This window comes from Rana temporaria, chromosome 3, assembly GCF_905171775.1.
Source record: "Rana temporaria chromosome 3, aRanTem1.1, whole genome shotgun sequence".
NCBI classification, from domain to species: domain Eukaryota; kingdom Metazoa; phylum Chordata; class Amphibia; order Anura; family Ranidae; genus Rana; species Rana temporaria.
Window position 1 is genome coordinate 15921857 of NC_053491.1, and position 144179 is coordinate 16066035.

A 144179-nucleotide genomic window follows, 5' to 3' on the forward strand; every position below is an offset into this window, starting at 1 on the left:
CCAAGCAGAAGTCCATGCCCATCTCCATCAATCCCAAGCAAAAGTCCATGCTTATCTCAATCAATCCCCAGGAGAAGTCCATGCCCATCTTCGTCCATCTCCAGTAGAAGACAATGCCCATCTCAATCCATTCCCAGCAGAAGTAATTACCCATCTCCATCAATCTCTAGCAGAAGTCCATGCCCATCTCCATCCATCTCCATTGAAAGAAAATGCCAATCTCAATCTATCCCTAGCAGAAGTCAATGCCCATCTCCATCCATCTCTATTAGAAGACAATGCCCATCACAATCCATCCCTAGCAGAAGTCCATGCACATCTCCATCAATCCCAAGCAGAAGTCCATGCCCAACTCCATCAATCCCAAGCAAAAGTCCATGCCCATCTCAATCAATCCCCAGGAGAAGTCCATGCCCATCTTCGTCCATCTCCAGTAGAAGACAATGCCCATCTCAATCCATTCCCAGCAGAAGTAATTACCCATCTCCATCAATCTCTAGCAGAAGTCCATGCCCATCTCCATCCATCTCCATTGAAAGAAAATGCCCATCTCAATCTATTCCTAGCAGAAGTCAATGCCCATCTCCATCAATCCCAAGCAAAAGTCCATGCCCATCTCCTTCGATCCCCAGGAAAAGTCCATGCCCATCTTCACCCATCCCCAGCAGAACACCACGGTTATAAAAAACTCTGATGAGGGTTCTTGTATAGTTTACTGGCCATCAGCTTTGTCTTAGTCGGTAATCTCAGGAAGAATGTGTGCAAAGATCCCCCTTTGTTAAATCCAGTCTTTTCCTTTATGGGCTTCCAGGTGTGATTGTCTACTCTGTAGAGCAAAGTCAAGACTCTGTTCAAGGTGAAGACCGTGTCCCCCCGGATGACAGCGGTGAAGAGGGCTCCCTTACTGTTTACATACTGTCCAGACAAAGTTGTCCACTGCTGTGTGCTCAGGTTATAATTTTCAATGGCACAGCGTAAGAAGTCGTCAGATGGCCCATTCCTCATAATGTAGAGATCGTCTCTATGTCCTACCATGCAATGGCCGTAGCTCTGCATCCGCCTTATTGAAGATATAGGAATCAGCTCATCCTGGCAGGTATCGTATTCATAAATAATAGTTGTTTCTTGTGGTTTCCAGAGACATATGAAGACCCTACCCATGGCTTTTGTGGCAGGGGGACCTGCCACGGCTTGTGGTAGCTCTTGGCCAAAAGTCCAAATCTTGGAAGTGAGAGAATATTTCTCCACAGAAGCCACAGGAACTCTCTCATATTCACCACCAAAGGCGTATAGATGTCCCTCGTGTCCAACTAGCGTCACTTCATACCGCAACTGATGCGGACTAGCAAACTCGCTCCAGCTGTGTTGGTCTCCATCATAACAAAAGCTTTTCTCCACCACTTGTTTGTTTGCCCCCCGAGCGCCCCCTACAATGAAAACTTTATTGTTCATCGTGGTAACGCCAGCTAAAAAAGTGCTTGCTTCCTCTGGAATGCAGCCCAAGCTCTGCCATTGGTTCTTCTCTTCATCTAAAAAGCACATTGTTCTTGAGGCGTCCTCAAGGAACTGTATAGTTGGGGTATGGGCACCTACTGCAACAAAGGTGCTTGGGGTGATGGAGTCTATGTACTGAACAAGGTCAGGGGGCAGGCAATGGATATCCTCTTCCAACATATCATAAATATCTCTAATGTACAAGGCCGAAGCGTGAAACAAGTCTAGTAGTCCATAGGTGGCGGCAGCTTGAAACATAGCCAGGCAGTTGTCAGAGTCAATTAGGTTGACCAAGTGCTTGGTCAGGAGCTCAACTTGAAGAAAAGATGCGCACTCCACAGCCTGCAGGATTTCCTCGCAGCTCAGAAGAGGTCTTTCCCCCTTTAGAACCCTCAGAGTTATCAGGAAACCCAAGGCGCCCAAGTTGTGAAGCTGTATTTGATCCTGGGTACTTTCCCTCATGCCAGACTGGAAAAGTGCACGGAAATATTCACTGTGTTCCATCAACAGGTCCTTGTCTGTGGTAAAGACGGTCTCTTCCACGGTGACGGAAAGCTTGGCCATTTCCTATGGCTTGGTAAACTATAAGAAGCATGAATGTCTTTGTGTCACTCGTTCATTTCCTACGGCTGGGTTACTGCAACTCTTCTGCAGCTTGGAAGATGTAGCTCGTCTCTAGCTAAAGATAGCGGCGCTCATGTGATGGTATGAGCCGGGCTTAGCACGCTGCCAGATAGTTGTGACAAGGCAGCTGCCCATGCCGGCCTTCATTAGACACAGATATCCTTCTGCCTAATGATAGAACGGCCACAACAACAGATTACAACCCTCGCACGTTCGCCAGTCACCAACCATTCAGTGAGAGCTCCCGAACATCTCCAAGAGACTTCTGGTATCGACTGTTTGCTGTCAGTCAGAATTTGCCAATTTATTGTGTCATCTATTAGAAAATAGTGCATGGGTAGTTTAAAGGGTCACTAAATGAAAAAAAATTTTTTGCTGAAATGACTGTTTATTGGGTATAGAGACATAAAAGTTAACCGATTCCTTTTAACCACTTCCAGACCTGCGCACGACGATGTACGTCCATTTTTTAAAGATTGATATCTCGGTAACGGCAGCAGCTGCTGCCACAACCGAGGTATCGATCTTTAGTCTGCGCGGTCTGGTACACGATAACGGCGGTCTCCGTGGCAGATTCGCCGCGAGATCGCCATTATCAGGGGCGAGAGAGGGCTCCCGCCGCTCTCCCGCGCCCTCCGCCGCTTACCGGAGCCGTCTGTAGCGGCGGAGGAGATCGCGACTGTTCGGCAGCTGAGCGGGGACGAGACTGAAGGAAAAATCTCCTTCGCCCGTCCCCATAGCTCTGCTGGGCGGAAGTGACGTCAAAACGTCAGTCCCGCCCAGCCTCTTAAAGAGACAATTTTTTTTTTTGTCATTTGAAAAAATGAGTTTCAAATTTTTTTATTTTTTTTTGCATTTTAGTCTAAATATGAGATGTGAGGTCTTTTTGACCCCAGATCTCATATTTAAGAGGACCTGTCATGCTTTTTTCTATTACAAGGGATGTTTACGTTCCTTATAATAGGAATAAAAGTGATAATTTTTTTTTTTCAGTGTAAAAAGTAATAAAATAAATAAAAATAAATAAGAAAACAAAACAAAAAATGTTTTAAAGCGCCCCGTCCCGACGAGCTCGCGTGCAGAAGCGAACGCATACGCGAGTAGCGCCCGCATATGAAAACGGTGTTCAAATCACACAAGTAAGGTACCGCCGCGATCGTTAGAGCGAGAGCAATAATTCTAGCCCTAGGCCTACTCTGTAACTCAAAAAATGCAATCTCTAGAATTTTTTAAACATCGCCTATCGAGATTTTTAAGGGTAAAAGTTTGACGCCATGCCACAAGCGGGCGCAATTTTTAAGCGTGACATGTTGGGTATCATTTTACTCGGCGTAACATTATCTTTCACAATATATAAAAAAATTGGGCCAAATTTATTGTTGTCTTATTTTTTAATTAAAAAAAGTTAATTTTTTCCAAAAAAAGTGCGCTTGTAAGACCGCTGCGCAAATACGGTGTGACAAAAAGTATTGGAATGACCACTATTTTATTCTCTAGGGTGTTAGAAAAAAATATATATAATGTTTGGGGGTTTTAAGTAATTTTCTAGCAGAAAAAACTGTTTTAGTCTTGCAAACACCAAATCTGAAAAACACCTAAGGTCTGGAAGTGGTTAAAAATGATTAAAAATTTTATTTAATCTATCATATAATGTGCCTCTAGTTTCACTTTCGGTTTTAAAGGTACATACATGAAGTTCCGGGTGAGAGGTGAGTCAGGAAGACTCACAGAACAAAAACAAACAAATCCAGGGCAGTGTTTTGTTTTTAAAATGAATCTGATTGGTTCTGAGGAGTTTTAGACACACAGTAATGACAGTTTAGACCACCGTGAAAATCTATGATGATTATAAGGAAACAGGCAACCAGGAAGTGTGGAGATCACAGCAGAATTACAGCAACTTCAAAGCAAAAACGAACAATGAGGACATGAAACCAGGACTGCAGTAAGGTAAAGGAAGCTATTTAGCTAAAAAAAAAAATTCCTTTAGTGACCCTTTAACCACTTAACCACCGGAAGGTTTTACCCCCTTTATGACCAGACCATTTTTACTCGCTCCTCCATGTCTTTATGGACCTTGCTTTGTGCACCGGTGCGCAGTCATGTTGGAAGTGGAAGGGGCCGTCCCCAAACTGTTCTCACAAAGTTGGGAGCATGAAATTGTCCACAATGGGGTAGATCCAGAGAGAATTTACGCCGGCGTGACCATAGATACGCCGCATAAATTCAAAGCTGCGCCGGCGTATCTACTTTCTGTATTCAGAAAGCAAGATACGCCGACATTAGCCTAAGATACGACTGGCATAAGTCTCTTACACCGTCGTATCTTAGGGTGCATTCTGACGCTGGCCGCTAGGGGCGCTCCCGTTGTTGTCGGCGTAGAATATGCTAATTACCTAGATACGCCGATTCACAAACGTACGTACGCCTGGCGCAATTTATTTACGTCGTTTACGTTAGGCTTTTTCGGCGTAAGATTGCTCCTGCTATTAGGAGGCGCAGCCAATGTTAAGTATGGACGTCATTCCCGCTTCAAAATTTGAATTTTTTACGTAGATTGCGTAAGTCGTTCGCGAATAGGGCTGGACGTAATTTACGTTCACGTCGAAACCAATACGTCGTTGCGCCGTACTTGGAAGCAATGCACACTGGGATATGTACACGGACGGCGCATGCGCCGTCTGTACAAAACGTCAATCACGTCAGGTCATCATACATTTACATAAAACACGCCCCCACTTCCACATTTGAATTACGCGCGCTTACGCCGGCCCCATTTACGCTACGACGCCGCAACTTACGGAGCAAGTGCTTTGTGAATACAGCACTTGCTCCTGTAAGTTACGGCGGCATAGCGTAAATACGATACGCTGCGCCGCCGTATCATTGCGCGCCCCTACCTGAATCTACCCCAATGTCTTGGTATGCCGACGCCTTAAGAGTTCCCTTCACTGGAACTAAGGGGCCAAGCCCAACCCCTGAAAAACAACCCCACACCATAATCCCCCCTCTACCAGTGTTGCCAACCTACCAGATTGAAATCTACTGGCACGACTCCCGAAATTTACTGGCACAGCCAAATTTTTTTTTTTTTTTTAAATTGTTTTTATTGAGTTTCTAGACAATACATCAACTTGACATAGGACAGTACATACATACACAGCTCATATGCATTGAACACGGATCAATATATACGTCACACATGTTGTTACACAGTGCTTCCTGACAGGTGGAAGCACACAACATAGATCAATGAGAACAGGGACAGAGGGGGCTAAGATGCCCCCCCCCTCGCGGTGTGCTCCCTTGGCGCTCCGGCCATCTAATAAGAAGAGGATTAGACTAGAAAGGAAACAGGTTATTCTCTATGCCATCACGTTCAACATGTCATCTATTACAGGTGTTCACCCAGCGGTTTCATCCTCTGCCAGCCAGGCTCGCCATATTTTGTCGTATTTCTGCGGGCAACCCCGATTTGCATATGTATCTTTGTATAAGGGAAGGCTGGCATTTACCAGGCCCCTCCACTGTAGTAGGGAGGGCGGAGTAGGCTTCTTCCAATGCATGGCAATGTTTTTGCGTGCATAGAAAAGTAGTAGGCTCACTAACGTGCGTTTGGCAGAGGATTGGACTATATTTTCGACAATACCCAGGACACACACCTCCATCGCAAGTGGCAGTTGGACTGCCGCAATTTTGTTGACCAACTCCAGCACCTCTTCCCAGTATTGTTTTATCGCAGGGCACCTCCAAAAAATGTGTGAAAAGTCGCCCGGAGAGGCACTACACCTCCAACACTCTGGGGAGTGTGTCGGGTTCATCTTGTGAAGTCTATGTGGCGTAAAGTATGCTCTGTGGACCATTTTGAACTGCACCAACCTGTCTCGAATGGAGACCAAGGTGCGGAAGGGAAGATCCCACACATCATCCCAGTCGTCTGCGTCTAGCGTAGGTATGTCGCGCTGCCACCTGGACCGCAGCCCCTCCAGAGGAGGGAGAGACACAAAAATCAGGTATGAGTATAGATGTGAGGTAGGCTTCGTGTCACAACAAAACCGAAGTGTTCTCTCCAACTCCGACTGGGCCACGATACAGGACGACAGCGGAAACTGTGCCGAGAAAGCATGTGCCACCTGGTGGTACCTGAAGAGGTAGTGTCGGGGCAGGCCAAACATGGACTCGAGCTCTTCAAAGGGTAGTAGTTTATTTTGCGAGACTATATGTGAAATTAGTCTAACGCCTCGTTTCGACCATGCTACCGGATCCGGGAGCCTGTAGAGGTGCTCTAGGGTTGGGTTACCCCAAAGAGGGGCATTAGGGGAGATCTCTGTGGGCTTGCACTTCTCAATGGCCAGTCCCGTCTTCCATGCCCGCATGGTTGTAAGCATGGAGGGAGTCAAGGTGTACGGCGCGCGGGGGCCACGGAACAGCAAAAGCTGGAGTGCCTCCCTCGAGCCGACCACCGAGGCCTCTAGGGCGGTGGCAGTATTGGTCCCATCCGGCTGCAACCACCAGGCCGCCGTCACCAATTGTGTTGCTAGGAAGTATTTGTGACAGTCGGGGAACGCCATTCCCCCTTGTGTTCGCGGCCTCATCAGAGTCGCGAGCTTGTACCTGGGAGGGGAAGGGCCCCATAGAAAGGAAGAGAAGATCTGATTTAATTTGTTGAAAAATGACTTGGGTATCCACTGTGGGGAATGGCGGAAGAGGTAGATCAGCTTGGGTACTATCTTCATTTTAATGAGATTTACCCTCCCCCACACAGACAGCGGGAGATTGCTCCATGACTTGAACCTGGACTGGGTATCTAACAGAACCGGGGTCAGATTTAACAGGATGTAATCAGAAGCCGATGCAGAGATCTGTACACCCAAGTATTTAAATGAAGTGACCCAGCATAGCGGGTTATTTGGTAGGGAGGTAGATCTGGCCGCCTGGTCTATCGGGAAAAGCAGTGATTTGGACCAATTTACCCGGAGTCCAGTGACCGAGGCAAATGTGTCCAAAACGGTCAGGGCACCCTGCAAAGAAGGTCCCGCATCATTCAGGAACAGTAGCATATCATCCGCGTACAGGGCCACCCTCTCCTCCAGCAAGCCCACTCGAAGACCTCTGATGAGCGGTGTGGAGCGTAAAGCCTCTGCCACCGGTTCAATGGCAAGGGCAAATAGGGCCGGAGAGAGAGGGCAACCCTGACGGGTTCCCCGGAAGAGCCTGAAGGGGGCGGAAAGGCCCCCCCCCAAGCGCACCGAAGAAGTAGGGGACTTATAAATCACCTGAAGCCATTTAATAAATAGCAGCGGAAAACCCATTCGGCGCAACGTTTCCCACAGAAAAGGCCACTCGACTGTGTCGAAGGCCTTTTCGACATCTAAGGAGGCTACCGTCCTCGTCCCTGAATTGTTGTGTGTGGCATGTATGTTGGTGAAGAGTCTTCTAAGGTTAACGTCAGTGGACCTACGGGGCATGAAACCGGTCTGGTCGGAGTCAATCACCGTGGGCAGCATAGGGTACAGCCTAAGGGCAAGCAGTTTAGTCAAGATCTTGAAGTCGGTGTTGAGTAGGGCAATAGGTCTGTAAGAGGCGCATGAAGTGGGGTCCTTGGGAGGCTTATAAATCAGTGTCAGGTGGGCATGGTACATGGAAGCTGGGAGACTGCCGTCCGTTAGGGATGAGGTATAGAGCTGGGCCAGCAGAGGAGCCAAGAGGCCCGCGTGGGCCCGGTAAAAATCAAGCGGGAGTCCGTCCGGCCCAGGCGCTTTGCCCGGAGGGAAGGATTGGATGGCCCTCTGTACTTCTAGTGCTGTAAACGGTTGAGTCAGTGCCTCCCTTTCTCCGTCGGACAGCCAGCCCAGCGCCAAGGAGTCCATCAGAGTGGTTATTGTCTCAGGTCGGAAGTCCGCGGGAAGTCCCGAGGAGCACAGCCAAATTTTTACTGGCATTTCACAAAAGTTACTAAATTCCATTTTTAGGTGCAAATTTCAGTATTTAGGCTATAAACAAGTTCGCTAGGCAAATAGCAATGTGATTTAAGGGAGATATTAAGGTAAAAAAAACATATTTTTGTCATTTTTGATATAATAAGGGCAAATTATTTAGTCACATCACCCCCTGCCTCCATCACCCCCTGCCTTCACCCCCCTCTGCGGTGACACAATCTCCCCCAGGCCCCTTGCCTTCATCCCCATTTGCAGTGCCACCAACAACCCCTGTCTCCATCCCCACCCTCTGCGATGCCACCATCCCCCTCTGCCTCCAATCACCCCCTGCCACTAACACCCTCTGCCTCCAATCTCCCCCAGGCCCCCTGCCTCCAATCACCCCCTGCCTCCACCCCCTCTGCGGTGTCACCAACAACCCATCTCCATCCCCCACCCTCTGCGATGCCACCAACACCCCCTGCCACTAAAACCCCCTGCCACCAATCTCCCCCTGCCTCCATTGCCCCCTGCCTCCATCCCCCTCTACGGTGCCACCTCAGCCACCATTACCCCCTGCCTCCATCCCCCTTTGCAGTGTCACCTACAACCCCTGTCTCCATCCCCACCCTCTGCAATGCCACCATCCCCCTCTGCCTCCAATCACCCCCTGCCACTAACACCCTCTGCCTCCAATCTCCCCCAGGCCCCCTGCCTCCAATCACCCCCTGCCTCCATCCCCCTCTGCCATCAACACCCCCTGCCTTCACCCCCCTCTGCGGTGCCACAATATCCCCCAGGCCCCTTGCCTTCATCCCCTTTGCAGTGCCACCAACAACCCCTGTCTCCATCCCCACCCTCTGCGATGCCACCATCCCCCTCTGCCTCCAATCACCCCCTGCCACTAACACCCTCTGCTTCCAATCTCCCCCAGGCCCCCTGCCTCCACCCCCCTCTGCGGTGTCACCAACAACCCATCTCCATCCCCCACCCTCTGCGGTGCCACCAACACCCCCTGCCACCAACACCCCCTGCCACTATCACCCCCTGCCGCCAATCTCCCCCTGCCTCCATTGCCCCCTGCCTCCATCCCCCTCTATGGTGCCACCTCAGCCACCATTACCCCCTGCCTCCATCCCCCTTTGCAGTGTCACCTACAACCCCTGTCTCCATCCCCACCCTCTGCGATGCCACCATCGCCCTCTGCCTCCAATCACCCCCTGCCACTAACACCCTCTGCCTCCAATCTCCCCCAGGCCCTCTGCCTCTAATCAACCCCTGCCTCCATCCCCCTCTGCGGTGCCACCAACAACCCATATCCATCCCCCACCCTCTGCAGTGCCACCAACACACCCTGCCACTAACACCCCCAGCCGCCAATCTCCCCCTGCCTCCACCCCCCTCTACGGTGCCACCTCAGCCACCATTACCTACTGCCTCCAATCGCCCCCTGTCTCCAATCTCCATGCGCAGTTCCAAGCCAAACCGATTGCGGCTATTTTTACTGGCACATTTCCGCAACCATAGACATTTACAAACAGGGGAGGGGGGGGAAAGTGCCCGTTTTTACGGACTGTCCATAAAAATACGGACGGTTGGCAACACTGCCCTCCACCAAATTATTTGGACCAGTGCACAAAGCAAGGTCCATAAAGACAAGGGGCCGGATTCAGAAAGAAGATACGACGGCGTATCTCCTGATACGCCATCGTATCTCTGAGATCGGCCGTCGTATCTATGCGCCTGATTCATAGAATCAATTACGCATAGATATGCCTAAGATCCGACAGGTATAAGTGACTTACACCGTCGGATCTTAGGCTGCAATTCCAGGCCGGCCGCTAGGTGGCGCTTTCGTATCTTTTACGCGTCGGATATGCAAATGAGCATTTAGGCCGATTCAGAAACGAACGACCGCCCGGCGCTTTTTATTTTACATCGTTTGCGTTCGGCTTTTTCCGGCGGAAAGTTACCCCTGCTATAGCAGGGGTAAGTACGGCCGTCGTTCCCGCGCCGAGTTTTGAATTCTTTACGTCGTTTGCGTAAGTCGTTCGCGAATACGGCCGGACGTAATTTACGTTAACATCGAAACCAATGACGTCCTTGCGACGTCATTTGGAGCAATGCACACTGGGTAAATTTGCGGACGGCGCATGCGCTGTTCGATCAGCGCGGGATCGCGCCTGATTTAAATAGTACACGCCCCCTAGCCGCGGAATTTGAATTCCGCCGGGGGATTTACGATATGCCGCCGCAACTTTAGAGGCAAGTGCTTTCTGGATAAAGCACTTGCTTAAAAAAAATAGCGGCGGCGTAACGTAAATCAGATAGGTTAGCGGATCTTTAGATCCGCTAACCTATCTAAATCTAGCCCCAGGAGTTTGGGGTGGAGGAACTTGACTGGCCTGCACAGAGTCCTGACCTCAACCTGATAGAACACCTCAGTGCCTGACCTCACAAATGCGCTTCTGGAAGAATGATCAAACATTCCCATAGACACACTCCTAAACCTTGTGGACGGCCTTCCCAGAAGATTTGAAGCTGTTATAGCTGCAAAGGGCGGGGCCAACTCAATATTGAACCCTACGGACTAAGACTGGGATGCCATTAAAGTTCATGGGCCAGATTCACAAAAGAGATACAACGGCGTATCTCCTGATACGCTGTCGTATCTCTGAGATGCGATTGTCGTATCTATGCGCCTGATTCATAGAATCAGTTACGCATAGATAGCCCTAAGATCCGACAGGCGTAACTGTGTTACACCGTCGGATCTTAGGCTGCAATTCTAGGCCGGCCGCTAGGTGGCGCTTCCATTGCGGTCGGCGTAGAATATGCAAATGTCTAGTTATGACGATTCACGAATGTCCGCTTTGCCCGTCGATCTAAATTTACGTTGTTTTCCGTAGAGATGCGTCGCGTAAAACTAAGCATGCCCTCTAGGTGGTCTAAGCAATGTTAAGTATGGCCGTCGTTCCCGCGTCGAAATTTTAAATTTCACGTCGTTTGCGTAAGTCGTCCGTGAATGGCGCTGGACGCCATTTACGTTAACGTCTAAGCAAATGACGTCGGTGCGACGTCATTTAGCGCAATGCACGTCGGGTAATTTTACGGACGGAGCATGCGCAGTACGTTCGGCGCGGGAACGCGCCTAATTTAAATGGTGCCCGCCCCATTTGAATTAGGCGGGCTTGCGCCGAGCGGATTTACGCTACGCCGCCGCAAGTTTACAGGTAAGTGCTTTGTGAATCAGGCACTTACGCTGTAAACTTGCGGCGGTGTAACGTAAATGGGATACGTTACGCCGCCGCAGCAGCGTAACGTATTTGTATGTGAATCTGGCCCCATATGTGTGTGTAAAGGCAGGCGTCCCAATACTTTTGGTAATATACGTTTTTTTTCTCGCCAAGAAGGAGTCACCCTTCGTAATCCTGCTCTTTGAATGTAAAGAATGCTTATTTATCAACTTGCTGTTACATTTCATAAATAATAATGTATTTGGAGAATGCAAACCTTCTATAAAGCCCAGCAGCTGGCCATTCATCACTGCAGTCCATCCCCCCCTCCCTCCCCCATCCATCACTACTAGAATAACATCCAATAGCACGCCTTTGATCCCGCCATCAAGGTCATACGTCTTCTTGCTGGATCTCCTTCAGCACAGTGAAACCTAATAACATAAATTCAGGAGGAGGTGGCTGACTTTAAACCTTTCCAAACTAGTTTTTTGAAGTTGCGTATTACTGCGTTTCGCTGTGCCAGATAACAATGTATCAGATGACTTGGGTTATCATACCATTGGCCCAGATTCAGTAAGAATCTGCGCCTTTCTTACGCAGGCACAGGCACAGCAGAAGCTCCGTAAATTGCGGGGGCGCTGTGTTAACTTGCCCGGTGTACGGGCGCCTAATGTAAATGATCCCGCCGGGAGCGGGAATCATTTAAATTAGGCGCGCTCCCGCGCCGAGCGTAGAGCGCATGCTCCGTCGGGGAAACTTTCCCGACGTGCATTGCGGCAAATGACGTCGCAAGGACGTCATTTGCTTCAAAGTGAACGTGAATGTGAACGTGAACGTGAACGTGAATGGCGTCCAGAAATTTGAACGTCGCGACGCGGGAACGTGGCCATCCTATAGCATTGGCTGCGCCTGCTATTAGGATGTGTAACGTTGCGCGAAAACCCCGACGTACGCAAATTACGTAATTTGCGTACGCAGGGCCAGCGCAAGTTTGTGAATCGGTGTTAGTATGCAATTTGCATACTATACACAGATCACAATGGGAGCGCCCCCTAGCGGTTTTCGCTAGAATGCAGCCTAAAATCTGCGTGGCATAAGAGCCTTATGCCGCGCAGGTTTTAGGCTGCAGTCGGCGTAGCGATGTTCCTGAATCAGGAGCATTCGCTACGCCGGAGCAAGCAAGCAATTGCGCCGTGTAACCTATGGTTACACGGGCGCAATTGCTTCTTGAATCTGACCCAGTGTATATTACTGCATCCAGAGCCGGGATAGGCCCCCATCTGGTTTCTATTAGAAGCTGGAGATTGTGTGCCCATAAGGGGTTAAATGGATCAATGTCAATGACGCGGGTGGGGTTCCCAGGCTTGTCTATTCTCAGATGAACGCAAACAAATATATCTGTGAACAGCAATCCGCCATCCCCCCCATCCCCCCCCCCCCGTTCTCACCCAGTCATATTGGTCCCTGTTTCTTTACCTCCTAATGCCTTGTACACACGACCGGTATTCCCGACGGGAATAGACCCGTCGGAAATCCCGGGGGGGGAAAACCGAGAACCTGCTCAGTATCTTTTCCCCCCGTACACACGAGAGGTTTTCCCGTCGGGAAAACTCAGATGAGAGCTTTGGTCGGGAATCCCGACTATGGCCCAGATTCTCAAAGGACTTACGACGGCGCAGCGCCAAGTCCTAATCTGACCCGTCGTATCTATGCGTAACTGATTCTTAGAATCAGTTACGCATAGATATCCATTAGATCCGACAGGCGTAAGTCTCTTTTACGCCGTCGGATCTAAACTGCAATTTTTTTATTGCCCGCTAGGTGGCGCTTCCGTCGATTTCCGCGTCGAGTATGCAAATTAGCTAGATACGCGAATTCCACGAACGTACGCGCGGCCGACGCAGTAAAGTTACGACGTTTAGGTTAGGCTTTTCCCGGCGTAAAGTTGCCCCTGCTATATGAGGCGCAGCCAATGTTAGGTATGGCCGTCGTTCCTGCGTCGAAATTTTAAAAAGTTACGTCGTTTGCGTAAGTCGTCCGTGAATGGGGCTGGACGTCATTTACGGTCACGTCGAAACCAATGACGTCCTTGCGACGTCATTTGGAGCGATGCACACTGGGATATTTTACGGACGGCGCATGCGCGGTTCGTTCGGCGCGGGGACGCGCTTCATTTAAATGATACACGCCCCCTACACGCCGAATTTGAATTCCGCCAGGGTGATTTACGCTGCCGCAACTTTACAGGCAAGATAGTGGCGCCACTCCTTTGCTTCTACGCACGTGGCTCATGCAGAGGGAGTGACAGCAGCACTGCATCTGGTGGCAGGCTATGGGGGGCAAGTGCCACTGCCTCTGGTAGCCAGTGGCACATTCACCTGACAAATAACCTGCCGCCAAATTCCCCATCAACCCCAAGACTACATATCCCTCCGCCCCCCCCTCATCTTTTTTGGGGGGAAGGTGAGAGAGGGGGTGTGTCCCTGAATGGCAGTTTGGAAATGTGGTCACTCTACTGAAGACACAAGTCCAGAGCACAGCAGGGGTTAGAGCCAGTAGGCCGCAAACTCAGCCCGGGTGCAGGCTGAGGGTTCGTTGCTGAAGGTGCAGGCTGAGGGTCTAGTACAAGGGACAGGTAATCAGTCCAAGGTGCAGGCAGAAGGTCAGGGGCTGGAGACAGGTAGCAGATCCGGGCTCAACATCGGTAGAGAAGTAGATCCGTAAAACAGGAGCCACGGGTCAGGTCCAGGAGGGAAGTGCAGAGTAGTCAAGCCGATCCGGGTCACAACAGAAGTTCAGATACAGGTAAACAGGAAGCCAGATACGAACAGGAAGCTGACAACAAACCAGCAACCTGTCCGGGTACCTGGGCCGCCTTATATAGGCCCACCAGAGCTCCGATTGGCGGACACATCGGACACTTTTGACACTATTTTGGGACCATTGTCATTTATACAGCGATCAGTGCTATAAAAATGCACTGATTACTGTGTAAATAACACTGGCAGGAAAAGGGTGAACCACTAGGGGGCGATGAAGGGGTTGAGTGTGTCCTAGGGAGTGATTCTAACTGTGAGGGGGGGCTGGGCTACAAGTGACACGACACTGATCACTGCTCCCGATGACAGGGAGCAGTAGATCGCTGTCCTGTCACTAGGCAGAACAGGGAAATGCCCAGTAATGACTAGTAATGGCGGCGATCAGCGAATTTTATTGTGACTGCGACATTATGGCGGACACTTTTGACACTATTTTAGGACCATTGTCATTTTTACAAAGATCAGTGCTATAAAAATGCACTAATTACTGTGAAAATGACACTGGCAATGAAGGGGTTAACCTGTAGGGGGTGCTGAAGGGGTTAAGTGTGTCCTAGGGAGTGCTTGTAACTGTTAGGGGGTGTGGCTTGGCGTGTCACATCACTGATCGTTGTTCCCGATGACAGGGAACACGATCAGTGACAGTGTCACCTAGGCAGAACAGGGGAGATGTTGTGTTCACACTGACATCTCCCCATTCTCCAGCTCTGTGACCCGATCGCGGGACACCGGCGGCGATCGGGTCCGCGGACGCTGTCAAGGTGACAGGGAACCAGTGGCGGCTGGTGCTCAATTTTTGGGGGGGCGCAAAGGAAAAAAAAAATTGCAGTCTCACTGTGCCCAAACGCAGCCACTTGTTACATGCCATCAAACACAGCCACTGTGCCATCAATTTGCACCACTGTGCCATGCCATCAAACGCAGCCACTGTGCCATCAATTCGCACCACTGTGCCATGCCATTAAACGCAGTCACTGTGCCATGCCATTAAACGCAGCCACTGTGCCATCCATTGTCACCACTATGCCATGCCATTAAACGCAGCCACTGTGCCATCCATTGTCACCACTGTGCCATGCCATTAAACGCAGCCACTGTGCCATCCATTGTCACCACTGTGCCCTTTAATGGTCGCCAATGGTCACCGCTGTGCCAATTGTCCCCACTGTGCCCTGTAAATTGCTTCCCCCCCCCCCCCTCCGCCCGGCACTTACCTTACTGGTTTTAGGCATCCACGTCCCACGATGTCTTCTCCCGCCCTCGATGACTGACAGGCGTCTCAGCCAATCAGGTTACCGGTAGCCAGAACCGGCCAACCTGATTGGCTGAGAGGCCTGTCATCTTATCCAAGGGGTGTACAGTCTGTGCGCTCCGAGAATAAGCTTCCGGGCTGTATTGGGAAAGCCTATCAGAGCTGTTGGCTTTGATAGACATTTCCGTACAGCCAACCAGCTGGCGTTATTCAGATGGCCGGACATGAGCGCCGACCATCTGAATAACAGCGGCGAAAATAACATAGATTTGTGCAATGCATGAATCTATGTTATTAGACTCAGTGGCGGTGAGAGCCAGAGGGGGCGGCGCTCCAGCGCCCTCTATGGATGAACCGCCACTGCAGGGAACAGACGATCAGTGACAGTCTGACTAGAAAGCACGGGAGAGGTTTGTTTACACTTACCTCTCCCCGTTCTTCAGCTCTGTGACCCAAACGCGGGACACCGGCAGCGATCGGGTCCCGCGGGCGCGGTCACGGAGTAACCGACCGGGTCTCGAGCGTACCGTCGGCGGTGCGCACGTGACCCATGGCTGTGCATATTAAAGGGGATGTACCTGTGAGCCAATATGCGCAGCCGTGCCATTCTGCCGACGTACATCGGCGTGCGGCGACCAGCGAGTGGTTACCGTATTTATCGGGGTATTGTGCGCTTCGGCGTATAGCGCGCACCCCTAATGTGGACCCGCATTCCTGTAAAAAAAAACATTTTAGTACTTACAGTTTTGGTGTCTTGCGCGGCGTCCATCGGCGGCCTCGTCGGGTCCGGCGTCCGTCTGCGGCTTCGGTGGTGTCCTCCTCGTCTGGTCCGGCATCCTTCTGCGGCCATCGTGGTGTCCTCCCCGCTCGATCCCCGCTGAGTTTGAACCACTGCGCCGGCATATACCAAGCGCAGTACACTCGGGTATAGTCGGGCAGGTTCGGCTCCTCTCGCGGTCACGTCCTGTGCGTCCTGTACGTCCGGGACGTGACCGCGAGAGGAGCCGAGCCTGCCCGACTATACCCGAGTGTACTGCGCTCGGTATATGCCGGCGCAGTGGTTCAAACTCGGTGCGGGAAGCGGGTATCGGCGTATATCGCGCACCCACGATTTTGCCCTGATTTTCAGGGAAAAAAAGTGCGCGGTATACGCAGATAAATACGGTATTTGGAAGCTTGACATTCCAGGGGAAGTTACTGATAGGTCAGTCAGCAGGAGAGAGGTCATGGGAATTATTATTTTTGTGCCATCATATTGCATGTTTGAATAGAAATCAATACTAAATTGATTCCGTTTTAAAGTGCAAACGTGCAAAGTAATTTCAACTGAACACCAACATAATAATATGATAATATGATAATATGTGTGTAAAGAGTCCAAACACAAAATAAGTTCAATAGTGCAAATAGTGAATGTTCAAACAATGTATCAGAGTTCGCAGACAATGGGCCAGATTCACGTTGATCAGCGGATCTATAGATCCGCTCGATCTACGTGATTTAAGATCCGCTCCCGCAAGTTTGAGAGGCAAGTGGCTAATTCACAAACCACTTACCTCCAAACTTGCGGCGGCGGATCCTAAATCCCCCGGCGGAATTCAAATTCCGCGGCTAGGGGGAGTGTACTATTTAAATCAGGCGCGTTCCCGCGCCGATTTAAATGTGCATGTGCCGTCCGGGGAATTTCCCGGCGTGCATTGCTCCCACTGACGTCACTAGGACGTCTGTGGTTTCGAAGTGAGCGTGACTTGCGACGCGCGTGTTTGTGAATCGGCGTACGCAAACGACGAAAATTCAAATTCGACGCGGGAACGCCGGCTATACTTAACATTGGCTGCGCCTGATAAAAGCAGGGGTAAGTATACGATGGGAAAGCCACTACGGAAACGTCGTAAGAAGACTGCGTCGGGTCCGCGTACGTTCGTGAATTTGCGTATCTCGCTGATTTACATATTATTCAAGGTAAATCAGCGGGAACGCCTCCGGCGCCATTTTTAAATTGAAAAAAAGATCCGACAGTGTAACACAGTTACACCTGTCAGATCTTAGCCCTATCTATGCGTAACTGATTCTATGAATCAGTTACGCATAGATAGGACCAGTGTAAGTCAGAGATACGATGGTGTATCAGGAGATACACCGTCGTATCTCTTTGTGAATCTGGCCCAATGTATCAACTTGTTCAGATAGTGTACACAATCTTCAAATTCCTGTAGGTATATTTGACTGAACTTTCTTCCACCACCATCACCCGTCACCTATCCTACTCACCAGACTTCCTTGACCCCTATTACAGGTAGTCATAAAACGCATATGGGTATATACAGCAGGAGTTGCCAACCGTCCGTATTTTTACGGACAGTTCGTAAAAACGGGCACCTTTCCCCCCCCCCGTTCATAAATGTCCGTAGTTGCCGGAATGTGCCAGTAAAAATAGCCGAGATCGGTTCGGCTTGGAACTGCACATGGAGATTGGAGGCAGGGGGTGATGGTGGCACCACAGAGGGTGGGGGGTGGAGACGCAGTGCCGAATCACAAAAAATGGCCCGGTCATTGGGCAGCCAATTCTGAAGTGGTTAAACCCAATACACATTTTACTGTTAGGCCCCATACACACGAGAGGATTTATCCGCGAATACGGTCCAGCGGACCGTTTGCACGAATAAATCCTCTCGAGGATTTCAGCGGATTTCTCTGCGATGGAGTGTACTCACCATCGCATTGAAATCCGCGCTGAAATCCTCTGGCAATGACGTGTCGCGCCGTCGCCACGATTATGACGCGGCGACGTGCGCGACGCTGTCGTATAAGGAATTCCACGCATGCGTCGATTCATTACGACGCATGCGGGGGATCCCTTCGGACGGATGGATCCGGTGAGTCTATACAGACCAGCGGATCCATCCGTTGGGATGGATTCCAGCGGATAGATTTGCTTGGCATGTCAGCGAATATCTGATCTGCTGGAATCCATCCCAGGGGAGAAATATCCGCGGAAACAGATCCGCTGGAGTGTACACACCATAGGATCTATCCGCTGAAACCCATTCGCTGGGATTTTTCAGCGGATGGATTCTATCGTGTGTATGGGGCCTAAGACTAAAGTGTAATGCCGCGTACACACCATCACTTTATGTGATGAAAAAAAACGACATTTTCTGTGAAGTAAAAAATGACGTTTTTGAAACTTCAATTTTCAAAGACGAAGTTGCCTACACACCATTGTTTTCTCACAATGATCTTGCAAAGTGAGGTTACGTTCCACCACGTTTTACCATTGAAGCTTGCTTCATAAGTAGCTTCTGGGCATGCGTGGATGAAAAAACGTCTTAGAAAACAATGTTTTTTGCTACACACGGTCAATTTCTGTGAAGTAAAAAGTGCACTTTTGAAAAACGACACATAAAATTGAAGCATGCTTAAATTTTTTTTTGGTCGTTTTTTACAAGACATAAAACAACGTTTTCCCCCACACACAGTCAATTAAAGTGACGTTTTTAAAAACGTCATTTTTTTTCATCACATAAAGTGATGGTGTGTACGCGGCATAACTTCCCTTCCCCTCTGTAGGCTGGAGGGAACGTTTACTCCCTATAGTACAATGTTGGAGTCCCTCACAAGGAACGGTAATCTCTTTGACCTCAGACAGACATATATGCTGGCAATGACGTACCGAGCCACGAATGCGCTGCTTTGATTTTCCTTTGTATATAATCTCTCTCAGGCTCTGTATATATAAATCAGGGAACTATATATACTTAGATCAGGAGAACTGTGTAAGGAGGATAAGGACCAGATTTGAGGGATTTCCTGGTGTGATTGTGCAGGAAGCCGCACTTCACTACTTACAAGGTACTTTAATCTTCATTGGTTTAGTCTCAGGAGCGTACAACTGGCTTCTTTGCATATTGCAATTATTAACTCTTTAAGACATCCAAATGTGCGGACGCCATGGAAATTCAATAAATCATATTATTTTTCAGAACACCGCTACATTGTACCACACTGGAAAGTAGCTATTCTACATTCAAATATACAGTGCATACGGAAGTATTCACAGAGCTTCACTTTTTCCACATTTTGTTGTGTTACGGCCTTTTTCCAAAATTAATTAAATTCTTTATTTTCCTCAAAATACTACAAACCTTCCCCCATAATGACAACGTAAAAGAAGTTTGTTTAAAATCTTTGCAAATTTATAAAAAATAAAAAAAACAAAAAATATCCCATGTACATAAGTATCACAGACTCCTCCCATGTACATAAGTGTCACAGGCTCCTCCCATGTACATAAGTGTCACAGGCTCCTCCCATGTACATAAGTGTCACAGGCTCCTCCCATGTACATAAGTATCACAGGCTCCTCTCATGTACATAAGTGTCACAGGCTCCTCCCATGTACATAAGTGTCACAGGCTCCTCCCATGTACATAAGTATCACAGACTCCTCCCATGTACATAAGTGTCACAGGCTCCTCCCATGTACATAACTGTCACAGGCTCCTCCCATGTACATAAGTATCACAGGCTCCTCCCATGTACATAAGTATCACAGGCTCCTCCCATGTACATAAGTGTCACAGGCTCCTCCCATGTACATAAGTATCACAGGCTCCTCCCATGTACATAAGTATTACAGGCTCCTCCCGTGTCCAAAAGTGTCACAGGCTCCTCCCATGTACATAAGTATCACTGGCTCCTCCCACGTACATAAGTGTCACAGGCTCCTCCCATGTACATAAATATCACAGGCTCCTCCCATGTACATAAGTATCACAGCCTCCTCCCATGTACATAAGTATCACAGCCTCCTCCCATGTACATAAGTATCACTGGCTCCTCCCACGTACATAAGTGTCACAGGCTCCTCCCATGTACATAAGTATCACAGGCTCCTCCCATGTACATAAGTATCACAGGCTCCTCCTATGTACATACGTTTCACAGGCTCCTCCCATGTACATAAGTATCACAGGCTCCTCCTATGTACATACGTTTCACAGGCTCCTCCCATGTACATAAGTATCACAGGCTCCTCCCATGTACATAAGTATCACAGGCTCCTCGCATGTACATAAGTATCACAGGCTCCTCCCATGTACATACGTATCACAGGATCCTCCCATGTACATAAGTATCACAGGCTCCTCCCATGTAAATAAGTGTCACAGGCTCCTCCCATGTACATAAGTGTCACAGGCTCCTCCCATGTACATAAGTGTCACAGGCTCCTCCCATGTACATAAGTGTCACAGGCTCCTCCCATGTACATAAGTATCACAGGCTCCTCCCATGTACATAAGTGTCACAGGCTCCTCCCATGTACATAAGTGTCACAGGCTCCTCCCATGTACATAAGTATCACAGGCTCCTTCCATGTACGTAAGTATCACAGGCTCCTTCCATGTACATAAGTATCACAGGCTTCTCCCATGTACAGAAGTATCACAGGCTCCTCCCATGTACATAAGTGTCACAGGCTCCTCCCATGTACATAAGTATCACAGGCTCCTCCCATGTACATTATACAAGGAGAAAAATGTGCAAATTCTGAATACAACGATTCCTTAATATTATGCAACAATGAGGGTGATAATAAATAAATATATATGTAAAATATATATATATATAAATAAATAAATAGATAGTGTGCATGAGATTTGCACAGTACAGGAAGAGTCTAATGCTCCAGGTAGAGGAGGGGGGGGGGGGGTTTTGGAAAAATCCGGGGATGGACGGATGAGAGTTTTTTGCAGGGGTCACAACTATAACCTCAGGGCTGCCATCATTGGAGAACAGAAACCGTGTTCCGAGACTGTAACAAAAAAAGCAAGGGAAGAGGCGCCTCTAAGTGTAGATGTTTTAACGTAATTTAATATGTAAAAGAGTACAGGCAACTCACATTTAAGAAGTTAAAAATAGGCATTGTACAGGTTTCTTTAGAGGTAGTCATCAGTTCTGCCACTTGTGGTCCTTCTCCTGCTGGGCACTTGTACTGAGCGAAGCTGTCTTTCACCGCTGTAGGGTGTTGAGGGCGGCGGCGGTGGGGAAGAAAGCTTGTAGGCCAGTCAAACAAAGTGGAGGTGTTTGTAGCAGTAGGATGGCACTGGTGACGTCACTGGATTATGCGACGCGTTTCCTGAGCGTACGAACTGCGGTGGTGCGGCAGTCGCGCTCCTTTATCAAGCTCTCAGTTGAAAGAGGGCATAATCAAACCCATCTTGAAGAAACCCACACTAGACCCCAAGGACCCTCTCCACCGCCGTCCCATAACATGCCTAAATGTACTCTCAAAGATAATGGAGAAAGTAGTGGTACAACAGCTGCAACAGCATCTAGATACCCACAACCTACTTGATCCATTTCAATCGGGATTCCATCCTGGACACGGGACAGAAACCGCATTGCTCAAAATATGGGACGACGCTCTCGAGGCCGCAGACAAAGGAGAATCTTGTCTTCTGGTTCTGTTGGACCTAAGCGCAGCTTTTGACACAGTAGACCACAAGCTTTTATTGTCACGGCTAACTGAAGTAGCCAGAGTTGCAGAATGCGATTTATCTTGGTTCTCCTCTTTTTTGGAAAACCGATCTCAAACAGTGAAGTTAGGACCTTTCACTTCTGAGAAACGCACATTATCGTGCGGAGTCCCTCAAGGATCACCTCTGTCGCCGGTGTTATTCAACATCTATCTGCGTCCTCTTTTTGAAATCATCAGCAGCCAAAAAATGCTTTATCACTCATATGCAGACGACACGCAACTGTATTTCTGCATTTGCAATAGAAAGGATCACCACCTCAATCTAGAGACATGCCTCTCTTTGATAGAGAACTGGATGACAAAGAGTTACCTTAAACTCAACGGAGCGAAAACAGAACTTCTCCTGTTTCACGCCAAACGGACAGATCAACATGCAACACCGTGGATACCCCCGCCCATTCTGGGCAAATTCATCTCCCCTAGCGCCAAAGTCAAAAGTCTTGGGGTCATCTTCGACTCCGACATGACAATGGATGCACAAATAGGGTCAGTAGTCAGCGGTTCTCACCGTCTGCTGCGCCTACTACGCAGAATGACTCCTTTTATTCCCAAAGAAGACATAGCGGTCGTGGTGGGATCAATTGTGAACTCTAGACTGGACTATGCAAACGCCCTCTACCTCGGACTCCCCAAGTACCAAATCGCTCGTCTACAAGTCGTTCAAAATACGGCCGCCAGACTAGTGACCGGGAAAAAGCCCTGGGAATCAATCTCACCTTCACTGAGAGCCCTTCACTGGTTACCAGTAAAAGACAGAATTGCTTTTAAAGCACTGTGTCTAACCCATAGATGTATCCATGGGAATGCTCCCCATTATCTATGCGAAAAAATAAAAGCTCACAACCCCAATCGCATTCTGCGATCCACCAATCAAAATCTTCTTCAGTTCCCGAAAGCCAACTACAAAACCAAAGGAGATAGAAGATTCGCGGTCCAAGGTCCCAGACTATGGAACGCTTTACCAACCAGCATTCGGTTGGAGGAGAACCACTTAGCCTTCAGGAAAAAGATCAAAACTCATCTCTTTTGATATCAAAAGAGTCAGGTACATCAAGCGCCCAGAGGCGATTAAGTTTGCATGTGTCGCGCTATATAAATTTCTCATTCATTTACAGGCTCCTCCCATGTAAATAAGTATCACAGGCTCCTCCCATGTACATAAGTGTCACAGGCTCCTCCCATGTACATAAGTATCACAGGCTCCTCCCATGTACATAAGTGTCATAGGCTCCTCCCAAGTACATAAGTATCACAGGCTCCTCCCATGTACATAAGTGTCACAGGCTCCTCCCAAGTACATCATTCAGTTTGGCTGGGTGGACCGCTCTACGAAGAGCCCGGATGGTTCCAAACTTCTTCCATTTACAGATGATGGAGGCCACTGTGCTCATTGTGGGCTGGAGGGCTGGAGGGAACGTTTACTCCCTATAGTACAATCTTGGAGTCGCTCACAAGAAACGGTAATGTCTTTGGCCTCAGACTGACTAACCGATGGCGCCCACACACGCATAACAAATGACCCGCAAAAAAAACAAACAAATGAAAGGAAAACTAAAACAGACACTTTTCTTAGCAGTGCACATGTCTAGCTAATGGTAATTTATGACTAAATGGCTTGGTTTGTTAAAGCGGAGTTCCAACCACAATTAGCATTTTTTAAATGTATGTCCTTTCATCCTGCGTTTTTATAATATAAATCCGGTCACTTACTATTTCACAATCCGCCGCCGCTCCGCATAGATATTCAAAAAAGATAGGCCCAGATTCTCAAAGGAGTTACGCCGGCGTATCTCCAGATACGCCGTTGTAACTCTGAGTGTGAGGCGTCGTATCTATGCCGCACACTGCATCAAATTGGTCTGCATGGCTGCCCCCCCATAGTGACGCCACTGCACAAGCCACTACCACTCACAAATGTTATGCTTGCGGGAGACAAGCCCTCCTAACGCTTCTTGTCAGAAAACGCATATGTGGGTTAGGGGCAGCGTTGTGCAGTAGACAGAGAGACCAAGTTCTGCAATAGTAATATATTGTAGAAAAGTTCAGCAAGTACAAACAGGCCCAGTGGGGCAGGGGGACGACTCTTTGTGAGCCACTAACAACTGCAATGGCGGCGGAGCTGTAGTTTGAAGACCTGGAGATGATGAAGTGGCCCAGATTCAGTAAGAATCTGCGCCTTTCTTACGCAGGCACAGGAGCTCCGTAAATTGCGTGGGCGCTGTGTTAACTTGCCCGGCGTAAGGGCGCCTAATGTAAATGATCCCGCCGGGGGGGGGGAATCATTTAAATTAGGCGCGCTCCCGCACCGAGCGTAGAGCGCATGCTCCGTCTGGAAACTTTCCCGACGTGCATTGCGGCAAATGACGTCGTAAGGACGTCATTTGCTTCAAAGTGAACGTGAATGGCGTCCAGCGCCATTCACGATCCACTTACGCAAACGACGTAAAATTTGAATGTCGCGACGCGGGAACGTGGCCATCCTATAGCATTGGCTGCGCCTGCTATTAGGATGTGTAACGTTACGCGAAACCCGACGTACGCAAATTACGTAATTTGCGCACGCAGGGCCCGCGCAAGTTTGTGAATCGGTGTTAGTATGCAATTTGCATACTATACACAGATCACAATGGGAGCGCCCCCTAGCGGTCTTCGCTAGAATGCAGCCTAAAATCTGCGTGGCATAAGTGCCTTATGACGTGCAGATTTTAGGCTGCAGTCGGCGTAGAGATGTTCCTGAATCAGGAGCATTCGCTACGCCGGAGCAAGTAAGCAATTGCGCCGTGTAACCTATGGTTACACGGGCGCAATTGCTTCTTGAATCTGGCCCAGTGTTTGCCACAAGGAGTGGAATGAGGCCTGGCCAGTCCACACCCAATGGGAAGGCTAACAAAAAGAGAAGGGCGCACGACCTAGTGCAATACCATTGTAAACATTTATTAAAAGATAAAAAGCAACACACATTATACTCACAAACCCATGATGTGTAAACACATATAAATGCTAGTGGAAAACGGTTGCCTCAGGACTGCTGCAATATATATAATATATACTGTATATATATATATATATATATATTTTTTTTTTTTTACTATTTTTTTTCCTTTTAATTGTTCATTCATCCACCAGACATTCTGAATTCTTGGCTGTGTATTAAATTTCATGTTGCTTGGTATATCTGGTAATTGCTGTTTCTGCATTCTCATTATGGCAAGTAAAAGCTAATGAATTACGGTAATAATAATTATAATAATAATAACATTACTGTGCCAGATCCACAAAAACCTGGCGTAACTTAAAAAATCCCATTTAAGTTACACTGCCTTAAAGTTTCTACCTAAGTGCCTGATCCACAAAGCACTTATCTAGAAATTTCAGGCTGTGTAACTAAAATTCCGCCGGCGCAAGGCGTTCCTATTCAAATGGGGCGAGTCCCATTTAAATGAGGCGCGCTCCCGCGCCGGCCGTACTGCGCATGCGCGAATTTACGTTACGCCGAGTTTTGAGGATCGCGACGGCTTAAAAAAGTTGCGTCAGGAAAAAAAAAAAAAAATGACAGCGTCGCTCGGCATGCATTCCTGAGGGAGAACTCCATGCCAATTTTCAAAGAAAAAACCGGCATGGGTTCACCCCCCAGGAGCATACCAGGCCCTTAGGTCTGGTATGGGTTGTAAGGAGACCCCCCTACGCCGAAAAATCGACGTAGGGGGTCCCCCTACAATCCATACCAGACCCGTATCCAAAGCACGCTACTCGGCCGGTCAGGAAGGGAGTGGGGACGAGCGAGCGCCCCCCCCCTCCTGAGCCGTGCCAGGCCGCATGCCCTCAACATGGGGGGGTTGGGTGCTCTGGGGCAGGGGGGCGCACTGCGGGCCCCCCCACCTCAGAGCACCCAGTCCCCATGTTGATGAGGACAGGACCTCTTCCCGACAACCCTTGCCATTGGTTGTCGGGGTCTGCGGGCGGGGGCTTATCGGAATCTGGGAGTCCCCTCAAATAAGGGGGCCCCCAGATACCGGCCCCCCACCCTAAGTGAATGGATATGGGGTACATCGTACCCCTATCCATTCACCTGTAGGCAAAAAGTTAGTTAGTAAACACACAACACAAGGCTTTTTAAAATATTTTATTATTCTGCTCCGGATGCCCCCCCTGTCTTCGTTATTAGCTCAATTACCAGGGGGGGCTTCTTCTTCCACTCTCCGGGGGTCTTCTCCGCTCTCCGGGGGTCTTCCGCTCTCCGGGGGTCTTCTCCGCTCTCCGGGGGGCTTCTTCCATCTTCTCCCCTCTTCCGCTCTTGACTCGGCGAACCCCGGTTCTTCTGCAGCTCTCCGGTGCCTTCTCCTTCAGCGCTGGCTGCCTGCTATGTTTGTGTGTTAGCTCGATTTCAAACAGGCAGCCGGCGCGGTCTTCCCCGGAGAGCGGAAGCCCCCCCGGAGAGCGGAGAAGACCCCCGGAGAGTGGAAGAAGACCCCCGGAGAGCGGAGAAGACCCCCGGAGAGCGGAAGAAGAAGCCCCCCCTGGTAATTGAGCTAATAACGAAGACAGGGGGGGCATCCGGAGCAGAATAATAAATTATTTTAAAAAGCCTTGTGTCGTGTGTTTACTAACTAACTTTTTGCCTACAGGTGAATGGATAGGGGTACGATGTACCCCATATCCATTCACTTAGGGTGGGGGGCCGGTATCTGGGGGCCCCCTTATTTGAGGGGACTCCCAGATTCCGATAAGCCCCCGCCCGCAGACCCCGACAACCAACGGCAAGGGTTGTCGGGAAGAGGTCCTGTCCTCATCAACATGGGGACAGGGTGCTCTGAGGTGGGGGGGCCCGCAGTGCGCCCCCCTGCCCCAGAGCACCCAACCCCCCCATGTTGAGGGCATGCGGCCTGGCACGGCTCAGAAGGGGGGGGCCGCTCGCTCGTCCCCACTCCCTTCCTGACCGGCCGGGTAGCGTGCTTTGGATACGGGTCTGGTATGGATTGTAGAGGGACCCCCTACGTCGATTTTTCGGCGTAGGGGGGTCCCCTTACAACCCATACCAGACCTAAGGGCCTGGTATGCTCCTGGGGGGGGAACCCATGCCGGTTTTGTCTTTACAAATTGCCGTGGAGTTCTCCCTCGGGAATGCATACCAAATGCCGTCGCTGGAATGGGCTTTTACATGGTGTGACTAGTTTACACTTTGTAACATCAGCCCTAGTTTTACACTTGCAAAATAACACTTACGGCGAAAAAACGAAGCTGGAAAGCTTTGTGGATCGCCTTAAGTGCTAATTTGCATACTAGCAACGGCATTTCGACTCGAAATGCCCCCAGCGGCGGATGCGGTACTGCATCCTAAGATTCGGCAGTGTAATTCAATTACACATGCCTGATCTTCTGCCTAACTTTGGAAAAAGCCTTTTGAGGATCAGTTTCAAAGTTACACACAGACTTAACAGCAGTTAAGTCTGCGTATCTCTTTTGAGGATCTGGCCCACTGTCCCTAATGTCTATCGGAGGTTAAAATTTTCATGATATAAAAGATATACACTATGGGGCAGATCCACAAAGAAATTACGCCGGCGTAGCTATTGATACGCCGCGTTATTTCAAAGTTCCCGCGTCGTATCTTTGTTTTGTATCCACAAAACAAGATACGACGGAATGAGGGATCGATCCGACAGGCGTACGTCTTAGTACGCCGTCGGATCGTAGGTGTATATTTACGCTGGCCGCTAGGTGGCGTTTCCGTCGAATTCCGCGTCGAGTATGCAAATTAGCTGCTATATGGTGGCGTACTCAATGTTAAGTATGGGCGTCGTTCCCGCATCAAAATTTTAATTTTTTACGTCGTTTGCGTAAGTCGTTTGCAAATAGGGATTAGCGTAGAATGACGTCACCGTCGTAAGCATTGGCTTGTTCCGGTTTAATTTCGAGCATGCGCACTGGGATACCCCCACGGACGGCGCATGCGCCGTTCAAAAAAAATTTTGTTTATGTCAGGTCACGACGCATTTGCATAAAACACGCCCCCATCACATCGATTTGAATTGCGCGCCCTTACGCCACCAAAGATACACTACGCCGCCGTAACTTACGGCGCACATTCTTTGAGGATTCGGAAAAAAAAAGTAAGTTACGGCGGCGTAGTGTATCTTAGATACGCTACACCCGGCGGAAATATGCGCCGCTGTACGTGGATCTGCCCCTGTGTGTGTATGTGTATATATATATATACACACACAGTATCTCACAAAAGTAAGTACACCCCTCACAGTTTTGTAAATATGTGACAGCACTGAAGAAATGCCACGTTGCTACAATGTTGTGTAGTGAGTGTACAGCTTGTATAACTGTGTAAATTTGCTGTCCCCTCAAAACACCTCAACACACAGCCATTAATGTCTAAACCACTGGCAACAAAAGTGAGTACACCCCTAAGTGAAAATGTCCAAATTGGACCCAATTAGCCATTTTCCCTCCCCGGTGTCATGTGACTCGTTAGTGTTACAAGGTCTCAAGTGTGAATGGGGAGCAGGTGTGTTAGATTTGGTGTTATCGCTCTCACTCTCTCATACTGGTCACTGGAAGTTCAACATGGCAAAAAAAGAATTTTTGCTCTACATAAAGATGGCCTAGGCTATAAAAAGATTGCAAAGACCCTGAAACTGAGCTGCAGCACGGTGGCCAAGACCATACCGCGGTATAACAGGGTAACGGGTTCCCCTCAGAACAGGCCTCACCATGGTCCACCAAAGAAGTTGAGGTCACATGCTCAGCGTCATATCCAGAGGTTGTCTTTGGGAAATAGACGTATGAGTGCTGCCAGGATTGCTGCAGAGGTTGAAGGGGTGGGGGGGTGAGCCTGTCAGTGCTCAGACCATACGCCGCACACTGCATCAAATTGGTCTGCATGGCTGTCTTCCCAGAAGGAAGTCTCTTATAAAGATGATGCACAAGAAAGCCCACAAACAGTTTGCTGAAGACAAGCAGACTAAGGACATGGATTACTGTAACCATGTCCTGTGGTCTGATGAGACCAAGATAAACTTATTTGGTGTCAGATGGTGTCAGGCGTGTGTGGCGGCAACCAGGTGAGGAGGACAAAGACAAGTGTGTCTTGCCTACAGTCAAGCATGGTGGTGGGAGTGTCATGGTCTGGGGCTGCATGAGTGCTGCCGGCATTGGGGAGCTACAGATCATTGAGGGAACCATGAATGCCAACATGTACTGTGACATACTGAAGCAGAGCATGATCCCCCTCCCTTCAGAGACTGGACCGCAGGGCAGTATTCCAACATGATAACGACCCCAAACACACCTCCAAGACCACCACTGCCTTGCTAAAGAAGCTGAGGGTAAAGGTGATGGACTGACCAAGCATGTCTCCAGACCTAAACCCTATTGATCATCTGTGGGACATCCTCAAACGGAAGGTGGAGGAGCGCAAGGTCTCCAACATCCACCAGCTCTGTGATGTCGTCATGGAGGAGGGGAAGAGGACTCCAGTGGCAACCTGTGAAGCTCTGGTGACCTCCATGCCCCAGAGGGTAAAGGCAGTGCTGGAAAATAATGGCGGCCACACAAAATATTGACACTTTGGGCCCAATTTGGACATTTTCACTTAGGGGTGTACTCACTTTTGTAGCCAACGGTTTAGACATTAATGGCTGTGTGTTAAGTTATTTTGAGGGGACAGCAAATTTACACCGTTATACAAGCTGTACATTTACTACACAACATTGTAGATACAAAGGGCCAGACTCCCAGAACAAATACGCTGGAGTATCTACTGATACTCCGGCGTATTTTCAAATTTGCCGCGTCGTATCCTAATTTGTGATTCACAAACAAGATACAACGGCTTTTGGCTAAGACCCGACAGGCTTACGGCTTCGTACGCCTTCGGATCTTAGGCTGCAATACTTCGGCCGCCGCTGGGTGGAGTTCGCGTCGTTTTCCAGCGTCGGGTATGCAAATTAGCTTTTACGGCGATCCACGAAGGTACTCGAAGGTAAGTCGTTTTTTCCCGTCGCAAAGTTAAGGCTGCTTTTTCATGCCTTAACTTTATACCAGCCATGTTAAAGTATGGTCGTCGTTCCCGCGTCGAATTTTAAATTTTATTTTTTCCGGCATAAGTACGTTACGCACATCGCCATTCACAAACACTTTGGGGCGCCGTAATTTCGCGCACAGCACGTCGGGAAATTTACTAACGGAGCATGCGCAGAACGTTCGGCGCGGGAGCGCGCCTAATTTAAATGATACACGCCCCATTTGAATTAGGCATGCTTGCGCCGGACGGCTTTACGTTACACCGCCGCAAGTTTACAGGTAAGTGCTTTGTGAATCAGGCACTTACGCTGAAAACTTGCGGCGGTGTAACGTAAAGACGATACGTTACGCCGCCGCAGTTATTGCTGAATCTGGCCCAAAGTGTCATTTCTTCAGTGTTGTCACATGAAAAGATAGAATGAAATATTCAAAAAAAATGTGAGGGGTGCACTTACTTTTGTGAGATTGTGTGTGTGTGTGTGTATATATATATATACAGTATATATTTTTCCACATTTATCTTACTTTTTTTACTATTTATCTTTCCACGGACATTTTTAATTCCTGGCTAGGTATGAAATGACATTTGGGAAAGAATCGTATGTCTGGTGTGTTTGCTGTTTTTGCAGCAAATAGATGATTTGGGGGACTCTGTTAATATTAGAGGGCATTCGAGGTGAGCGGGAAACATAGCAAGACATGGGGATGATTGTGCCGCTCGTGTCATTGGTGCTGCACAGAGGCTGCATTCATTGTAGTGCTGAAGAGGCACACAGCCCTGCGCTGGGAATGCGGCCTCTATATTTAGACTGGAGGACTCGGAGAATTGACCTATTCAGAGTGAGAAGGTTCATTGCACAACTGAAACTTCACTGACACACACAACTCCCAACTGTCCCTGATTTCGAGGGACTGTCCCTGATATGGAACCGAGTCCCTCTGTCCCTCGTTCCTCCTCATTTGTCCCTCATTTTTGTCTGATCCATATACTTGTATATAAAATGCACTTTGTGGGGCAGATCCACATACAATTGCGTGGGCGCAGCGTTGTGAGATACGCTACGCCGCTGTAACTAACTTTGCAAATCTTTGAATCCTGAAAGAATTTGCGGCGTAAGTTACGGCGGCGTAGTGTATCTCTCGCGGCGTAAGGGCGCGGAATTCAAATTGGGCAGGTAGGGGGCGTGTTTCATTTAAATGAAGCGCGTCCCCGTGCCGAACGAACTGCGCATGCCCCGTCCGTCAAAACTCCCAGGGTGCATGCTCCAAATGACGTAGCAAGGACATCATTGTTTTCGACGTGAACGTAAATGGCGTCCAGCCCCATTCACGGACGACTTACGCAAATGACGTAACATTTTCAAAATTAGACGCGGGAACAACGGCCATACTTAACATTGAGTACGTCACCATATAGCAGCTTTAACTATACTAGCCGAACGGAAACGACGTAAAAAAATGTGACGGCCGCTCGTACGTTCGTGGATCGTCGGAAATAGCTAATTTGCATACTCACCGCAGAATACAATGGAAACGCCACCCAGCGGCCGCCGGAAAATTGCATCTAAGATCCAACGGCGTACTAAGGCGTACGCCTGTCGGATCTAACACAGATGCCTTCGTATCTTGTTTGGTGGATACGAAAACAAAGATACGACGCGCGAAATTTGAAATTATGCAGCGTATCAAGTGATACGCCAGCGTAATTTCTTTGAGGATCTGCCCCAATGTTTTCCTCAGTTTAGGCCGATACGTATTCTTCTACATATTTTTGGTAAACAAAAATTGCAATAAACGTTTATTGATTGGTTTGCGCAAAAGTTATTGGCCCGGATTCAGAACGGAGTTACAACAGCGTATCTCCGGATACGCCGTCGTAACTCTGAGTTGCGGGGTCGTATCTATGCGACTGATTCATAGAATCAGTTACGCATAGATTTCCCTAAGATCCGACCGGCGTAAGTGTCTTACACCGTCGTATCTTATGCTGCATATTTACGCTGGCCGCTAGGTGGCGCTTCCGTATATTTACGCGAGGAATATGCAAATGATGTAGATACGCCGATTCCCACGTCGAATTTTGAAAATTTTATGTCGTTTGCTTAAGTCGTTCGCGAATAGGGCTGTACGTAAGTTACGTTCACGTCTAAAGCATTGACGATTTGCGGCGTAATTTCGAGCATGCGCACAGGGATTCTTTCACGAACGGCGCATGCGCCGTTCGTAAAAAACGTCAAATACGTGGGTTTACACAAAATTTAAATAAAACACGCCCACATCATCCACATTTGAATTAGGCGGGCTTACGCCGGACCACATACGTTACGCCGCCGTAACTTAGGGCGCAAGTTCTTTCTGAATACGGAACTTGCAGCATAACGTATCTGAGATATGTTACGCCCCGCCGATAGATACTCCAATGTATCTGAATCCAGGCCATAGTGGGCCATATTCTCAGTGAAGTTACGATGGAGTATCTCAGGATACTCCATCGTATCTCCCTTTTTTGGCCCGTGTATCTATGCGACTGATTCTTAGAATCATTTTCGCATAGATACACTTAAGATCCGCCATCTGTAAGTCACTTACACTGGCGGATCTTAAATGTAATGACGCCGGCCGCCGCTAGATGGCATTTACGTGAAGGACTCATTTGCGTATGCAAATGATCCTTCTACGCCGATTCCCGAACGAGTTTGCGTCGCGTAACCGTCGCTAACGCCGTTTGTGTAAGCGGAAACTTACTCCTGCTATATGAGAAGTAAGTTTCCGCAAGTCCCACGTAGGCCATGTTACGGATGGCGTCGGGTCCGCGTCACGTTTTGTCGTCGGGTACGTCGTTTCCGTAAGTCGTTCTTGAATACGACTTTACGTCAATGACGCACACGTCGGCGTCATTGACGTTTTCCGCCGAGAACTGGAGCATGCGCACTGGGCTTTTTGAAGCCCGGCGCATGCGCAGTTCATTAGAATCGGGGGCGCGCTTAATTTGAATACAAGCCGCCCCCTTGGAGATCCGCCAGGCTACGCCGGGGCATTTACACTCCGCCGTCCCAACTTACGGAGCAAGTGTTTGGGGAATACAACACTTGCTCCTGTAAGTTGGGACAGCGGAGTGTAAGTGCCTTAAGCGCAGCCCGCGGATTTTTAGAGAGAATATGGGCCATCATCTACAAAATAGGGGATAGTTTTATGGCATTTTTATTATTATTATTTTTTTACTAGTAATGGCAGCGATCTGCGATTTTTATCGTGACTGCGACATTATGGCGGACACATCAGACACTTTTGGCACATTTTTGGGACCATTATACAGCGATCAGTGCTATAAAAAATGCATCGGTTACTGTGAAAATTACACTGGCAGTGAAGGGGTTAACCACTAGGTGGCGCTGTAGGGGTTACGTTTTCCCTATTGAGTGTTTCTTACTGTAGGGAGGATGGGCTGTGTGTCACATGACACTGATCTCCGCTCCGAGTACACGGAGCGGAGATCAGTGTCATTGTCACTAGAAAGAGCAAGGAGATGCTTGTCTCCGCTCCATACCTCCGTGAGACGATCACAGGGATCCCTGCGGCGATCGAGTCCGCGGGACCCGCAGTAAAACTCACGGGGAAGGCGGCAGGGTCGTGAGCGCGCCAGCAGCGGTGCGCGTGCGACCACACGGCGGCATCTTAAAGGCCACGTACCTGTACATGCCTTTGCCTGCCCGTGCCATTCTGCCAACGTATATCTAAAGGGGCCGGTCCTTAAGTGGTTCTCAAAATGTTGGGAGGTATGAGCTCCATCGCTGCTGGCTCAGAGTCCTCTGCACTGTTTTTTACCGCCCTAGAGGCTTCTGATGATGTCTTCAAGACGACGGAGAAGAGGACATTGTGACGGAACATCCCACACTCCGCTTGATCGCTTCCGTCAGTATATCGCTTCCTAAGTCCTGGAACACGAGTCCAATGGATCTGGCTATAGTACCCCCCAAAAACCAGACAAAATCAGACAAAAGTCTTGGAGTACATCAGAAATTGCCTTCTTTATTTGAGATCTCACACAAATATATACACAAGGATGACAATACAAACTGTAACCAGAAACCTAATTAACATGAGCTAATTACCAATTCTTTAGGCAGCCTAGGTGACTTGGAGGCATGACCCCTCAGGACAGACTTGCCGTCTTTTAGCTCAGAAGACAGAATCAACATTATCAAAAATAGAAACATAAAAAACCTTCTCACAATAGCAGAAGCTAATTACAATTAACCATACCTCCTAACTTTTTGACATGGGAATGAGGGACACCTATCAGCAAAAGTAAGCAGGCATAGGACACACCCCTTGCCACGCCCCCTTAAAGGAGAATTGTACAAAAAAAAACAAGATTGGTTAAACCCAAAAGTGCTTTTTTTTTTTACCACTACTATTCCTTTATATTGGCTCTTTGAATTTACAAATTCAGCAATTTAGAAATCAGATGAAAGGTTTAGCGTTGGGAACACTTTTTGATAGGTAAAAAGTGCACTATATAGATCAGACCAAAATTAGGGACAAATGAGGAGGAATGAGGGACAGAGGGACATTGCTCCAAATCAGGGACAGTCCCTCGGAATCAGGGACAGTTGGGAGCTATGCAATTAACAATACAAACAGTAGACTAGGGGTGGCCCGGGGGCCACATGTGGCCCGCGGAGCCCTCTGATGTGGCCTGCGACCTCCTGCTCTGGAATGGCGGGTTGGCAAGCCAAGATCGCAGATTGACGACCCGTCATACCACAGCATCAGTGGTGTGAATGAAGCTGGTGGTAGAGGAAGAAAGTGGCTGAGGAGCAGAGCCTCATAAGCCAATGTTTCCTCTACAGCACTGGCTTTTGCCACAGGAGGAGTCTATGGCAAAGTTCAGCTAACCCGCAGGATAGACACAGGTGCACTACGCTGCACCCACGTTGTGGGTAAACCGCAGCACATCAGTGTGAAAGCAGTCTTAGGCCCTTTTCACACAACCAGCCCGACCAAATGGGACCCTCAATTCACCTCTTCAGAGAGTCAGGTGTTCGTTTACGCCCGCCTACCTCCAATCCGAAAAACAGAAGGGAATTCATCCCCTTCCATCAGGGCGGATCAGAGGGCCTATAGAGTAGCCGTGACCTGTCATCCGCCCGCTCCGCTCATTGTGGCCCGCGACTGGTTACGAAGTTGCTTAAGTGGCCCTCACTCTTCAAAAGGTTGGGCACCCCTGCAGTAGACTCTCCGGCTCCTACCCAGTTCTGGAGGCCTGTGATCAGCTCTTTATATATATCCTGGGAGATTTTGTGGATAAATATTACTGTTATATTAAGTACCGTATTTATCGGCGTATACCGCGCACTATTTTGCCCTGAAAATCAGGGCAAAATCGTGGGTGCGCGGTATACGCCGATACCCGCGCCGAGTTTGAATACTGCGCCGGCATATACTGAGCGCAGTACACTCGTGTATCTTCGGGCAGTCTCGGTGCCTCTCGCGCTGACGTCCTGAGCGTACAGGACGTCAGCGCGAGAGTTGCCGAGCCTGCCCGACGATACACGAGCGTACTGCGCTCGGTATATGTCGGCGCAGTATTCAAACTCGGCGCGGGAAACGAGCGGGGAGGACGCCGCAGAAGGACGCCGGACCTGACGAAGAGGACACCCGAAGCCACAGACGGATGCCGGACCCGACGAGGCCGCCGATGGACGCCGCGCAAGACACCAAAACTGTAAGTACAAAAAAACTTTTTTCCACAGGAATTCGGGCAACTTTAGGGGTGCGCGCTATACGCGGGAGCGCGCTATACCCCGATAAATACGGTAACATCCTTCTCATTGTCCATTAAACAGCTGTCCTTAATTTTTCTCAGTCACCCTTTGCCTCTCATGGGTACAGGGTGGCTTAGACATCGGCGGTGCATGGGGAGCTGAACGAGTTTTTATACCATATAAAATAGCAGAAGATATTCCTATTTACTGCCCAGTACACCAGAGAGTCCAGGCTGAAAGGCTCGCTTCCTTTTCAGGTGGGAAAGCGGTCAGGCTGCCTTTGCTGTGCTTCAAGCTTCTGCAATCTTAGAGTTCATATAATGAAGTAGTGACTTCATCCTGGCAAGAGGGATGCAGAGACTGGACTGGCCATATAAGGATCCATTATCCTTAAAATAACATTCTTATTATGGGCTAATGTACTGTACTTAAGCACGACCCATCATCAACATAATCACCTTCAAATATTAACTCTAGCCTTGCCGTATAGGATATGTTCTTGTGTATAATACATCCATTTCAGATGCCCAGTCTCTACAACATCTGGTGTAAATGCTGGGCCATTTAGCATACATTTCCATATTATATAGATTGTAGTGTTATTGCAAAAAGAAAAAATGTGCCTGTATTATTTTTTATTACACTGGAGCCTGCAAAGCATTGCAACCATGATCAGAAGATTGTGCATGCAATGTACAGGCTCCTGCAGACTATCCCCCCAGCTCCAGGTCTATCTGAAGTATGGACCTTAATTTCCAGAACTAAACAGTGGACAACAAGTGCAGTGACATCACCAGACTTGTGATCTAGTGATTGACTGGGTGACAGCTGGTATCCTGTGGTTGGCTGGGTGACAGCTGGTATCTTGTGGTTGGCTGTTTGACAGCTGGTGGCTTGTGGTTGGCTGTGTGACAGCTGGTATGTTGTGGTTGGCTGTATGTTAACTGGTATGTTGTGGTTGGCTGGCTGACAGCTGGTATCTTGTGGTTGGCTGTTTGACAGCTGGTGGCTTGTGGTTGGCTTGGTGACAGCGGATATCTTGTGATTGGCTGGGTAATAGTGGGTATTTTGTGGTTTGCTACATGTTAGCTGGTATGTTGTGGTTGGCTGTATGTTAGCTGGTGTGTTGTGGTTGGCTGGGTGACAGCTGGTATCTTGTGATTTACTGGCTAATAGTGGGTATCTTGTGGTTGGCTGGGTGTTAGCTGGTATGTTTTGGTTGGCTGGGTGACAGCTGGTATCTTGTGGTTGGCTGGGTGACAGCTGGTATCTTGTGGTTGGCTGTGTGACAGCTGGTATGTTGTGGTTGGCTGGGTGTTCGCTGGTATGTTTTGGTTGGCTGGGTGACAGCTGGTATCTTGTGGTTGGCTGGGTGACAGCTGGTATCTTGTAGTTGGCTGGGTGACAGCTGGTATGTTGTGTTTGGCTGGGTGACAGCTGGTATCTTGTGATTGACTGTCTAATAGTGGGTATATTGTAGTTGGCTGGGTGTTAGCTGGTATGTTTTGGTTGGCTGGGTTACAGTGAGTATGTTGTGGTTGGCTGGATGACAGCTGGTATCTTGTGGCTGGGTGACAGCGGGAATCTTGTGGCTGGCTGAGTGACAGCAGGTATCTTGAGATTGGCTGGGTAATAGCGGGCATGGGTAATAGTGGGTATCTTGTGGTTGGCTGGGTGTTAGCTGGTATGTTTTGGTTGGCTGGGTTACAGTGAGTATGTTGTGGTTGGCTGGATGACAGCTGGTATCTTGTGGTTGGCTGAGTGACAGCAGGTATCTTGTGATTGGCTGGGTAACAGCGGGTATCATGTGGTTGACTGTGTGATAGCTGGTATGTTGTAGTTGGCAGGGTGACAGTGGGTATCTTGTGGCTGTCTGGGTAATAGCTGGTATCTTGTGGTTAAATGTGTGATAGCTGGTATCTTGTGGTTGGCTGGGTGACAGCGGAGATCTTGTATTTGGCTGGGTAATCGTGGGTATCTTGTGTTTGGCTGGGTGTTATAGCTGGTATCTTGTATTTGGCTGGGTGTTATAGCTGGTATCTTGTGTTTGGCTGGGTGTTATAGCTGGTATCTTGTGTTTGGCTGGGTGTTATAGCTGGTATCTTGTGGTTGGCTAGGTGACAGCCCATTTGCTCCTCTTTCCGGTTTGATGTATAGACCCCTATAAAGAAGTGTACTATTTAGAAGTGTTATACTGCAGTAAACTATACATCCTACCAGTGGTGACATATATCTCTTGTTTTCTGCCACCCTGGGGGGCCCCAGTATAGTAGGAAGGGAGCTCACTGCAGAACATGTGAACGGGCCCCAGGAGAAATATATATATATATATATATATATATATATATATATATATATATATATATATATATATATATATATATATTATTGCATTTTATAGTTGGCCCCCCTACTTTTGTCCCTGTCCCCCCATGTGCCCCCCCTAAATATAAAAGCTGGAGACGCCACTGCCTACCACTAAATCATTGAATTCACAAGTCAGCATAAAGAAAACTAGTGGTAAAAAAAAAAAACTTGTAGGTTGCACTAATCACTTTTTGCATATCAGTTCTTTGTGGTCCACATAATTGGTGCATCATAGGAACGTGTCCTTTACCTACTGTATATACTTTACATTGAAAGGTGTTCCTCTTTCTCATCTCAGAAAGTTGGCAGGTAATCAGGTATGCCATTGAAGAGGAAAACAGAAATGGTGTCCACAGTTGACGTGTATGACTTCTATGGGCATCCTCAGATATATCTCAGAGTATACAACTCATCCTCTAAATCAGAGATCCCCAACCCCCAACCCCCAGGCCCTGAGAACCGGTTCATGGCCTGTTAGGAACTGGGCCACACAGCAGGAGATGAGTGGCAGGCGAGCGAGCAAAGCTTCATCTGTATTTATAGCCGCTCCTCATTGCTCGCATTACAGCCTGAGCTCTGCTTCCTGTCAGATCCACGGCAGCATTAGATTCTCATAGGAGCACAAATTCAACTGTAAACTGCGGGATTTAGGTTGTGCGCTCCTTATGAGTATCTAATGCTTGATGATGTGAGGTGGAGCTGAGGCGGTGATAATAGTGTTGGGTAGCAGCTGCAAGTACACATTATCATTTGTGAATAAGCCAGGTGAATCGGCTTAGCCTGTGCTAGAAGAAGATCAACTGCTTGAGTTTGGAAATGACGGTGGCCTTAAAAGTAAGTCTGAGACCATTTCAAATCTCCATATGTTCTGGATTAAGGTCAAGGTGGAATATCCTGAGATTGCCAGTCAGCAACATGGGTTCAGGAACAAGCCAAGTCTGGATATGGAAGCACACAGGATCCAGTCACAGGCAGAAGGAACTGACGCCCACTCAGCAATGATTCAGAGTCCTGTATGGCTTCAAATAGGCCACTGGGCGCCAAAGTCCAGCAAACATACATGCTCACGTTCATGGTCTTAAAAAAACATGGGAGCTAGATACATGCATGCATCTTACATACTAAGGAGGAGAACAGCTGGGGGAGTCAATGGGGGAGAAGGATCTGGGTGTTCTGGCAGATCATAGACCTAATAATAGCATGCAATGCCAAGCTGTGGTTTCCAAAGCGAACAAAGTATTTTATATTAGGAGAGGTATGGACTCCAGAGAGAGAGATATAAATTTGCCCCCCTGTACAAATCATTAGTAAGACCTCATCTGGAATATACAGTTCAGTTTTGTGCACCAGTTCTCAAAAAGGATATTGGGGGACTGGAGAAAGTGCAGAGAAGGGCAACCAAATTGATAAGAGGCATGGAGGAGCTCAGCTATGAGGAAAAATTAGAGGAACTGAATTTATTCACTCTTGAGAAGAGGAGATTTTGGCCCAGATTCTCAAAGGACTTACGACGGTGCAGCGCCATGTACGCCGTCGTAAGTCCTAATCTGACCCGTCGTATCTATGCGACTGATTCTTAGGCCCCGTACACACGACCAAACATGTATGCTGAAACTGGTCCGCGGGCCAGTTTCAGCAGACATGTTTGGTCGTGTGTGGGCGCGAGCGGGCCGAATTCCAGCAAACATTTGCCCGCCGGGCCTTTTCCCAGCGGACAAATATTCCTGGACTTGTTTTAAAACAGTCCGCTGGAATCCTGCCCGCTCGGACATGTACGGTCGTCAGTACAGACCTACCGTACATGTCCAGGCGCCCGCCGTCCCTCGCATGCGTCGAATGACTTCGACGCATGCGTGGAAGCATTTTAAAGGCAGGCCGCCCACGTCGCCGCGTCATTGTCGCGGCGACACCGCGGACACGCCCCGCGTATTGTTTACGCGCGGACTTCTGTACGATGGTGTGTACAACCATCGTACAGAAGCCCTCTGGCAGACATGTACGGTGAAAACGGTCCGACGGACCGCTTTCACCGTACATGTTTGTCCGTGAGTACCCGGCCTTAGAATCAGTTACGCATAGATATCCATTAGATCCGGCAGGCGTAAGTCTCTTACGCCGTCGGATCTAAACTGCATCTTTTTTTTGACCGCTAGGTGGCGCTTCCGTCGAATTCCGCATCGAGTATGCAAATTAGCTAGATACGCGAATTCCCGAACGTACGCGCAGCCGACGCAGTAAAGTTACAACGTTTACGTTAGGCTTTTCCCAGCGTAATGTTGCCCCTGCTATATGAGGCATAAGTGCGGCGCAACAATGTTAAGTATGGCCGTTGTTCCCGCCTTGAAATTTGAAAAAGTTACGTTGTTTGCGTAAGTCGTCCGTGAATGGGGCTGGACGTCATTTACGTTCACGTCGAAACCAATGACGTCCTTGCGGCGTACTTTGGAGCAATGCACACTGGGAGATTCCACGGATGGTGCATGCGCCGTTCCGAAAAAACGTCAATCACGTCGGGTCACAGTAGTTTTGCATAAAACACGCCCCCCTGATCCAAATTTGAATTAGGCGAGCTTACGCCGGCCGAATTACGCTACGCCACTGCAACTTACGGAGCAAGTGCTTTGAGAATACAGCACTTGCCTGTCTAAGTTGCGGAGGAGTAACGTAAATCGTATACTTTACGCCGCCGCAAGGATACGCCGTTCTACAAGAATCTGGCCCTAAGGGTGGACATGATGACCGATGGAGAAAATGGAGAAGATGAGGATCTATTGGTATGGTCCCAATATACCCAGTCTCCTCGCTCCATAACCCACACTCCTTTTAGACCTAAGTCCATTTTTAACCCTACACAGTCTAAGGGTCCCTACCTTTCTACTTTTTATCAGGTAGTCTTTAAAGAGCTCACCGACTTGTGCAAGTCGGACCCCTCTAGTGCTACCCGGTTCCATAGTAACCTCCAACCCTCTGAACATTCAGCTTTAAAATCACTCAGTACCAATCCTGACATTATTATTAGATCGGCGGATAAGGGAGGGGGGATTGTTATACAAGACAAGAATGACTATATGTCTGAGGCCAGACGATTACTCTCAGACAAAGATACGTATGAGAAACTCAAATATGACCCCCTGCCAAAATTTGTAGTTGAGTCATCTGATATTGTTCAGCAGGCCCTCCTCGATGGCACGTTGAGCAAGGTAGAGGCTGCCTTTTTCCGAAAACCCTTCTTTCAAGTTCCGTACTTGTATCATCTGCCTAAGATACATAAGGATGCAAATAATCCACCTGGTCGTCCTATTGTTGCTTCCATGGATAGCATCACCACCAGCTTTTCGCTTTACATCGATCATTTCCTACAACCACTCGCCCAAGCCCTCCCATCCTATATTCGTGATGGTACCCATCTAATCGAGTTGTTGTCCCCTTATACCTGGGAGCCTTCTTACCGTTGGCTATCTCTTGATGTTTGCTCGCTTTACACTTCCATACCACACTCTGTGGGATTAGAGGCTGCTTCACATTTCCTTAATGAAGATTGCAATTTAAACATACAACAGATTGAGTTCATCCTTTTGTCAACTCGTTTTTGCCTAGAACACAATTATTTTCAGTTTAATGATGAGTTTTATCTACAAAAGCAAGGCACAGCCATGGGTGCAAATTTTGCACCAAGCTATGCCAACCTGACCATGGGTCGATGGGAGGCCAGCTATATAGATAAAAACAACCCCTTTTCGGCACATGTCGTGTTCTATGGTCGTTATATAGACGACATCATAATGATCTGGGATGGGTCTACTGACTCCATTACCAACTTTTTGGCATACTGCAATAACAACTCCTTTGGCCTGACTTTCACTTCGGCCAGTGACCCCGAATCGTTATGTTATCTGGATCTTGAACTTTTTCACGATCATGATATCATTGGTGCTAGGAACTTCACTAAACTGACCGCTGTGAACTTGTACCTCCACTATTCTAGCTGCCACCACCCCAAATGGATCAATAATGTTCCCAAAAGCCAATTTAATCGTCTTAGACGCAATTGTACCAGATTGGAGGACTATAAATCTTTGAGTGTTAATCTTAAAGATAAATTTATCGTTAAAGGTTATCCTCCTAACCTTGTGGAATCCGCTTGTAATAATTATGATTCGGATTCCCTACCTTTATCCAGGAAAACAGACCAGGCCCCCACTACCCGTTTCATTACCCAGTATCACGCTAAATACAAAAAAATGGAAAATATTATTAAAAAACATTGGTCCATTCTTATTCAGGATCCCCACCTCTCCTCATCCATTACAGCTCAGCCTAAATTTGCCTATCGTAGGGCTCCCAGCGTCAAGAGTAAGATTGCTCCCAGTAAAATAAAATCCTCTGGTAATACTAAACTTAATAGGCTCAAACAACTCACGCTCATTCCTCTTGTCGGAATGTTCCAATGTAAAAAGGCCAAATGCTTGACTTGTTCCTATGTTAAGCATGGGCAAAAAAGTTTTGTCATTCATGACAAAACTTATAACTTGAATTCTTTTTCTAACTGCTCGACGACTTATGTCATTTATTGTATCTCTTGTCCTTGTGGACTTTTTTATGTGGGTAGAACCATTAGAGCGCTTCGTACTAGATTTGGGGAACATCGACGTGCTGTTCATGCTGGGGACCCCAAGTCTAGTATTGCACGTCATTTTGCCATTAACCATCACAAGGATATCTCTCTCCTGCAGTTGTGGGTCATTGAGGCTATCCCTGAAACCCCCACTGCAGTTGAGAGATTTCAGCGATTATGCAGACAGGAAACTTTCTGGATTTATTCTTTAAACACGATGTCGCCTCATGGCCTCAATGAGGAAATAGAGACGAATAATATTATTTAATGTATGCAGGTTGTTCCTATTTTTACCAGATTTTGCCCTTTGGTTGATGATAGTTTTTTGGTACTTTTCATATTTACACATATATGCATATAAACTTTTTTTCTGATACGCATTTGACATATGCACGGGGTACTACAGGATTACCTTGTGTATTAGTCTCTTTTTTGTCATCTATGTATATTGTGTCACCATCTATAGATACACTGTGCATTATATGCACTAGTGTATTTTAACATTCTGAATTACCATCAGTTTTATGAAATATATATACACATTGATTTATGATTAGTTCTGGATGTGTCGGTTCTATTTCCTATTGTACACATATATTTTATCTCACATACATATACATATATGGTGAACCTATGATCTTTTATGGATCAGATAATAATATTAATTTTTTAACCTTTCTGATACTTATATTTATTCTACATCTTTATTTTTATATTCATTTTCATTTTTTATATATATATATATTTTTTCTCAGCATATATGTGTGCTATTTTACCCACTTAGTGATATTCACATGCTTATGTGAAATTCCAGATTGTATTCCTCTGTCCCCATTTGTATCCCCTTTTTTTCATCCAAAATCAATGTTTAGACATGCTTGTTATATTGACATGATATGTTGCTGTTCGTTTTTTAAAGTTTTTTAAAGTTGTTTGTTTTTTAAATTGGTCCTTTTTTAGAGGTTCCTTTTTAACCATCATTTGTTTTAATTCCTCATTTCACTTGTAGTGTGTATTTTCCCCAGTCATTTCCTATTAATTCCCTCCTTTCATTGTGTGCATTTGCCCATTGGCGCCGCTGACCAATCATGGCATTCCCCTGCTTACTTATTACGTCCGCTCCTATTGGACAGTATGGATCTGATGAACCAGCGGAGGCTGAGAAACGCGTCATCCCATTGGCTGTCCGAAGCCCCTACGTCACTTCCGGTTGTACGGCGATACGCTGCGTTCCACGCTGGAACGCACGCCGCTTCTGGTACAGCATCCACGGCTCCTGTTCTCTGTGGGGTTCCCCAAAGGCTCCCGAACACCTTGGACTTTCGTTTTCATCACCCAGGGGACCAGGATAAGAGACCAGCCTGTTGTACTGTTGATAACACGTTGTGACATCGGACCAGCCGTCTCTTCCATTACATGCCTGTATTTACACTGGTTTTGTGAGTAGCCATTTTTACTGTGCAAATTGCTTGAATTAAATACCCACTTACTGCACTTAGGTTGGCGCATTTTCTCTTTTTGTCTATACATATCTTTCAGAGTCTGCTTCTACTTCAGGATTTGCTGCCACTATAGTGCTATTGGACTTATATTGGACTATTGATTCATTGACTCATTCATTCATTCATTATGTTTCATTTTTTGTTATTGACATGGACCTTATGATATATGTACTTTTCTATTATTGACTGTGCTCTCCTGGTTTTTGCGCCATCTATCTATATATATTATAAATACATAAATGGTCCATATAATGAACTTTATTTTGAGTTATCAAGGTCATCACAGAGGACAAGGAGGCACTCTTTATGTCTGGAGGAAAAGAGATTTAATCTCCAAATACGGAAAGGTTTCTTCACAGTAAGAGCTGTGATAATGTGGAATAGACTCCCTCCAGAGGTGGTTCTGGCCAGCTCAGTAGATTGTTTTAAGAAAGGTCTGAATTCTTTCCTAAATGTACATAATATAACTAGATACTAACATTTATACGTAAAGTTGATCAAAGGAACATCTGTTTGGCTCTTGGGGGATCAGGGAGGATTTTTTACTCTGCTGGAGCAAATTGGGTCTTACTGTATTGTTTATTTATTTTTTTCCCTTCCTCTGGATCAACTGTGGGTATAGGATTGTATATATTTTTTTTCACTTCTATTAGTTAAAATAGATGGACTTGTGTCTTTTTTTAAGTAGACTAACTATGTAACTATGTAACATGTGCAGCACTTTAATGCTCATGCTCATATAGATGTGTGCAGGGTCCTAATTCTGTGCACAGTTCTATGGACCGTTCTGCGCGCATGCACATTCCTTTGGGCATGGACTTGAGCACAGTTTTCATGATAAAATTTCCCATCACCCAGAACACCCCAATCCGTCTCCACCATTGACTCCCCCAGTTGTACCCCCTCTAGTAGCTAAGATGCGTGCAGGTTTCTATTTACCGTTTTAGAGAGCGATCTTCTCCGCCGCTTCCGGGTATGGGCTGCGGGACTGGGCGTTCCTATTTGATTGACAGGCTTCCGACGATCGCATACAGCGTGTGACGATTTTCCGAAAGTAGCCGAACTTCGGTGCGCAGGCGCCGTATAGAGTCGCACCGACGTTCGGCTTCTTTCGGCTACACGTGACGCGATGTATGCGACCGTCGGAAGCCTGTCAAGCGGGGGAAGTGCTGCGAAATGTCATCCACATTTAATGGTCTCGTACTACATATAGCCAGATTCAGTAAGACTGGCATAACTTAGAGGCGGCGTAGCGTATCGCATATACGCTACGCCGCCGTAAGTCAGAGAGGCAAGTGCTGTATTCACAAAGCACTTGCCTCCTAAGTTACTGCGGCGTAGCGTAAATGGGCCGGCCTAAGCGCGCCTAATTCAAATGTGGAACAGGGGGGCGTGTTTTATGTAAATGATTCGTGACCTGACGTGATTGACGTTTTTTACGAACGCCGTCCGTGGACATATCCCAGTGTGCATTTCTCCAAAGTACGCCGCAAGGACGTATTGGTTTTGACGTGAACGTAAATTACGTCCAGCCCCATTCACGGACTACTTACGCAAACGACGTAAAATTTTCAAATTTCGACGCGGGAACCACGTCCATACTTAACATTGGCTAGGCCAGCTATTTGTTCGACTGACTTTACGTAAACGACGTAAAAAAATGCGCCGGGCGCACGTACGTTTCTGAATCGGCGTATCTAGGTCATTTGCATATTCTACGCCGAACTCAACGGAAGCGTCACCTAGCGGCCAGCGTAAATATGCACCCTAAGATATGTCGGCGTAGGAGACTTACGCCGCTCGTATCTTAGCCTAATTTAAGCGTATCTGGTTTCCAGAATACGCTTAAATTTGCGACGGCGCAGATTCAGAGTTACGACGGCGTATCTACTGATACGCCGGCGTAACTGTCTCTGAATCTGGCTACATAAGTTTCTACACCATTTAGAACAAAACTGGAGTTAAAATTGTGTTCAATAAATGATTTTAGAGAAATTGTATGTTTTTAACATGGATCAATAAAATTTATTAAAAAAAAAAATTCAGATTTTTTTATTTTATTTTATTATTTATTTAGGAGACATGTTCCATAACATCAGAATGATAAAGGTACAGGATATACATAGCATCATGTAAGAACTAAATATAACAAACATAAAAATCTAGAATGAATTATGTTCAATGTATTCTAGGCAATTGTATGTTAAGAATATATTAAGATTTTAAATCATTGGTATGTACAGGATATACTTTTTCTGTTTGTTTAACCAGTGCCTCTTGAATGCAGCCTCACTGTGCACCATCAAATGCAGCCTCACTGTGTCTCATCAAAGGCAGCCTCACTGTGCCCCAGCATTGCAGCCTCACTGTGCACCATCAAATGCAGCTTCACTGTGTCTCATCAAAGACAGCCTCACTGTGCCCCATCAATGCAGTCTCACTGTGCCCCATCAAATGCAGCTTCTCTGTGCCCCATCAAATGCAGCTTCTCTGTGCCCCATCAAATGCAGCTTCTCTGTGCCCCATCAAATGCAGCTTTACCGTGCCCCATAAAATGCAGCCTCACTGTGCCCCATAAAATGCAGCTTTACCGTGCCCCATGAAATGCAGCCTCACTGTGCCCCATCAATGCAGTCTCACTGTGCCCCATCAAATGCAGCTTCTCTGTGCCCCATTAAATGCAGCTTTACCTTGCCCCATCAAATGTAGCTTTACCGTGCCCCATCAAATGCAGCTTTACCGTGCCCCATCAAATGCAGCCTCACTGTGCCCCATCAATGCAGTCTAAATGTGCCCCATCAATGCAGTCTCACTGTGCCCCATCAAATGCAGCCTCACTGTGCCCCATCAATGCAGTCTCACTGTGCCCCATCAATGCAGTCTCACTGTGCCCCATCAATGCAGTCTCACTGTGCCCCATCAATGCAGTCTCACTGTGCCCCATCAAATGCAGCTTTACCATGCCCCATCAAATGCAGCCTCACTGTGCCCCATCAAATGCAGCTTTACCGTGCCCCATCAAATGCAGCTTTACCGTGCCCCATCAAATGCAGCCTCACTGTGCCCAATCAAATGCAGCTTTACCTTGCCCCATCAAATGCAGCCTCACTGTGCCCCAAAGGCAGCCTAAGGCCTCGTACACACGACTTGCTGGGAGATATTTTTTTGCCGAGGAAACCGGTCGTGTGTACATCTTCGTCGAGGAAACTGTCGAGAAACTCGACGAGCCAAAAAGAGAGCATGTTCTCTATTTCCTTGACGGGAATGGAGAAAATTTGCTTGTCGAGTTTCCTTGTCAAGGAACTCGACGAGGAAAACAATGTGTTTCGCCCCCGTCGAGTTCCTCGGTCGTGTGCAAGAGGCCTGTCTGTGCCCCATCATTGCAGCCTCACTGTGCCCCATCAATGCAGTCTCACTGTGCTCCATCAAATGAAGCTTTACCATGCCCCATCAAATGAAGCCTCACAGTCCCCCATCAAATGCAGCCTCACAGTGCCCCATCAAATGCAGCCTCACAGTGCCCCATCAAATGCAGCACGCTATTGACTTCACACAAGGGATGGTACTCTCCAATGGGATTTTGTATCTAGCAACAATCCCCCCCCCCCCCACTTTTGTTCAATATGTCTGCACACATGATGCATGGAGAAATCAAATCGCATTCACAGGAAAAGACGTGGGGAGCAAGGAGGATCCCACTTACAACCCACAGCTCTTAGCAAACTCTTGATCACAATGCCATTCTTACAATTTAATATCTCATTTTGCACAAACTTTTTAGAATAAAAACAGTAAATTTACAAAAGTAAGTACACCCCTCACATTTTTGTAAATATTTTCTTCTATTTTTTCATGTGACAACACTGAAGAAATGACACTTTGCTACAATGTTGTGTAGTGAGTGTGCAGCTTGTATAACAGTGTACATTTGCTGTCCCCTCAAAATAACTCAACACACAGCCCTGATTGTCTAAACCGCTGGCAACAAAAGTGAGTACACCCCCTAAATGAAAATGTCCAAATTGGGTCCAATTAGCCATTTTCCTTCCCCGGTGTCATGTGACTCGTTAGTGTTACAAGGTCTCAGGTGTGAATGGGGAGCAAGTGTGTAAAATTTGGTGTTATCGCTCTCACTCTCTCATACTGGTCACTGGAAGTTCAAAATGGCACCTCATGGCAAAGAACTCTCTGAGGATCTGAAAAAAATAATTGTTGCTCTACATGAAGATGGCCTAGGCCATGGGTCCTCAAACTATGGCCCTCCAGTTGTTCAGGAACTACAATTCCCATCATGCTCACTCATGTCTGTGAATGTCAGAGTTTTACAATGCCTCATGGGATTTGTAGTTCTGCAACAGCTGGAGGGCCGTAGTTTGAAGATCCCTGGCCTAGGCTATAAGAAGGTTGCCAAGACCCTGAAACTGAGCTGCAGCCCGGTGGCCAAGACCATACAGCGGGCTCCACTCAGAACAGGCCTTGCCGTGGTCCACCAAAGAAGTTGAGGTAACGTGCTCAACATCATATCCAGAGTGCTGCCAGCATTGCTGCAGAGGTTGAAGGGGTGGGGGTCAGCCTGTCAGTGCTCAGACCATACGCTGCACACTGCATCAAATTGGTCTGCATGGCTGTCGTCCCAGAAGGAAGCTTCTTCTAAAGATGATGCACAAGAAAGAGCTGCAAACAGTTTACTGAAGACAAGCAGACTAAGGACATGGATTACTGGAACCGTGTCCTGTGGTCTGATGAGACCAAGATATAAACGTATTTGGTGTCAGATGGTGTCAGACGTGTGTGTTGGCAACCAGGTGAGGAGGACAAACACAAGTGTGTCTTCCTACAGTCAGGCATGGTGGTGGGAGTGTCATGGTCTGGGGTGGCATGAGTGCTGCCGGCACTGGGGGGCTACAGATCATTGAGGGAACCATGAATGCCGACATGTACTGTGACATACTGAAGCAGAGCATGATCCCCTCCCTTCAGAGACTGGACCACGGGGCAGTATTCCAACATGATAACGACCCCAAACACACCTCCAAGACCACCACTTCCTTGCTAAAGAAGCTGAGCCAAACTGACCAAGCATGTCTCCAGACCTAAACCCTATTGAGCATCTGTGGGACATCCTCAAACGGAAGGTGGAGGAGCGCAAGGTCTCCAACATCCACCAGCTCTGTGATGTCATCATGGAGGAGGGGAAGAGACTCCAGTGGCAACCTGTGAAGCTCTGGAGACCTCCATGCCCAAGAGGGTTAAGGCAGCGCTGGAAAATAATGGTGGCCACACAAAATATTGACACTTTGGGCCCAATTTGGACATTTTCAATTAGGGGTGTACTCACTTTTGTTGCCAGCGGTTTAGACATTAATGGATGTGTGTTGTGTTATTTTGAGGGGACAGCAAACTGTTATACAAGCTGTACACTCACTAAACAACATTGTAGCAAAGTGTCATTTCTTCAGTGTTGTCACATGAAAAGGTACAAGAAAATATTTACAAAAGAGTGAGGGGTGTACTTACTTTTGTGAGATACTGTATATGCTTTTGTGGGTCACCATGTTTTTCTCCGTTGGGATGTGGAAATGCTCATACAAGTTCAGCTAGATGCATCTCTTTTTTGTTGTAAGCCAAAACCTTTTGTAACACAATTTTATAGGTTCCTCAACTAGAAGTACGAAGTAGAGTCTATTCAAGAGACCGGTATACCCAGGGGGCGGACTGACCATTCGGGCACTGCCCGAGGGCCCCATGCCACTATAGCTGCCCCGCCTCTCCAGTACCTTTTCAGTGTGTGTGTGTGTATACTGTGTATGCCTACTATGGCCCGGATTCACGTAGCACATACGCCGCGTAAGTGTAAATATGCGCCGTCATATCTGTGCGCCGTGCCCACCAAACTAGATACGCCTGAAAATAGGCTTCATCCGACCGACGTAACTTTCCTACGCCCTCGTATCGTGGGCGCATATTTACGCTGGGCGCATTTGCCGCTCCCATGGATTTTCAATGTGCATATGCAAATGAGGGAGCTACGCCGATTCACGAACGTACTTGCGCCCGGCGCATAATATATGCGGTTTGCGTTAAGTCGTACGTCCGGCGTAAAGTTAAGCCCCATATATGAGGCGCAACTCATGCAAAAGGTATGGACCAGGGAACACAGTCGTCGTATTTTACGTTGTTTACGTAGTACGTGAATAGGGTACTACGTAACAGATCACTGCCTACGTTCACGTCGTAGGCAGTGATCCATCGTATCTTAGGGAGTAATTCCGACGTGATTCTGAGCATGCGCACAGGGATAAGTCCACGGGATGGCGCATGCGCCGTTCGTTTTAAGTACTTGTATGGCACTCAGCCCATCATTTGCATGGGGTCACGCCTCATTATCATGGCTCACGCCCACTTCCACCTACGCCGGAATACGCAGAGGAAACCCAGCGTAGATTTGAGAGCGAGTGGGAGCAAGTGCTTGGTGAATACTGTGCTTGCTTCTCTGCGCTGCGTCGCCGTAGCGTATATTCGATACGCTACGCCGGCATAAATATGCGCCAATGTATGTGAATCCGGGCCTATATGTGTGTGTACACTGTGTGGCCCCCATAAGCTATTGCCCGGGGGCCCCATGAGTTTTCAGTCCGCCCCCCCCCCCCCCCCCCCCCGGGTATACTTCTCTCTTAGGCTACACCTTGTTTTGCTTTCACTGTGCTCTCATCATGAGTTCCTCCAGGGATCGATCTCTGTGATTGTCATAAATTAGGAGAACTTCCTTGATGTCCTCCTGCTGAAATCCCATGTCATGGAACTGAAGTAAGAGGCGGAGGTATTCAGCGGCCTGCGGAAGACACAAATCACACATTTGTAAGGTTTTTGTGGCAACTTACATCCATCCCTATTACTGACCTAAAAGATCATTCATTGTTGAGTGCAGAAAGGTACAAAGTTGTCCCATTTATTTCCCAAACTTTCAGGATATGCTGGAGTCAGTGGCGACTGGTGCTCAAAATTTTTGGGGGGCGCAAACAAACAAAAAAAAAAAAAAACCATCAATTGCAGCCTCACTGTGCCCATCAATTGCCGCCAATGTGCCCATCAATTGCCGCCAATGTGCCCATCAATTGCCACCACTGTGCCCATCAAACGCAGCCACTGTGCCCTTTAAATGCAGCCACTGTGCCATAAAATTGTCGCCACTGTGCCATAAAATTGTCGCCACTGTGCCATCAAACGCAGCCACTGTGCCCATCAATTGTCGCCACTATGCCCATCAATTGTCGCCACTGTGCCATGCCATCAATTGTCGCCACTGTGCCATGCCATTGTCGCCACTGTTCCCATCAATTGTTGCCACTGTGCCACACCAAACACAGACACTGTGCCATCAATTGGCGCCACTATGCCATGCCAAACGCAGCCACTGTGCCATGCCATGCTATTGTCGCCATCCTCGGTTCCTCCTCCACGATCCTTCGATGTAGTCCCGCCCTCGATGTTGCTTCAGCCAATCAGGTTACCGGCAGGGGCGGACTGACCATTGAGGCACTCGGGCACTTCCCGAGGGCCCCATGCCACTAGGGGGCCCCATCAGGGTTGCCAGGCTCAGGAAAAAACAGGGACAGTATGTAAAAATCTGTGTTTTTTTTTACATCTGTCCCCGATATGTCCGAAACCGACATGCTTTTGATGTGAAAATCCCGAGATTTTAGCTGCTCTGCCTCTGCACTGCCTCCTGGCATGGTGGCCATCTGTAAGCCCCGGGGGGGCCCCATAGTCTTCTATTGCCCGGGGGCCCCATGAGTTGTCAGTCCGCCCCTGTGTGTGCCTGTTTCTAATAAACCTTTTTATATTTCAACACTTTGTTTGGCCTTTAACCACTTGCCGACCGCGCTATAGCAAAAATACTGCTACAGCGCGGTCGAGTTACTGTGACAGGACATCCCTGGGACGTCCTCGTGCACTTCCGCGTTTGCGCGTCCCCTGGGGCGCGCTCGCGGAAGTGTCCGTGCTCGCCGGGTCTAGAAGACCCGACGGATCACGGTAAATTGCCGCGAATCGCGGCTGTTTACCACGTGATCGCTCCGTCAAATGACGGAGCGATCACTTGTAAACAAACCGGCGTCATTTGATGACGCCGGTTCCTCCCTCTCCTCTCTGTACCGTTCGGTACAGTGCGAGAGGAGAGGAGAGGGGGGGGGAGCACGGGGTGTCAGCAGTGCTGTGGCTGGATCTGTGACAACTGCAGTCACAGATCCAGCCATCCCTCCCAGCTCAGCTATCCCTGCACAATACTCTGCCATACCCCGTTGTTACTCTGCCATACCCCGTTGTTACTCTGCCATACCCCGTTGTTACTCTGCCATACCCCGTTGTTAATCTGCCATACCCCGTTGTTACCCTGCCATACCCCGTTGTTACCCTGCCATACCCCGTTGTTACCCTGCCATACCCCGATACTCTGCCATACCCCGATACTCTGCCATACCCCGATACTCTGCCATACCCCGATACTCTGCCATACCCCGATACTCTGCAATACCCTGCGCAATACTCTGCAATACCCCAATACCCTGCGCGATACTCTGCAATACCCAAATACTCTGCAATACCCCCAATACTCCGCAATACCCCAATACTCCGCAATACCCCAATACTCTGCAATACCCAAATACTCTGCAATACCCAAATACTCCGCAATACCCCAATACTCCGCAATACCCCCAATACCCCAATACTCCGCAATACCCAAATACTCCGCAATACCCCAATACTCCGCAATACCCCCAATACCCCAATACTCTGCAATACCCAAATACTCCGCAATACCCAAATACTCCGCAATACCCCAATACTCCGCATATATAATGTTTTGGGGTTCTATGTAATTCTCTAGCAAATAAATTGTGATTTTTCCATGTAGGAGAGAAATGTCAGAACTGGTCTGGGTGCTCCAGAACGCCTGATGGCGCTCCCTGCATGTTGGGCCTCTGTATGTGGCCACGCCGTGTAAAAGTTGCACACATGGGGTATCGCCATACTCGGGAGGAATAGCAGAATGTGTTTTGGGGTGTCATTCGTGGTATGCATATGCTGTGTGTGAGAAATAACCTGCGAATATGACAGAAACAAGTTTGTTTTTTTTGTTTTTTACAGAATTTTCGGTCGTTTTTCTTTTATAGCACAAAAAATAAAAAACCCAGAGGTGATCTAATACCACCAAAATAAAGCTCTTTTTGTGTGGAAAAAAGGACACAAATTTCAAATGGGTACAATGTTGTATGACGGAGTAATTGTCATTCAAATTGTGAGAGCACCGAAAGCTGAAAATTGGTCTGGTCAGGAAGGGGGTTTAAGTGCCCAGTGGTCAAGAGGTTAAAGTCCCACCTAGGGGGAGATACTCTCTTTTTGGTTTAGTGGAGGTAAGTATAACATGTTTGTTATTTTAAAAAAAGAAAAAAAATTCCCTTTATACAGTAATCAGTGGCTATTTTTGACACTGTATAAATGTCACTGGTCCCGAAAAAGTGTCAAAGGTGTCCGATCTGTCCGCCGTAAAATAGCAGATCGCCGCCATTACTAGTAAAAAAAAATAATAATAATAATAAAAATGCCATAAATCTATCCCCTATTTTGTAGACGCTATAACGTTTGCGCAAACCAATCAATATACGCTTATTGCTTTTTTATTTACCAAAAATATCTAGAAGAATACTTATCGTCCTAAACTGATAACGAACATTTTTTTAGGGATATTTATTATAGCAAAAAGTAAAAAAAATACATATATATATTTTTTTTAATTATCATTATTTTTTTGTTAATAGCGCAAAAAGTAAAAACCACCAAAAGAAAGCTCTATTTGTGGGGAAAAAAGAAAAAGAACGTCAGTTTTGTTTGGGTACAACGTTACATGACCGCGCAATTGTCAGTTAACCACTTAAGGACCCCTTCATGCCGATATACGTCGGCAGAATGACGCGGCTGGGCACATCCACGTACCTGTACGTGGCCCTTTAAGCCCAGCTGTGGGGTCGGTCGCGCGCGCCGCCGGCGCGTGCACACGACCCGGTCCGAAGCTCCGTGGCCGCGGGACCCGCGGATCCGATCGCCGCTGGAGTCCCGCGATCCATCCCCGAAGCTGAAGAACGGGGAGAGCCGCGTGTAAACACAGCTTCCCCGTTCTTCACTGTGGCGCCGTCATTGATCGTGTGTTCCCTAATATAGGGAAACACAATCAATGACATCACACCTACAGCCACACCCCCCTACAGTTAGAAACACAGATGAGGTCACACATAACCCCTTCAGCGCCCCCTTGTGCTTAACTCCCAAACTGCAATTGTCATTTTCACAGTAAACAGTGCATTTTTAATGCATTTTTTGCTGTGAAAATGACAATGGTCCCAAAAATGTGTCAAAATTGTCCGAAGTGTCCGCCATAATGTCGCAGTCACGATAAAAATCGCTGATCGCCGCCATTAGTAGTAAAAATAAATAAATAATAAAAATGCAATAAAACTATCCCCTATTTTGTAAACGCTAAAAAAAATCGCAAACCAACCGATAAACGCTTATTGTGATTTTTTTTTTACCAAAAATAGGTAGAAGAATACGTATCGGCCTAAACTGAGGAAAAAAAATGTTTTTTTATATATTTTTGGGGGATATTTATTATAGCAAAAAGTAAAAAATATTGAATTTTTTTTCAAAATTGTCGCTCTATTCTTGTTTATAGCGCAAAAAATAAAAACCGCAGAGGTGATCAAATACCACCAAAAGAAAGCTCTATTTGTGGGGAAAAAAGGACGCCAATTTTGTTTGGGAGCCACATCGCACGACCGCGCAATTGTCAGTTAAAGCGACGCAGTGCCGAATCGCAAAAACTGGCCGGGTCCTTTAGCTGCCTAAAGGTCCGGGTCTAAAGTGGTTAAAATAACGCAGTGCCGAATCGCAGAATATGGCCTTGGTCATTAAGGGGGAAAATCCTTCCGGTCCTTAAGCGGTCAAACAGGGAAATAAAAGTATCGGCCAGACTACGGTTGAAATAGCGAGAGCCAGGATTAAAAACGAAAAGGATATTTTTACGCATACAGTTATAATATGTAACAATCATATGTCATATTTATCTTTAGTTTCTCCCTTACATTGTACCTTGAAAACAAGCAGAATTTTTTTTTCTACAAACAGTGTGCACTCCAAGGATCCCGCTGCTCCATATTCCCAGCTTTTTCCATCTTAAGACATTAAACATTCAGATTGAAGCCGTGCCTCATATTTGAACGCGGCCCAAGTTACCCCCACCGCCCCCCTGCCCCCGCACACTATTTTAAGGCACCCTGCTAAAAGCTCCGTCTGGAAGGATTTCGCTCCAGAGAAGATTATCTGCTTTGTTGTGTAACTTATTAAATCAAGATGAGGACTAGACAGTTAACTCTTTTAGGTACTACACGGTTATACTGACTACAAAAATAAAACCAGGCCTCCCCGGGGGGGAAAAAATGGCGCATACTGGTTAAAAAAAAAGACTGACAGTCACACACACAGAGGAGCGTTAAATGGTGCATGTACCATTAACCACTTAACCCCCGGACCATATTGCTGCCCAAAGACCAGAGCACTTTTTGCAATTCGGGACTGCGTCGTTTTAACTGACAAATGCGCGGTCGTGCGACGTGGCTCCCAAACAAAATTGGCGTCCTTTTTTCCCCACAAATAGAGCTTTCTTTTGGTGGTATTTGATCACCTCTGCGATTTTTATTTTTTGCGCTATAAACAAAAATAGAGCGACAATTTTGAAAAAAAAATGAATATTTTTTACTTTTTGCTATAATAAAAATCCCCCAAAAATATATCAAAAAACTTTTTTTTTCCTCAGTTTAGGCCGATACGTATTCTTCTACCTATTTTTCGTTAAAAAAAAATGGCAATAAGCGTTTATTGATTGGTTTGCGCAAAAGTTATAGCGTTTACAAAATAGGGGGTATTTTTATGGCATTTTTATTAATATTTTTTTTTTACTAGTAATGGTAATAAGCGTTTTTTTTTCGGTACTGCGACATTATCGCGGACACTTCGAAAACTTTTGACACATTTTTGGGACCATTGGCATTTTTATAGCGATCAGTGCTATATAAATGCATTGGATTACTATAAAAATGCCACTGGCAGTGAAGGGGTTAACACTAGGGGGCGTGGAAGGGGTTAATTATGTTCCCTGGGTGTGTTCTAACTGTAGGGGGGGTGGACTCACTAGGGGAAATCACTGATCTTCTGTTCATACATTGTATGAACAGAGGATCAGCATTTCCCCCCCTGACAGGACCGGGAGCTGTGTGTTTACACACACAGCTCCCGCTCCCCGCTCTGTAACGAGCAATCGCGGGTGCCCAGCGGCGATCGCGCCCGCCGGGCACGCGCACGGGACTCGGGGGCGCACTCCCCTAGTATCCTGCGAGAGAGCCGACGTAGAGCTACGGGTTCTCGCGCAGGGGAGCTAACCTGCCGCCGTAAAACGACGGCGGCAGGTCGGCAAGTAGTTAAAGTAGAGGCTAAACTTTTTTCAATAAGTAAGGAGGGTTATAACCCCTGTCTTTTTTTTTTTTGCCATCTGTGTCCCATTGCGGAGATTTCCCTTCGCTTCCTTTCCCATAGCCAACAGGAAGTCAGAGGAAATCCCTCCAAATTAACCACTTGAGGACCGCCGCACGACGATATACGTCGGCAAAATGGCACGGCTGGGCACGACGGCATACATGTACGTCCCCTTTAAGAGCACAGCCGTGAGCCGCACAGCATGCCGCCGGCGGCGCGCTCGCGACCCGGTCCTCTTCTCCGTGACCGTTCCCGCGGGAACAGCGGACCCGATCGCCGCCGGTGTCCCGCGATCAGGTCACAGAGAGGAAGAACGGGGAGAGGTGAGTGTAAACAAACGTTCCCCATGCTTCCTAGTGAGACTGACACTGATCATCTGTTCCCTGTGTTAGGGAACGACGATCAGTGACATCACACGCACAGCCACGCCCCCTCACAGTAAGAACACAGCCTTAGGGCACACTTAACCCCCACAGCGCCCCCTCCTGGTTAACCCCTTCACTGCCAGTGTAATTTTTACAGTTATCAGTGCATTTTTATAGCACTGTTCGCTGTAAAAATGACAATGGTCCCAAAATGGTGTCAAAATTGTCCGAAGTGTCCGCCATAATGCTGCAGTCACAATAAAAATCGCTGATCGCCGCCATTAGCAGAATTTTTTTTTTTTTATAAAAATGCCATAAAACTATCCCCTATTTGGTAGACGCTATAAATTTTGCACAAACCAATCAATAAACGCTTATTGCGTTTTTTTTTACCAAAAATATGTAGAAGAATACGTATCGGACTAAACTGAGGAAAAAAAACGTTTTTTTATATATTTTTGGGGGATATTTATTAGAGCAAAAAGTAAAAAATATTGAATTGTTTTCAAAATTGGCGCTCTATTTTTGTTTATAGCGCAAAAACAAAAAACCGCAGAGGTGATCAAATACCACCAAAAGAAAGCTCTATTTGTGGGGGGAAAAAAAACGCCAATTTTGTTTGGGTGCCACGTCGCACGACCGCGCAATTGTCAGCTAAATTGACGCAGTGCCGTATTGCAAAACGTGCTCTGGTCATTAAGGAGGGTAAATTCTTCCGAGGCTGAGGTGGTTAAAGAAGAAATCTCCCTTTCATTTTATTGATGTGTCCCAGGGGACAAAACAATATGTAGTACTTTCCATGTGCTCTCTAAGGCTAGCTGTGAAATCAGACAGGGCGCCCCTCCCATACTTCCCAACTTTTTGAGATGGAAATGAGGGACACCTATCAGCAAACGTATGCAAGCATAGGACACACCCCTGGCCACGCCCCTTAACCACTTAAGGACCGCCTCCTGCAGATATACGTTGGCAGAATTGGCACGACGGCTGGGCACATGCAGGTACCTGTACGTCCCCTTTAAGTGCCCAGCCGTGGGGCGCACGCCCGCGACCCGGTCCGAAGCTCCGTGACCGCGGCCGCGGACCCGATCGCCGCTGGAGTCCCGCGATCGTTTCCCGGAGCTGAAAAAAGGGGTGAGCTGTGTGTAAATACACCTTCCCCGTTCTTCACTGTGGCACTGTCATTGATCGTGTGTTCCCTGATATAAGGAAACACGATGAATGACGTCACACGTCCAGCCCCGCCCCCCTACAGTTATACAGTTAGAAAAACATATGAAGTCACACATAACCCCTACAGCGCCCCCTAGTGGTTAACTCCTAAACTGCAATTGTCATTTTCACAGTAATCAGTGCATTTTTGTAGCATTTTTTGCTGTGAAAATGACAATGGGTCCCAAAAATGTGTCAAAATTGTCCGATGTGTCCGCCATAATGTCGCCGTCACAAAAAAAAAAAATCGCTGATCGCCGCCATTAGTAGTAAAAAAAAAAATTATTAATAAAAATGTCATAAAACTATCCCCTATTTTGTAAGCGCTATACATTTTGCGCAAACCAATCGTTAACCGCTTATTGCGATTTCTTTTTACCAAAAATATGTAGAAGAATACGTATCGGCCTAAACTGAGAAAAAAAAAATATATCTTTTTTGGGGGGATATTTATTATAGCAAAAAGTAAAAAATATTGTTCTTTTTTTTCAAAATTGTCGCTCTATTTTGGTTTATAGCGCAAAAAATAAAAACCGCAGAGGTGATCAAATACCACTGAAAGAAAGCTCTATTTGTGGGGAAAAAAGACGCCAATTTTGTTTGGGAGCCACGTCGCACGACCGCGCAATTGTCAGTTAAAGTGACGCAGTGCCGAATCACCAAAAACTGTCCGGGTCCTTTAATGAGGGACAAATGAGGAGGAAAGAGGGACAGAGGGACATTGCTCCAAATCAGGGACAGTCCCTCGAAATCAGGGACAGTTGGGAGCTATGCCCTCCTCCCTGGCTGCCCAACAATACAACTAGCAAGGAATCATATGCTTTGACAGATAGCACTTTTCTATGTCTCCAAGCACTTGCCCGCTTGCCTGGAACATTTTTAACCAACAAGCCCCCCTTCCCCGGTGTTTCTCGTGAGAAGCTTGTCAAGTCTTGGAGACAAAGACATAAAAGTACCATTTATCAAAGCAGCCATCTCCTTGCTAGCTGCGTTGTCGGAAGGCCGGGGAGCAGGGCCGATCCTAGGCAGGGTGCATTGCACCCAGGCGCCTGCAGAGGTGGGGGCGCCAAACATCTAACAGACTCTCTAACAGAAGCCCTCTCTGTGTCCATCAGAGAGGCCCTTCTCCAGGTCCCAATAAAGTACTCTTCTTCTCTTCCTGTATTTTGTTTATTGATAAGAGATCATGTAAGGATCCCAGGGTAATGAAGACTTTGTGGGGGAGCATCTCTGTGGTTAAGTCGTTGCCATAGAAACATTTGTAAAGGGGAGGAGTTAGTAAAATGACGACGCCCATGTGGGGGCGCCAGAAATATTTCTGCACCCAGGCGCCTGTGACCCTAGGATCGGCCCTGCCGGGGAGGGAAGAAGAATCCCATGCCCAACTACACAGCTAGCCTCAGACTGCGCACAGGAAAAAGGGACAAAAAAAATCGCCTAAGGAACAGAACGCAATAATATAAACATAAATGAGACGACTTCTTTAAAAGGAGAATACAGTGGAACCTCTGGTTTACGAGTAACGCGGTTAACAAGCGTTTTGAATGACGAGCAACTTTGTTTTTTTAAATCCTGACTCAGTTTGCGAGTGTTGTCTCGCCAAACTAGCAGAATTCAAGCTAATGGGGTGTGCAGTACCGCATTTGGCCAGAGGTGTGGGGGCGCTGGTGACACTCGGAACGGTTCGGAAATATTTGGAATCACTTGGAAATACCCGGAAATACTCAGTTCCTGAGTGTTTCCGAGATGAGCCGAGCTGTCTCCGAGTATTTCCAAGGCTCTCCGGCGCCCCTCCATCCCTGGCCACATGCAGTAACGCATGCCATAGAAGTTAATGCGGAACGAATTACCTTAGTTTCCATTGACCTCTATGGGGAAACTCGCTTTGATATGCGAGTGCTTTGGATTACAAGCATTCTCCTTGAACGGATTATGCTCATAATCCAAGGTTCCACTGTATTCATAACACGAGCCCCCCAATGAATCTGATTCTCATGTGTCATGATTGGGATAATACAGTTGGCAAAACTTTAACTAATTTCAAGGTACCGTATTTATCGGCGTATAACACGCACTTTTTTTCCCTTAAAATCAGGGGAAAATAGTGGGTGCATGTCATACGCCGATCCTCGCTGTCTCAGAGCGCCGCCGACAAAGACCGAGCCGAGTGTACTGGGCACTCGGCTAGGCTCGGCCACGCTCGGCTCCGCAGCCACGCGAGAGAAGCCGAGAGGAGCCGAACACACCGGAAATCCGGCTCTGCACAGCTCGGCTGAGGCGCCAAACTCAAACATACAACGCTGCAAACCCCCGGCAGACAGACGCCGGACAAGGCCGCCGATGGACGCGACGCCGGGCAAGACAGCAGACGGACACCGACAAGGCTGGACGGACCCCGCGCAAGGCCGCAGATGGACGCCGGACAAGGTCGCCGATGGACGCCGGGCAAGACAGCAGACGGACACCAACAAGGCTGGACGGACCCCGCGCAAGGCCGTAGACGGACGCCGGACAAGGCCGCCGATGGACGCCGGGCAAGACAGCAGACGGACACCGGGCAAGACAGCAGACGGACACCGACAAGGCTGGACGGACTCTGTGCAAGGCCGCAGATGGACGCCGGAAAAGGCCGCCGATGGACGCCGGGCAAGACAGCAGACGGACACCGTCAAGGCTTGATGGACCCCGCGCAAGGCCGCAGATGGACGCCGGACAAGGCCGCAGATGGACGCCGGACAAGGCCGCAGATGGACGCCGGACAAGGCCGCAGATGGACGCCGGACAAGGCCGCAGATGGACGCCGGACAAGGCCGCAGATGGACGCCGGACAAGGCCGCCGATGGACGCTGGGCAAGACAGCAGACGGACACCGGGCAAGACAGCAGACGGACACCGACAAGGCTGGACGGACTCCGTGCAAGGCCACAGATGGACGCCGGACAAGGCCGCCGATGGACGCCGGACAAGGCCACAGATGGACGCCGGACAAGGCCGCCGATGGACGCTGGGCAAGACAGCAGACGGACACCGGGCAAGACAGCAGACGGACACCGACAAGGCTGGACGGACTCCGTGCAAGGCCACAGATGGACGCCGGACAAGGCCGCCGATGGACGCCGGGCAAGACAGCAGACGGACACTGGGCAAGACAGCAGACGGACACCGTCAAGGCTTGATGGACCCCGCGCAAAGCCGCAGATGGACGCCGGACAAGGCCGCCGATGGACGCCGGGCAAGGCCGCAGACGGACGCCGGACAAGGCCGCAGACGGACGCCGGACAAGGCCGCAGACGGACGCCGGACAAGGCCGCAGACGGACGCCGGACAAGGCCACAGACGGACGCCGGACAAGGCCGCCGATGGACGCCGGGCAAGACATCCGAAATGTAATTTTTTTCCTTAAACTTCCCTTCTAAGCTTGGGGTGCGCGTTATACGCCGGCGCGCGGTATACGCCGATTAATACGGTATATTTTGCGGCTGAAGCATTATACCCCAACTGCAATCCTGTCTCTGCAAGTAGGGCATAAAAGTTCCATTGTGATTATGGTAGTTCTATTTTAAATAGTGTTATAAAAAAAAATATATTTTTATATTAAATACAGAAGGCCAAAATAATATGAATCAGCATCAAGAAATGCATGGCAGAATTAAAAATAAATCGAGGAATTTATTGCAGTGTGGGGAAATTTCCAGGGGAAAAATCTACAAAATCTGGAGGCTTCTTTTGAATTTAGATACGCCTCCTAAAACAAAGCAAACAAATAACAGCCAATATATTATATATATAAAATAAAATAAATTGTAGGGATTGGGTAAAGTGTTGCTAAACACAAACGCTGCCAGGGATGAGGCTCCAAAAGCTCAAACTGTCTCCGGCAATCAGACATTTGGCAAGTACAGATTTCTAAGAAGGCAGAACTCTCTAGCAGCTAGAAAGACTTGGCTTCCTCCTATCAATGCTGTGTCTCCAATCTTTGGTGAACTAGCAGTGGGCCATATTCTGAGTATAGTTACGATGGAGTATCTCAGGAAACTCCGTCGTATCTCTCTTTTTTGACCCGCGTATCTATGCGAGTGATTCCTAGAATCATTTTCGCATAGATACGCTGAAGATCCGACATGTGTAAGTCACTTACACTGTCGGATCTTAAATGTAATTCTCCGCCGGCCGCTAGGTGGCGTTTACGTTCAGGTCTCATTTGTTTATGCAAATTAGCCCGATACGCCGATTCCCGTACGAAATCGTGTCGCGTAACCGTCGCTTACGTCGTTTGCGTAAGCGTAAGGTTACCCCTGCTATATGAGGGGTAACCTTACGCCAGTCCGACGTATGCCATGTTAAGTATGGCGTCGGGTCCGCGTCGTGTTTTCCCGTCGGGTACGTCGTTTTCCTAAGTCGTTCTTGAATACGACTTTACGTCAATGACGCACACGTCGGCGTCATTGACGTTTTCCGCCGAGAACTGGAGCATGCGCACTGGGCTATTTTTAGCCCGGCGCATGCGCAGTTCGATCGGAACGGGGGCGTGCTTAATTTAAATATAAGCCGCCCCTTCAAAATATGCGGGGATACGCCGGGGCTTTTACACTACGCCTCCGCAAACTACGGAGCAAGTGCTTGAGGAATACGGCACTTGCTCCAGTAAGTTGGGGCGGCGTAGTGTAAATGGCTTACGCTATGGCCGCGGGAAAAGTACGAGAATCTGGCCCAGTGTAGCTAAAGACTGGATCTACAGAATGATTTCTTTGATGCATATTGTTATATCCTCTGTGTTGACCCTTGTCATCACTGCTGGGTGGAGCCAGCCTTAAAGTGCCAGTACATGTGGAACTCTTCAGGTATAACACATATGAGTAACAGGGATCCGCCCCGGACCATTTGGCTGCCCAAAGACCAGAGCACCATTTGCAATTCGGCACTGCGTCGCTTTAACTGAAGACAGGAGCGCCGCCCCCCTCTCTCCTGTCACTCTCTCTCTGCATTGCATGAATCTATCTATGGTCGCCGCTGCTGCCCCCTATTGATGTGCCTGGCTCCTTGCCGAGTGCCGGGCATATGAATTACAGCAGTGGGGTTTCTTTGGAAGCGCCTGATTAGGGCCATAGGCTCTAATAGGCTTCCTGATTGGAGCCGTGGGCTCTAATAGGCTTCCAAAAGGGTAAACAGCGGGAGCAATGCTGTGCGTTCGCTGATTACTCAGTGTTGTGTTAGACAACCGAATACATCACTTTCCTAACACTGGCCCGCCTCTCAGCCAATCAGGTTGTTCAGATCTGGTTACCCGTTTGGCTGAAATAACAGGCGCTGCTATTGGACACCTGACAAGAGGAGAGGATGGGAGAAAAAGTGCAGGAGACGCATGAAGGACCCCACTCGTCATCATCACCCGCTGCCCCACCAAGACGGGGTAAGTGCCGGGCAGATGGCAAGCACACTGGCAGCATTTGGCACATTGGCAGCATTTTATGGGCACACTGGCAGCGTTTGATGGCACAGTGGCTGCAATTGATGGCACAGTTCCTTTTTATAGGCACAGTCACAGCGTTTGATGGCACAGTGGCAGCGTTTGATAAAAACAGTGGCTGCGTTTGATGAGCACAGTGGCTGCGTTTGATGGCACAGTGGCAACGTTTGATGGATACAGTGGCAACGTTTGATGGACACTGTGGCAACGTTTGATGGACACAGTGGCAGCGTTTGATGGACACAGTGGATGCATTTGATGGCACAGTGGCAACGTTTGATGGCACAGTGGCAACGTTTGATGGACACAGTGGCAACGTTTGATGGACACAGTGGCAACGTTTGATGGACACAGTGGCAACGTTTGATGGACACAGTGGCAACGTTTGATGGACACAGTGGCAACGTTTGATGGACACAGTGGCAACGTTTGATGGGCACAGTGGCTGCGTTTGATGGGCACAGTGGCTGCGTTTGATGGGCACAGTGGCAACGTTTGATGGACACAGTGGCAACGTTTGATGGACACAGTGGCAACGTTTGATGGACACAGTGGCTGCATTTGATGGACACAGTGGCAACGTTTGATGGACACAGTGGCAACGTTTGATGGACACAGTGGCTGCATTTGATGGACACAGTGGCAACATTTGATGGACACAGTTGCAACGTTTGATGGACACAGTGGCTGCATTTGATGGACACAGTGGCAACGTTTGATGGACACAGTGGCAACGTTTGATGGACACAGTGGCTGCATTTGATGGCACAGTGGCAACGTTTGATGGACATAGTGGCAACGTTTGATGGACACAGTTGCAACGTTTGATGGGCACAGTGGCTGCAATTGATGGCACAGTGGCTGCAATTGATGGGCACAGTGGCTGCAATTGATGGGCACAGTGGCTGCAATTGATGGGCACAGTGGCTGCAATTGATGGGCACAGTGGCTGCAATTGATGGGCACAGTGGCAACGTTTGATGGACACAGTGGCAACGTTTGATGGCACAGTGGCTGCAATTGATGTTTTTTTTTTTCCAGTTTGTTTGCGCTCCCCCAAACATTTTTAGCACCAGCCGCCAGCAGTGTAACTAAAGATTGGACCCACAGAATGGTTTCTCTCGTGGGTATGGATAACAGGTACCCTTTAAACCTCAAGACCAGCAAAAGTTTTCTTCATTCCACAGACACGAGTTTGCTCCGTGTTGGCCCAAGCTCCTTGGTTTAGTTCTAATGATTTTCCTGATTAATGGTCTCTTTATAATACGTTAAATCCGCTTCTAATAACAGCACTGACTGAGAGATATTTAAATCCTGACTCATCCTGCATAGCATTTCACTTTTTCACTCATAACCTACTAAATCATAATTCCCTCGCAGTATTATTTAGCAAAGAAATATTTACACAGGAAAAGTGTTCTTCTCCTCCATAGCAACAGCTAAGCTTTCAAAGTTTGATTATTTTGCTAAGGGAAACAAGATGACTTTTTTTACGCACAAGGCTAATAAAAAGAAAACGTATGTATTTAAACCGCGTACAAAGTTTTCCGAGGGGTTATAATAATATCCACTCACCAGTTCTTCCTTTTAGGGCTTTCCTTGCCCACTTTGATTAACCACTTCACTATCGGGGGCAATTTTTTAATACCCCCCAATTACCAAGACTTCTAATATGCCTAAATGGGAGCATGATCTCTCCCAATCGTTCTCATGGGAAACATGGCATAAGGATTAATAGCTCGGCATCTTCCCGGATGGAACACTGGGAAAACTCCCAAAAAATACTAATAGCCAGATTCACGTAGAGCGGCGTTTGGTTAAGCGGGCGTAGCGCAGCTCATATTTGCTACGCCGTCGTAACATAGAGAGGCAAATACAGTGGGCCAGATCCACAAAAGAGATACGACGGCGTAACTGCTGTTACGCCGTCGTATCCCTGTTCCTAACTATGGAACTGATCCACAGAATCAGTTTTCCATAGTTAGGCAGAAGATCCGACATGTGTAAGGGACTTACACTGCCAGATCTTAGGATGCAGTACCGCATCCGCCGCTGGGGGCATTTCGTGTCGAAATGCCGCCTAGGGTATGCAAATTAGCACTTACGGAGATCCACGAAGCTTTTCAGCTTCGTTTTTTCTCCGTAAGTTTTAGTTTGTAAAAGCAGCCCTAATTTTGCGTATGCAAAGTGTAAATTGTTTACACCATGTAAAAGCAGACCCTTCTGTCCAGCGACGCGATTTTTTTTTTATTTTGATTTTTTTTTTTCGCGCAGTATCTTTTTTTCCCCCGACGCAACTTTATTGACTCGTCGCAATCCACAAAGCTCGGCGTAACGTAATTTCGCGCTATGCACGTCGGAGAAAATGACGTCACGAGCATGCGCAGTACGGCCGGCGCGGGAGCGCGCCTAATTTAAATGGGAATCCCCCCCATGAAAATAGGAACGCCTTGCGCCGGCAGAATTTAAGTTACACAGCCAAAAATTTCTAGGTAAGTGCTTTGTGGATCGGGCACTTAGGTAGAAATTTTAAGGCAGTGTAACTTAAATGGAAAAAATTAAGTTACGCCGGATCTTTGTGGATTACCCCCAGTATTCTCAAAGCACTTGCTCCGTAAGTTACGTCGGAGTAGCGTAATTGGGCCGGCGTAAGCCCGCCTAATTCAAAGTAGGAAGGTAGTGGGCGTGTTGTATTAAAATGAATCGTGACCCCATGTAAATGAAGCGCCGAACGAACGGCGCATGCTCAGAATCACATCGAATTTACTCCCTAAGATACGCCGGCTCAATTCATAAGACGTGAACGTAGCCTACGCCCAGCCTCATTCACGTACGACTTACGCAAACGACGTAAAATCCGACGGCAGTTCCGACGTCCATACTCTACACGACTTAGACCAACTATTTGGTGGTTTATCTTTACGCCGGACGTACGCCTTACGTAAACGGGGTAGCTTACTGCGACGGGCGTACGTACGTTCGTGAATCGGCGTATCTTGCTCATTTACATATTCAACGCGTAAATCCACGTACATGCCCTTAGCGGCCAGCGTAAATATGCACATAAGATACGACTGCGTAGGAGACTTACGTCGGTCGTATCTTAGCAACAGTGAGGCGTATCTCATTTTAAGAATACGCGCAAAGATACGACGGCGCTCATTCGGACTTACGACGGCGTATCTACTGGTCGTAAGTCTCTCTGAATCCGGCTATAAATCGTTGGTATCTAACCCCCATACAAACGTTACAAAATGTTCCCATCTTCATCCTCCCTATGTTGGAGATGTAACACCCAAATAGGTAATTTATTTTTGGAAGTCAATTTCCTTCCTAGAAAATCGCTCCCAGACGGTGAAACTAGGAGCCTTCACCTCTGAAACTCGCACAATTTCTTGCGAAGTCCTTCAAGGATCACCCCTGTCGCCCGTGCTCTTTAACATCTACCTCCGCCCTCTCCTCAAAATCATCAGCAAACAGGACCTGTGCTACCACTCATACGCTGACGACACTCAACTCTCCTTTCGCATCAAAAAAATATCAAACAATATTGCGCAAACCACGGGTGGTCGTGAATCAGGCTGTCAACATAACAAAGCGGATACTTCGTGAAAAACAATGTGAAAAAAATGTAGCGCCAATAATTTAAAGTGATTATAAATCACCTAAAAAGGATGATATAAAGGTGCATATGCATTCTTTCGCATCACCGGAAAAAAAAGACCGATATCACGGACTGGAAAATTGTCTCACATTGATCGATGATTGGATAACTGAGAGCTCCCTTAAACTCAATGGATCAAAAACAAAACTTCTCCTCCACGCAAAGACAAAAGCTGGGACTTCATGGACACCACCCACCATCCTTGGACAGACCATCACCCCGAGCACCAAAGTCAAAAGTCTCGGAGTCATCTTTGACTCGGAGATGTCGATGGATGCACAAATAGGATCAGTAGTCAGTGGATCACACCATCTCCTCCGCCTGCTGCGTAGACTCATCCCCTTCATCCCGGAAGAGGACACAGCAGTAGTAGTTGGAACAATCATCAATTCCTGACTCGACTACGCAAACTCCCTCTACAAAGGACTACCTAAATACCAGATTTTGCGCCTACAAGTCGTCCAGAATACTGCAGCCAGACTGGCAACGGGAAAAAAACTCTGGGAATCCATCGCCCCTTCACTGAGGACCCTTCATTGGCTAACCGTAAAGGATCGGGTCACATTCAAGACCCGACAAGTACTCACAAGGAAACGCTCCTCAATACTTATGCGAGAAAATAAAACACTACACCCCCAATCGCATTCTCCAATCAACCAACCAAAACCTCCTCCACATCCCAAAGACCCGCTACAAATCGAAGGGAGAACGTAGATTTGCAGTCCAAGGACCACGGCTATGGAACGCTCTACCCACGGACATCCGCATGGAAGAAAACCATCGGACCTTCAGGAAAAAACTTAAGACTCATCTCTTCTGAAGGATTAGGACGTCACTGGATGCAAAGCGCCTTGAGGCGATTTAGTTCGCATTTGTAGCGCTATACAAGTTATTCACTCATTTCCTCTTTTATAGCCCCTCTTACAAGAAATCTAATAGCACTCACACCAGCAATGGCCTTACTAGGTCTAAACTTAGATGTATACCCATTCAATTATAGGACTATAGTAGCCAATATATCATTGGCCTTGACACTCACCATAACTAAATTATGGAAATCCACTTTAGCTCCTAACCTACCTGATGTCATATTAAAACTCAATTCTATAGCCCATTTTGAATTATTGTTAGCACACAAAAATGGTGCCATAGCTAAATTTACAAAAGTTTGGTTTGCATGGACTTTACCCCCAGTCGTAGGTCCCCCAGACAACAAACTTTGCACACTTGTAGTGGCAAAATGGTGCTACATGTGTGCCAAGTTCCGGGTCCAGGGTTCCTCCCGCCACCATCCAGTGCTTCTCCGGGCTCTCCCGTGCCATCGGGGGCCCGGAGAAAGAATCGTCCGGCGCAGGCTAGAAAGCATAGAGATGACTGGTGACCAGATGGTCACCAGTCATCTCTATGACCGTCGGAGGCCCGGGCGCGATATGATGACGTCACGCCCGGGTACCCGGAAGTAAACAAAGCCGCGATTGCGGCTAGTAAGCAATTCTAAGTATCAGATCGGTGAATTTTTTTTCACAATCTAATGCTTTCCAGTCTGGAGGAGAGATGTGGAGTCTTATTGACCATAAAGAGGACCTGTCACACACATTTCCTATTACAAGGGATGTTTACATTCCTTGTAATAGGAAGAAAAGTGATAACATTTTTTTTTTTTTTAAGTGTTAAAAAAAAAAAAAATAAGTAAAATAAAAATTAAAAATTAAAAACGACCCTGTCCCCGGTAGCTCGCGTGCAGAAGCGAACGCACATGTAAGTCCCGCCCACATATGTAAAGCCGTTCAAACCACATATGTGAGGTGTCGCCGCGTGCGTTAGAGCGTGTGCAACAATTCTCACACTAGCCCCTCTCTGTAACTCTAAAATAGTAACCTGTAAAAAAATTCAAAGCGTCACTTATGGAGATTTTTAAGTACCGAAGTTTGGCGCCATTCCATGAGTGTGCGCAATTTCAAAGCATGACATGTTAGGTATCTATTTACTCGGTGTTACATAATCTTTCATATTTTACAAAAAAACTGGGCTAACTTTACGGTTTTGTTGTTTTTTAATTCATGAAACCATTTTTTTTTTTTTTTAAAAGGCGTTTGAAAAATTATTGCGCAAATACCGTGCAAGATAAAACTTTGCAATGACCGTCATTTTATTCCCTAGGGTGTCTGCTAAAAAAACATATATAATGTTTGGGGGTTCTGCATAATTTTCTATCAAAAAGAATGATGATTTGTACATGTAGGAGAGAAGTGCCAGAATAGGCCCGGTATTAAGGTGGGTATAAAAGCCCGATATTGAAGTGGTTAAAGGGAGTGCTCCTAATCTCAGCTTGTTATCTGTATATAAGACACCTGTCCACAGAAGCAATCAGATTCCAAACTCTCCACCATGGTCAAGACCAAAGAGCTGTCCATGGATGTCAGGAACAAGATTGTAGACCTACACAAGGCTGGAATGGGCTACAAGACCATCGCCAAGCAGCTTGGTGAGGGGTGACAACAGTTGGTGCGATTATTCGCAAATGGAAGAAACACAAAATAACTGTCAGTCGTCCTCGGTCTGGGGCTCCATGGAAGATCTCACCTCGTGGAGTTTCAATGATCATGAGAACGGTGAGGCCAGAACTACACAGGAGAAACTTGTCACTGATCTCAAGGCAGCTGGGACCAAAGTCACCAAGAAAACAATTGGTAACACTACGCCGGGAAGGTCTGAATGTCCCCCTGCCCAAGAAATCAAATGTACAGGACTGTCTGAAGTTTGCTAATGAACATCTGAATGATTCAGAGGAGAACTGGGGGAAAGTGTTGTGGTCAGAGGAGACCAAAATCAAGCTCCTTGGCATCAACTCAACTCACCGTTTTTGGAGGAGGAATGCTGCCTATGACCCCAAGAACACCATCCCCCATTTTCAAACATGGAGGTGGAAATATTATGCTTTGGGGGTGTTTTTCTGCTAAGGGGACAGGACAACTTTACCACATAAAAGGGACGATGGACAGGACCATGTACCGCCAAATCTTGGGTGAGAACCTCCTTCCCTCAGCCAGGGCATTGGAAATGGGTCATGGATGGGTATTCCAGCATGACAATGACCCAAAACACACAGCAGAGGCAACAAAGGAGAGGCTCAAGAAGAAGCCCTATAAGGTCCTGGAGTGGCCTAGCCAGTCTCAAGACCTTAATTCCATAGAAAATATGTGGAGGGAGCTGAAAGTTGGAGCTACCAAACATCAGCCTCAAAACCTTAATGACTTGGAGAGGATCTGCAAAGAGGACAAAATCCCTCCTGAGATGTGCAAACCTGGGGACCAACTCCAAGAAACGTCTGACCTGTGATTGCCAACAAGGGATTTGCCACCAAGTACTAAGTCATGTTTTGCCAAGGGGTCAAATACTTATTTTACTCATTAACCACTTAAGCCCCGGACAAATATGCTGTCTAAAGACCCAAGGGGTTTTTACAGTTCGGGACTGCGTCGCTTTAACAGACAATTGCGCGGTCGTGCGACGTGGCTCCCAAACAAAATTGGCGTCCTTTTTTCCCCACAAATAGAGCTTTCTTTTGGTGGTATTTGATCACCTCTGCAGTTTTTATTTTTTGCGCTATAAACAAAAATAGAGCGACAATTTTGAAAAAAATGCAATATTTTTTACTTGTTGCTATAATAAATATCCCCCAAAAACATATATAAAATTTTTTTTTTTCCTCAGTTTAGACCGATACGTATTCTTCTACCTATTTTTGGTAAAAAAAAATCGCAATAATCGTTTATCGGTTGGTTTGCGCAAAATTTATAGCGTTTACAAAATAGGGGATAGTTTTATTGCATTTTTATTTTTTTTATTTTTTTTACTACTAATGGCGGCGATCAGCGATTTTTTTCGTGACTGCGACATTATGGCGGACACTTCGGACAATTTTGACACATTTTTGGGACCATTGTCATTTTCACAGCAAAAAATGCATTTAAATTGCATTCTTTATTGTGAAAATGACAGTTGCAGTTTGGGAGTTAAACACAGGGGGCGCTGTAACATTTAGGGTTCACCTAGTGTGTGTTTACAACTGTAGGGGGGGTGTGGCTGTAGGACTGACGTGATCGATTGAGTCTCCCTTATAAAAGGGATCACTCGATCGATGCGCCGCCATAGTGAAGCACGGGGAAGCTGTGTTTACATACGGCTCTCCCCGTTCTTCAGCTCCGGGGCGGCTATAAACGAATAGCCGCGCCGTCGTCCCGGATCGCTCCCCGAGGCTTACCGACCGCCGCATGTAGCGGGGGGGGTCCCGATCGGACCCCCGACCCACGTCAAGCAGAGGACGTACAGGTACGTACATGTGCCTGTCCATGCCATTCTGCTGACGTATATTTACATGAGGAGGTCGGCAAGTGGTTAAATGCAAATCAATTTATAACTTTTTGGAAATGCGTTTTTCTGGATATTTTTGTTGTTATTCTGTCTCTCACTGTTAAAATAAACCGACCATTAAAATTATAGACTGATCATTTCTTTGTCAGTGGGAAAACGTACAAAATCAGCAGGGGGTCAAATACTTTTTTCCCCCTGACTGTTATCAATTTAGAGTTAACCGGTGATTATGGCTTTAGATGTAGTGCTTTCACTGTGATGTTCAAGACGATAATTCACATGTGTGGCCCTATGCCGCGCTTTTTATATAGGGTGCATATGGGGGTAACAGGGGTGTTCTTTTAAAATATATATATATTTTATAGATTTTTTTGTTACATTTTATTTATTTGGCTACTTTCCTATCACAACTTGAATAACAAGCCACCTATGTGATAGCATGGGCAAGTGACCGGTCCTTTTTATGGAGACATGGGAGGTCCATTAGATGTATGGTGCACTGTGATGTAAGGGAGGGTGGGGGACTCTTGACCTCTGATGGCGGGCGACTCTTGACCTCTGATGGCGGGCGACTCTTGACCTCTGATGGAGGGCGACTCTTGACCTCTGATGGAGGGCGGCTCTTGACCTCTGATGGAGGGCGGCTCTTGACCTCTGATGGAGGGCGGCTCTTGACCTCTGATGGAGGGCGGCTCTTGACCTCTGATGGAGGGCGGCTCTTGACCTCTGATGGCGGGCGGCTCTTGACCTCTGATGGCGGGCGGCTCTTGACCTCTGATGGCGGGCGGCTCTTGACCTCTGCTGATGGCGGGGGACTCTTGACCTCTGCTGATGGCGGGGGACTCTTGACCTCTGCTGATGGCGGGGGACTCTTGACCTCTGCTGATGGCGGGGGACTCTTGACCTCTGCTGTTGGCGGGGGACTCTTGACCTCTGCTGATGGCGGGGGACTCTTGACCTCTGCTGATGGCGGGGGACTCTTGACCTCTGCTGATGGTGGGGGACTCTTGACCTCTGCTGATGGCGGGGGACTCTTGACCTCTGCTGATGGCGGGGGACTCTTGACCTCTGATGGCGGGGGACTCTTGACCTCTGATGGCGGGGGACTCTTGACCTCTGATGGTGGGGGACTCTTGACCTCTGATGGTGGGGGACTCTTGACCTCTGATGGTGGGGGACTCTTGACCTCTGATGGTGGGGGACTCTTGACCTCTGATGGTGGAAGACTCTTGACCTCTGATGGTGGGGGACTCTTGACCTCTGATGGTGGGGGACTCTTGACCTCTGATGGTGGAAGACTCTTGACCTCTGATGGTGGAGGGCTCTTGACCTCTGATGGTGGAGGGCTCTTGACCTCTGATGGTGGAGGGCTCTTGACCTCTGATGGTGGAGGGATCTTGACCTCTGGTGGTGGAGGGATCTTGACCTCTGATGGTGGGGGGGCTTTTGACATCTTATGTAAGGGGGGGTGCTCTGGACACCTAGTCTTACAGATACAACTTTGAGGGCAACCATAATGCTGATGCGGCCCGCAATAAAATGGAGTTTGACACCCTTGCTCTAGACTGATTAGTGAGCCAGAGTGGATGAATGGTCGCTGTGTGCCTGGCTACCTCTGCACTAAATCTTGGGAAAGAACTAAATAAAACTACAGCGACTCCTATGGGGGTAACGCTACATATAGAATGCTGTGAGTTAACTGCATGTGAAAACAAGATAAAAAGATCCATAGAGAGGCACAATTTGTCTCTGACCCTGTGATGGGGACCAGTCTGCACTCTCAGGAGTTGGACGTGGCCTTTCTCACAGTCTCTGTCTGATCTCTCGTTGGCTTCATGCAAACAGGAAATGAACAATTTTCCCAGCATAGAAAATCAGTCATAGCTCGGGCCGGCGTAGCAAAGAACAACCAAGCTGTAAGGAAATTTGGGATCTGGAAGACGAGGTCTTTATAAAGTATAAAAGGAATGTTATATACACATGCATGTTACATTCATTCACATGTTAGAACATCAGTGGCTTCCTGTGCTGGACATCATTCCCAACATCTGGAAAGATGGTTAAAGTAGATGTAAGCCCCTAAATGAAAGGCACTGGGGGGGCCCCGTTCACACCAGGTGCTTTGGGACATCACTGGACAGCCTCGCCCGGAACAGTCCCAACACATTACAAATAGGGTGACCACATTTCCAAACTACAAAAGTCCGATGGCTTGCTGTACACACGGTCGGACTAGGCACCATCGAACTCTTGTTGACGTAAAGTTTGTCCGTTTGCAGACCGAACTTTTTGTCCGATGGAGCGTACACACGGTCGGACAAATTTGAAAACTTGCTGTTTTTGAAGTTTGTCGGCAAAAAGTCCTACCGTGTGTACGGGCCTGAAGACTGTAAGCTCTAATGAGCAAGGCCCTCTGATTCCTCTTGTACTGAATTGTATTGTACATATACTGGTTCCCCTTATGTTGTAAGGCGCTGTGCAAACTGTTAGTGCTACATAAATCCTGTATAATAATAATAAATACCGTATTTATTGGGGTATAGCGCGCTCCCGTGTATAGCGCGCACCCCTAAAGTTGCCCCCAATTCCTGTGGAAAAAAAGATTTTTGTACTTACAGTTTGGTGTCTTGCGCGACGTCCATCGGCGGCCTCGTCGGGTCCGGCGTCCGTCTGCGGCTTCGGGTGTCCTCTTCGTCGGGTCCGGCGTCCTTCTGCGGCGTCCTCCTCGCTCGTTTCCCGCGCCGAGTTTGAATATTGCTCCGGCATATACCGAGCGCAGTACACTCGGGCAGGCTCGGCTACTGTCGCGCTCACGTCCTGTACGTCCAGGACGTCAGCGCGAGAGGAGCCGAGACTGCCCGACAATACACGAGTGTACTGCGCTCGGTATATGTCGGCGCAGTATTCAAACTCGGCGCGGGAAAGCGGGTATCGGCGTATATCGCGCACCCACAATTTTGCCCTGATTTTCAGGGCAAAAAAGTGCGCGGTATACGCCGATAAATACGGTAGTAATAATGATAACGTTGTTACAATTTGGCTTGGTCACAATTGTATTTGTTATATTATTATTATTTTTTATACATACATATATATATATATATATATATATATATATATATATATGCAATATTTCGTTATAATGAAAGTGGAGTTACCCTTTAAGCACAGTTTTTCTAGCCTTAAATGGGTTGTGTTTACCTCAGGGTTTTTCACCTTAGTGCATTCTATGCATTAAAGCGGGAGTTCACCCTAAAAAAAAAAAAAAATTAACATTAGATTGATGCTCATTTTGTCTAGGGGAATCGGTAGTTTTTTTAAAAACGAAGCAGTACTTACCGTTTTAGAGAGCGATCTTCTCCGCCGCTGCCGGGTATGGTCTTCAGGACTGGGCGTTCCTATTCGAACGTCGGTGCGCAGGCGCCGTATAGAGCCGCACCGACGTTCGGCTACTTTCGGAAAATCGTGACGCGATAGATGCGACCGTCGGAAGCCTGTCAATCAAATAGGAACGCCCAGTCCCGAAGACCATACCCGGAAGCGGCGGAGAAGATCGCTCTCTACAACAGTAAGTACTGCTTTGTTTTTAAAAAAAAATACCCAATTCCTCTTGACAAAATGAGCATCAATCTAATGTTAAAAATTTACATTTCCGGGTGAACCTCTACTTTAAGATTAAAAAAAAATTGTGCTGCAGCCGCCATGGGAGAGACCTGTCAAAGTGGGCCAGTCCAGGGCCAAATTGTTGTCCCAGTCCAGCCCTGCCGAGGGGGCAATCAATGAAGAGGAGGAGCATTGGGGCCACTCTGTGCAAAACCCGTACACAGAGGAGGTAAGTATAAAATGCTTGTGATTTAAAAAAAAAAAAAAACGAACCTTTACAATCACTTTAACCTCTTCAGACCCGGGCCATAGTAAAAAGACGGCCACAAGGTGGCTCTAAAATGCCGGGAGGCCGTCTTTTTACAGCCTCGGGTCCTCTGGCCCCTGGGGGGCGCGCGCGGCGTGTCACTGGAATGATGTCCGCCAGTTACCTGCGATCAGCAGTGACAGAGCAGGGACGTGGACGTGGGACCGATGGTGTGTTTCCAGGGGCGGACTGACCATTGGGACTTTCGGGCACTGCCCGAGGGCCCCATGCCACTAGGGGGCCCCATCAGGGTTGCCAGGCTCAATAAAACCAGGGACAGTATGTAAAAATCTGTGTTCTTTTTACATCTGTCCCTGATATGTCTTAAACCGACATGCTTTTGATGTGAAAATCCTGAGATTTTAGCTGCCCCGCCTCTGCACTGCCTCCTGGCGTGGTGACCATCTGTAAGCCCGGGGGCCCCATAATCTTCTATTGGCCGGGGGCCCCATGAGTTGTCAGTCCACCCCTGTGTGTCCCTTGTACATAGGGACACAGATCGGTCACCTCCCCCAGTCAGTCCCCTCCCCCCACAGTTATAATCACTCCCTAGGGAACACATTTAACCCCTTCCTCACCCCCTAGTGTTAACCCCTTCCCTGCCAGTCACATTTATACAGTAATCAATGCATATTTATAGCACTGATCGCAGTATAAATGTGAATGGTCCCAAAAATTTGTCAAAAATGTCCGATGTGTCCGCTATAATGTCGCAGTCCTGACAAAAATCGCAGATCGCCGCCATTACTAGTAAAAAAAATGTCAGAATTCTATCCCCTATTTTGTAGCCGCTATAACTTTTGCACAAACCAATCACTATACGCTTATTGCGATTTTTTCCCCCCCAAAATAAGTAGAAGAATACGTATCGACCTAAACTGAGAAAGAAAATATATATTTTTTTTTTAAATGGGATATTTATTAGAGCAAAAAGTAAAAAATATTTAGCCAGATTCAGAGAGACGGGCGCATCTTTAGTTCGGCGTAGCGCATCCCATTTGCACTACGCCGACGTAACATAGTGAGGCAAGGCCAGTATTCACAAAGCACTTGCTCCCTAAGTTACGTTGGCGTAGCGCAAATGGCCCGGCGTAACCCCGCCTAATTCAAATTAGGCAGGTAGTGGGCATGCTACATGTAAAGTAACCATGACCCCATGTAAATGAGGGCCGTTGGTACAGCGCATGTGCGCGCATGCTCAGAATCACGTCGCAAATACTCAAAGCCCCATTCACGTACGCTTACGCAAACAACGTAAAATACGACGGCTGTTCCGTCGTCCATACCTTGCATGGGCTGCGCCATCTTTTCGGTGGTTTATCTTTACGCCGTCTTACGTAAACAGTGTAGCTTACTGCGACGGGCGTACGTACGTTCGTTCGTGAATCGGCGTATCTTGCTCATTTACATATTCGACGCGTAAATCCACGTAAACGCCCCTAGCGGCCAGTGTAAATATGCACATAAGATACGACGGCGTAGGAGACTTACGTCGGTCGTATCTTAGCAACAGTGAGGCGTATCTCATTTTAAGAATGCGCGCAAAGATAAGACGGCGCTCATTCGGATTTACGACGGCGTCTCTACTGACACACCGTCGTAAGTCTCTCTGAATCTGGCTAATTGTGTTTTTTCAAAATTGTTGCTCTTTTTTTTGCCTTTAGCGTAAAATATAAAAACCGTAGAGGTGATAAAATACCACCAAAAGAAAGCTCTATTTGTGGGAAAAAAAGGACGTCAATTTTATTTGGGAGCCACGTCGCACGACCGCGCAATTGTCAGTTAAAGCGACGCAGTGCCGAAAGCTGAAATTTCGCCTGGGCAGGAAGGGGGTATATGTGCCCAGTAAGCAAGTGGTTAATAGCAGAAAAAATAAAAGCAACAATGAAAAAAATGACCTAACTAAACAATAATACATAGTTGTAGAATATTCTTATAAAGACGTATCCCACTTCCATAGTAGGGGGGGGGGGGATTCCCCTATAAGGATTGCCAGTATACAAATAAAAAACATAAGTGAGCACAGAGACATAATAAAAAAGAAATGACATGACTGAGGGAGGTCACTAGAGTGCAAATCAAAAGAAATAAATATATGATTAACATTGTAGCTTATGAGAAAGGAAGATGTTGACAAGACGCCTAGAAAATACTGCGCACAACATTGTTATAGCCAACCACGGGGCTCAGCAGGGGGTCTTAAAGCGATACTAAACCCAAAAGGAAAGATTTATTATATCGCTTACCAACTCTTATGCCGCGTAATTTTTCGTGTTGTAAAAAACTACGTTTTTTAAAAATGTCATTTAAAACGATTGTGTGTGGTCTTCAGAGCATTTTTCGGGTTCTGAAAACGGCCACATTTTTTTTCGAACATGCTCTATTTTTTTTACGAAGTTTTAAACGTTGTCGTTTTTCGGGTTGTAAAAAATGCTCGTGTGTGGGCTTTAACAACGTGAAAAACCCGCGCATGCTCAGAAGCAAGTTATGAGACGGGAGCGCTCGTTCTGGTAAAACTACCGCTCGTAATGGAGTAAGCACATTCATCACGCTGTAACAGACAGAAAAGCGCAAATCATCTTTTACAAACACGGAATCAGCTAAAGCAGCCCCAAGGGTGGCGCCATCCGCATGGAACTTCCCCTTTATAGTGCCGTCGTACCAGGGGAGGGCTGGCAGCCTTAGGCCTGGTGGCAAAGTCCAGTCAAGTGGCCTATTGAACCGTCGAATGAGCTCACCATCCGGTCGCAGGGAGTTGTAGTTTCCTCTGCGCTGCTCTGTTTTCCACCCACCGGGAGCTTGAGCGTGGACTACAACTCCCAGAATGCAACAGCGAATGGTGAGCCGCTGTGGCTGTGCCCCCGGCCCGACTTCCTAATGCAGAATAAAAAAAGATGGTAAAGGGCAGAGACTGCCGACCATTTTGAACATAAGTTAGAGCTGCCTGGGGGGCAATTGCCACCCTGCCCCCTGGCCCAGCCCTCCCCTGCGTTGTACGTGTTGTACGTCACCTCGCTTTGCTAGATAATTTTTTTTTCAGGATCGTGTGTAGGCAACGTCGTTTTAAAGATGAAGTCGAAAAAAGCCTGAAAAACGTTGTTTTTTTACAATCCGAAAAATGATCGTGTGTACGCGGCATTAGATGTGACGGCTGCATTTGTTTTTTTTTTAGGCTTTCTTTGCTCTGTTTTCTCCTGGTGATCTCGCCAGAACAATAACTCCTACAAATATCAGCTTTTATTTATTCATTTAAAAACTTTATCCCAAAAGGGAAAAAAAAAACTGTTGCTACAACTGCTTATGTAACCGCAAAGTAAGCTGGAGTTTGGCTTCAGTTTGTTAGTGTATTTAAATCTGCTAGTACATCTAACACTCCCCTCCCACCAGATTGACAATGCTGCTATTCAAATGCAGTGGCAACTGAAGGTAATTTTCTTCGGGGGGTTGGCAAACAGTACCAGCCCATCCCAACCCCCCCCCCCCCAGTCGGTCGGCTGTCAAGTCTGGTGCACTTACCCCATCAGTGCTTCTCCTAGGCTCTTGGTGGCGGCAAACAGGACCACCCCATCCCAAACCCCCCAATTGGTCGGCCGTCAAGTCTGGTGCACTTACCCCATCAGCGCTTCTCCCGGGCTCTGGTGGCAGCAGCGGCATGGCTCTCCCTTCCCCTGCTCTGCAGTCTCCACAAGCGATGGCTTTTTTAAAAATGTCATTTTATTTCATGCCAAAAAACGACCGTGTGTACGCGGCATAAGTCATGTTTTGTGAAGGGATCAAATACTTATTATTTCACTCATTAAAATGCTAATTCATTTATAACTTTTTTTAAATGCATTTTTATGGATATCTTTGTTGTTATTCCGTCTCTGAGGCCCCGTACACACGACCGAGTTTCTCGGCAGAATTCAGCCAGAAACTCGATCGGAGCTGGATCCTGCCGAGAAACCCGGCGTGTGTACACTTTCGGCCGAGGAAGCCGACGAGTTCCTCGTCGAGCCAAATAGAGAACATGTTCTCTATTTCCTCGTTGTTCAATGAGGAAAGTTGGCTCGCCGAGATCCTCGGCGGCTTCACACAGAACTCGACGAGCAAAACGATGAGTTTTGCCCGTCGAGTTCCTCGGACGTGTGTACGGGGCCTCACTGTTAAAATAAACCGACCAAAAAAATGATAGACGGATCGTTTCTTTGTCAGTGGGGCAAACGTACAAAATCAGCAGGGGGTCAAATACTTTTTCCCCCTCACTGTACCACAGCCAACATTGGAATAAACTAGTCTCTGACCAGAGCTGCATTTTGGATGGGTCTGGTTTGATCACCGAGCCAAGCCGTAAAGACATGGGGGGGGGGGGGGGGGGACTCCTTGGCAAATGGCATCTATAGCTATGTATTCTTGTTACATTTTCCAATTTTATTGCATTTGTTATGTTTATCTGTTATTATTTAACCACTTCAATACTGAGCTTTTTCACTCCTTTCCTGCCCAGGCCAATTTTCAGCTTTCAGCGCTGTCACGCTTTGAATGACAATTGCGCGGTCGTGCGACGTGGCTCCCAAACAAAATTGACGTCCTTTTTTCCCCACAAATAGAACTTTCTTTTGGTGGTATTTGATCACCTCTGCGGTTTTTATTTTTTGCGCTATAAACCAAATAAGACTGACAATTTTGAAAAAAACACAATATTTTTTACTTTTTGCTATAATAACTATCCCCATTTTTTTTTTTAAAACAATTTTTTTTCTCAGTTTAGGCCGATATGTATTTTTGGTAAATAGCGTATAGTGATTGGTTTGCGCAAAAGTTATAGCATCTACAAAATAGGGGATAGATTTATTACTTTTTTTTTTTACTAGTAATAGCGGTTATCGGCGATATTGCGCAAAAGTTATAGGGCCGGATTCAGATACATTGGAGTATCTTTAGGCGCGGCGTAACGTATCTCAGATACGTTACGCCGCCATAAATTAGGGCACAAGTTCCGTATTCAGAAAGAACTTGCGCCCTTAGTTAACGTAACATATAAGGTCCGGCGTAAGCCCGTCTAATTCAAATGTGGATGATGTGGGCGTGTTTTATTTAAATTCACTGTGACCCCACGTATTTGACGTATTTTACGAACGGCGCATGCGCCGTTCGTGAAAAAAAGCCAGTGCACATGCTCGAAATTACGCCGCAAATCGTCATTGCGTTAGACGTGAACGTAACTTACGTACAGCCCTATTCGCGAACGACTTACGCAAACGACGTAACATTTTCAAAATTCGACGCGAGAACGACGGCCATACTTAACATAGGATACCCCTCATATAGCAGGGGTAACTTTACGCCGGAAAAAGGCTAACGTAAACGATGTAAAAAAATGCGCCTGGCGGACGTACGTTTCTGAATCGGCGTAAATACCTAATTTGCATATTCATCGCGGAAATATACGGAAGCGCCACCTAGCGGCCAGCGTAAATATGCAGCCTAAGATAAGACACTTACGCTGGTCGGATCTTAGGGAAATTCTGGCGTATCTTGCTTTCTGAATACAGAAAGAAGATACGCCGGCGCTTCGTAGCACTTACGCGGCGTATCAATAGATACGCCGGCGTAAAGGCTATCTGAATCCGGGCCATAGTGTCTACAAAATAGGGGACATATTTATATCCTTATTATTATTTTTATATTTTTACCAGTAATGGCGGTGATCTGCGATTTTTAGCGACATTGCGGTGGACAGATCGGACACTTTTGACACTATTTTGGGACCATTCACATTTATACAGCGAACAGTGCTATAAATATGCACTGATTACTGTATAAATGTGACTGGCAGGGAAGTGGTTAACACTAGGGGGCGAGGAAGGGGTTATTGTGTTCCCTAGGGAGTGATTCTTACTGTGGGGGGAGGGGACTGACTGGGGGAGGTGACCGATGCTGTGTCTCTATGTACAAGGGACACACCATCGGTCTCTTCTCTCCCTGACAGGACGTGGAGCTCTGTGTTTACACACAGAGATCCACATCCCTGGTTTTGTAAATGGTGATCGCGGGCATCGCGACCGCTAGGCACACGCATCGGCAACCCGCGTGACGCGGCGGACACAGATTACGCCTGATGCGCGCCCGCGGCACGCGCAGGAAACTAGTAAACAGAAGGACGTCCAGGGATGTCCTCCCGGCAATTGAGCGCCGCGCTGTAGACTTCTTTTGTCTTAAGCGCGGCTGCAAAGCGGTTAATTAAATGTTATATACACTTTGATTTTTACCTACAAGTGTTTGTGTGATCTCTCTGCACAAATGACACTGGCAGGGAAGGGGTTAACACTAGGGGGTGATCACTTATTTTTTCAGTTTTGGATGGAGTGGAGAGGGATTAGAACCCCCGTCAGTTTTGTATTGCTGTCTAAACCCCCGCTGGGAAGATTCTTCCGCTCTTTGTCCTTTTTACCATTATCATTGAAAGTGAAAGTAAAAGAAAATCACATATTTTGGGTTGTCCCCACAAAAGTAATAGAGGGGAAATCTTCCAATGGGGACAATAGTTATGGTGAGCTGGGGGTCCCCAAAGGGATTCCCTTAATTTGCAGGGATTTCCTCTCACTTCCTGTTTGGCTATGAGACAGGAAATGGAGGTAAATGTCCCCAATGGGGCACAGATGGCAGGAAAAAAATAATCAGACAGGGGTTATAACCCTCCCTTACTCTATTATCTAAAATGAAAAAAAAAAAAAAGTTCTGCCCGCCGCGTGCCTCGGGAGTGCGGCCGTGGGTCCCGGGAACTTGATGCTCCCAGGAGTCCTGCCATTGCGGTCGGCAAGAGCAAAACGGGGGAATGCCTTTGTAAACATAACATTCCCCTATTCTGCCTAGTGACACGGGGAACGGTCATCAGTGGCGTGTCACGTGTAGCCACGCCCCCTAACAGTAAGAATCACTTCCTAGGGAACACTTAACCCCTGCAGCGCCACCTAGTGGTTAACCTCTTCACTGCCATTTTTACACTAATCAGTGCATTTTTATAGCACTGATCGCTGTAAAAATGACAATGGTCCCAAAATGGTGTCAAAAGTGTCCGATGTGTCCGCCATAATGTCGCAGTCATGATAAAAATCATAACCATAACCATAACCATAAAACAGTCCCCTATTTTGAAGAAGCTATAACTTTTGCGCAAACCAATCAATAAACGCTTATTGCATTTTTTTACCAAAAATATGTAGAAGAATACGTATCGGTCTAAACTGAGGAAAAAACTAAATTTTTTATATATTTTTGGGGGATATTTATTATAGCAAAAAGTTAAAAATATTATTTTTTTTTCAAAATTGTCGCTCTTTTTTTGTTTATAGCGCAAAAAATAAAACCGCAGAGGTGATCAAATACCACCAAAAGAAAGCTCTATTTGTGGGGAAAAAATTACGTAAATTTTTTTTTGGGAGCCACGTCGCACGACCGCGCAATTGTCAGTAAAAGCGACGCAGTGCCGAATCGCAAAAAGTGGCCCGGTCTTTACACTGGTCCGGGCATGAAGCGGTTAAAAATAATTATCAGAATGTTTCTAAATAAATCTACCTTTATCTCCGAGTTTTGGAACATCTCCATGGCCTCTTCCACCAGGCCCTCCTCATATCCAAGTTTACAAAGTCGATCTGTGGCTCCCAGATAACCCAAGACCTGTTGTAAGCGACAGAAAAGACTACAATGAGAAGGTGTTTAGGATATTGGTCTGTTTGGAGAAAATGAGCATTGCATATAGAGATATAGATTTATTTTCCTAGGTGGATGGTTTCAAAAAAGAGCCAAAAAATCCGTATTAAACCTGGGAATAGATTCAGTCTCATCTCATACTAGACTGGTGCTTACTGACGTCTTAATGGCAGTGCACTGGAAAACCCACTGTTATTCAATCACTCACAGACACTATTGACCTGACAATGCACCAATGCCCTTTGAAAACGTCACGTGTGACGAAACATGTCAGGGCGGAGCTGCGCATTGACGTCACCATGCTCTACGTGACCCCAGAAGCACAGGTGTTCGCTTAGGAATTTTATTGCCGGCAAGCTTTTTAAATCCTTTGTATTTTTATCATTTTTGAACTTTTAAATAAAACGATATAGGGCCGGATTCAGATACATTGGAGTATCTTTCCGGGTGGCGCAACGTATCTCAGATACGGTACGCCGCCGTAAATTTGGGCGCAAGTTCCGTATTCAGAAAGAATTTGCGCCCTTAGTTACAGCGGCGTAACGTATGTGTGTCGGCGTAAGCCCGCCTAATTCAAATGGGGATGATGTGGGCGTGTTTTACTTAAATGAATGGTGACCCCTCGTATTTTACATTTTTTACGAACGGCGCATGCTCGAAATTACGCCACAAATCGTCATTGCTTTAGACGTGGACGTAACTTACGTACAGCCCTATTCGCGAACGACTTACGCAAACGGCGTAAAATCTTCAAAACTCGACGCGGGAACGACGTCCATACTTAACATTGGCTACGCCTCATATAGCAGGGGTAACTTTACGCCGGAAAAAGCCTAAACGACGTAAAAAAATGCGCCGGCCGGACGTACGTTTCTGAATGGGTGTATTTACCTAATTAGCATATTCCTCGCGTAAATATACGGAAGCGCCACCTAGCGGCCAGCGTAAATATGCAGCCTAAGATACGACGGTGTAAGACACTTACGCCGGTCGGATCTTAGGGAAATCTATGCGTAACTGATTCTATGAATCAGTCGCATAGATACGACCCCGCGCACTCAGAGATACAACGGCGTATCTCCTTTCTGAATCCGGGCCACAGTCAGGGCCGATCAGATAGGGTCACAGGCGCCTGGGTGCAGAAATATTTCTGGCGCCCCCACATGGGCGTTGTCCTTTTACTAACTCCTCCCCTTTACATCTCATTATACATCACATCTGTAGATGGACTAGGCGCAGGAATGGGCAGAGGCTGTGTATCCTATGCAATCTATCATGCCATAAAACATCTAGAGCAGGGGCAGCCCAGAGCACGTGTAAAGGGATGCTGGGAATGCCATCCCCCAGCACACAGCACACTGAACACTGTGACTCACCTAGATTCTCTCTCTGTGCAGCCTGAGATAGAGATGGGAGTGGGAGGCATTCCAACTGGAGTTGGTGGAGACAGTGTGGGATCCAAGACTCCCAGTGTTAGGAATTCATTCCTGCACATCAGCACTCAGCAGCCACTGAAAACTAGAACTCTCATGTCAGGAAGAGGAGCGGCCCCTCCCCCGAGCACTGCCAGGCTGGACGGGCTGCCCTATGCTCACACATCAGTTTTGGACGGACACACACCTATGCTCAGAACACTAGTTCTGGATGGACACAAACAAGGAGAGAAGGAGGGAGGGGAGAACTCTGGCACTTTGGCGCCCCCACCTCTGCAGGCGCCTGGGTGCAATGCACCCTGCCTAGGATCGGCCCTGATGGTCTCCCTTTTATATTGTAAAGCGATGCGTAAACTGTTGGCGCTATATAAATCCTGTATAATAATAATGTTGAGGCAAACTTGGATAAATCTGAGGATCAGCTTACCTGTTCTAGGCTTTGTCCTCCCATTTTTTGGAGTGCAATCAAAGCTCTGCGCACAGGGTATCCCATGGAAGTCACAGCCTCAATGACATCTTGCTCTTCTTGGCTAAGAGCTTGAAGAACATCCCCTGAGGAGTCTGAGTAATTTTGTCGTGTAGGTGGAAGGCAGGAGTATGGGCTCAAAGACTGAAGGGACAAAAATAAAAGGTCCTGTAAGACAATTGTTTGTTTGGCAACAAGACAAAAAAAAAACAACCTAGGATAAACTTAGCGATGGATAGTTTATATAAGCCTTTGTAGATAATAATGTTGTAGAATGTCGAGTTTTATTACCACAGCGAGCTTTAAAAGGCAGACATTTAGGCCCAGATTCTCAAAAGGGATACGACGGCGCATCTCCAGATACGCCGTCGTATCTCTGCCTAGCGCCGTCACATCTATGCGACTGATTCTTAGAATCAGTTACGCATAGATATTCATTAGATCCGACAGGCGTAAGTCTCTTACGCCGTCCGATCTTAAATGCAATTTTTTTTTTGCCCGCTAGGTTGCGCTTCCGTCGATTTCCCTGTCGAGTATGCAAATTAGCTAGATACGCGAATTCCCGAACGTACGCGCGGCCGACGCAGTAAAGTTACGATGTTTACGTTAGGCTTTTCCCGGAGAACCCACATCCAATTTGCAATGGTGTGAACCCAGCCTCCAATAGAGGAACATTTTAACAGAACAGGTTAAAGCGGTGTTCCACCCGCAAATTTTTTTCTTTAAAATTCAGCAGCTACAAACACTGTAGCTGCTGACTTTAAATAAGGACACTTACCTGTCCAGGGAGCCCGCGATGTCAGCCTCCAGAGCCTTGCGGCCTCACTGCCCGTTTCCTACTGCGCATGCACAATTCCCGCAGCGCTTTGTGAATGGCCAGCTGTCTTTTTGGGACACGCACAGATCCCAGAAGACAGCGGGGGGGGGGGGGAATCATCATTTCCCAGGAGCACAGGCGAGGTAGAAAGTGAACTAGGAGCTCCGCGGTATAGAAATTGGCAGATTAGTACGACTTGCGCCGTCGTATCTTAGGGTGCAATATTTAGGCTGGCCGCTAGGTGGCGCTTCCATTGAGCTCAGCGTAGAATATGTAAATCACTAGATACGCCTATTCACGAACGTATGCGCGCCCGTCGCAGTAAAGATACGCCGTTTACGTAGGGCATTTTCAGGCGTAAAGTTATTCCATCAAATAGCTGGCCTAGTCAATGTTAAGTATGGCCGTCGTTCCCGTGTCGAAATTTGAAAATTTTACGTCGTTTGTGTAAGTCGTCTGTGAATAGGGCTGGACGTAATTTACGTCCACATCGAAACCAATATGTCATTGCGGCGTACTTTGCCACAATGCACACTGGGATATGTACACGGACGGCGCATGCGCCGTTCTTAAAAAACGTCAATCACGTCGGGTCACAGTTAATCTACATAAAACACGCCCCCCACATCCTCATTTGAATTCGGCGCGCTTACGCCAGCCTATTCACCCTACGCCGCCGTAACTTAGCAGGCAAGTACTTTGTGAATACAGTACTTGCCTATCTAACTTACGGCGGCGTAGTCTAAATACGATACGCTACACTTTGAATCCACCTAAAAGAAACGCTCCTCAATACTTAAGCCAGAAAATAAAACCCTACGTCACCAATCGCGTCCTCCTGTCAACTAACCAAAACCTCCTCCAAATCCCGCTATAAATCTAAGGGAGAACGAAGATTTGCAGTCGAAGGACCCCGGCTCTGGAACGCTCTACCCACAAACATCCGCATGGAAGAAAACCATCGGGCTTTTAGGAAAAAACTAAAGACCCCCCTCTTCTGAAGGATCAGGACGACACTGGATGCAAAAAGCGCCTTGAGGCGATTTAGTTCGCATTTGAAGCGCTATACAAGTTACTCACTCACTCAACAAGGCGTTTCTAGTAAGTAAAGACATTTTTTTTTCTCCAATTTTTTTTTATAGCTTTCAATGAGACTGCTAATGTAAAAAATATTTTATAGGGTGGACCTCCGCTTTAAGTTCACGCATAATAAATAACAAATTCATAAACAGGAATTTATACTTTAGTGGAAGGACCAGCTTATGTTTGACATTTATTTGCCTTTGCTGCCCAGATTTAAAGTTTTTTACCACCATTATGTTCCCACATTGATTTCCTCTGTTTGTTCCTCATGTCCAGTTGTTGAAATAAATAATCCAAGCCATGTTGGTTTTATATTATTAATGGACCTTTGTGAAGGATATGCTTCAGTTAATTCTCCCTGCTAGTAATGCTGTGTATGAAAGGGTAATTGATCTAGTGTGTTGTGTGAAGAAGCCCTGTGTTTACTGTTTACTGTGATTAGAAGGGGCTCATGTTAATTATTCTGATTGCTTCATTGTGGTAATTACCTCTTCTATATGCGGGGCCAAGCTGTCTAGATAACGTATTCTGTTACAACTAGTAATTACCTTCACCGATGTCATTATCTAAAGAAATGTGTCTTCAGAGTTGGCGCCAAAGTGTCTGCCTATAATCTGTATGAGAGCCCCCACTGTGTGTGGAAAGGGGGTGGAGATTTCATTGTTCTTTGATTGAGGATTTAGCTTGTAAACTGCATATATACCTGGTAGCAAGCTGTCATTAAAGTCTCTTGTTCCAGCAGTAAGCTCTGACTCATGTGTGGATTATTGGGCGATCCCAGGAATATTCCTCCTCGTGGAATATTGGGGTGATTTGCTTTTATGGGAAGAAGGGAATGCTTGACGGGGATATTCTAATTCCGTCACAACCTTCTTTCTAGATAATCTGATACATTTTTATTTCCTGAGTAATATCCTCAAGTAACATGTGACTTTGAGATCTTCTACTTGAGGATATTTATCCCAAATTGTCTATTACCAATATGGTGATATGTATTCAAACACTTCAGCCCCGGACCATTTGGCTGGCCAAAGACCAGAGCACTTTTTGTGATTCGGCAATGTGTCGCTTTAACTGACAATTGCGCGGACGTGGCTTCCAAACAAAATTGACGTCCTTTTTTTCCTACAAATAGAGCTTTCTTTTGGTGGTATTTAATCACCTCTGTGGATTTCATTTTTTTTTATTCTGCGACAATTTTGAAAAAAATATCTATATTTTTTACTTTTTGCTATAATAAATATCCCCAAAAAATCTATAAAAAAACGAATGTTTTCCTCAGTTTAGTCTGATACGTATTCTTCTACATATTTTTGGTAAAAATTAAATCGCAATAAGCGTTTATTGATTGGTTTGCACAAAAGTTATAGCGTCTACAAAATAGGGGATAGTTTTATGGCATTTTTATTAATATATATTTTTTTTACTAGTAATGGCGGCGATCATGATGACTGTGACATTATGGCAGACATATCGGACACTTTTGATGCTATTTTGGGACCATTCACATTTATACAGCGATCAGTGCTATAAAAATGCACTAATTACTGTATAAATGTGACTGGCAGTGAAGGGTTTAACCACTAGGGGGCTAGAAAGGGGTTAAAGGGGCTGTAAAGGTAAATGTTTTTTTCACCTTAAAGCGACACTAAAGGCAACATTATTTTTTTTTAAATAACAAACATGTTATACTTACCTCCACTGTGCAGCTCGTTTTGCACAGGGTGTCCCCAAATCCAGTCTTCTGGGGTCCCTCGGCGGCTGTTGCGGCTCCTCCACGCAAAAGCTTTCCACCTTCATGCGAGCGAGCTTGCATGGTGGAAAGCTTTTGCGAGCGCGCTCCCGTGATACAGCGGTGGGCATAGCCGCCGACAGTATTACTCGGCCCCGCCCCCTGGCGCGCCGCGTCATCCGCTGTGATTGACAGCAGCGCCAGCCAATGGCTGCGCTGCTATCAATCCGTCCAGCCTAGCCAATTAATGGCCAGGCTGGGAACCGAAGAGGATCACATGGACGCGCGCGGGACTTTCGAGGGGTCAGGTAAGTTAAAACGGGGGTTCGGGGGGGGGCCGGCACGTCGGAAGTTTTTTCACCTTAATGCATGGGATGCATTAAGGTGAAAAAACATCCGACAGTACCAGCCACCCCCGAGCCCCAGTTTAACTTACCTGACCCCTCGCGCTTGCCCCCGTCATCCTCCTCGGTTCTCAGCCTGGTCGTTGATTGGCTACACTGGATGGATTGAAAGCAGCGCAGCCATTGGCTGGCGCTGCTGTCAATCACATCCAATGACCCGGCGCCCCGGGGGGCGGGGCGAGTGATACCAACGGCGGCTATGGCCGCCACTGTATCACGGGAGCGTGCCCGCAAGATCTTTCCACCATGTGAGCTCGCTCGCATGAAGGTGGAAAGCTCTTGTCGGGGGGGGGGGGGGAGCCGAGACAGCCGCCGAGGGACCCCAGAAGACCAGGTTCGGGGACACTCTGTGCAAAATGAGCAGTGGATCTTTATCTTTACTGATCCTTTAAGTGTGTCCTAGGAAGTGATTCTAACTGTTAGGGGGTGTGGCTACGAGTGACACGTCACTGATTGCTGCTCCCGACGAGAGGGAACAGACGAACAGTGACAGTGTCACTAGGCAGAACGGGAAGATGTTAATATAGTAAAAATACTGGAATCCAAACTTGGATGATATAACATGGTATCTGAATGACTGTCTTGTTTACACTGGCCTCTCCCCCTTCTGCAGCTCTGTAAACCGATCGCGGGACACCGGCGGACATCGAGTCCGCGGGTCCCGCAATCACGGTCACGGAGCTCGCGGCAGGGGCACGCGCGCGCCCGCACGGCGGGAATTTCAAAGTAACGGACATATACTTTACTTTGCCCAGCCGTGCCATTCTGCCGACGTATATGTACAGGAGTCGGTCAGGAACCGATTAATTTGTTTTCTTATAGTTTTAGCATGTGTTCATTTGCTTACTATTAGGTAGATTCAGGTACATTGGTTTAACTTTAGGGCGGCGTAGCTTAGCCTTTTAGGCTACGCCGCCGTAAATTAGTTAGGCTAGTAATGATTCTAAATCAACTTACCTGCTAATCTACGGCGGCGTAGCCTAAAACGAGCGGGCGTAAGGGCGCCTAATTCAAATTGGTTGGAGGGGGGCGTGTTGTATGGAAATGAGGCTTAACCTCACGTTTTTTGACGTTTTTTGTCACTGCGCATGCGCCGGGCGACTACATTTCCCAGTGCGCATTGTGGCTAAGTACACCGTACGGGCCTATTGATTTAGACGTGGACGTAAACGACGTAACTCCCGATTCGCGGACAACTTATGCAAACGACGTAAAAAATTCGAACCTCGCGGCGGGAACGGCGGCCATACTTTAACATTGTTATTCCACCTCATAGGTGGAATAACTTTAGGCCACCTAAGGCCTTACGGAAACGACGTAATTCAACTGCGGCGGGCTGGCGTACGTTCGGGAATCGGTGTACAAGCTAATTTACATATTCTACGCCGGCCGTAATGGAAGCGCCACCTAGCGGCCATCCGATTGCAAGCTAAGATAGAACGGCGCAAGCCGTCCTATCTTAGCTTTGTTTAAGCGTATCTCTGTTTGAGCATACGCTTAAACATACGGCGGCGTAGATTCGGAGTTAGGTCGGCATATCTACTGATAAGCCGGCCTAACTCTTTGTGAATCTACCTATATGACATCATGTGGTAAACAATCAAACCTTACCATGTGGGTGGGCTTGTGGCAGCGTATTGGTGGGATGGAGCCAGCGCTGTGTGGTCTCTTCGGACAGCAACACGTTGAAGTTGGAGGTGGCGTTGGGCTCAAAGTGGCTCCACAACGGCTGCTTCTCTGGTGCTGGCCCGGTGGAGATCCTCTACCTTCAGAGCTTCCCTTATGGGGATGAACCAGTGCTGTAATTCTCTTGTTTGCTGCTTCCACCTCACCCCTAAAACTATGTGGAGGGGTCAAGGACATTCTCTTTTTAACGTGGGATGGTGGAGATTCAGAATGAGAGCAGCGGCATTTGGGTGGAGGGCTTGGCAGGAGGGGAGAAGTACGGGGCCTAGCAGTCCACTGGGGCTGAGGGCTTCTACACAAACGAGCCTCGACTTCTCTCTGCCGAGCTTCCATCTCACTTTCCTCTGAAGAAGAGTATTCATCATCCTCGGAGTAACCATCTTCCTCAAAGCTGCGCTGCTATCAATCCGTCCAGCCTAGCCAATTAATGGCCAGGCTGGGAACCGAAGAGGATCACATGGACGCGCGCGGGACTTTCGAGGGGTCAGGTAAGTTAAAACGGGGGTTCGGGGGGGGCCGGCACGTCGGAAGTTTTTTCACCTTAATGCATGGGATGCATTAAGGTGAAAAAACATCCGACAGTACCAGCCACCCCCGAGCCCCAGTTTAACTTACCTGACCCCTCGCGCTTGCCCCCGTCATCCTCCTCGGTTCTCAGCCTGGTCGTTGATTGGCTACACTGGATGGATTGAAAGCAGCGCAGCCATTGGCTGGCGCTGCTGTCAATCACATCCAATGACCCGGCGCCCCGGGGGGCGGGGCGAGTGATACCAACGGCGGCTATGGCCGCCACTGTATCACGGGAGCGTGCCCGCAAGATCTTTCCACCATGTGAGCTCGCTCGCATGAAGGTGGAAAGCTCTTGTCGGGGGGGGGGGGGGAGCCGAGACAGCCGCCGAGGGACCCCAGAAGACCAGGTTCGGGGACACTCTGTGCAAAATGAGCAGTGGATCTTTATCTTTACTGATCCTTTAAGTGTGTCCTAGGAAGTGATTCTAACTGTTAGGGGGTGTGGCTACGAGTGACACGTCACTGATTGCTGCTCCCGACGAGAGGGAACAGACGAACAGTGACAGTGTCACTAGGCAGAACGGGAAGATGTTAATATAGTAAAAATACTGGAATCCAAACTTGGATGATATAACATGGTATCTGAATGACTGTCTTGTTTACACTGGCCTCTCCCCCTTCTGCAGCTCTGTAAACCGATCGCGGGACACCGGCGGACATCGAGTCCGCGGGTCCCGCAATCACGGTCACGGAGCTCGCGGCAGGGGCACGCGCGCGCCCGCACGGCGGGAATTTCAAAGTAACGGACATATACTTTACTTTGCCCAGCCGTGCCATTCTGCCGACGTATATGTACAGGAGTCGGTCAGGAACCGATTAATTTGTTTTCTTATAGTTTTAGCATGTGTTCATTTGCTTACTATTAGGTAGATTCAGGTACATTGGTTTAACTTTAGGGCGGCGTAGCTTAGCCTTTTAGGCTACGCCGCCGTAAATTAGTTAGGCTAGTAATGATTCTAAATCAACTTACCTGCTAATCTACGGCGGCGTAGCCTAAAACGAGCGGGCGTAAGGGCGCCTAATTCAAATTGGTTGGAGGGGGGCGTGTTGTATGGAAATGAGGCTTAACCTCACGTTTTTTGACGTTTTTTGTCACTGCGCATGCGCCGGGCGACTACATTTCCCAGTGCGCATTGTGGCTAAGTACACCGTACGGGCCTATTGATTTAGACGTGGACGTAAACGACGTAACTCCCGATTCGCGGACAACTTATGCAAACGACGTAAAAAATTCGAACCTCGCGGCGGGAACGGCGGCCATACTTTAACATTGTTATTCCACCTCATAGGTGGAATAACTTTAGGCCACCTAAGGCCTTACGGAAACGACGTAATTCAACTGCGGCGGGCTGGCGTACGTTCGGGAATCGGTGTACAAGCTAATTTACATATTCTACGCCGGCCGTAATGGAAGCGCCACCTAGCGGCCATCCGATTGCAAGCTAAGATAGAACGGCGCAAGCCGTCCTATCTTAGCTTTGTTTAAGCGTATCTCTGTTTGAGCATACGCTTAAACATACGGCGGCGTAGATTCGGAGTTAGGTCGGCATATCTACTGATAAGCCGGCCTAACTCTTTGTGAATCTACCTATATGACATCATGTGGTAAACAATCAAACCTTACCATGTGGGTGGGCTTGTGGCAGCGTATTGGTGGGATGGAGCCAGCGCTGTGTGGTCTCTTCGGACAGCAACACGTTGAAGTTGGAGGTGGCGTTGGGCTCAAAGTGGCTCCACAACGGCTGCTTCTCTGGTGCTGGCCCGGTGGAGATCCTCTACCTTCAGGGCTTCCCTTATGGGGATGAACCAGTGCTGTAATTCTCTTGTTTGCTGCTTCCACCTCACCCCTAAAACTATGTGGAGGGGTCAAGGACATTCTCTTTTTAACGTGGGATGGTGGAGATTCAGAATGAGAGCAGCGGCATTTGGGTGGAGGGCTTGGCAGGAGGGGAGAAGTACGGGGCCTAGCAGTCCACTGGGGCTGAGGGCTTCTACACAAACGAGCCTCGACTTCTCTCTGCCGAGCTTCCATCTCACTTTCCTCTGAAGAAGAGTATTCATCATCCTCGGAGTAACCATCTTCCTCAAAGGTTCCTTCATTGTTTTCAGTGTTCTCTGCTGCTCCCCGGCTGCTTCGTGGGCGACTAACGTGGACATCGGGTATGCTTAGGCTTCTACTCCTCCGCATAGGCACAGGAGGTCTCTGGGGACTGTTACGTCTGGTCTTAGGACCCCCTTTTCCATCATGCACCATCCAGTATGAAGGAGCTGTGGGCCGGATATTAGACGTGGAGGTTTTTCGACCATACATTTTTTCTACCCAATCCAGGACCTTCCTCTCTACAGAGAAATCGTGCTGCAGCAAAAGACACAATACAAGGATTGCATGACGTACCTGAAGAAAATACATTTTTTTTTAAACTCTAGCTTAGACACTTATGAAAGTGCATGAGGATGCTTCCGATCAATCAGAAGACTCTTTTAATTCAAAAGCCTGGACTGAAAATAATGAATGATGGAATCTGATTGGTTGTGATGGGGTAACAGATGTTTTTTTTTCTTATATGCTAAATTAGTGGTCACCAAAGTGTGGCCCTTTGATTGCCTCTATCTGGCCTTTGGGAACTATTCCTCCCACTGATATGAGGCACTATTCGTCCCACTGACACCTATCATGGGGCACTATTCCTGCCACTAATACCAACAGGACACTATTCCTCCCACTGACACCAATGATGGTTCACCATTCTTCACAATGATATAAATGTTGGAACACTATTCCTCCCACGGACACCAATGATGTGGTACTATTGCTCCCACTGACACCAATGATGGTTCACCATTCCTCTCACTGATATAAAAGTTGGAACACTATTCTTTGCACTGACACCAACAAAGGTGGCACTATTCCTTCCACTGACACTGATAGGGTAACTATTCCTTCCACTGACACTGATAGGGTAACTATTCCTTCCACTGACACTAAGGCCTAGTACACACGAGAGGATTTATCCGCGGATACGGTCCAATTTTGATCCGATGGAGTGTACTCACCATCGGATCGAAATCCGCGCCGAAATCCCATCGCGATGACGTGTCGCGCCGTCGCCGCGATGATGACGCGGCGACGTGCGCGACGCTGTCATATAAGGATATCCACGCATGCGTCGAATCATTACGACGCATGCGAGGGATGGGTTCGGACGGATCGATCCGGTGAGTCTGTACAGACCACCGGATCGATCCGCTGGTTCCGATTCCAGCGGATAGATTTGTAGACATGTCTACAAATTTTTATCTGCTGGAATTCGGAAATATCCGCGGATAAATATCCGCTGGAATGTACACACCATAGAATCTATCCGCTGAAACCGATCCGCTGAGATTTTTCAGCGGATGGATTCTATCGTGTACGGGGCCTGATAGGGTAACTATTCCTTCCACTGACACTAATGATCAGGGCCGTTTGGGGGCCCCAAGCAAGAAGCGGGGGTGTTGCTGAGCTTCAAGTTGAGAAGCGGGGGGGGGGTAAGTTCACAAGTGTAAATTATTCTGCTATACACCAGATAAGCGGGGGGGCTGCCTCCCCCCATGTTCTTTTTAACCCCCCTATCGCATACCGCCGCATACAGCTGCTGCCCCCCTCCCTACCGCATACCGCCACATACAGCTGCTGCCCCCCTCCCTACCGCATACCGCCACATACAGCTGCTGCCCCCCTCCCTACCGCATACCGCCACATACAGCTGCTGCTGCTGAACGTCAGCTAGTACTTCTTCTGACTCAAAGGTGGATGTGATTCTGCGCAACGTATCTCACAAATAGTGACACACACAAATATAGTAACCCCAAATGGAGTATGTGATAAATAATAAATATCTAAACGTAAATATTATAATAAGAAAAATATCACCCTCAAAGATGGCATAAGTATAATCAACACGTGCACTCAAGTCCAATGAATGAAGCACTCCAGCCAAATATGCTGGATAGGTGATGTGCCAAAAAAAGTCCAAAGATCAGTGATAAATAAATATTGTGCCAAAGAAAATCCAAAAGTCGATAATAGATGAATATAGCCAAATATGGATGCTTGATATTACTGAATAAGATGAAATAGTAATAATAGTATTGGCAAGCAGATAGTAAACGAATCCTTCCCTGGGCTCACTAGCCTCTTACCTCCAGGCAGATGTAAATAGGCATCTAATATATCCCACACTCGTGGTCCTCTATGGATAACTCCAATCCAATCTTCAGATGAAGACACGTGATCCCGTGTCGTAACGCGTAGGGATTGGACGGGACGTACACCTGGAGTGACGTAAGCCGGCGTTTTGGAACGGCGCTCGTTTTTATTTCTGCTGCACCTGTTTTATCTATTTCGATGTAAGCACAGGTTTTTCTTTATTAAAATCCGCCTGGTTTACTATACTTCACTATTGGAGTCCCTCCTTCTGTTCTCTTTGTTTCCCATCTGCGGCCGAGTGCTGTGTGAAACTTTATAGGAGACTGTCAGCTGAGGGGGCAGACGGATTGGAGTTATCCATAGAGGACCACGAGTGTGGGATATATTGGATGCCTATTTACATCTGCCTGGAGGTAAGAGGCTAGTGAGCCCAGGCTACAGGCTGCAGCATTTATAGGAAGCGGCGGCGCTCTGCTGGGGCCCCAGGCCAGCTCGGGGCCCCAAGCAGTTGCTTGTTTTGCCTGTTCTGTTCCGACGGGCCTGCTAATGATGGTTCACCATTCCCCATAATGATATAAATGTTGGAACACTAATCTTCCCACTGACACCAGCGATAGGGTACTATTTCTCCCACTGACACCAACAATGGAGCACTATTGCTCCCACTGACACCAACAATGGGGCAGTATTCCCCTGATTGATACCAACAACGGGGCACTATTCCTTCCACCGACACCAATGATGGTTCACCATTCCTCTCACTGATATAAAAGTTGGAAGACTATTCTTCACACTGACACCAAAAAAGGGGGCACTATTCCTTCCACTGACACTGGTAGGGTAACTATTCCTCCCACTGACACCAATGATAGGGCACGTTTCCTCCCACTGATGCCAAAGATGGGTCACTATTCCTCCCACTGACACCAATGATAGGACACTATTCCTCCCACTGACACCAATGATGGGACACTATTCCTCCCACTGACACCAATGATGGGACACTATTCCTCCCGCTGACACCAATGGTGGGACACTGTGACTGGAGTCACTTTGGGCGGGGGTCTTGTAGAACCCAGCTTACCTTAGAGAACCCTGGAAACTCCTTGTCCAGCACCCCCCGGCCCCTCCTATGTACAAGTTACCCTTGTGTCTATTAGGGGCACAGGGTGACCGAGAACCCCAGACTGATCTGCACTAATCAGACTCACCGTACAACCACACGGGACTCAGCATTTCATGTTACCCCTGTTATCCTGGGTCTTATACGTGTGGTTTGTGCTGAAAGAACGAAGGGGCTCTTTCACTTGGGACAGTAATATTTCTGAACAATGTCCCGCAAGAAAATATGAAGATAAATTCCACCTTGTGTGGGCTTGGTCTCATGGACTGTTGTGGACTTTTTACTAGATCGTTTGAGGTGTGGCTGTATCCCATTGTTCTATTGTTTCTGTCTGCCTTGGGAGCAAAGTATTATGGGATGTATATGCTTATGTGGATTGGCTTACAAGTTAATAAAACCATTGTCAGCTATTAGAAGCTAGAGGGTAGGTCGGGGGGGGGGGGGCTGTTTCTCCGGCAGCCACTCCTAAAGGTGGTCTACTATTAAAAAGTTGAATGTACCTGTGTGTCTCTTGTTACTGGAGAAGGTAAAGTTTACCCTGGTCTGTGTCATTATGCAAAGAGGGGGGGGGGTTTCCCCTGAGTGTATATCTCTTTGGGCCAGATTCTCGTAGCTACGGCGCCGGCGTAGTGTAAGTCATTTACACTACGCCACCACAACTTACTGGAGCAAGTGCCGTATTCTTCAACCACTTGCTCCGTAGTTTGCGGCGGCGTAGTGTAAATAGCCCGGCGTATCCCCGCGTAATTCAAAGGGGGCGGCTTGTATTTAAATTAAGCGCGCCCCCGCGTCGATTGAACTGCGCATGCGTCGAGCTGAAAAATAGCCCAGTGCGCATGCTCCAGGTCACGACGGAAAAACGTCAATGACGCCGACGTGTGCGTCATTGACGTAAAGTCGTATTCAAGAACGACTTAGGAAAACGACGTACCCGATGGGAAAAGACGACGCGGACCCGACGCCATACTTAACATGGCATACGGCGGACTGGCGTAAGGTTACCCCTCATATAGCAGGGGTAACCTTACGCCTACGGAAACGACCTAAGTGACGAGTACGCGACGCAAATTCGTTCGGGAATCGGCGTATCAGGCTCATTTGCATAGTCAAATGAGACCTAAACGTAAACGCCACCTAGCGGCCTGCGGCGAATTACATTTAAGATCCGACAGTGTAAGTCACTTACACCTGTCGGATCTTGGCCGTATCTATGCGAAAATTATTCTAAGAATCACTCGCATAGGTACCCGGGCCAAAAAACAGAGATACGACGGTGTTTCCTGAGATACACCGTCGTAACTCTTCTGAGAATCTGGCCCATAGTGCCTGTGTTTGAATAAAGAGTCTGATGTTTTCCACCCTACACTAATATCCTGACAAGTGACTGGGTGGGCTAAGGGGTCTTGAATCATGCTGGTACCGGACAATGGAAGCATATACAGTGGACAGACTCTTGAGTATGGGGGTCCGTGACAAGACACTATTCCTCCCACTGACACCAATGATAGGGCACTGATCCTCCCACTGACACCAATGATAGGGCACTGATCCTCCCACTGACACCAATGATAGGGCACTGATCCTCCCACTGACACCAATGATAGGGCACTGATCCTCCCACTGACACCAATGATAGGGCACTATTCCTCCCCCTACTAACCATGAACATTGTTTATTGACACTGGGGCATTTTCTACTCCCACTGGCCACAGCCCAGCCCTCTAAAATATCTGAAGAACAGTCCCATTGTTTGGAAAGTTTGAAGACCCCTGTACTAAATGAAGCCCACTGCTGGTAAAGTGGATGTAAACCCACTCTCACCTCTACACTCCCCTTGTCAACATGCATTTTTTTTCTATGAATTCCTTACACTAAATTCTGCTATGATCACTAACATCCAGTCAAAATCCAGAAAAGTAACCACATGACTTCAGAAAAGGAGTGGGGGTGGGAATTAAAAAATAATGCCAGTCTCCAGGCTAGTGCATGAGATATGTAAATAACCCGTCACTCACAAAAGTGTGAAACAACTGAAAATATATTTCATATTCTAGGTTCTTCAAAGTAGCCACCTTTTGCTTTGATTACTGCTTGGCACACTCTTGGCATTCTCTTGATGAGCTTCAAGAGGTAGTCACCTGGCGCAGCACCCCATCACTCTCCTTCTTGGTCAAATAGCCCTTCCCCCGCCTGGAGGTGTGTTTGGGGTCATTGTCCTGTTGAAAAATAAATGAAGGTCCAACTTAGAATAGCATGCCGCTGCAAGATGCTGTGGTAGCCATGCTGGTTCAGTATGCCTTCAATTTTGATTAAATCCCCAACAGTGTCACCAGCAAAGCACCCCCACACCATCACACCTCCTCCTCCATGCTTCACAGTGGGAACCAGGCATGTAGAGTCCATCCGTTCACCTTTTCTGCGTCGCACAAAGACACGGGGGTTGGAACCAAAGATCTCAAGTTTGGACTCATCGGACCAAAGCACAGATTTCCACTGGTCTAATGTCCATTCCTTGTGTTCTTTATCCCAAACAAGTCTCTTGTGCTTGTTGCCTTTCTTTAGCAGTGGTTTCCTAGCAGATATTCTACCATGAAGGCCTGATTCACACCGTCTCCTCTTACCAGTTCTAGAGATCTGTCTGCTGCAAAAGGTGGAAGAACCTAGAATATGAAATATATTTTCAGTTGTTGTTTTACACTTTCTTGTTATGTATAATTCCACATGTGTTACTTCATAGTTTCCATGCCTTCAGTGTGAATCTACAATTTTCATAGAGCGCCGAATCCCAGAGCGCCGATCAAGACTAAGGATGAGCTCGGGAGTGTTATTTTATGTAAACCTTATTTATCGGCGTATAACACGCACCTTCACTTTAAGAGAAGTTTCAGGGGAAAAAAACAATTTTAAATAAAGAACTGTGAAGCCAAATAAGGGTCAGTGCCCATCAATCCAGGCTCCCCATTGCCATGAATGCAGCCTCACTATTGCCATCAGTGCAGCCTGATCCATGCCCATTTGCAACCATGAAGGCCTGATTCACACAGTCTACTCTTAACAGTTGTAGAGATGTGTCTGCTGCAAAAGGTGGCTACTTTGAAGAACCTAGAATATGAAATATATTTTCAGTTGTTTCACACTTTTTTGTTATGTATAATTCCACATGTGTTACTTCATAGTTTTCATGCCTTCAGTGTGAATCTACAATTTTCATAGTCATGAAAATAAAGAAAACTCTTTGAATGAGGTGTATCCAAACTTTTGGTCTGTACTGTATATATTTAATAAAAAATAAAAAATAAATATATTAAAAATATATATTTTTTTATAAAAAATAAATAAAAGAAAGGGGGGTTCCCATCTGGGGCCCTGTGGGCCTCCGGGCTCCTGGGGACCTCCGGACCCCTAAAAAAAAAAATATATATATATTTTTTTAAAAGGGGGGTGCCATCCGGGCCCCTAGGGACCTCCGGGCCCCTTACAGGTGTAATGCCTGTACCTCCCTGATGGCAGGCTTGAACCCATAGCAACTTATCCTTCTACTGAAGTCTGCTCTCTGATTAATTGATATTCAACTGGACTCTTCTAAGAACCTTACTGAATAAGCCTGTGTGTTGCAGTGTTCCTATGTCATTGATAATTGTTTTTTATGCCTGTTGAGGAAGGATGTCTATGAAATGAGAGTTTCCATGCAGAGAACTTGGTTAAAGTTACAAATGCATGGAGGCAAATTTCCACTAGATATGAATTTCGATGAGTCAATTGTGAGGGTAACAGAAAAGATCAAAACAGATAGGAGCCCATCAATTGCATGTTATTTAGCAGTGGTTGTCAACTTATGAGCTAAAGGAGGCCTCAAATAGGGTGACCATGTGTCCTGGATTGCCCGGGACAGTCCCGCATTTTGCAGGTCTGTCCCGGGCACATTCATTCCAGGACAATACAGTGTCCCGGAATGAAACTGACACAGCCATCCCCCCCGGGCCAATCTGATGCCTCCAAAAAAGGGCGCCACATCACCGCTTTACTCACTGACAGTACTTGTCCTGGCCGGGAATGCCTGGAGGAGCACAATCCCCGCCCCCTGCTTGTGATTGGAGAAATCATAAATCCCGCCTCTTGTTTCCAATCACTGTGCTGTGATTCGTTACAGCACAAGCTGATTTTTGGGAAGGGACGGTGTCCCTGAATGGAAATGTGGTCACCCTAGTCTCAAATGCTGAGGCCGACATCACTAAAAGGCCCCACATAATGTTCAATATATATAATACTTGAGAGGACCGTCAAAAACTGCAGACCTAATAGAGGAGCGGAGGGTCAGAGAGTGTGGACAGCAGTGGCGGCCTGTCCAGTAGGGGCGCAATGGCGCTGCCTCCCCCTGATCTACATGCAGGGCGCCCTACGCATGGTTTCCGATGGGGGGGGGTTGAGGCAGATGATTAGAGCTAGAGGCTCGAAAAGACTGCAAAAAAGGGTGGGCTTGGGGCGCAGAGCACTGTGCCCCAAGCCCACCCAGTTGTGCGACAATAGCAAATGACTATTCGCTATTTTCACACCGATTCTCCTCCTGGCCAATCAGGAAGCGTGTCTGAGACCTGTTTCCAGATTGCCCAAAAAGAGAAGCGTTCCGATTGGCGGAGATGGAAGCCGCCGTGATGCCTGCAGAGGAGAGCAGGGGAAGGGGAAGCTGCCACCCATCGCCTGGGGTAAGCGCTCCGGTGCTCCTGATGACCCGACCAACCGGACCAGGGGGGGTGGCTGTTGGTGCACTGTTTGCAGCCCCCCCAAATATTTTTTTTTACCACCAGCCACCACTGGTGCACAGCATATATTGCTGGCTGCGGATATGCTGCAGAAGACACTAGGAAACTGGAAACATGTTAGATAAGGCTGGTAGAGGTCAATACTATTACCCTAATAAATAGTTACCAACATTCTCAAAAAATGTTTAGGGACACTTTTTCTGTAGACGGAGTATTATTTTAATTAGGGGTGGGGCCAGGGGCGGACTGACCATTGAAGCTCTCGGGCACTGCCCGAGGGCCCCATGCCACTAGGGGGCCCCATCAGGGTTGCCAGGTTCAGTAAAACCAGGGACAGTATGTAAAAATCAGTGTTTTTTATTACATCTGTCCCTGATATGTCTGAAACTACATGCTCTTGATGTGAAAATCCTGAGATTATAGCTGCCCCGCCTCCTGGCTTGGTGGCCATCTGTAAGCCCGGGGGCCCCATAATCTCCTATTGCCCGGGGGGCCCATGAGTTGTCAGTCCGGGCAGTATTGGACAGCACACCGATTGGTTGGGACACGGTGCAGCCCACCTCCTGCTACCTCCTCAGCCAGTAGCTAGCTGAAGTTTTCTGTTACATCCACCCCTCCCTCTCCCTCCCTCCATCACCCAGTCCCGACTCCCAACCCACCCAGGTGGTGGGCAGGGATGGACTGGCCATTGGGACTACAGGGAGTTTCCCGGTGGGCCGATGGCTCAGTGGGCTGGCTTCAGTGACACCCCCTCCGCTCCTCTGTCTCTCCCTTCCCGCAGCGCTCACCTGGGGGGGAACAAAGAATCAGGGGGAGGACTAGAGGAGCAGGGATGTCGACAGAGGAGCATGGGGGAAGGGGACAGACAGCTGACTCAACACCTATGGCCTGGGAGTTTCTCCCTTCTGCCTAATCTTGTCCCATAAGGGGGGGCACTGAACTGATTCTTTGCCCTGGGTGAAATAATGTCTAGCTTCCCCACTGGTACTACTACCAGTGCCAGCCGTTCTACTCTAATAAAGTAGAACGGCTAGTGAAGGGGGAGAGGGGGCTTGGGTGGCTGGGGGGGGGGTGCGGGAGTTGTCTGGCCGCCATGGGAGAGACCTGTCAAAGTGGGCCAGTCTGGATGAAGTCCAGGGCCAAATTTCTGTCCCAGTCCAGCCCTGGTGGTGGGCGGCCTGAGATGACACCTTTGCCAACCATCCCACCATGCTTGCACCACACCGCGTGAGGGCGGAGCGGTGTGGCCTTTTTATGGGGAATCAGACCCCCCCGGCCCAGTCTGCCCCTGCCCATGACAAAGCCTAGTTTTTGGGATTCTGCCCGGGACAGGTTCAGATCTGATTTCCGTGAATGTCCCATCAAATCGGGACTGTTGGCAACTACGCTAATCAATGTTCCCACTACAGACTGTGGAGGTCCGAGGGCCGCACATCATATACCAAAGGGCCCTCATGTTTGTCACCAGAGTTATACAGGGAAGATAGAAAACCTTTGGCGATTCCTTGGATATCTCATTAGGCATCGGTTATGTCATGCACATGGCTGTATGGGGATTTTTCTTGACATACTCATTCCTGATTAAATAGATCTTATATTGTGCACCATGTCCCCACAATCCAGCAGAATGTACCAAACATCACTATCAATCAGGGCCGCCATCAGGGGGGTACAGGCAGTACACCTGTAAAGGGTCCGGAGGTCCCCAGGGGCCCGGAGGCCCACAGGGCCCCAGATGGCAACCCCCCTTTTTTTTATTTATTTTTTATAAAACACACTCTTGGCATTCTCTTGATGAGCTTCAAGAGGTAGTCACCTGGCGCAGCACCCCATCACTCTCCTTCTTGGTCAAATAGCCCTTCCCCCGCCTGGAGGTGTGTTTGGGGTCATTGTCCTGTTGAAAAATAAATGAAGGTCCAACTTAGAATAGCATGCCGCTGCAAGATGCTGTGGTAGCCATGCTGGTAAAGCCAAATGCATAGATCACAAAAATATACCAGGCAGATAAAAATTATGCCATAGAAAAAAATATATGTGTATAAGAATTTTTTTTTTTTTTTTTTATATAAATAAAAAAGAACTAAAAGGAAAAAAAATGAAATAAAATAATATAATTTTTTATTTTATTTTTTATATAAAAAAAGGGGGGTTGCCACCTGGGGCCCTGGGGACCTCTGGGCCCTTTATATTATTATTATTATTATTATTATATATATATATATATATATATATATATATATATATATATATTTTTTTATTTTATTTTTTATTAAAGGGCCAATTTTTTTATTTTTTTAGAGGTCCGGATGCCCCAGGGCCCCGGGTGGCAACCCCTTTTTTTTTATAAAAAAACATTTTTTTTTTAAATATTTTTTATTTCTTTTATTTTTTATATATATATATATATATATATATATATATATATATATATATATATAATAATAATAATAATAATAATATAAAGGGCCCAGAGGTCCCCAGGGCCCCAGGTGGCAACCCCCCTTTTTTTATATAAAAAATAAAATAAAAAATTATATTATTTTATTTCATTTTTTTTCCTTTTAGTTCTTTTTTATTTATATAAAAAAAAAAAAAAAATTCTTATACACATATATTTTTTTCTATGGCATAATTTTTATCTGCCTGGTATATTTTTGTGATCTATGCATTTGGCTTTATGATTTACAAGCCGCTAATCATCCACTAATTAGACACTAGTGCCAAAGATTAATCTATGCATTTGGTTATGTGATTCTTGTGCATTTCATATGTTACTAAGTCCTAATCAATCAGACATTATTGCCAAAGGAAAAAATCCCTATGACATTATGGGTGTACATTTTTTTAACATATAACCTTTATATATATATTTCCGTTGGGCAATCATTTTTTGTTCATACACACCATTATAATTAATGTTAGTGTATGTTCTTTATGCCCTATCTTCGGGTTCCATGTCAATTTTAATTATTTTTGAAGTATAGATATTTTTGAGCGGTAATACGCTTTTTTATCCACAAGATGGCATGGTTCTTTTTTCCTTTGTAACTCAATGAGAAGTACAGCCTATTGTGATTTCTGTCTTAACTCCGCCTTGGCCAATGAGCTCATTTCGCTTAAGCTTTGGGCTGTATAAATCACGCATGCACAGTGAGGTGTGCGTGCCCCTGATGATGTCATTACGACGAAACGATCGTCGGGCTGCAACACACGCACTGTGCATGCGCTAACGGCCCAAGGCGGTCTGTTTAAATTTTGGAGCTTTTTCTTTTCCTTGCAAGGACTCTGTATATTTGTTCCCTATGTATGGGAAATCTTTTTAATGGATTTTTAATTGAATTTTTAAATAAACCAATATCGAGCAGGCTATACTATGGAAATTTTTCCTTTTTTCATATGACATCTGCTGACCACCGTTGCTACATATCTATGTGAGTGCTGTCATCCCTGACCCATATGAGGAGCTACGACGCTGTGGACCCTGACGTTTGATCCGTGAAGGATATCGATCCATCTCCACTGCCTGAGGGACGTTTGTATCCCAACATGCCTGTTTAGACCCTTCCTGAGAAGGTCGGGTCACAGGCTTTCCGGTAAGCCTCCATTTCTCTTTACATTGGATTGTCTGTGGATTGCTTCCTCCTATTTCCATCTGCGGTCTTTTGGTGGATCCTCTGCTCTTTTACCATCTTCACCTGAGGGGACTACAAAACCCCTCCCCCGCAGGTTTTTCTTTTGTGGACTCTATTTAATTTTACTCATCTTCACCTGAGGGGACTACAAAACCCCTCCCTCGTTTTTTTTCCTTTGTGGACTCTATTTAATTGTACTCACTTTTATTCAACTTTATTTATACTTTCCATGAAACATGGACTTATACTGAAACACTGTGTATCATTATCACTGTGATTATTTATGTGGCATAATTTACACTGATTTGTTGGAACACTGAGACAGGTTCTCTGGCTTCACTGCAGAAATACATTTGTTTTAGGCATCACTTACCTTCACAGGTTTAGTTATTATGTTTATTTTTTGCAACAGTCCTGTTTACTTCAGAGGATAATTGCCATAGTAGATTGTGTTATTTTTATATTTCACTTATATAATTTTTCATTCATGGTTTATTCATTTATTTAAATATTCTATTGACACACTTTTCACACTTGATGTTATATTTTGTCTAGCGCTGCACTGTCTTTTTCCATATATATATATATTTCTATTAAAGGGCTCAGAGGTCCCCAGGGCCCCATGTGGCAAACCCCCCCTTTTTTTTTTTTTTATAAATGTTTATATTTTTATTTTTGTTTATATATTTATTTATTTTTGAAAGGGCCCAGAGGTCCCCAGGGCCCTGGATAGAAACTCCCCCTTTTTTTTTTTTTTAATAAATGTTTATTTATTTTTTTATATATATTTGTTTTTTTTTTGTTTTTTATTAAAGGGCTCAGAGGTCCCAGATGGCAACCCCCCTTTTTTTGTAATTTCTTTTTATAAAAAATAATAATAATTATAATATTTAATAATATATATATATATATATATATATATATATATGGCCCCACATGGCAACCCCTCTTTTTAAAAAAAATATATATATATATTTTTTATTTCTTTTTTTTCTTTTAATTAAAGGGCCCAGAGGTCCGCAGGGCCCCATGTGGCAAACCCCCCCCCCTTTTTTTTAATAAATGTTTATATTTTTATTTTTGTTTATATATTTATTTATTTTTGAAAGGGCCCAGCGGTCCCCAGGGCCCTGGATGGAAACTCCCCCTTTTTTTTTTTTAATAAATGTTTATTTATTTTTTTATATATATTTGTTTTTATTTATTTTTTTATATATATTTGTTTTTTTTGTTTTTTTTATTAAAGGGCCCAGAGGTCCCGGATGGCAACCCCCCTTTTTTTGTAATTTCTTTTTATAAAAAATAATAATAATTTGTATATATATATATATATATATAGCCCCAGATGGCAACCGTCCTTTTAAAAAAAAAATATATATATATATTTCTTTCCCACCCCCAGTTCTCTGCTCCAGGGGGCCCATGCCTGAAGCTGTGTAAGGGGCCCCATAATTCCTGATGGCGGCCCTGCTATCAATACACCTGCTGTAGGTCTCTCTGACTTACCAGAGTACACATCAATATCTCACTGCAGTCTGGGACATTGACGTCTGAGAGGTTAGGGGTCCCATCGCTGGAAGAGGAGAAAGGTATGAATCCATCATAGAATTTGAATGGCACGTCATCCAGGTAACTCATTACTCTGGGGATTCCAATGGGTGAAGCCTAAACAATGATAAATAAATTAATATCTTCTGGTAGAAGGGAAGGATTCTGATTCATCGCGTAATAACTGGACTGTTCATTATTGTGTATCTTTGAAATGACAGCAACAAATAAAAAATAGCCCCATCTTACTCCACCATATCCTAGGACAGTGGTGGTCAACTATCTTAATATGGGAGCCTCAAGTGCGGCCCCTGACATCACCAAAGGGCCACACATAGAATTCAATGAATATTCAGTGTCAGAGACAGCAGACACACAACAGGCTTTAAACAATGGGCTTTAAACAAGAGATGGTCAGAGACTGCAGACGTGACACAAGAGATGGTCAGAGACTGCAGACGTGATACAGGAGATGGTCAGAGACTGCAGACGTGACACAAGAGATGGTCAGAGACTGCAGACATGATACAGGAGATGGTCAGAGACGGCAGACGTGATACAGGAGATGGTCAGAGACTGCAGACATGATACAGGAGATGGTCAGAGACTGCAGACGTGACAAGAGATGGTCAGAGACTGCAGACGTGATACAAGAGATGGTCAGAGACTGCAGACATGATACAGGAGATGGTAAGAGACTGCAGACGTGATACAAGAGATGATAAAAGAGTGCCGATATGATAAAGAAGATCATTGGAGACTGCAGATATAACACAGAAGATGGTCAGAGACTATAGACATGATACTGGAGAGGTTCAGAGACTGCAGAAATGATAAAGAAAATCAGAGACTGCAGATATAATACAGAAGATGGTCAGAGACTGTAAAAATGATACAGGAGATGGTCAGCGACTGCAGACATAGTACAGGAGATGGTCAGAGACTGCAGACATGATATAGGAGATGATTGGAGACTGCAGATATGATGCAAGAGATGATTGGAGACTGCAGATATGATGCAAGAGATGGTCAGAGACTGCAGACATGATGCAAGAGGTGGTCAGAGACTACAGACATGATATATGAGATGATCGGAGACTGCAGACAGGATACAACCAATGGTCAGAGACTGCAGACATGATGCAAGAGATGGTCAGAGACTGCAGATATGATGCAAGAGATGGTCAGAGACTGCAGATATAATGCAAGAGATGGTCAGAGACTGCAGACATGATGCAAGAGATGGTCAGAGACTGCAGACATGATATATGAGATGATCGGAGACTGCAGACAGGATAAAACCAATGGTCAGAGACTGCAGATATGATGCAAGAGATGGTCAGAGACTGCAGACATGATGCAAGAGATGGTCAGAGACTGCAGACATGATGCAAGAGATGGTCAGAGACTGCAGACATGATATATGAGATGATCGGAGACTGCAGACAGGATACAACCAATGGTCAGAGACTGCAGACATGATGCAAGAGATGGTCAGAGACTGCAGATATGATGTAAGAGATGGTCAGAGACTGCAGACATGATATATGAGATTATCGGAGACTGCAGACAGGATACAACCAATGGTCAGAGACTGCAGACATGATGCAAGAGATGGTCAGAGACTGCAGACATGAGGCAAGAGATGGTCAGAGACTGTGAACATGCTGTTAGGACAAGGGTGTTCAACCCTAGGCACGGGGGGCCCTCAATCCAGGGAAGCACATGCCCATGCTCTGGGATGGTGGGTCAGAAAGCCCAGATCGCGCAACCACCCCAACGCGCTACCGCTGTATATGCCGGACACAGCGGAATGTGGATCCTGGTACTAATCTGAACATTAATAAAGAATCAATGACCTATTACAGTGGAATAATCAGGTATACACAGTTGTGCTCATAAGTTTACATACCCTGGAAGAATTTATGATTTCTTGGCCATTTTTCGGAGAATATGAATGATAACACTAAAACTTTTCTTCTTTCACTCATGGTTAGTGTTTGGCTGAAGCCATTTATTATCAATCAATATTTGTGGGTGGAACTCTGCTTTAATACCGTGTATTGCCCTCTTTAACATCAGTGACGGCTTGAAGTGTTTTGTGGTATTTGTGGATGAGGCTCTTTATCTTCTCAGATGGTAAAGCTGTCCATTCCTCTTGGCAAAAATCCTCCAGTTCCTGTAAATTCTTGGGCTATCTTGCATGAACGGCACATTTGAGATCTCCCCAGAGTGTCTTAATGATATTGAGGTCTGGAGACAGATGGCCCCTCCAGAACCTTCACTTTATTCTGCTGTAGCCAATGACAGGTGGACTTGGCCTTGTGTTGTGGATCATTGTCATGTTGGAATGTCCAAGTACATCCCATGCGCAGCTTCCTGGCTGATGAATGCAAATGTTCCTCCGGTATTTAACATTCTGCATTCATCTTGCCATTAATTTTGACAAAATTTCCTGTGCCTTTGTAGCTCACACATCCCCAAAACATTAGCGATCCACCTCCGTGTTTCACAGTAGGGATGGTGGACCTTTCATCATAGGCCTTGTTGTCTCCTCTCCAAATGTAGTGTTTATGGTTGTGGCCAAAAAGCCCAATTTTGGTCTCATCACTCCAAAGGACTTTGTGCCAGAAGATTTAGGGATTGTCTCTGTGCTGTTTGGCGTATTGTAAGCGGGATACTTTGTGACATTTGCGTAGTAATGACTTTCTTCTGGTGACTCGACCATGCAACCCATCTTTCCTCAAGTGCCTCCTTATTGTGCATCTTGAAACATCCACACCACATGTTTTCAGAGAGTCCTGTATTTCACCTGAAGTTATTTGTGGGTTTTTCTTTGCATCTGAACAATTTTCCTGGCAGTTGTGACTGAAATTTTAGTTGGTCTACCTGACCGTGGTTTGGTTTCACCAGAACCCCCTCATTTTCCACTTCTTGATTTGAGTTTGAACACTGCTGATTGGCATTCTCAATTCCATGGATATCTTTTTCTATCCCTTGCCTGTTTTATACAGTTCAACTACCGTATTTATCGGGGTATTGCGCGCTCCGGCGTATAGCGCGCACCCCTAAAGTGGACCCGACATTCCTGTAAAAAAACATTTTAGTACTTACAGTTTTGGTGTCTTGCGTGGCGTCCATCGGCGGCTTCTTCGGGTCCGGCGTCCGTCTGCGGCTTTGGGTGTCCTCTTCGTCGGGTCCGGCGTCCTTCTGTGGCGTCCTCCCCGCTCCGAGTTTGAATACTGTGCCGGCATATACCGAGCGCAGTACACTCGTGTATAGTCGGGCAGGCTCGGCTACTCTCGCGCTCACGTCCTGTACGTCCAGGACGTGAGCGCGAGAGGAGCCTGCCCGACTATACACGAGTGTACTGCGCTCGCTATATGCCGGCGCAGTGTTTAAACTCGGCGCGGGAAAGCGGGTATCGGCGTATATCGCGCACACCCACGATTTTGCCCTGATTTTCAGGGCAAAAAAGTGTGCGGTATACGCCGATAAATACGGTACCTTTTCCCGCAGATCCTTTGACAATTCTTTTGCTTTCCCCACGACTCAGAATCCAGAAACATCAGTGCAGCCCTGGATGAAAGATGCAAGGGTCTGTCAGGAGTCCAGAAACTCATTGACCCTTTATACACACACACTAATTACAATCAAACAGATCACAGGTGAGGATGGTGACCTTTAACCACTTAAGGACCGCCGCATGTACATTTACGTCAGCAGAATGGCACAGACAGGCACATCCACATACCTGTACGTCCCTGCCTAGACGTGGGTCGGGGGTCTGATCGGGGCCCCCCCCCCCCCCCCCGGGTACATGCGGCGGTTCCCGTGGCTGTCCGAGCGATCCGGGATGAGGGGGCGGCTGTTCGTTTTTGTCCGCCCCCTCCGGATCGCTCTCAGCCAATCTGCACGCTCCCCCTGCGTGTCACTTCCTCCTCCTGTGTAAACACAGGAAGAGGGAAGTGATGTGATCTCTCCTCTCGGCAGTATTTTCAACCGCCGCTGAGGAGAGATCACATCACACAGTGAGTCTGCACAACACTACACTGACACCAGTACACGCAGGCACATTAACCCCTTGCGATCACCCCTCCCCCCCACCCCCCTGTCACAGTGTCACTGAATGCAGTGATCATATATGTACTGATCACTGCATTTAGTGTCAGTGTGACAGGCAGTTAGTGTTAGGTCCAGGGTAGCCCCCGTACCCCCCCCCAAATAAAGTTTTAACCCCTTGATCACCGCCCTAGTTAACCCTTTCACTCCCTATTGCCAGTGTCACTAAGCGATCTTTTTTCTGATCGCTGTATTAGTGTCGCTGTTCCCGCTAGGTAGCTATTTTTTATTTTTTTATTGCGATTTTTACTAAAGACATGTGGCTGAATAAATTTTGGCCTAAATGTTTCACTAAAATTTAGTTTATATGATTTTTCTTATAACAAAAAGTAAAAAATATTGTTTTTTTTTCAAAAATGTCGCTTTATTTTTGTATATAGCGCAAAAAATAAAATTTGCAGAGGCGATCAAATACCACCAAAAGAAAGCTCTATTTGTGGGGAAAAAAGGATGCCAATTTTGTTTGGGAGCCACGTCGCACGACCGCGCAATTGTCTGTTAAAGCGACGCAGTGCCGAATTGTAAAAACCCCTTGGGTCATTTAGCAGCATATTGGTCCGGTCCTTAAGTGGTTAATAGCCATTCAAACCCCTTTGTGTCAACTTGTGTGCATGTTATCAGGCCAAAATAAGGGTATGTAAACTTTTGATGAGTCATTTGGGTAGTTTCTGTTGCCATTATGATTTAAAAAGAGTAAACACAGTTGATTGACAATAAATAGCTTCAGCCAAACACTAACCATGAGCCCTGGTTCACACTGGGTACGATTTGGAACGATTTGAGATGCGATTTGACATGTCAAATCACATCTCAAATCGGCGGCAATTGTCGGCAATGGCACTGTCCTAATCAGTGCGACGCCGCATCTGCGATTTCAAAAAGTAATTCCTGTACTACTTTTTGCAATTTCGGGCTGCAATTTACATTAAATTGCGGCCGAAATCGCGGCAAAATCGCTGTAAAATCGCGCAATTTTACCGCGATTTTGAATTCGCAGCAGTGTGAACCTAGGCTCAGTGAAAGAAAAGTTTTTGTGTTATTCATATTCTCTGAAAAATGGCTAAGAAATCATATATTCTGCCAGGGTATGTAAACTTATGAGCACAACTGTATAGATAATGAACCCGTAGATTAGAAATTAGGATTGTTCAGCTGGCTGATGAAACCCATTTGTGCATAATGGTACATCCAGCCCTAACTGTGTTTAGTCTGCACAGCGGGACTGCTTGGCATCGGGCATAATCCAACACAGATCTCTCATTGTACTGTCAGATGTTCCTGGCAGGATTGCTGCTGAAATGATGTTGATCTTTTTTATTGAATCCTCCTGTTATGTTTCCCGTCAGAACACCTCACCTAATATTTTAATGACAGCAAGCGAGTGAACAGTGTTTGCAACATTCGCTTTAATTACAAACACAAGGTACATCAAAAGAAAAATGCAAAGACAAGACAATAATGCTTAACCACCTACAGACCGGAAGATTTGCCCCCTTAATGACCTGGCCATTTTTTGCGATACGGCACTGCGTCGCTTTAACTGAAAATTGCGCGGTCGTGCGATCTTGTACCCAAACAAAATTGACGTCCTTTTTTTCCCACAAATAGAGCTTTCTTTTGGTGGCATTTGATCACCTCTACGGTTTTTATTTTTTGCGCTATAAACAAATAGAGAGCGACAATTTTGAAAAAAAAAACAATATTTTTTACTTTTTGCTATAATAAATATCCCAAATATAAAAAACAAAAACAAATTTCTTCATCAGTTTAGGCCAATATCCATTCTTCTACATATTTTTGGTAAAAAAAAAAGTGTTTATTGATTGGTTTCACGAAAAAGTTATAGGCCCGGATTCACAAAGCACTTGCGCCGACGTATCTCCAGATACGCCGCGTAAATGCAAAGATGCACCGTCGTATCTGTGCGCCGGACCCACAAACTAATATACCCCTTAAAAACAGGCTTCATCCCAACAACGTAACTTGCCTACGCCGGCGTAGCGTGGGCGCATATTTACGCTGGACGCATGTGGCGCTCCCATTGATTTTCTATTCAAATATGTAAATGAGGGAAATATGGCGATTCACGAACGTACGTGCGCCCGACGCAGGCTACGCGATGTGCGTGTAAGTTATACGTCCGGCGTAAAGTTATTTCCCATAAAGGAGGTGTAACTCAGCAGCATCCATGCAAAAGGCTGCACCAGGGAACCCAAGCCGGCGTAATTTACGTTGGACGTGTGTGACTGGGCGTAGATTACGTTCAGGGCGTACGCAGTGATCCGGCGTATCTTAGGCAGTTGTTCCCGACATGGTTGTGAGCATGCGCATGGGAATGCGTCCACGTCCCCCGCATGCGCAGTTCGTTATACGTATCTGTCTGGCGCTCGGCCCATCATTTGCATGGGGTCACGGCTCATTTGCATGGCTCACGCCCACTTCCACCTACGCCGGCTTACGCCTTAGAAACCCAGCGCAGTTTTGGGAGCACTGGCTTTGTGAATTCCGTGCTTGCCTCTCTGCGTCGGCGTAGCGTATATTATTTGCGCTACGGCGGCGTAATGTGCGCCCGCTCTCTGTGAATCCGGGCCATAGTATTTACAAAATAGGAGATAGATTTCTGACATTTTTATTATTATTTATTACTAGTAATGGTGGTGATCTGCGATTTTTAGCGGGACTGCGACATTGCGGCAGACAGATCAGACACTTTTGACACTTTTTTGGGACCAGAGACATTTATACAGCGATCAGACGTAAAAATTGCCACCGATTACTGTATAAATGTCACTGGCAGGGAAGGGGTTAACACTAGGGGGCGATCAAGGGGTTAAATGTGTTACCTGAGAGGTGTTTCTAACTGTGGGGGGCTGTGCTGACTGGAGGAGGAGAAAGATCACTGTTCCTAATCACTAGGAACAGCAGATCTCTCTCTAACTCCCCTGTCAGAACGGGGATCTGTCTGTTTACTTTGACAGATCCCTGTTCTGGCTCTCGTTCCCATGATTGCAGGTGGCCACACGCATCGGGTCCCCCGCCGTACAGCGTGCGCACGTGCCTGCTCTGGCGCTGCCCCCTCTTTCCCCTGATTGGCTGCATAAATTTGATTGACAGCCACGGGATCCAATGGTGCAGCTGTGTCTCAGCCAATCAGGGAGGAGTGTCCTGACGAAATAGCAAATTTTGGGTATTGTATCGGTAAAATTCAATCTGGTAGGTTGGCAACACTGGGGTGAGCACTGACACTTCCTGTGAAAAAAAAAACATTTCCCACAATCGATGGGTCTTTCCATATAGCACTGGTGCAGGTGAGAGCTACACAGTAATTAGATCTGACACAGACAAAACAGGTAAGAGCAATTACCAGAGAGATCCCCATGACGGAAGAGTTGTGTTTTCATCACATTAGCGCTCCCACATTTGTGATACAACACAGAGGAAATGGTGAGGCATGTACTGGACGCCGTGTGACCTGGAACAAGAAGTTGTCTTGTCCCTTTAATGACCTGCCAGGTGAATAAATAAATGGACATACAGTTCACCACCACTGCTGTAGAGGGGGTCAATCAGCCATGACACCAGTGGCGGCTGGTGTTTTTTACTTTTGGGGGTGGCGACAAACAGTCACCCCCCCCCCAGTCGGCGGCGGCGGCGGCAAACCCCCGCCCGGCGCTTTTTTTTTACATCGTTTGCGTTCGGCTTTTTCCGGCGGAAAGTTACCCCTGCTATAGCGGCGTATCCTATGTTAAGTATGGCCGTCGTTCCCGCGCCCAGTTTTGAATTTTTTACGTTGTTTGCGTAAGTCGTTTGCGAATACGGCCGGACGTAATTTACGTTAACGTCGAAACCAATGACGTCCTTGCGACGTCATTTGGAGCAATGCACGCTGGGAACATTTGCGGACGGCGCATGCGCTGTTTGATCGGCGCGGGGACGAGCCTGATTTAAATAGTACACGCCCCCTAGCCGTGGAATTTGAATTCTGCCGGGGGATTTACGATACGCCGCCGGAACTTTAGAGGCAAGTGCTTTCTGAATAGAGCACTTGCCTCAAAAAATAGCGGCGGCGTAACGTAAATCAGATAGATTAGCTAGATCTGAATCTAGCCCAAGATGTTTAGCAACAAAAGTGAGTACAACCCTAAGTGAAAATGTCCAAATTGGGCCCAATTAGCCATTTCCCCTCCCATGGATCATGTGGCTTGTTAGGCCGGGTACACACGGACAAACATGTATGGTGAAAGCGGTCCGTCGGACCGTTTTCACCATACATGTCTGCCAGAGGGCTTCTGTACGATGGTTGTACACACCATCGTACAGAAGTCCGCGCGTAAACAATACGCGGGGCGTGTCCGCGGTGTCGCCGCGTCGATGACGCGGTGTCGCCGCGACAATGACGCGGCGACGTGGGCGGCCCGCCTTTAAAATGCTTCCACGCATGCGTCGAAGTCATTCGACGCATGCGAGGGACGGCGGGCGCCTGGACATGTACGGTAGGTCTGTACTGACGACCGTACATGTCCGAGCGGGCTGAATTCCAGCGGGCTGTTTTAAAACAAGTCCAGGAATATTTGTCTGCTGGGAAAAGGCCCGGCGGGCAAATGTTTGCTGGAATTCGGCCCGCTCGCGCCCACACACGACCAAACATGTCTGCTGAAACTGGCCTGCGGGCCAGTTTCAGCAGACATGTTTGCTCGTGAGTATGGGGCCTTAGTGTTACAAGGTCTCAGGAGTGAATGGGGAGCAGGTGTGTTAAATTTGGTGTCATCGCTCTTATGCCGCGTACACACGATCATTTTTCGGGTTGTAAAAAACAACTTTTTTTTAAAATGTCATTTAAAACGATTGAGTGTGGGCTTCAGAGCATTTTTCGGGGTTCTGAAAAACGCCAAAAAAATATTCGAACATGCTCTATTATTTCACGACGTTTTAAACAATGTTTTTTTTTGGGTTGTAAAAAAGCGCGAATCGTCTTTTACTAACACGAAATCAGCTAAAGCAGCCGCAAGGGTGGCGCCATCCGCATGGAACTTCCCCTTTATAGTGCCGTCGTATGCGTTGTAGGTCACTGCGCTTTGCTAGAGCATTTTTTTTTTCATGATCGTGGGCAACGTCGTTTTAATGATGAAGTAAAAAAAGAAAAAACGTTTTTTCTAGAGCCTGAAAAACGTAAATTTTTACAACCCGAAAAATGATCGTGTGTACGCGGCATTACTCTCTCATACTGGTCACTGGAAGTTCAACATGGCACCTCATAGCAAAGAACTCTCTGAGGATCTGAAAAGAAGAATTGTTGCTCTACATAAACGGAAGGTGGAGGAGCACAAGGTCTCCAACATCCACCAGCTCTGTGATGTCATCATGGAGGAGGGGAAGAGGACTCCGGTGGCAACCTGTGAAGCTCTGGTGACCTCCATGCCCCAGAGGGTTAAGGCGGTGCTGGAAAATAATGGCGGCCACACAAAATATTGACACTTTGGGCCCAATTTGTACATTTTCACTTAGGGGTGTACTCACTTTTGTTTCCAGCGGTTTAGACATTAATGGCTGTGTGTTGAGTTATTTTGAGGGGGACGGCAAATTTACACCGTTATACAAGCTGTACACTCACTACACAACATTGTAGATACAAAGTGTCATTTCTTCAGTGTTGTCACATGAAAAGCTAGAATTAAATATTTACAAAAACGCGAGGGGTGTACTTACTTTTGTGAGATACTGTATTTGACAGTGGCGGTCCGTCTATAGAGGGCGTTGGAGCGCCGCCCCCTCTGGCTCCGCACGGCCACTGAAATAACATACATTCATGTATTGCATGAATGTATGTTATTGTTGCCAGCTGCCGCTGGTCTATTCAGATAGCCGGAACTTGAGCGCCGGCCACCTGAATAACGGCAGCTGGTTGGCTGTGCGGAAGTGCCTATCAGAGCCAGCGGCTTTCCGAGTACAGCCCTCATCTCCTGGATGCTTATCCTCGGAACGTAAGGGGGGTGTGTTCCTTGGTTAAGACTGATGGCCGTCCCAGCCAATCAGGTTCACCGGTTCTGGTTATCGGTAACCTGATTGGCTGAAGCGTCACCAAGGCGGGAGAAGACATCGAGGGACGTGGAAGGAGAAAGGTAAGTGCATTTTACAGGGCACAGCGCCGACAATGGGCACAGAGGCGACAAAGGACACAGTGGCATCAATGGGCACAGTGGCGACAAGGGGCACAGTGGTGACAATGGGGACAGTGGCAACAATTAAATGGCACAGTGACATGCACAGTGGCAACAATGGGCACAGTGGCAACAATTAAAGGGCACAGTGGTGACAATTGGCACAGTGGCGACAATTGAGGGGCACAGTGGCTGCGTTTGATGGCATGGCACAGTGGTGACAATTGATGGCACAGTGGCTGCGTTTGATGGCATGGCACAGTGACTGCGTTTGATGGCATGACACAGTGGTGCAAATTGATGGCATAGTGACTGCATTTGATGGCATGGCAGTGGCACAGTGGTGATAATTGATGGCACAGTGGCTGCGTTTGATGGTATGGCACAGTGGTGACAATTGATGGCACAGTGGCTGCGTTTGATGGCATGGCACAGTGGTGACAATTGATGGCACAGTGGCTGCGTTTGATGACATGGCACAGTGGTGACAATTGATGGCACAGTGGCTGTGTTTGATGGCATGGCACAGTGGTGACAATTGATGCCACAGTGGCTGCATTTGATGGCATGGCACAGTGGTGACAATTGATGGCACAGTGGCTGCATTTGATGGCATGGCACAGTGGTGACAGTTGATGGCACAGTTGCATTTTACAGGGCACAGCGCCGACAATGGGCACAGAGGCGACAAAGGACACAGTGGCATCAATGGGCACAGTGGCGACAAGGGGCACAGTGGTGACAATGGGGACAGTGGCAACAATTAAATGGCACAGTGACATGCACAGTGGCAACAATGGGCACAGTGGCAACAATTAAAGGGCACAGTGGTGACAATTGGCACAGTGGCGACAATTGAGGGGCACAGTGGCTGCGTTTGATGGCATGGCACAGTGGTGACAATTGATGGCACAGTGGCTGCGTTTGATGGTATGGCACAGTGGTGACAATTGATGGCACAGTGGCTGCGTTTGATGGCATGGCACAGTGGTGACAATTGATGGCACAGTGGCTGCGTTTGATGACATGGCACAGTGGTGACAATTGATGGCACAGTGGCTGTGTTTGATGGCTTGGCACAGTGGTGACAATTGATGGCACAGTGGCTGTGTTTGATGGCTTGGCACAGTGGTGACAATTGATGGCACAGTGGCTGCATTTGATGGCATGGCACAGTGGTGACAATTGATGCCACAGTGGCTGCATTTGATGGCATGGCACAGTGGTGACAATTGATGGCACAGTGGCTGCATTTGATGGCATGGCACAGTGGTGACAATTGATGGCACAGTGGCTGCGTTTGATGGCATGGCACAGTGGCTGCATTTGACGGGCACAATGAGGCTGCAATTTTTTTCTTTTTTTTCGTTTGCGCCCCCCCCCCCCAAAGATTTTGAGCACCAGCCTCCACTGGTATTTGATCAAAACAACTATAAAGCCAGTGTACAGTTACCAGTTTATCCTATGCAACTCAATAGATAAATATGCAAATAAATATTCTAATATGCAAATGAATAAATAAAATAGAAAGCACACACAAGGCGTACACTCTGCACTTACCTCTCGATGTATCCTTGTTGGATGCTGCAAACAGATCATCTACAAAGCAGAGAATGAGTGTCGTCGGGATCAGTACAGAAAACCGGATCTACCTACAGTACCTCATTGCTGACGTAATAAGCAGCCTAAAAGCTTATGAAGGCCACGTGTGTACAGAGATAGTAGCAGATCATACAGCATGGATTATATCATCTCGTGCCTGCCACGTAATCCCATTAATATGTGAACACACGTGTGGAAGGGAAATGTGACCAGGAAGGGAAATGTGACCAGGAAGGCAAATGTGACCAGGAAGGGTTATTCCAGAGCAACTGAGCCCATAGAGTTGTTTATTACACACACGTCATTGGCCCAGATTCAGGTACATTTGCGCTTTATTTGCGGAGGCACAGGGCAACGATTTTGCCCTGCGCCCCCGCAAATATTTTGCGCTGCCCTCGATTCACGGAGCAGTAGCTCCGTAAATTGCGAGGGCGCGCCGGCAAAATTGCCCGGCGTAAGCGCGCGCAATGTAAATGATCCTGCCGGGGGCGGGAATCATTTAAATTAGGCGCGCTCCCGCGCCGAGCGTAGAGCGCATGCTCCGTCGGGAAACTTTCCCGACGTGCATTGCGGCAAATGACGTCGCAAGGACGGCATTTGCTTCAGAGTGAACGTGAATGGCGTCCAGCACCATTCACGAATCACTTACGAAAACGACGTAGATTTTAAATCTCGCGACGTGGGAACGTGGGTATCCTATAGCATTGGCTGCGCCTGCTATTAGGATGTGTAACGTTGCGCGAAACCCGACGTATGCAAACTACATAATTTGCGTACGCAGGGCTCGCGCAACATTGTGAATCGGTGTTAGTATGCAATTTGCATACTATACACAGATCACAATGGGAGCGCCCCCTAGCGGTCATCGCTAGAATGCAGCCTAAAATCTGCGTGGCATAAGAGCCTTATGCCACGCAGATTTTAGGCTGCAGCCGGCGTTACGATGTTCCTTACACAGGCGCAATTGCTTCTTGAATCTGGGTCATTGTTTCTAAAAGCTGAAATCCACATAAAAAAAAAAAAAAAAAAACAGTTTACCACATTTTTGTGTCAAACACCAGAAAGTATTTTTAACGCAGATAATTGAAAAGTGATACTAAATACTCCGGATTTGAAAAGGAAAAAAATCTATTTACAGTGCCTTGAAAAAGTATTTTTACATTTTCCACATTTTGTCATCTTACAACCAAAAACGTAAATGTATTTTATTGGGATTTTATGTGATCGACCAACACAAAGTGTCACCTAATTGTGAAGTGGAAGGAAAATGATAAATGGTTTTTTTTATTTTGTTTACAAATAAATATGTGAAAAGTGTGGGTGGGGACATTTGTATGGCGCCCCCCGGAGTCAATACTTTGTAGAACCCCCTTTCTCTACAAGTCTTTCTGGGGATGTCTCTACCAGCTTTGTACATCTAGAGAGGGACATTTCTGCCCATTCTTCTTTGTAAAATATCTCAAGCTCTGTCAGATTGGATGGAGAGCGTCTGTGATCAGCAATTTTCAAGTCTTGCCACAGATTCTCAATGGGATTTAGGTCTGGACTGTGACTGGGCCATTCTAACACATGAATATGCTTTGATCTAAACCATTCCATTGTAGCTCTGGCTGTATGTTTAGGGTCGTTGTCCTGCTGGAAGGTGAACCTCCCCCCGGTCTCAATTCTTCTGCAGACTCCAACAGGTTTTCTTCTATGATTGTCCTGTATTTGGCTCCATCCATCTTCCCATCAACTCTGACCAGCTTCCCTGTCTCTGCTAAAGAAAAAAAAAAAAACACAACATGATGCTGCCACCACCATGTTTCACGGTGGGGATGGTGTGTTCAGGGTGATGCGCAGTGTTAGTTTTCCTCCACACATAGCGATTTGCTTTTAAGCCAAAATTTTCTATTTTGGTCTCATGTGACCAGAGCACCTTCTTCCACATGTTTGCTGTGTCCCCTCCCCCACATGGCTTCTCACAAACTACAAACAGGACTTCTTATGTCTTTCTTTCTCCAATGTCTTTCTTCTTGTCACTCTTCCATAAAGGGCAGATTTGTGGAGAGACCACTAATAGGTGTCCTGTGGACAGATTCTCCCCCCTGAGCTGTGGATCTCTGCAGCTCCTCCAGAGTTACCATGGGCCTCTTGGCTGCTTCTCTGATGAATATTCTCCTTGCCCGGCCCGGTCAGTTTAGGTGGACGGCCATGTCTTGGTAGGTTTGCAGTTGTGCCATACTCTTTCCATTTTCGGATGATGGATTGAACAGAAGCTCCGTGAGATGTTCAAAGCTTGAAATATTTTTCTATAACCTAACCCTGCTTTATACTTCTCCACAACTTTATCCCTGACCCGTCTGGTGTGTTCCGTGGCCTTCATGATGCTGTTTGTTCACTAAGGTTCTCTAACAAACCTCTGAGGGCTTCACAGAGCAACTGTATTAATACTGAGATTAAATGACACACAGGTGGACTATATTTACTAAATTAGATGACTTCTGAAAGCAATTAGTTCCTCTAGATTTTAGTTAGGGGTATCAGAGTAAAGGGGGCTGAATACAAATGCCCCCCACACACTTTTCACATATTTATTTGTAAAAATGTTGAAAATCATTTATAATTTTCTTTCCACTTCACAATTATGTGGCACTTTGTGTTGGTCTATCACGTAAAATCCCAATAAAATACATTTACTTTTTTGGTTGTAAAAAAGGGATTGGAGGTCTTTTAGACCCCCCCCCCCCCGATACCTCCATAAAAAGAGTACATGTCACAAGGGATGTTTTTATTCAGTGACACCAATGAAGGGGCACATTTTCTCACAATGATACCAACATTGGGGCCCAATAATACCAATGATGGGGGAACCATTCCTTCCAATGACACCAACAATGAGGCCGAATGAAGTGGGGCCATTCCTTCCAATGACACCAAACAATCAGGCCCAATGATGGGGGGCCATTCCTCCCAATGACACCAACAATCAGGCCCAATGAAGGGGGGCCATTCCTCCCAATGACACCAACAATGAGGCCCAATGAAGGGGGGCCATTCCTCCCAATGACACCAACAATGAGGCCCAATAATGGGGGACCATTCCTTCCAATGACACCAACAATGAGGCCCAATGAAGGGGGGCCATTCCTCCCAATGACACCAACAATGAGGCCCAATAATGGGGGACCATTCCTTCCAATGACACCAACAATGAGGCCCAATGAAGGGGGACCATTCCTCCCAATGACACCAACAATGAGGCCCAATGAAGGGGGACCATTCCTCCCAATGACACCAACAATGAGGCCCAATGAAGGGGGGCCATTCCTCCCAATGACACCAACAATGAGGCCCAATGATGGGGGGCCATTCCTCCCAATGACACCAACAATGAGGCCCAATGATGGGGGGCCATTCCTCCCAATGACACCGATGATGGGGCACAGTTCCTCCCAATGACAAAGATCGGGTGCTATTTCTCCCAATGACATCAACGATGGGGCATAGTCCCCCCCCCCCCCCATGACCTCAAAAATGAGGCACTGTTGCTCCCAATGACACAATGAGGCCCAATGAAGGGGGGCCATTACTCCCAATGACGCGAAAACAATGAGGCCCAATAATGGGGGACCAACAATAAGGCCCAATGATGGGGGGCCATTCCTTCCAATGACATCAACAATAAGGCCCAATGAAGGGGGGCCATTCCTCCCAATGACACCAACAATGAGCCCCAATGAAGGGGGGCCATTCCTCCCAATGACACCAACAATGAGGCCCAATGAAGGGGGGCCATTCCTCCCAATGACACCAACAATGAGGCCCAATGAAGGGGGGCCATTCCTCCCAATGACACCGATGATGGGGCACAGTTCCTCCCAATGACACCAAAGATCTGGCGCTATTTCTCCCACTGACATCAACGATGGGGCACAGCCCCCCCCCCCCCCATGACCTCAAAAATTAGGCACTGCTGCTCCCAATGACACAATGAGGCCCAATGAAGGGGGGCCATTCCTCCCAATGACGCGAAAACAATGAGGCCCAATAATGGGGGACCAACAATAAGGCCCAATGATGGGGGGCCATTCCTTCCAATGACATCAACAATAAGGCCCAATGAAGGGGGGCCATTCCTCCCAATGACACCAACAATGAGGCCCAATGAAGGGGGGCCATTCCTCCCAATGACACCAACAATGAGGCCCAATGAAGGGGGGCCATTCCTCCCAATGACACCAACAATAAGGCCCAATGAAGGGGGGCCATTCCTCCCAATGACACCGATGATGGGGCACAGTTCCTCCCAATGACACCAAAGATCTGGCGCTATTTCTCCCAGTGACATCAACGATGGGGCACAGCCCCCCCCCCCCCATGACCTCAACAATGAGGCACTATTGCTCTCACTGACACCAAAAATGGGGCATTGTTTACTCCAACTGATGCTGGGGCAATTTCTACTCATGATGGCCACCGTTCCGGCCATCCTAAATTCTGAAGGACGTTAAACTGTCCCTTTGTTTAGAATGTTTGGAGACCTCTGCTCTATGTGAACTAGTAAAGATGTTACTTCATGCATTGGGTTTCTTTTTATGCTTCTTGCTAAAACGCGCTCTTTCATTATAAGCGCTACCCTCTACTCCCCCCTGGTGCTGCTTCAAATAATTACAACTGTTAAACTGGCATTCTAGTCAAACCCCCATTGAGTTCAATGGGGCAGCGTCACAACCACATGCAATGCACGTGATTGCGGTGCGGTATTATAGGGTCAAATCAGGCGGCGAGGAAGTGATATAAACTCTCGTCGCCTGTGGAAAGAAACAGCCTAAGACCAGGAATGCAGGATTTCTGCAGATCCGTACCAGGAGTGAGGAACAGGTGCACGGCTCCCGGGGTTCGCATCGTGCAGGCGCCAACACAGGAAGAACTTGGCTAAGTAGCAGAGTGGCGGGAGAGCGCCAGGATGTCTCTAAAGCAGGGGTTTCAAACTGGTGGCCCTCCAGCTGTTGCAGAACTACAAGTCCCATGAGGCATTGCAAGGCTGACAGTTACAAGCACGACTCCCACAGGCAAAGGCATGATGGGACTTGTAGTTCCGCAACAACTGGAGAGCCGCTGCATTGCCATGAAATGAGATTTGCCATGGAATGAGATGGTCCGCCTCCATCTCATCCTATTGGCTCACTCATGTCACGTGACAAAACATCAGTCACAGCTAGGCTATAATAGGGAGAGGATCTCCTCTCCCTGTGATAGCCCGATAGCACTATCAGCAGCGTGCGTCCCGCCAGCGCTAAGTACACCCCGCGCCCGCTCTACTCCCCGTCCCCCGTTAAGGCTCAGGGAACGGGGCGAGTCTACGCTATTACCGTAGACCTAGCGTTGGATACGTTAGTAGCGTAAACCTCATGCGCAGGTTTACGCTACTAACGTAGCCTACGCTAGGTCCACTGGGCTGGTGTTCTAAATACTGCGCATGCACAGGTGTACGCTACTAACGTATCCAACGCTAGGTCCTCGCTAATAGCGTAGACTCGCCCCGTTCCCTGAGCCTTAACGGGGGACGGGGAGTAGAGTACGGGGTGCGGGGGACGGGGAGTAGAGCGGGCACGGGGTGTACTTAATCGGGGAGCGGGAGGCACGCTGCTGACAGTGCTATCGGGCTATCACAGGGAGAGGAGATCCTCTCCCTATGATAGCCTAGCTGTGACTGAAGTTTTGTCACGTGACATGAGTGAGCCAATAGGATGAGATGGAGGCGGACCATCTCATTCCATGGCAAATCGCATTTCATGGCAATGCACCGCCAGTTTGAGACCCCTGATCTAAAGCCTCGGACACACGATCATATTTTTCACACACAAAGCCTCAGACTTTTGTCCGAAGGGCGTTGGCCAGGAATTTGTATTGCATTCAAAACAGCACACAATTGCCGGCCAACAAACACGAATGTAGTTTCGTACTACGTAGTTTTTCAGCTCTTTAGCGCCCACCCTTTGGGCACCTTCTGCTAATGTTACGTTTGGTGGACATTCCTTCTGAGCATGTGTGTTTGTACATTGGACTTTTGTACACACGCTCAGAAAATCCGACAACAGACCGTTGTTCACGTAAAATTTAAAAGCCTGCCATCCAACATTTGTCCGCAGAAAATTCGGCAAATGGTCGGATTATCCACCAACAGCCTGTGAGTGAGTGAGAGACTTGTAAAGCGCAACACATGCGGACTGAATCGCCTCTGGGCGCTGTATCCATTTAATGGGTAAGGAACCCCTTGACCTCAGAAGAGATGGGTTTTAATCTTTCTCCTGAAGGCCAAGTGGTCCGACTCCAGTCGGATGGTGGTTGGTAGTGCATTCCACAGGCGAGGTCCCTGGACTGCAAATCTTCGATCTCCTTTTGACTTGTATCTGGAGGAGGTTTTGATTGGTGGATCGCAGAATGCGATTGGGGTTGTGGGCTTTTATTTTTTTCGCATAGATATTGGGGGGCGTTGCCTTGAATACACTTATGTATTAGGCAGAGTGCCTTGAAAGTGATTCTGTCTTTTACTGGCAACCAATCCTGTCATCACACAATTCCCATTGGAAAATCCGATCGTGTGTACGAGGCTTTAGGCAACACTCTCCTGCCAGAACCCAGCCTCCGCTCTGTACTGATCATCTCCTAAGGCTCTCTCCTTCAAATACACCTGCAAGAGAAAGTCATAATGAGCTAGTATGCACAGCATGCTAGCTCATTATGTGCCACTTACCTGACATCGAATCCCCCGAAATCCGCCTCGGTCCCGTCCACCGCCATTTCCTGTTATCGCCGCTCTGGCGCTGCGATTGGCCGGAGCGGCGATGACATCACTCCTGCACATGCGGCGGGACCAACGGTCAACCCTGAGGACAAGGGGGCACTCTCTACGTCTAGAGGAAAAGAGATTTCATCTCCAAATATGGAAAGGTTTCTTCACAGTAAGAGCTGTGAAAATGTGGAACAGACTCCCTCCAGAGGTGGTTCTGGCCAGCTCAGTAGACTGCTTTAAGAAAGGCCTGGATTCTTTCCTAAATGTACAGAATATACTGAGTACTGACATTTATAGGTAAAGCTGATCCAGGGTAAATCCGATTGCCTCTCGGGAGATCAGGAAGGAATTTTTTCCCCTGCTGTAGCAAATTGGATCTCATGCTCCGCTGGGGTTTTTTGCCTTCCTCTGGATCAACTGTGGGTATGGAGTTGGGTATATGGGATTGTACTGTGTTTTTTATTTTGTTTTTTTATGTTTGTGGTTGAACTGGATGGACTTGTGTCTTTTTTCAACCTGACTAACTATGTAACTATATGTCCCCGTGCATGCGCGAAAACACTGCATTAACACCCAGTTCATGCCATTCACGGCACCACTCAGTAGACAGCGGTGCACATTTCTGTGAAAATATCTCCTTAACCGTGTAGGTTAAAGAGATATTTCTTGCACCTACAGGTAAGCCTTACCTGTAGGTGCAAGTTGCAAGAGTGGCTTTACAACCACTTTAAAAGTCAGCAGCTGCAGCATTTGTAGCTGCTGACTTTAACCACTTAAGACCCGGACCAAAATGCAGCTAAAAGGACCTTGCCCCTTTTTGCGATTCGGCACTGCGTCGCTTTAACAGACAATTGCGCGGTCGTGCGACGTGGCTTCCAAACAAAAGTGGCGTCCTTTTTTTCCCCCACAAATAGAGCTTTCTTTTGGTGGTATTTGATCACCTCTGCGGTTTTTATTTTTTGCGCTATAAACAAAAATAGAGCGAAAATTTTGAAAAAAAAAAAAATGCAATATTTTTTTACTTTTTGCTATAATAAATATCCCCAAAAAATATATAAAAAAAAAATGGTTTTCCTCAGTTTAGGCCGATACGTATTCTTCTACCTATTTTTCGTAAAAAAAAAAAAAAAAAAAATCGCAATAAGCGTTTATCGGTTGGTTTGGGCAAAATTTATAGCGTTTACAAAATAGGGGATAGTTTTAATGCATTTTTTTTTTTTACTACTACTAATGGCGGCGATCAGCGATTTTTTTCGTGACTGCGACATTATGGGGGACACTTCGGACAATTTTGACACATTTTTGGGATCATTGTCCTTTTCACAGCAAAAAATGCATTGTTTATTGTGAGAATTGACAATTGCAGTTTGGGAGTTAACCACTAGGATGCGCTGATGGGGTTATGTGTGTTTACAACTGTAGGGGGGGTGTGGCTGTAGGTGTGATGGCATCGATTGTGTCCCCCTATAAAAGGGATGACACGATCGAGGACGGCGCCACAATGAAGAAAGGGGAAGCTGTGTTTACACACGGCTCTCCCCGTTCTTCAGCCCGGGGGACCGATCGCGGGACTCCAGCGGCGATCGGGTCCGCGAGTGCGCGCCCGCGACCCACAGCTATGCCATTCTGCCGACGTATATGTGCAGGAGGCGGTCCTTAAGTGGTTAATTAAAAAAAAAAAATATGTATTATATATATATATATATATATATATATATATATATATATATATATATATATATATATATATATATATATATATATATATATATATATATATATATATATATATATACACACACACACACACACACACACACACACACACGTGTATATATATATATATATATATATATATATATATATATATATATATATATATATATATATATACATACACACACACATACACATACATACACTTTTTTTTTCCGGCAGACCTCCGCTTTAAGGACCAATAAAACAAACTCTTAGTAAAACCACAAATCAACTTTGACATGCTTTATTCTGTCATTTCAAAATAAATATAGAACTTGGAGTCTATTGTACATATGGACTGTCCATTATCACATCACACATCACTATCATACAAGTTTGCATTCAGTAAAAAGTGAAGTACTTTGCTCTCCCTAGCTCGTCTACCCTTACCCCTTTGGGGTTGCAGGCGCTGATTGGATGTTGGTTTTCCCGCATGTCCCTTAGACAAAATTCAGTTGTTGGACCGGCTTGTTTCTGCTGATTTTCAGCCAGTGTGTACCCAGCTTTATACTTCTGACAGCTGGCCACTCGACAAAAATCCAGAGTGAAATCTTCCAAAGAGGGATACAGATGACAAAAAAAAAAAAAAAAAATCACACATGGACTTTCTGACCGTTTCTTATGCAAAAAAATAAAAAGTTGTGCTTCAATACAGAAGTTCCCAGATAAAGTTGCTGCAAACCAGGCCTTACCCTTTGTTTAAAGTCTGGCATCCAAATCATATACATCACAATGTTTTATAGTTCCGTCAGTCTGCTTGTTTCAGGGCTGTAGCCCAAATGTCACTAGATGGTGGCATGGGAAGTACCCACCCACGAGGGATACTACTGGCATCAGGATGGTCAGGTGGAGCCAAGAATTGATCCCACTCGTGTCTGAAAGACGAGAAAAACAAATTACTTCCAGAAGAAAATTAAATAGCCATTTCCTTTATTAAAAAAGTTTAACAGGACCTGCCACATTATCGGTATGGAAGATCTCACTATTATAGGTGGATTCAGAAAGATTTAGGCCGGCGTATCAGTAGATACGCCAGCCTAAGTCTGAATTTGCGCCGGCGCTAATTTAAGTGTATTCTGGAAACCAGATACGCTTAAATTAGGCTCAGATACGAGCGGCGTAAGTGTCTTGCACCCTCGTATCCTAAAGTGTAATTTTTAGGCTGGCCGCTAGGTGGCGCTTTCATTGCGGTCGGCGTAGAATATGTAAATCACTAGATGCGCCTATTCACGAACGTACGCCCGGCCGACGCAGTACAGATACACCGTTTACGTAACGCATTATCAGGCCTAAAGTTATTCCATCAAATAGCTGGAATAGTAATGTTAAATATGGCCGTCGTTCCCGCATCGAAATTCAAAAATTTTACATCGTTTGCGTAAGTCGTCCATGAATAGGGATTTACGTCATTTACGTCCACGTCGAAACCAATAGGACCGTGCGGCGTACTTTGCCGCAATGCACACTGGGATATGTAGGCTGACGGCGCATGCGCCGTTCGTAAAATACGTCAATCACGTAAGGTCACCCCCCATTACCATAAAACACGCCCCCTTAGTTAAATTTAAATTAGGTGCCATTACGCCCGCCCGATTTACGCTAAGCTGCCGTAACTTAGCAGGCAAGTACTTTGTGAATCATGTACTTGCCTCGCTAACTTACGGCGGCTTAGTGTAAACACGATACACTACGCCGCCGCAACGATACGCCTGCCTACCTGAATCTAGCTATTAGACTCCATGCATACTGGCATTTTTAAAAACCTAAAAAAACGTCAGGGAACAAAAAAAAATATATAAAAAAATAAAAACGCTGATAATAGCTTTTTTTGTACCGGCTTGTAGTAGCATTTTTTTAACCACTTGCCGACAGCGCCACGCACTTATACGTTGGCAAAATTGCATGGCTGCGTAAAGCAAAGTACCGTATTTTTAGAGGAGGAAAACAAGAAAAAAAAAATATTTTGAACCAAATGGTGTACTAAAATATTTACCAGTGCCCATGAAATGCAGCCCGACCTGCACCATTATTGCGGCCTGACCTGTGGCACTACAAGTCCCAGCAGAGCAGGTTGGCATATTTCAGTCCCCCACGGAGGCACAACACATCCCAGCAGAACAGAGACACTACAAGTCCCAGCAGAACAGGTTGCCATGAACCGGGACTCGGAAGTACAGGTGGGGGGGGTGGGGGCGGCTTTGTGCGTGGGGGGGGCGGCTTTTTTGGCGGCAGTGACGGGGGGGGCGTTGACAGCGGCGGCGGGGCTTTATTTACATTCGGACTATAAGACGCAGAGACATTTTCACCCATATTTTTTGGGGGGAAAACTGCGTCTTATAGTCCGAAAAATACGGTATATATACGTTGCTTTGAATTCCGCCCCTGCCGCAACTTCCGTGACCGTTCCCGCGGACTAGATGTCCACCGGTGTCCAGCAATCGTCTCACAGAGCTATGTAAACAAGGAATCTCCCTGTTCTGCCTTGTGACAGGACACTGATCTTCGGTCATCGGGAGCAGTGATCACTGTCGTATCACATGTAGCCCACCCCCCACCACAGTTAGAATCACTGCCTAGGACACACTTAACCCCTTCCTCGCCCCCTAGTGGTTAACCCCTTCCCTGCCAGTGTCATTTACACAGTAATCAGTGCATTTTTATAGCACGGATTGCTGTATAAATGACAACAGTCCCAAAATAGCGTCAAAGGTGTCCGATGTGTCCTCCACCGCAGTCATGATAAAAAAAAATAAAAAATAAACACTGATCGCTGCCATTACTAGTAAAAAAAATATTAATACAAATACCATAAATCTATCCCCTATTTTGTAGACGCTATAACTTTTGTGCAAACCAAATGCTTACTGCGATTTTTTTCCCCAAAAAATAAGTAGAAGAATTTCGTATCGCTACGTATCTCTATTTTTGTTTATAGCGCAAAAAAGAAAAAAAAAAAAAAAAACGCAGAGGTGATCAAATACCACCAAAAGAAAGTTATATTTGTGGGGGAAAAAATAAAGGATGCCAATTTTGTTTGGGAGCCACGTCGCACAACCGCGCAATTGTCAGTTAAAGCGACGCAGTGCCGAATCACAAAAAAGTGCTTTGGTTTTTGGCCAGCCGAATAGTCCGGGGCTGAAGTGGTTAAACAATCACTTTAATTATTATTTGCCTGCGGATTTTTATTTTTTGTTCACTTCTATTATATAAACACGCTGATCGCTGCCATTAATAGAAAAAAAAATAATAATAATGATTATTAATAAAAACACCATAAATCTATCCCCTATTTTGTAGACGCTATAACTTTTGTGCAAACCAAAAGCTTATTGCGTTTTTTTTCTACCAAAAATATTATAATATAAATATATATATATATATATATATATATATATATATATATATATATATATATATATATATATATATATATATACACACACACACACACACACACACACATATACATATATATACACACACACACACACACACACACACACACACACTTTGGGGATATTTATTATAGAAAAAAGTAAAAAAATTGCTTTTTTCCCCCAAAAATTTTCGATCTATTTGTATTTATTGCGCAAAAAATAAAAAAACTGCAGAGGTGATCAAATACCACCAAAAGAAATCTCTATTTGTGGAAAAGAAAGGACATCAATTTTGTATGGGAGCCACGTCGCACGACCGCGCAATTGTCATTTAAAGTGACGCAGTGCCGAATCACAAAAAGTGGCCAGGTCTTTGGCCAGCCAAATGGTCCGGGGGCTGAAGTGGTTAACAGAGCCCCAGATAGCCAACAGGGGTTCTAACCCCTCCCTTATCTAACTAAACATTAGAAAACATTTTGGCTGGATAGACACTTAGTCACTAAGTGATAAGAACCTCCAACATGAAAAAGTGATCAGTGTTGAAATCTGGTTAACCACTTCCATACCGGGCACTTACACACCTTCCTGCCCAAGCCAATTTTCAGCTTTCAGTGCTGTCGCACTTTGAATGACAACTGCGCGATCATGCTACACTGTACCCAAACAAATTTTTTATCATTTTGTTCCCACAAATAGCAACAACTAAAAAAAGACTGAAAATTTAAAAAAAAATTTAGTTTATTTTTTTCTGTTAATTTTTTTGTAAATAAGTAAGTTCTTTTTCAATTACGGGCACCGATGAGGCACTGATGGGCACCGATGAGGCGGCACTGATGGGTGGGCACTGGGCATAGATGGGCACTGAGAGGTGGCACTTATGGACACCGAGGGGTGTCACTGATGGCATTGCTGGGCATCACTCCAGTCAGTGCCCATGTTGCCAGTCAGTACCCATTTGTGGGCACTGATTGGCATTTATTGTGCTTTTTTTTTTATTATTGTTTTTTTTTAAATTGTTTTGATGGTGCCATGGTGGCTTCCCCGGTTCCCTGGATAAACAATCAGCGTGAACCCCGCCTGTCAGGAGAGCCGCCGATTGGCTCTCCTCTACTTGCGTCTGTCAGACGCGAGTGAGGAAGAGCCGATCAATGGCTCTTCCTGTTTACATTGTGATCAGCCGCGATTGGACACGGCTGATCACGTGGTAAAGAGCCTCCGCCGGAGGCTCTTTACCGAGATCGGAGATGCAGAGTGTCAGACTGACACCCCGCATCACCGATCGCTGCGTTGTGCGCCCCCACAGGCGTGCGGCGGCTGTTATCCTGCAGGACGTCAATAGACGTCCAGTCAGAATTTCAGAACCACTTCCCGGACGTCAATATACTATTGACCGGGCGGGAAGTGGTTAAACAAAATGTTCATTACATCCTGCAAAGCCTGGATACAAGACTCACCGGATCTGGACGAGAGATACAACAGAGTGTTCAGCTTGGAGGTGGTACTGACGGAACGGCTGGAGAGGGGGAAGAGCTGGAAGCCGCTCTATAAAGAAGAAAAAGATAAAACAAAAAAGTGTAATTAGTGAGTTCCGTATAAAAAATATTCTGGGATTTATTTTCTTTATTGTGGTTTCTGAAACGCAACATTTATATTCCTATGTATAGCGGGAATATAGAAAATAAATCATTCCCCTTCAAATTAGTTACATTTTGTTACTTTGCAGCCTAAAAAGACGACAGACACAGTTTTTGTTTTATCCAGCTGTATTTACTCAGTGCAACTTATAACATCCAAGTGAAAGATATAAGACTAACGTTAGACTAAGACTAATAAGACTAATGTTAGAAACACAGGATCACAAAGTTGGAAAAAGTATTTTGCTTTTATTTCAGCATTTAGTCTGTTGGGATTTGTCTCCCTTCACTTTGCACATCTTTCCACATACGCTACGCCGCCGTAACTTATCTTTTTTTTTTTTCGAATCCTGAAAGAATTCGCGCCGTAAGTAACGGCGGCATAGTGAATCTCTCTCGGCGTAAGGGCGTGGAATTCAAATGGATGCAATGGGGGCGTGTTTTATGTAAATATGTCGTGACCCGACGTAAACAACGTTTTTTTTTTTTTTTAACTGCGCATGCGTCGTCCCTGGGGTATCCCAGTGCGCATGCTCGAAATTAAACCGGAACCAGCCAATGCTTACGACGGTGACGTCATTCTACGCAAATTCCTATTCGCGAACGACTTACGCAAACAACGTAAAAAATTCTAAATTGTACGCGGGAACAACGGCCATACTTAACATTGAGTACGCCTCATAATAGCCGGTTTAACTATATGCCAGAAAAAGCCGAACGCAAACGACGGAACAAAATGCGCCGGGCCGACGTACGTTCCTGGATCGCCGTAACTAGCTAATTTGCATACTCGACGCGAACGCCACCTAGCGGCCGCCGAAAGATTGCAGCTTAGATCCGACGTAAGACGTACGCCTGTCGGATCTAGCCAAGATGCCGTCGTATCTTGTTTTGTGGATACCAAAACAAAGATACGACGCGCAAAATTTGAAATTACGCGGCGTATCAAGAGATACGCCAGTGTAATTTCTTTGAGGATCTGCCCCCTAGACTTTCCAAAATGTACCCGCTCTTCTTTGCAGAACTGCTGAAGTTCAGTTTAAAAAGTCAAGCGACTTTGAGGCCACCCGGCACAGCGCGACTTCAGCACGGCTTGCAAACAATTTATTTAATAGAAGTCAATGCAGGCCGCTCCGACGTCACCCCCAAGTAGTGCAAAAACTTTTTTCTAAGTCGGAGCGACTCAGAACAGTTCTATTGCACTAAATGGACCGCGACTAAATTGCCTGACAAAACAAAGACTTGGGGGGGGGGGGGACACACACACACACGCACACCCTAACTATGCATCACATTAAAGATGATGCTACTATAACACCATACAAACAGAACAAGAGATTATAGCGCACACATACAAAAATGTCATTTAAATCCTACAAGGCCATTTAAAGCACCTGAACATAAAATAAGGAAATATGGGGATTTGGTCACACCAATACGGCAATACAGTGCTTAAGCCCACTACTGCATCATAGAGATGGTTGAGAAGTGGGATCTTTCAATCTATGATTAGTGTAGGACCCACTGAAAATGGGTTACTTAGACACAGTAGTGGGCTTAAAGTGGAGGCCCACCAATTTTTTTTTTTTAACCACTTAACGACCGCCGCATGTATATATACGTCCACAGAATGGCACGTACAGGCATATGGGCGTACCCGTACGTCCCTGCCTTACCGAAAGTCGGGGGTCCGATCGGGACCCCTCCCGTTAAATGCGGCGGTCGGTAGCTCTGGGAGCAATCTGGGATGAGGGGGCGGCTATTCGTTTCTAGCCACCCCCCCGCGATCGCTCCCCGGAGCTGAAGGACGGGGAGAGCCGTATGTAAACACGACTTCCCCGTGCTTCACTGTGGTGGCTGCATCGAATGTGTCATCCCTTTTATAGGGGGACACAATCGATGACGTCAGACCTACAGCCACACCCCCCTACAGTTGTAAACACACACTAGGTGAAACATAACCCCTTCAGCACCCCCTGTGGTTAACTCCCAAACTGCAACTGTCATTTTCACAATAAAGAATGCTTTTTAAATGCATTTTTTGCTGTGAAAATGACAATGGTCCCAAAAATGTGTCAAAATTGTGCGAAGTGTCCGCCATAATGTCGCAAAAAAAAAATAAAAATTGCTGATCGCCGCCATTAGTAGTAAAAAAAAAAAAATAATAAATAAAAATGCAATAAAACTATCCCCTATTTTGTAAACTCTATAAATTTTGTGCAAACCAACCGATAAACGCTTATTGCGATTTTTTTTACCAAAAATATGTAGAAGAATACGTATCGGCCTAAACTGAGGAAATTTTTTTTCTTTTTTATATATTTTTGGGGGATATTTATTATAGCAAAAAAGTAAAAAATATTGTTTTTTTTTTCAAAGTTGTCGCTCTATTTTTGTTTATAGCGCAAAAAATAAAAACCGCAGAGGTGATCAAATACCACCAAAAGAAAGCTCTATTTGTGGGGAAAAAAAGGACGTAAATTTTGTTTGGGAGCCACGTCGCACGACCGCACAATTGTCAGTTAAAGCGACGCAGTGCCGAATCGCAAAACCTGGCCTGGGCTTTTAGCTGCATTTTGGTCCGGGGCTTAAGTGGTTAAGTCAGCAGCTACAAATACTGAAGCTGCTGACTTTTCAAATAAGGACACTTACCTGTCCAAGGCACCTACGATGTCCTCACCCGATCCGTCCCACAGCTCTCGGGGTGCTGCCGCCATCTTCGGTAAGGGAGTCAGGAAACGAAGCCTTGTGGCTTCACTTCCTGGTTCCCTACTGTGCATGCGCGTCTCGCGCTGCGCTATTCCACTGGGACCTGTGCGTCTCCCAGAAGACAGCGGGGGGGAGGGGGTCGGAGAAGGCACCGGAAGTGGCGTAGATACCCACGGGTGGCTCTGGTATCTATGCCTGGAAGTGGGAGCAAAATACCTGTATTAGACAGGTATCTGCTCCCCCCTACCCCCTAAAAGGAGCCAAAATGTGACACCGGAGGGGGGGAGGGTTCAGAAAAGCGCAAGTTCCATTTTTGGGTGGAACTCCGCTTTTAAGCACTATATAAGCCATATGGTGTGACCAAATCCCCTTATTTTCTTATTATGTTCAGGTGCTTTAAATAGCCTTGGAGGGTTTAAATGACAATTTTGTATGCATGCACAATATTCTTGTGTTAAAGCGGAGGTTCACCCTAAAAACATTTTTCTAACATTACATTGTGCATACTTCCAACATTTACAGTATGCCGATTTTTTTATTTTTTTGCTGTACATACCGTCTTATAGCATTTTCCACCCGGCTCACTCCCGCGGGAGTAGGCGTTCCTATGAAGAGGCGCAGTGTCATGTGGGACTTCGCCCAGATGATTGAAGTCTTGACAAAACCTTCACCCCCCCGGCGGATATGGCGCGTCACAAGTTTCCGAAAGAAGCCGAACTGTGAGTTGGCTCTATACAGCGCTATACGCGCCTGCGCACCAACTAGGAGCCGTGTAGAGCTGACTGCGCAGGTGCCGTATAGAGCCGACTCGCAGTTCGGCTTCTTTCGGAAACTCGTGACGCGCCTTATCCGCCGGGGGGAAGTTTTTGTCAAGACGTCAATCATCTGGGCGAAGTCCCACATGACACTGCGCCTCTGCATAGGAACGCCTACTCCCTCGTGGAAATTAGTACCAGGAAGCCGGGTGGAAAATAGCAATAATACGGTATGTACAGCAAAAAAATAAAAAATCAGCATACTGTAAATGTTGGAAGTATGCACAATGTAATGTTAGAAAAATGTTTTTAGGGTGAATCTCCGCTTTAAGTCGCCCCCCCGGTGTGAAGCGACACTTAGAAGAAAACCTGCCCATACCATCATCTCCAAACAATATAGCGTCAAGTTCTCGCTGCTTTTGAAGAAATTTCTCTCTTTGTTTCTTCAGCCTCCTGTCTTTGTCCCGTTGTCTCTCTTCTTCTTGTTCTCCCTCCAGTATGACCCTGAGGGCCCTCTCCTCCGCATCGTACAGGGCGACGCGCTTGCGGACCATGCTGCGAAGCCTGGTTACATGATTTTTGAAGGTTTCATCTGCGCTGGGTGGAGGACTGACACCTGAAAAATGAGAAAAACAGCCAACGTTATGTAATAACAGTCGCTGATGAGTAGGAGGTCTTAGGAACTGTCAGTTCTGGCGCAAACACACTTATCTATAAAACACTCATGGAACACGGAGGGGGATTAACAGCCAACCGCCAAGCACAGACAGTCCTTCAGAATTCGAAGGATCCAGCAGATCCATTATTTTTGTGAACAAGTAGTTTGCAAGTCTGATAATTTGATACAAGCTTCCAACTCCATTTCAATAATCATTATTCCCCCCTTTTTTTTTTTAAAAGCTAGATTTGGCCTGACTACTCGTTCCTCATAGCTTTTTATTTTTTGCTTTGGAAGGTTTACACCGGAATTACTGTTTCTCATATAAACGCCTTAAACTCCCCTCTAAGGAGTTTAGAAAACTCCTTAGAGGGGAAAGACTATCGCATGGTGAGAACTAATAATCCATAGAACAGGGAGGATGTTAGCTGACACAGCCGTATGGTGGCAAGTGGCCGGTTATAATCCTGAGCTGAGTGTCCATTTCTTACCTTTCCTTGCAGCCGCCTCTTTTCTCAGCTTTCTCAGCTTTTCCAAGGATTTCAGCATATCCAACATTTTTTTGGCATCGGCTTGTTTTCTCCTCACCTCGCCGAGCACACTGTCGGCGGCAGCTTTTAGTTCCCGTTCCTATAATGAATTGTGTAGAGAAGTGAAAGTGTTCTATTTACACACGTTTTATAACATACAGAACAGAGTAAGAAGGGCTCAAATGATATCGTCTCCCCGAAACGTGACAGTGACAGCCACAAAGGCTGCGCAACATCTTTCACAATGTAAATGCTTTTTTTTGTTTTGTTTTTTCAGTCCTGAGAAACAGTCCGGATCCCGACGGTGATGATATATAAAGTATAAGGCATTACAGACACACAGGGTTCAGCTGATACACTGGCTGGATGCGGGCACCCTCCTGCGCCCCCCCACTGGCTGGATGCGGGCACCCTCCTGCACCCGACTAGCTGGATGCGGGCACCCTCCTGCGCCCCCCCCCCCACTAGCTGGATGCGGGCACCCACGTGCACTCCCCCACTGGATGGATGCAGGCACCCTCCTGCCCCCCACCCACTGGCTGGATGCGGGCACCCTCCTGCGCCCCCCCACTGGATGGATGCAGGCACCCTCCTGCGCCCCCCCACTGGCTGGATGCGGGCACCCTCCTCCCCCCCCACTGGCTGGATGCAGGCACCCTCCTACGTCCCCCCACAGGATGGATGTGGGCACCCTCCTGTGCCCCCCCACTAGCTGGATGCGGGCACCCTCCTGCGCTCCCCCACTGGATGGATGCAGGCATCCTCCTGCGCACCCCCACAGGATGGTTGCGGGCACCCTCCTGCGCCCCCCCACTGGCTGGATGCGGGCACCCTCTTGCACTCCCCCACAGGATGGATGCGGGCACCCTCCTGCCCCCCACCCACTGGCTGGATGCGGGCACCCTCCTGCCCCCCACCCACTGGCTGGATGCGGGCACCCTCCTGCCCCCCACCCACTGGCTGAATGCGGGCACCCTCCTGCCCCCCACCCACTGGCTGAATGCGGGCACCCTCCTGCCCCCCACCCACTGGCTGAATGCAGGCACCCTCCTGCCCCCCACCCACTGGCTGAATGCAGGCACCCTCCTGCCCCCCACCCACTGGCTAAATGCAGGCACCCTCCTGCCCCCCACCCACTGGCTGAATGCAGGCACCCTCCTGCCCCCCACCCACTGGCTGGATGCGGGCACCCTCCTGTGCACCCCCACTGGCTGGATGCGGGCACCCTCCTGCGCCCCCCCACTGGCTGGATGCAGGCACCCTCCTGCGCCCCCCCACTGGCTGGATGCGGGCACCCTCCCCCCCCCCCACGGGCTGGATGCGGGCACCCTCCTCCCCCCCCACTGGCTGGATGCAGGCACCCTCCTACGTCCCCCCACAGGATGGATGTGGGCACCCTCCTGTGCCCCCCCACTAGCTGGATGCGGGCACCCTCCTGCGCTCCCCCACTGGATGGATGCAGGCATCCTCCTGCGCACCCCCACAGGATGGTTGCGGGCACCCTCCTGCGCTCCCCCCACTGGATGCGGGCACCCTCCTGCGCTTCCCCCACTGGATGGATGCAGGCATCCTCCTGCGCACCCCCACAGGATGGTTGCGGGCACCCTCCTGCGCTCCCCCACTGGATGCGGGCACCCTCTTGCACTCCCCCACAGGATGGATGCGGGCACCCTCTTGCACTCCCCCACTAACTGGATGCGGGCACCCTCCTGCGCTCCCCCACTGGATGGATGCAGGCACCCTCCTGCGCTCCCCCACAGGATGGATGCGGGCACCCTCCTGTGCCCCCCCCCACTAGCTGGATGTGGGCACCCTCCTGCGCCCCCCCACTGGATGGATGCGGGCACCCTCCTGCGCCCCCCCCCCCACTGGATGGATGCGGGCACCCTCCTGCGCTCCCCCCACTGGATGGATGCGGGCACCCTCCTGCGCCCCCCCCACTGGATGGATGCGGGCACCCTCCTGCGCTCCCCCCACTGGATGGATGCGGGCACCCTCCTGCGCTCCCCCCACTGGATGGATGCGGGCACCCTCCTGCGCTCCCCCCACTGGATGGATGCGGGCACCCTCCTGCGCCCCCCCCCCACTGGATGGATGCGGGCAATCTTCTGCGCCCCCCCACTGGTTGAACGCGGGAACCTCCTGTGCCCCCCCACTGGATAGATGCGGGCACCCTCCTGCACTGGCTTTAACCCCTTTGCCTCCCCCCCACCTCAGGCCAAAAACGGTATTGCACACCGATTTGGCTTGAATCCTGCTAGTTTTGCGAGACAACACTCGCAAACCGAGTCAGGTTATTTTTTTGCTCGTATTGCGAAACGCTCGTTAACCGCGTTACTCGCAATCCGAGGTTCCACTGTATATATAAAATAATATGTAAAGTGGTTGGAGGGAAGCTTCAGAATGGCAAAGATGTTTTTATTACAGATTATGTGAGCAGACTGCAGTTCCTCTAAGGATTTAAAGCGGCGGTTCACCCTAAAAATATGTATTTAACATTCCATTCAGCATAATGACAACATTTACACTATGCGGGAGTAGGCGTTCCCCCCGGCGCATAAGGCGCGTCACCAGTTTTCCGAAAGTAGCCGAACTGCTAGTCGGCTCTATACGGCGCCTGCGCCTGCCGTGTAGAGCAAACTGCGTAGGCGCCGTATAGAGCCGGCTACTTTCTGAAAACTGGCGACGCGCCTTATGCGCCGGGGGGAAGTTTTTCACAAGGCGTCAATCATCTAGCCTCTGCATAGGAACGCCTACTCCCGTGGGAGTGAGAACCCGGATGGAAAATAACTAGGGTTGTCCCGATACCACTTTTTTAGGACTGAGTACGAGTACCGATACTTTTTTTTAAATGTGTCCCCAAATGCAGCCATGTTCCCCCCCACAGATGCAGCCATGTTCGCCCCCACAGATGCAGCCATGTTCCCCCCCACAGATGCAGCCATGTTCCCCCCCACAGATGCAGCCATGTTCCCCCCCACAGATGCAGCCATGTCCCCCCATATGCAGCCATGTCTCCCCCCCATATGCAGCCATGTCTCCCCCCCATATCCAGCCATGTCCCCTCCCATATCCAGCCATGTCCCCCCCCCCCCATATCCAGCCATGTCCCCCCCCCCCATATCCAGCCATGTCCCCCCCCCCATATCCAGCCATGTCCCCCCCCCCCCCATATCCAGCCATGTCCCCCCCCCCCATATCCAGCCATGTCCCCCCCCCATATCCAGCCATGTCCCCCCCCCATATCCAGCCATGTCCCCCCCCCATATCCAGCCATGTCCCCCCCCCATATCCAGCCATGTCCCCCCCCCATATCCAGCCATGTCCCCCTTACCTGCATCCCGCTGCCGCCGACTGGTTAATACGTGCGGGGAACATTACAGCTTTCATTTGAATAGCTGTAATGATTCGCGCTGCGTATAGACACTCCCCCTTGCTCAGGATTGGACAGTTCACCCGAGCAAGGGGGAGTGTCTATACGCGGCGTGGCGCGAATCATTACAGCTATTCAAATGAAAGCTGTAATGTTCCCCGCGCGTATTAACCAGTCGGCAGCAGCGGGGATGCGGCGTAACGGCGGCGGGGTGCGGCGTGACGGGGATTATTCTATTTCGGTATCGGGGGGTATTTGCGGGAGTACGAGTACTCCCGCAAATACTCGGAATCGGTATCGGGACAACCCTAAAAATAACAATGAGACGGTATGTACAGCAAAAAAAAAAAAAAAAACGGCATAGTGTAAATGTTGGAATTATGCTGAATGGAATGTTAAATACATGTTTTTAGGGTGAACCTCCGCTTTTAGGCTTCATTTTCACTGGCGTTTTTACAGCCACTTTTCTGAGCGTTTTTTACAGCTTAACCACTTGCCGACCGCGCACCGCAGTTATACGTCCACAAGGTGGCTCTGCTGGGCGAGAGCACGTAATATGACGTCCTCTCTTCCAGCCGCCACTAGGGGGCGCGCGTGCCCCCCGCTCGCCCCCGACTCCCGTGCGTGTGCCCGGCGGGCGAGATCGCCGCCGGGCACACGCGATCGCTCGGTACAGAGCGGGGACCGGGAGCTGTGTGTGTAAACACACAGCTCTCGGTCCTGTCAGTAGGGGAAATGCTGATCTTCGGTTCATACAATGTATGAACAGAAGATCAGTCATTTCCCCTAGTGAGGCCACCTCCCCCTTCAGTTAGAACACACCCAGGGAACATACTTAACCCCTTCCCCGCCCCCTAGTGTTAACCCCTTCACTGCCAGTGGCATTTTTATAGTAATCCAATGCATTTTTATAGCACTGATCGCTATAAAAATGCCAATGGTCCCAAAAATGTGTCAAAAGTGTCCGAAGTGTCCGCCATAATGTCGCAGTACCGGAAAAAAAAAAAAAAAAAAAAAAAAAAAAAAAAAAAATCGCTGATCGCCGCCATTACTAGTAAAAAAAATATAATAAAAATTACATAAAAATACCCCCTATTTTGTAAACGCTATAACTTTTGCGCAAACCAATCAATAAACGCTTATTGCGATTTTTTTTTACGAAAAATATGTAGAAGAAAACGTATCGGCCTAAACTGAGGAAAAAAAATGTTTTTTTATATATTTTTGGGGGATATTTATTATAGCAAAATGTAAAAAATATTCATTTTTTTCAAAATTGTCGCTCTATTTTTGTTTATAGCGCAAAAACTAAAAACCGCAGAGGTGATCAAATACCACCAAAAGAAAGCTCTATTTGTGGGGAAAAAAAGGACGCCAATTTTGTTTGGGAGCCACGTCGCACGACCGCGCAATTGTCTGTTAAAGCGACGCAGTCCCGAATCGCAAAAAGTACTCTGGTCTTTGGGCAGCAATATGATATGGTCCGGGGGGGTAAGTGGTTAAAAACGCCTGTCCATGTTATTCTATGGCATCATGCCCACATAGACGTTTTTGAGCTGCAAATGGCATAGGCATTTTTGAGCTGTAAAAAAAACGCAGGACCAGGGCGTTCTGAAGCTCCAGAGTAGAGCTGTAAAAACTCCAGACGTTAAAAAACGCTCAAAAACTCGACCGCGGCATTTTTAAAGCTGCAGCTCACAAAAAATAATTTTTTTTTTTTTTTACAAAATAAACATGGACAGGCGTTTTTAAGCTGTAAAAAAGCCTAACAGTGGCTGTAAAAACGCCAGTGGAAATGAAGCCTAACAATAAACAAAAGCCACTCGTCATTACCCACCTTTTTCTTCTCCTCCACTTCTTGGACGCGCCTCAACCTCCAGCTGTCGATCTCAGCCTCTCTCTCTGCGGCGCGTTCCGCTGCCTCCTTTTCCTCTTCACTGGTTTGCCTCCTGCGCTGGCGGCAAAGCCTCTTCTTACGTATTCTATCCATTTTCAATTTAACGCATTGAATAAACCCCGGCTTCTCCAGCGCCTTTATTCTCTTCTCCAGATCAGCTTTTATGTCTTTGGTTTTTTCATAATCTTCGTCCCAAGAGGGTCCTTCCTCGTCTTTATTATTTTCCAGACTCTGACACAAGGAGCTGAGCTGTGAGACAAGGGTCAGGGCACCGTAGATTAGTTTCCGGGCCTCTGGTATAGAAACAGATGAAGATTCAGGCTTAGGAGGAGGAAGCTCATTTCTCCGACATGCCAGGAAGTTGTACAGCAACCGCTGAAAGAGCTCCTTATCCGCTAGGTCCTCCTTACCCACCAGCATCTCGCTTTGCCTGTTTGGGTTCATCATACCTTTCTCATGCTGCCATTGTGGGAAATGCTGATCTCGACGGATGTCTGGTACAGCTTGATGGAAAAAATTACCATTACCTACTTGAAAACTAGTCTTACTGAAGAATTGATGGTTTTGCATACTTGTTACTTCAGAAGTTCTATAGGGTTGGTGCCCGGGTCTCATCTCCTGATGCATGTGGGTGTCCTGCCTATGAAGATTAAAAAGAGCTGTATTGTCTGACCTTTCCGGCTCCCGATTCAAAACACTTTGCTGAGCTTGAGTCTGAATGTGCGAGACCTCCTGGCCACCTTCTTTGGGAGGGCCACCAAATACAGCATCCATTGGAGGATGAAAAAAGGGTGCAATAGTTGCGGGATTCAGTGGGGGTCCATGAAGAGTGGGAGGAAAACTGTACTGGTTCTGTACAGGGTTGCTGGGATGTTGAATGTTTGGAGCAGGTCCTGGTGGTGGTTGTGTAGAGCTCTGCTGTACAATACTTGGAGGGGGTACTCTATGATGGAACACATCATTTGGCGGTGGCTTATTCAAAGATGTTGGATTAAATCCTTCAAGCTGAGAGCCTCCGAAAGATGAAATTCCTGGTGCTCCAAGCTGAGGAGTGTTTGGAAAACTTAGAGGTCGCTGCTGGGAATCTTCCACCCTGAACGCGTTTTGCCCAGGACCTTTGTGCTCCAATTCTTCATGCTGCGGTCCACCAAAATAAACGCTCCTGGGTTGGGAAGGTCCAAGCTTAAAATCACCAGACTCTGGGCCTCCAAGCTGAAGTGCTCTCTGCTCAGTGTTGGCCATAGGAGGAGGAATCCCTGATTGGTGACCTCCATGTTGAGATATTCTCTGCTCGGTGCTGGCCATTTGAGGAGGGATCCCTGACTGGTGGCCTCCAAGCTGAAGTGCTCTCTGCTCGGTGCTGGCCATTTGAGGAGGGATCCCTGACTGGTGGCCTCCAAGCTGAAGTGATCTCTGCTCAGTGCTGGCCATATGAGGAGGAATACCTGACTGGTGACCTCCATGCTGAGATATTCTCTGCTCTGTGCTGGCCATATGATGAATACCAGGCTGAGCAGCTCCATGCTGTGATATTCTCTGCTCAACACTAGCCATATGGGGAAGAATATCTGATGGTGGACCCCCATATTGAGGTACTCTAGGCCCAGTGCTGACCATACGAGGACCTCCGTGCTGAGATGTTCTCTGCTCAATACTGGTCGTATGAGAAGGAATACCAGGCTGAAGTGCTCCATGCTGTGATACTCTCTGCTCAGCGGTGGGCATACCAGGAGGAATATTAGAAAGAGGACCTCCAAGCTGAAGTCCTCTCTGCTCAGCGGTGGGCATACCAGGAGGAATATTAGAAAGAGGCCCTCCAAGCTGAAGTCCTCTCTGCTCAGCGGTGGGCATACCAGGAGGAATATTAGAAAGAGGACCTCCAAGCTGAGGTCCTCTCTGCCCAGTGATGGTCATACCAGGAGGAATATGCTGGCCATGCTGAG

The 144179-nt window shown here is 47.2% G+C and overlaps 3 protein-coding genes across 4 annotated transcripts in view; all 3 read right to left on the minus strand.

The window, feature by feature from the left end:
• The window catches only part of KBTBD13 (kelch repeat and BTB domain containing 13), a 2863-nt gene extending 446 nt beyond the window's left edge, over window positions 1–2417 (minus strand). The window contains exon 1 of the mRNA XM_040342302.1: window positions 1–2417. This exon is cut by the window's left edge and continues 446 nt beyond it. Coding sequence (XP_040198236.1) covers window positions 679–2058 — 1380 coding nt within the window. The 5' untranslated portion in view covers window positions 2059–2417 and the 3' untranslated portion in view covers window positions 1–678.
• Window positions 2418–50823: 48406 nt separating this feature from the next.
• Window positions 50824–118801, minus strand: UBAP1L (ubiquitin associated protein 1 like). The gene is made up of 6 exons (XM_040342303.1): window positions 118726–118801; window positions 106844–107002; window positions 93258–93989; window positions 85303–85485; window positions 83308–83409; window positions 50824–51005 (listed from the first exon to the last, which is right to left on the minus strand). Exons 1-6 carry the CDS (start codon window positions 118762–118764, stop codon window positions 50871–50873), a joined length of 1350 nt encoding a protein of 449 aa, XP_040198237.1. The 5' UTR covers window positions 118765–118801; the 3' UTR covers window positions 50824–50870.
• Window positions 118802–127531: 8730 nt separating this feature from the next.
• Window positions 127532–144179, minus strand: part of PDCD7 (programmed cell death 7) — an 18272-nt gene continuing 1624 nt past the window's right edge. For both annotated transcript variants that reach the window (XM_040342305.1, XM_040342304.1), the window contains 5 exons: window positions 142177–144179; window positions 136928–137066; window positions 136158–136394; window positions 132135–132222; window positions 127532–128178 (listed from right to left, as the gene is read on the minus strand). The exon at window positions 142177–144179 is cut by the window's right edge. In XM_040342305.1, coding sequence (XP_040198239.1) covers window positions 128052–128178; window positions 132135–132222; window positions 136158–136394; window positions 136928–137066; window positions 142177–144179 — 2594 coding nt within the window. In that variant the 3' untranslated portion in view covers window positions 127532–128051. The remainder of the gene's footprint in view (window positions 128179–132134; window positions 132223–136157; window positions 136395–136927; window positions 137067–142176) is intronic.

Bases quoted from the DNA above. Each gene is read 5' to 3' on its own strand.
- UBAP1L (XM_040342303.1), bottom strand. From the start codon at position 118,764: ATGATCTGTTTGCAGCATCCAACAAGGATACATCGAGAG. The intron at 93,990-106,843 runs GTAAGTCAGAGA...CTTTTGCTGCAG, and splicing joins AGATATTGATGTGTACTCTG to CACGATTTCTCTGTAGAGAG. The intron at 51,006-83,307 runs GTAGATTTATTT...TGTCTTCCGCAG, and splicing joins TCCAAAACTCGGAGATAAAG to GCCGCTGAATACCTCCGCCT.